Genomic DNA, 142,019 nt, shown 5'->3' with positions numbered 1-142,019 from the left:
TCCAAGACAGTGGTGGCATTTGCTGGGGTGGCGCCTCCTTTAGAAGGCCTGGGGCGGTGGTTGTGGATGTCCAGGGAAGGGGGGTTGGGGGTCAGAAGGGCCTGGTAATCCGAGTTCCTTGGCTAATAAATGAGCACTGTGGCCCTGGCCAGGTGTCTCTCTTGGCATCTGTGCGTTCTCACCTGCAAACTGGGAATGGAAATAGGTCGTGGGATGGGTGGAGGCAAAGCAGTTGTCGCGTGGGTGTGGCTGGTGTCCCGTTAGTCCTTGTCCCCTCCGATACCCTTCCCCGCACCTCTACAGTTGCTCCTGGGAGCTCTTCTGTGATGCAATGACTTGCACCCAGATGAAACACTTGCTTCTGGAAAGCCTGACCCAAGATGGCGAGAGGCATCCTGCATCTTGGATGTGGTCTCTGGAGGCCCCTACAGCTCCTCACACAGGGCATATCCGAGACAGAATTGTCTTCCCCCACGGTCTGGGTCCATCACCCAAGCCCCGGACCTGCTAATCATACAGGCTCGCTCCCCTACCCCCACCCTCCACAACGGACTGGTCACACAATCCTACCACTTTGGACCCCTATATAACGTACCTGATTATTTCCATCTCCTTGTGTCTCCCAACCACGGCTCAGTCTGAGCTCTCGCACCCGGCCTCTGTGCCCCATCTGGTCTGGCTGCAGTCCACACCCCACACTGCAGTCTGACAGCTTCTTGAAACATCTCTTTTTCTCATTTTTCTCCTGCTTCAACCCTCACTTTTCGGGCTAGACCTCCACCTTCTCGGTGCTGACACCCTTGATGATCCAGCTCCCGAATCTCACCAGCCTCCTCCCTTCGCTCCCCAACCCCACCTCATGCGCGACACCCCCCACCCCCACCCCGTCCGGTGCCACATCATCCGCCCACTGCTGTGGGTGGCCCGATGCAATCCCCTGGTTCCCTCAGTATCTCCTATTCATCCATCAAAGCTCCCCTCGGGCATCACTGCTTCCGGGAGGCTTTCTGATGCCCCCGGGCTGATAAGCCAGACAGTTCTGTGTCCCCCCCCCCCCCCCCAAGCATCCTGTCCACGTCACCATCATTGCCTTTCCAAACCTTTGCCTTTCCATTGCAAAACCCCTCAGCGCCCTTATTTGTGTCCTGGCTTATCTAGAAGTTCTGGGGGTAGGGGTGCACTGCTCCTCGTTGATCTCACTGTCTCCATCACCATGCCAGGCACACAGCAGCCACTCCAGAAGTGTTAGTTGAGCAGATGACACACATAAGATTTCCCGGCAGGCAGGTGGGGTCGAAGAATCCACCATTCTCCTCTCCGGCTCCTGTGGCCCCGCATCTTGAAGGCACTTCACCAACAAGCCCTACTTGCCTGGCTCTAAGCAGATGCAATCCGGGCAGAGTCAACGTGTGTTGTTTGCATATGATTTGCCAAAATTTGCATGTAATTGGCTTATGCCTGCAGAATCTAATCTCTGGCCGTTTGAATTTGATGCTGGAGCCAGATCGTGTTGATTCACAGGAGAATTGTCCCCTCTCTCTCAGATGATCTCTCCACTCTCCCTCCCAGGCCGGCAGCGGTGCCCCTGGCAAGTGGGGCATCAGAGGCCGCTGGGGGGGTGAGAAGATGCTAGATGAGAGGCAAAGGGCCAGGAAAAGGATGCACGCTTTGCTTTTATAGCACGGGGAGCAGCGTACGTATAAAGGATCCCAACCAGGCTGAAGGCAGTGGCGTGCTTTCGATGTCTCTGGCCTCTGCTGAACTGGGTCTGGGAGTCAGCGCCACCCAAGCCTTGAGCCCAAGACGGGACTTTGGAGTGAGAAGAGATCGGGTGACTAAACGAGGTGGGGTGACATCTTACAGGAAGAACAATAGCACAGAACAGAGACCTGGGTATCCAACAGGAATCGGGGCCACAGGCAGGCAGGAAAATCGAGTGCCCCCAGAACGCCCAGAGACACGTCAGAGACGTCAGCTGGCCTCAGATAAAAGACCAGGTTTTCCAGGTGACTTGAATAAAATCCAAAATGACAAACTGATGACAGCACATTGAAGGATTTGGGGGGGGGGGGGGGAGTGGCGGGCCCAGGGTGATCTGGGAGTTATAGAAGGTCTCCAAGCTGTTGATTCTCACGTAGCTGGTGACACTCTCCTCCCTAGCTCTTCCCTTTCATTAATTCATCCCTTCCGGGGCCACCCAGTACCTCCCTTTCCCACTGTGGTTGTAGCCAAAGGTCCAGGAGTCAGGCAGAGTATCTGGGGTGGGCGTGTGGTCGACCAGCACACTTAGGACCACACAGCACGAGTGGTCTTGTGGACAAACGGACACAATTGCCCCTTAGCCAGTCGCACCCGGATAGCACGATGTCCTAGGTAGCATTTGCTCCACTCCAGATACGAAACCCCCAGCAGCGCTGGCTGCTTCACGCCTGTTTCCCCAGCCTACGAGGTGCCAGACAGACGCTCTCGCGTGACGCCGAAGATGGTCACCACGAGCCCAGACGTTCCCGTGCTTGGCTTACATTTTTCTGTCTGGTGTCTAGGAAATAGCGTCTCGCAAACCAGCCCTCTCAAGGAGCTCGTGTTGCTGAAGACCCAAAGGCAACGGTTTGAGGCGGCTGCGCTGGGAAGTAGCTTTGGCTATACAAAAAAGAAAAAAAAAAAATCCACGGAAAGTACTTTTGACTCCTGAAGTTCCCAAACACCGGGACTTTAAAGGTTGTGCCACAATTACCTTGAGAGCCGTTTGAAAATATGGAGCCCCAGAGATTCTGGTTCCATATGTGTTGGGCGAGTTCCAACGTCAGCGTGAGTAGGATTCAGATGGGCAGCCAGAAACGAAGCTCGCTGACTCAGACCATGAAGTCCTGCCCTTGAGGCCACTGCGGTACAGATTACAGATCGGTGGGAAGTGGGCAAGGGTCTCTGATAACAAAGTTCCCGGGGAAGGAAGGGTCCTATATCCACCCGAACAATCTTCAGGCTTGTCATGAGGCAGGAGCTCGTGTTAAGCTTTCAGGAAAGTGGGTGGCTAAGGTGGGTATTCCTAAGAGCCCGCCCGTTTGAGACACAAACATTTGTTCTCTTCCTTCCTTTAGGGTTGTTTTTTTTTTTTTTTTTTGATGTGTATTTCTCTTTGAGAGAGTGAGAGAGAGCATGCAAGTGAGAGAGGGAGAGGGATAAAGAGAGAGGGGGACAGGGGCGCCTGAGTGGTTCCGTTGGTTAGGGTCTGACTTGGGCTCAGGTCAAGATCTCATGGTTTGTGAGTTCGAGACCGCTCGGAGCCTGCTTCGGATTCTGTGTCTCCCTCTCTCTCTGTTCCTCCCCTGCCTGCAGTCTGTCTCTCTCTCTTTCTCAAAAATAAATAACATTTAAAAAAAAAAAAAACATTTTTTTTAAGAAGGAGGGAAGGGACAGAGGATCTGCAGTGGGCTCCATGCTGACAGCACAGAGCCCAATGTGGGGCTTGAACTCACGAACCCGAGAGATCAAGACCTGAGCCCAAGTCAGATGCTCAGCCTACTGAGCCACCCAGGTGCGCCTATAGGGTTTTACCGTAAGGAGAGCTGATCTGTGCACCGTATTCCCAGCCATTTAGGCATTTGATTTTCATTAATTTTAATTAGGAAAATTAACAACGAAGGCTGCATCACAGGCAGGTTTATTTATATTTATTGTATACGAACCTTGCCAAAGCAGGCACCAGGCATTCGAAAGAAGACCTCAGATTTAAGGCCAAATTCCTTAATAAAGTAGGGATGGAGGAAAAAGTCTGTACGTTTTGTGTTTTGTCTAAAACTTTCAGGCCCCTCCCCCCTGCCCCCACAGCCTGGTTGTCACCGTGCTCAGATCCGAAGTTACCTAGCCTTGCGGCTGCTCAGCCCAGTTTAATTAACACCTGCCCTTTGGTCCCCAACATCCTTTTAAACTGACTGTTCTCTGCCCAGATAGACTTTTACACCTGTCTTAGCAATTCCGGGAAAGATGCTTTGAAGTGCCTTTTCAAAATCCCCTGTTAATGATCTGGTAATTATCGTGGTGACTTTTCAATGGGGTGTGGAGTGCTCAGTTAGCTGTGGCCCGGAGAATCCCAAGGCCCCGGGAAGGAAGACGGAGCAAGGGAGAGAGGGAAACAAATCCTGAGTCTGGGGCTGCCCCAACGTCACAAGGGTGGCCCTATATGGCCAGAGAAGGGGACCAGCCTGAGGTTGGCACAACCAGCCTGTTGGCAGATGAGACCCAAGTCCTGGGACCAGTCTGATTATGGAATGTGGGGCAACCACAGGAATGGCCCCCAAACCCCTTATACCACAGCAGGCAAAGCCAAGTCCCCGGGCTGATTCCAAGGAGACGTACTCCCACACTGCCCTCCATGCCCTCCCAGTCAAGAGCCTCCCTTCCTTTCACAATCCACACCCGTTTGGTTTTATTTTTCAGTGTGTATTTATTTTTGAGAGAGATAGCACGAGCGGGGCAGAGGATCCAAAGCAGCCTCTACGCTGAGAGCAGAGAGCCCGAAGCGGGGCTCGAACTCACGAACTGTGAGACCATGGCCTGAGTCCAAGTCAGACGCTCAACCGACTGAGCCCCCCCAGGCGCCCCCACAGCCGTGGTGAGCAGTCAGGGCTGCGTCCGGAGAGGCCGAGCCAGAACTGTTGGCGCTTTGATCCCTGCGCCTTCAGATCCACGACGTGCAGCCGCTGGGGCCGAATGAGGCCCAGCTGGGCAGGGCGCCCCCAACTTCTGGGTGTGCCACCCCTCTCCACGCCTGTGCTCCCCAACATCCTGCTTCCACCTGTCAGAGTAAAAGGCGCACCCCAGGGGCCAAGACAGGGTGTTGGGTCTCTCACAGTCTGATCACCCTTCATGACCAAGGGGGCTGCAAAAAACCAAGGTGTCCTGGCTGGTCCAAGTACTCGCAACGTCTGAGCTGGCCCTCTGTCCCTACTTCAAAAAAGAAAACGAGTCTAATGGGGAAGTGAAATGCCAGCCCTAAGGACCCGTTTGCCCAGGGAATCTCACGGAGCAGAGGACATCTGGTACAGGCCACTTGTTCTACCAAGGAGACACCATAGCACTCAGGAAGGTGCCTTCATGTGCTCAAGGTCAAAGCCTCATCAGTGGATACTAGAGCTGGGACTCGAACCAGGTCCTCTGAAGCTTCTCCCCCAGTCACTACCGTAGCCTAAGGTCTTCATATTTGCATGCGTCCCCTCTCCTCACCCAACAGAGAGCAAGGGCCCTGGCAGCGGGAACAGCTAGGTCAACTGTGCCCTTGGCCATCTCTGACATGCCCTTGGCACAGTGGTACCCAATTACAGCCGCCAGGGTATTGACTGATCCTTGACCTGGCTTCTGGGGCCCTGGGTCTCCAGCCCCTGCTGACTCAACCCTGCCCCCAGTGTTGCTCCCAATGCTGCCACCCTCTCTGGTCCAGAAACCATGGGAGTTGCCCTGATCAGTTACTGGGAATCATCTTTGCAAGCCACAGGCCCCCATCTTTGGTTAAGCAAGCCCAGCTGATGGGTGGGCTGGGATCCCCTTCTCTGCTTCGCTGGAGAAACCAGGAAGCAGACGCCCCAGGCATAAACCGTTTTACGTAATGCTTTCTACCTCCAATAATGATATAATAATATATGACAAGATGGAGGAAACGCTGTTCACCACAATTCCTCTCGGGGAGGATCTTCTGCATGTTCAGAAGAAATGGTCTAGTGTTTCTGAGTGTGGTCCCAGACCAGTGACGTCACCATCATCTGGAAATCACCTGAGACCTTGTTAGAGATGTGGATTGTCAGGTTCCCTCCTTCCTCCCCCACCCCGCTGAACAAGAAATGCTAGGATGGGGCCTTTCCAGGAGATTCAGGCACAGTCAAGATCTGGGAAGCCATTTGTGGTTGTGGTATGGAAGCTGAGGGACGTGATCCAGTGGCAAAAACCAGGGCTCAACCACCTTATTAAGAGGAAGGGTCTGGGAGTGCCCGGGGTGGCTCAGTCAGTTAAGCATCTGACTTCAGCTCAGGTCATGATCTCACCATTTGCGGGTTCTGTGCTGACAGCTCAGAGCCTGGAGCCTGCTTCGCATTCTGTGTCTCCCTCTCTCTCTCTGCCCCTCCCCCACTCACGCTCTGTCTCTCAAAAATGAATAATAAACACTTTTTAACAAGAGTCTTTAAAAAAAAAAAAGAGGAAGGTTCTGGTTACCTGTATGGCTCTAGTCAGGGGGGGTCCCAGGATGAACTGGGAGGGAGGAGCTGGGAAAGAACTGGATTGCTCTTCAGGACAGAAGGGAAGGGCTTTTGAGGTTCCCTGAGGACATCTAGAGGGGAGGAGAGTGAAGACAGTGAGGCTTGGTGCCTCATGGGAAAAGCCAAGAGTGAGACCCCCATACCAGGGAGGATATCGAGGGACTGTCCATGGACTCACAAGACCTATGCACTGTGATCTCCCCCACAAGCTACACAGTGTTGGTAAAGGCCTTATGAACAACCATAAGGGCTCAGGAGTTCCACACACCTTGGACGCCATGAGAGGTGCTCAGTTCAACATGGCGGTCTCAATGCCATGCTAAGCAGAAGACTCTTCGTAAAAAGAATTGCCATGGCTGCATACCCTTTCATAGTGGTCAACATTTCTGCATTTCCATACCCATCCCTTATTTGGGGGCATTTGGTTGGTTTCCAATTTTCCACTCTCATTAACAACAAAAGCAAACAAACGGGCTGAGCCATGGTTGGCTAGGGTGGACAGGGTTGGGAAAAGAGGCCCAGCTCCAGAGTAGCACTGGGGTCTTCCGTGGAGAGGTTCACAGCCCACATCGCCGAAGTGCAAAGCGCAGAGGAAACCCAGGCGCAATCAAGATGGCGGCTGCTACTCAGGGGGCCAGCCTGGGTGGTGAGGACGGAGCACGGCCAGCTCGGGGCGGTCCTGGAGCCGCCCAACTTCAAGCAGGTAGTGGCAGGGGGATTCTGATACCGTGTGAGGGTCTGGCCAGCAGCCCAGGTACCAGGAAGCATGACCCAACGGCCCCGACGGCCTTACTTGGACCATGGGCGCCAAGTTCTTGCCTATTCCCACGGACTTCTTCAGGACTCAAGGCTGGAGCAGGTCCAGACTGGGCTTCCAGCTCACACCCAGGTCTCGCAGGGACTGACCCAGGTCCTAGGCAGAGCTGGAAGGAGCAAAGCTTAATTGCATCAGAACAGAAGCCTGCCGAGCCTGCCGACGTTCTTAGCCCCCGCAATCAATCTTCCACCCTGTAAACAGAGTTAGAAGTGCGACTCTAGCAATTATCAAGCCCATCATTTTCCTCTTCTTCTCTAAGTAAATTAGAAAGGCTCTCTGCTCTCACTTTGCAACGGGCCCTCATTTGTAAAGTGCGGCTCTAAAAGCATTGCTGAGGGCTGTCCTTCCAGAAAAAGGTGTCATGCCTGATGCCCAGTAGGCCACAAGGCTTGGCTTCCAGCCCTGGTTTTGCGGCCAATCGGTGTGTGATCTTTGGCCAGGCCAGCACCCCACTCTGGGCCTCGGTTTCCCCATCTATGAAGATTTTGGACTAGGTGGCCTCCAGGATGCCTTCCTGTCCTCGTGGTCACTGGATTACAGCTGTGCTTCATTGCCGGGGACGGTCCACGTAGCCAGAAGCTTAGCTTCTTCTCAGTCTGGACCTGACCCTCCCCCGTCACACACAGTGTGACCCTACAGGTACAGGCGTACAATTCTCACAGTAGCGTAAGAACAGAGGAGGAGCCAAAGCAAAAGTGCTGACCACACTCACTGCACACTCACCCTGCGCAGGCCCTGATCTGATCATTCTACAACGATGACCACATTTAACCCGCACCAGAGAACAAATATTAGGCCCATTTCACAGGCAAGAAAACTGAGACACAGCAATGTCGAGGAGTGTGTCCAAGCCAGGTCTGCCCGGCTCCAAAAGCCACGTTCACAGCCACGAGGTTCTCAAATAGAAAATCTAGACACCTCAGTAGAAAAAGAACAGATAGGGGCGCCTGGGTGGCTCGGTCGGTTAAGTGTTGGACTCTTGGTTTCGGCTCACAGTTCGTGGGATCGAGCCCTGCGTCAGGCTCCACACTAGCAGTGGGGAGCCTGCTTGAGATTCTCTCTCTCTCTCTCTCTCTCTCTCTCTCTCTCTGCCCCTCCCCCGCTTGCCCTTTCTCTCTCAAAATAAATAAATTTTTAAAAACTAAATAAAAAGAATGGATAGAGCAGGAGAAGAAGCCACCTCAACGCAAAGGGAATGCCCGGCAAGACCCTTGCGTGACCGAGTGTGCCCAGGCAAATGACAGATGTCCCCAAGCATGTGTGGGCCAGAAGATCCGTGGGAAGGGTGTGGTTAGAAGGCATGAAAGTCTGATAAATGTGTTCCACTGTGCCTGGCTCTCTCAAAATGGGCTCTTGCTTCCCCCAGCTCCTCCCTACCTCTAGAAATGGAATGTTAATTACTCTACTTGAAGGGAGAGTTTGGCGGTGTTTAGAAGCACGACGTAATCCCAGATGACACCCGCTAGTGGCCGGTGACCCAGCTCAGTCCCCCAGGCTTTCCCTACTGAAACCCTCAGAATTCACGACTATCAGGGCTAAATGACATCCCAACTTTTTAGAAGATGGATAAGAGAACCCCAAAATGTCACTTGCTTTAAGCATTGTCTTCTCCCCGCAAAATTATTTTTATTACCAAAAAATGTTTTCTAGAGACAGAGAGAGCATCAGTTAGGTTCCTGTGACAGATAGCGATCCCGGAAGCTGGGTGTTTTCACAGAAACTACTCTGTCGTTGCCCTCAGTGTGGGTTAGTCCGTATCCCTTGTCTTTTCCATCTTTCTCTTAAATACGTCCCTGAGTCATTCATAAATACACTATGTAAGAACCATCGATGTCAAACCCAAAGGCTCCCAGGTAATCTCAGGAGCCCCAGGCTGGACGTCTGCCCAGCTAAGTGGTCCCTGCCGAAGCCCGGGTTCCCGGCCAGCGCTCGCCGAGCCCTTGCTCCCTACCGGGCACCCTGGAGGTAATGGATTTGGAGAACCGTAATCCAGGGCTTCGTCATTAGGGATGCACCAGACTGGGGGGACATCCTCCGGCATCTCAGTGTCGGTGGGATATATGAGCCGGGAGTGAATGCAGGGTAGATGCACTTGGAAGGCTGAAGAGATGTAGATGGGCCAGCCTTTGCCAGCGGCCCAGCCACCCTGCACCTGCTTCCCCATCAGTAAAACACAACGATGCCCTCCAACTCCCGAGGTCGCTGGTGATGGCAGAGGTTATGGAGCAGGGCTGTGATGATGAACGAGGGGCGCCTGGCTGGCTCAGTGGGTAGAGCCTGTGACACTTGATCTTGGGGTCAAGCCCCAAGTTCAAGCCCCACGTTGGGTGCAGAGTTTACTTAAAAAAAAAAAAAAAAAAAAAGAACGAGACGGTCGAAGTTTGAGCCTTGTTCCACCACTGTGTGACTCTGTCCAAGTGACTTAATCCCTTGGAGCCTCAGTTTACCTCATCTGGAAAATGGCCATGGCCATGTCTTCCTCGGGGGACTGTGGTGAGGATGCATTTCAAGCACTTGACACGGTGCCTGGCACTCAACAAGTGTCTGTTAAGGGACAATCGTCATCTGGCTCTTAGACTCTTCATCTTTTTATAACAGCAGAGGCTCCATCTTTTCCTGAAAAAGTCTTTGCTGGAATCTCCCCAGAAACCCAGAATGATGCTCAGGTCCCTGGATAGAAAAGAGATACCAGCAGTGGCCCTGCCCACCATGCACGGAGGGTGCCCACAAGCAAACAACAAATGCACGAGACAGAGTCAAGTCCAACCAACAGCCTGAAGCGGGCTACGGCAGCCGTGTCCCGGGGGCCGCCTATGATTAATTGCCAAATGAATTGTGCGGGCTATAATTGCTGCCGGGGCTAGGCGGACATAAATCTCCCTTCCGACCGCAGCGATCGGGAAGAATAAATGCCCACACCCTGAAGGTCTGGCTCAGGTGCCCAGAAAGATGACGGAGCTGCACGGAAGCAGAGGGCACAGGATGGTCAGGATCTTATCAGCGAACACCAGGGGGTGGGGGGGCTTCCGGGGCTCCCCCAGGGGGCCCGCGACAGAGGCCCGCTCTTCAGCTGCCCCTGTGACCAGTCCTCGAGTTTCCCATCCGAGGAATGGGATTTCTCAGGGAGGCAGGCGTGGAAAATATCCTCCCACCACCCGCTGAGTGCCCCCCCCCCCCCCCCCCCCCCCCCCGCCAACACACACCAACAAAGTAGCGAGGCCTTCCCCAGTGACTCTGATGTGGCTGAGCCGCTGGTTTCTGAGCCTGTCTCTTCTCTGTCCTATTTTTACGACGCTTTTGTGGCTCTTGCTTATTTCTCAGTCTACAGTGTGTGGGAATAATATCTTAATTCCACCCGCATAATAGGGGAGGACTAACGAATCACTGTACCTGCGACACTCTGAGGTCGTTGGATGAAAGGAATTCAAATAACCCAAAGAGATCTTTTTGTTAGGCCCTACTTCATGGGCGGTACAAGGAAAAATTAGCTAGTACCGGGGAGGGCCAGAGGAAACGAAGAGAATGAAATTACCGTGCCGCGTTACTAATTATTTTCTTTGAAGTCCTCGGTGATTGTTTTCTACCAATACGGTCCGTGTGGAAAAACTTGCTCTCGGTATTTTATGAACAAAACAGAGGATGGCTGAAAGTCTTCCGTTTGTTTTCTATAAATTACAGGACCTGGGGGGATGGAAGGAGGCTCATTTGCCTTTCTTCCTTACATCGATAGAAGGAAGGTCGGGGCCCGTCTGGAACGTGCCTAGTAATTTGGCTTGCACCAGCTCGTGCCCCTCCTCGGTGCAGCTGGGCGGCCAGGGTTCATGAGATCAGTTTGGCCCTCCACGCCAGACTCCGTCGGGGCCCGGTTCCACAGCCAGCCCTGGGCAGGGCCTGGTGGGCGGCCTCCCGCCCGCAGGCTGGTAGGGAAACACCAGTCTTGTTGCTGGGGAACCGGTGTGGCTCTGTCCCTCTCAACTCCCTAGACCGCCACCCACATCCCACCTGCTGGACGGGCAGCCTTTGGAATTCACTCATTCACCAACTATCACCGAGCCTCTTACTGTTCCCCCGAACAAAACAGAGAAAGCCCTGCTTTTGGGGGTGGGGGGGGTAGACATTCCAATAAAGAGACGTTAAACCGAGAAGGGTATGTCAGCTGGCGGTGAGTACTAGGAAGACGCGGAACAGTGCACAGGAAGTGGTGACGGGGACAGTGGCAATGGTGCTGTTTTATAGGAGCCGTCGAGAAGGGCCTCGCCGAGGAAGCTCCATCGCAGCAGAGAGCCGAGGGAAACAGGGAGCCGGCAAAGTCAGTGTCGCAAAGAACAGCCGCCCAGGCAGAGGGAAGAGCAGGGGCAAAGACCTTGAGTTTGCACGTCCCAGGAACAGCAAGGAAGCCAGTGAGCCTGGAACAGAGCCGGTGAGGGGCACGGAAAGGGGTAGGAGATGGATTGGAGAGCAGGCCGGGAACCACACGGCCTATGAGCAGGTCTCTGCCTACAGCTCAAGCAGCGCTCTTAACCCACCAGCTCACTCCGTCAGCAACGGGGTGTTACGCACCCTATGTCCCTGGCTGGCCCTCGGGGTCCCTGCCAGGCTGAAGGAAGAGAGCAAAACAGTAACAGTTGCAAAAGGGGGTGAGGCTTTAATACAATTTTCTCTCTTTTTTTAAATGTTTATTTGGTTATGGGGCGCCTGGGTGGCTCGGTCGGTTAAGTGTCCGACTTCGGTTCAGGTCATGATCTCACAGTCCGTGAGTTCGAGCCCCGCATCGGGCTCTGTGCTGACAGCTCAGAGCCTGGAGCCTGTTTCAGATTCTGTGTCTCCCTCTCTCTCTGCCCCTCCCCTGTTCGTGCTCTGTCTCTCTCTGTCTCAAAAATAAATAAATGTTAAAAAAAAAATTAAATGTTTATTTGCTTAGAGAGAGAGAGAGAGAGCATGCACGCACAGGGGATGGGCAGAAAGAAGGAGAGAGAGAATCCCAGGCAGGATCCTCGATAACAGTGCAGAGTCCAACATGGGGCGCAATCCCATGAACCCAGAGATCATGACCTGAGCTGAAATCAAGAGTCAGACACTTAACCCACTGAGCCATTCAGGCACGCCTATAATTCTCTTTTTTTTTTTCAGAAGTAATTGTTGCACGTTTTAGGGAGTATGCAAAACGCAAAAAAGAATAACTATGGGGCACCTGGGTGGCTCATGGCTCAGTCAGTTAAGCATCCGACTTTGGCTCAGGTCATGATCTCGTGGTTATGGGTTCAAGCCCTGCATGGGGCTCTGTGCTGACAGCTCAGGGCCTGGATCCTGCTTTGGATTCTGTGTCTCCCTCTCTCTCTGCCCCTCCCCTACTTGTGCTCTGTCTCTCTTTCTCTCTCTCAAAATAAATAAACACTTAGAAGGAGGAGGAGGAGGAGAAGGAGGAGGAGGAGGAGGAGAATTATGCACATACAGAAAAGTAGAGACCAGGTAGCTCGGGTTCTCATTGTTTCCTCTGCTGATTCCCAACCTTTATATAATGCAGTTGTAATGCAATATACTAAATATGTTTATAACATATGATACAATATGTTATATGTTTTTAATGTTTTTAAATATGTAACTCTTTTATTATTCTGTAAAGGCAACAAAACAGACAGATGACATTTTCCCTTATTTAATGCCACAAAGTCATATTATTGTTTATATACGTTACATACCCATATTATCACAAATGGTACAAAGTCATATTATCTCATATATAAATACTATATAGCTGATCATGAATTAGGGGTGTAAGCCAAACAATGTATTCCTCTGTTAAGTAAAAAAAAAATACACACAGGGGTGCCTGGGTGGCTCAGTCAGTTAAGAGTCCGCCTCCAGCCGTGAGTTCGAGCCCCACATCAGGCTCTGTGCTGATGGCTCAGAGCCTGGAGCCTGCCTCAAATTCTGTGTCTCCCTCTCTCTCTGCCCCTCCCCTGCTCACACTCTGTCTCTCTCTCTCAAGAATAAAAAACATTATATATAATGTATATACATATACATTATATACAATATATGTGTGTGTATATATATTATATATAATGATCATAGCAGGATGTTGTGAACTTGAACTGAAGGACTGGAGGAAGGAAATCACTGTGTGTATAAGACAGCACTTTGGACTTGGTTTCCAAAATAATTTTCACCCCCTTAGAAAACATAAATATCCAAAGACGGAATCCTCACAGAAATCAAGAACAAATCAATTTGAGCTAATTTCAAATACAAGAAAGAGTGTGGCACGGAATATAAGCCGTGAATATAAGCACAGACTATCCGCCATATTGTAGGCAGGTTAGAACATATTCGCATACGCTTATAAAACACGCATCTGACACAAAGAAACTCAACTGACAATTTTTCTCAAAATAAAAGAGATTTGCACCAGATCCTCTAACTCACCTACAGACTTTGGAACCCCACCTCCACAAGGTGACATGGCACTAATTCTGAGCCTCTGCCTACCCTGTGAGGTCCTCGTCTCATTGCTGGTGACACAGTAGTCAACAGGACAGAAACCAACTTCACTGTTTACCTTTTCTTCCCCAATTCCCACTGTCCAAAAAGAAGGCAGATCAATCTAGAGTTTCAGTCCCTCTGAGGGAGGGTGAGTGTCGGACCTCTGTGGCATGTGCTGGAAACGAGGCCAGGAGGCCGGTGGCCAGAACACGGGGCTACGGTGATATGACTTTGCAGCAAACTGCTTGCCCTCCCCGCCCCCCCCCCCAAGCAGATCTTTGTCTTCTCCCTCTGCTGCTGCCTTCTCTGCTGCACAGACAAAACCAGGGAGCCCCCACCTCTGGCCAAAACCCTAGAGAGCGTCACCCACTATTGTACACAGTGGCCAGGCTTAGAACGCACCCCTTGAAGACTGGGCCTCTCTCGGCCCTCACATCACCTGACGTTCTGGGGCTGTTCCCAGGCCCCCCCTTGCTCAGTTCCTGACATGCAAGGCTTTTAAAGGAAGAGTAATTTTTAATAGAAACATGAAAATGCACATCATTCTCTCTGGGAGCATCACTTCCCAGCAGAAAAGTGATGAGGGCTTAAACAAAAGGAGAGTCCTAGTCCCTCGGGGAAATGTATCATTTCTATAGAAACCAAGGACCCTTCCAGACAGCCAGTTCTGGCAGGACTAATAGTAAGGACATCACAGCAGCCACCACTGGACCCGGAAGCACTTCTGTGGACAGACAGATGGACACTGGGTTGGGTGCATTTATCCTAGCATCCCTGCTGGGCAGGTACCACCGACCTCACTGTTCAGATGGGGAAACCAAGGCCACGTCAGAATAATGACTTGCCCAGCTGGAAAGAGGCCAGGTAGGTTCAGATATTTTGAGGCTGTTTTTACATCTTTCTCAACCTGATTTTACTCGTTGTTAGAAATAATGCACAGCCTCCAGAAATGTCATCAGCCATGACGCCTAGCAATATAGTTCCGTTCAGGAAACTCACCTCAGTGAGGCCCACTTTGCTGACTGCTTCCTGCCGGTGGGTCCCTCCACGGCTTCCAGCCTCAGAAAGAGTTGGTGCTCAGGGAGCACGATGGCTTTAAACCATAGGTCATTCTCTTGGAGGGCATCAGTGATTTGCCCGCCAAGTGTAAGAGGCCAAATTAACTAGGAAAGTGTTCTTAAAATATAACTGGTTGTGGCTCCTTATTCTTGACAGGCCTCTCCCAACCTACTGTCTGTCCTAAAAGGGATGAACTGTCCCTTGACACGGACTGTACAGACAAATGCTCCTCTGCCGGCCAGGTGGGGGCCCTGCACGGGAGCAGCGGCTTCCTGGGAGTGAAACACCCCTTCGGGACCCCTCCCTCGGAGCCGCAAGGCTGCGAGGCTCACATTGCCGCCAGCCCATCCCCACCCGAAACTCGTATGGAGTTCCTGGTGTTTTCCTCCGGGTTCTGCTTGCCTTGAGAATACCAAGTGGGTCTAACGTGTCCGAGGCGTATTAAAAAAGAAACTCTGCAGATTTGAGATTGATTTTAAGAGACATCGTGGAAAGGCAGAAAGCCTAGTGGCCCGGAGTCCTGTTCCTGGCTTGTGGGGTGGCCTGGGAGGTGAGGGGGGGGGGGGGGATGAAGAGGAGGGGGGGAGGCGTCTCTCGGCCTCAGTTTCCCCTTCTGTAAAACAAGAGGGGTCCGGGTGAGCACTCGCAGGCTCAGCCCTCGGCGTGACCAGGGGATGCGAGGACGCAGTTGTCCCACGGCGCCTCCTCCGCCCGGAGTCGCACGCGTGGGCAAGCTCCCCGCCCCGCGGCCGGGCTAACCGTCCCCGCCCCCTTCCCCACCCCCGCCCCGCGCGGCTCCCGCAACCCGCCGCTCCGCCCCGGGCCGGGCCGCGCGCAGGCGGCAGGGTCCCAGGCCGACACCCCGCGCGCGTCCCGCCCGGCCCGGCGCGTGGAACCCCGCCCTCCCCCGAGTCTCGCAGCCGGGCGGGCGGAGGGCGGGCCGGGGCGGGGCGCGCGGGAGGCGGAGCCGAGCCGGGGAATCCTGCTCCGGGCGAGCGCCGGGCCCTGCAGAGCAGCCCGGCCGTCCGAGGGCCCCCGCGTCGGGGGCGGCGGGGAACCCCAGACGCAGCCGGGCCGGGGAGGGATCCCCGTGCCGAGCGAGCCGCCGCCGACGCCGCCGCCGCCGCCGCCTCCGCCGCCTCCTCCGCGCCGCCCCCGCGGGCTGCCGGGTGCCGGGCGCGCCCCCACTCCGCCCGGCCGCCAGCTCCCGCGGTCCCGCCGTCCGCTCGCCGGCCAGTCGTCCGTGCGCCATGCAGCCGCCGCCCGCCCCGCGCGCGTAGGCGCCCGCCGCAGGCCATGCTGCTCCCGCTCGCCGCGCTGCTGGCCGCCGCCTGCCCGCTGCCGCCCGCCCGCGGCGGGGCCGCGGACGCGCCGGGCCTCGGTGGGGCGCCCCCCAACGCCTCCGTCAACGCGTCGTCCGCGGGCGAGCCCGCCGCCCCGCGGCTGCTGGCCTCCGCGGCGCCCGGGCCCCCCGAGCGCCCGGGCCCGGAGGAGGCGGCGGCGGCGGCGCCGTGCAACATCAGCGTGCAGCGGCAGATGCTGAGCTCGCTGCTCGTGCGCTGGGGCCGCCCGCGGGGCTTCCAGTGCGACCTGCTGCTCTTCTCCACCAACGCGCACGGCCGCGCCTTCTTCGCCGCCGCCTTCCACCGCGTCGGGCCGCCGCTGCTCATCGAGCACCTGGGGCTGGCGGCCGGCGGCGCGCAGCAGGACCTGCGCCTGTGCGTGGGCTGCGGCTGGGTGCGCGGCCGCCGCCCCGGCCGCCTCCGGCCCGCCGCCGCCGCCGCCGCCGCCGGGGCGCCCACCGCGCTGCCCGCCTACCCCGCGGCCGAGCCCCCCGGGCCGCTGTGGCTGCAGGGCGAGCCGCTGCACTTCTGCTGCCTGGACTTCAGCCTGGAGGAGCTGCAGGGCGAGCCGGGCTGGCGGCTGAACCGCAAGCCCATCGAGTCCACGCTGGTGGCCTGCTTCATGACCCTGGTCATCGTCGTGTGGAGCGTGGCCGCCCTCATCTGGCCGGTGCCCATCATCGCCGGCTTCCTGCCCAACGGCATGGAGCAGCGCCGGACCACCGCCAGCGCCGCCGCCGCCGCCGCCGCCGCCGCCCCCGCCGCCGTGCCCGCGGGGACCACCACCGCCGCCGCCGCGGCCGCGGCCGCCGCCGCCGCCGCCGCGGCCGCAGCCGTCACCTCGGGGGCGGCGGCCAAGTGACCCGCCCCGCTCCTCCCCGCGCCCGCCCTGTGTCCGCGCTCTCGGGTGCCTTTCCCGCCGGGAGGCTCGGCCGGTGTGCTTCGTGCTGTCGTGACCGTTAGTTCTTCTTCCGGGGAGGGGGCCGCCGGAGGGGGCCCAGCGGGGTGGCCCAGCGGGACGCGGGCGGCGCTTCTGGTTCCGAGGGGGCAGGGGCAAGGTGGGAGCCGCGCAGCTCGGAAGACGGAGGAGGGAAATGGGGCCCTTTCCCCTCGGTTGCATCCCCCTGCCCTCCCTCCCCGCACCCACGTGCCCTATATTCATGGCAGAAAATGACCAAATCCTGTGTATTTGTTTTATATATTTAATAACTGTTTTAAATGAAAGTTTTAGTAAAAAAACAAAACAAAACAAAATCAAATTGCTGTTGCTGTAGGAAGAGAAGCTCTTTGTATCCAAACCTAGTATTTGAAGTTTCTTGGTTTTTTTTAATTTATTTAAAGGTGGGGGAGGGGGGAGGCATGGGAAGGATTTCACACCCACATATTGTTACCGCTGAAAATGAACTTTATGAACCTTTTCCAAGTCGATCTATCCAGTGACGTGGCCTGGTGGGCGTTTCTTGTACTTCTGTGGTTTTTTTTTGGCTTTTAATACAGACATTTTCCTCCAGAGATGCGTATGTAGCTTTTTTCTTCATTTGATTTAGGAAGAGGAATCCAAGAATTACAAGATGTTGCCCTGAAATGTGAGGGAGGGACTCTCCAAAGTCAGAGAGGGGCTCCTGCTGCCTGGCTGGCCTGGCTGGGAGAGGCGGGAGATGGAAACTAACCGTGTTACTTACCCTGAGGGCAATTTCACCTTCTACCCCAGCTGCCCGCCAACACCCACCCCCACCCCACCCCTCAGCCTCATTGACGTTTGTCATGGTGGCACACAGGGTTTTCTGTCGTTTGCCTTTTTGTCCCCTGCCTCACCATCTGCGAAACACCCAGTAAAATACCAAAATGGTAAAATCAATCATTCCCCTGAACCAGGTATCTATCCTTCACGGAAATGACTCACTTTAAAAAGCAAGAAGCAGGTCCTTTTCGTATGTGTAAACCTTAGCATATGAGCACATTCCAAAACCTAGTTTGCAAACCTGAGGCTTTATGTTGGCATTAATAAGATTTTTTTTTCCCCCTAAGGTAAGCTCGGTGACTGCTGGACAGTGGTTTCAGATCCTTCCCAGTTTTCAGAAGCAGAATAAATGAAAAGTCCTTAAAGTGGCCTGACGCAAAAACCATTTTAAAAGCCTTTAAAAAAAGATTTCCAAAGCTACTTTCCCTTGCTCTCCTTTCTCCCCATTTTTGAGTGAATACCTTATACTGGTCTAGAGCTGTAGTTCTCAAAGTGGGGTCTCTGGACCGGCATCATGAGTATCAGCTGAGAACTGGTCAGAGATTTAAATCGGGGCTCCATCCAGGACCGACGGAATCAGAAGCTCTGGGTGGGGACCAGCAATCCGTGTTTTAACAAGCACTCCCAAGGGGTCCTGATGTCTTTCGAGTTTGAGAACTGCTGTATGCTAGTGGAAGGGAACCTTCGAAAGATGTAGCCTCCTTTAATCTTGAGATGTATCTATTATATCAAAGAAATGAGACCCCCCCCCCTTTTCCACAGGAATCTGAAGGAGAGGATCCAGGGCTATCTCTTGCCGAGGCCAGCCACGAGAGAAGGGGGTGAGGGTGACAGCCTTCCCCTACTCCAGATCCAGATGTTGAAGTTCAATGTAATGCAAACCCATTAGCCTCACAAGTCACTGCAGATCTTCTTATGCCCCAAAGCCAAGGGGGTATGCGAGCTGCCCTCTTTTTTCAGCCCTGGGGTATCTAACAGGAGAAAACCAGTAACTGCTAACCTTGGTCAATTTTCATATAATCACGGTGTTTGTAATTCTCGAAGTCACATTAAGGATTCCTGGCAACACACACATACACACACACACACACACACACACACACATGCTCTTTCTCTCTCTCTCTCCCTGCTTTTTCCCAAGATGGAAACTAAGGGTCAAAGAGGTTCAGCATTTTGCCTTCAATCACAACTACATGATTGTGGAGGCAGACCTGAGACTAAACCTTCAGTTAAGTGTCCAGCCCTTGATTTCAGCTTAGGTCATGATGTCACAATTTCGTGAGTTTGAGCCCCGCATCAGGCTCCGCGATGACAGCACGGAGCCAGCTTGGGACCCTCTGTCTCCCTCCCTCTCTGCCCCTCCTCCGCTCACACTCTCTATGTCTCTCTCCAAATAAATAAAAACACGTAAAAGCTATGCATATATGTGTATAACATATGCACACACTCTATATACATACATGCATACATACATAGGATGGGCCCTAATGAATACTTTCTTAGGGCAGGGCTGGAATATTGACATCTATTGCTGCAACAGTAGACCTTCCTAAAGGAAGGTCTGGCAATAGCAATTCTGGCAATTTCCAGAATTGCCCATAGAGCCCGCACGTGCATGTAGACATACGTGTATATTATGCATGTATAAAACCGATGGACTGGGGGCGCCTGGGTGGCTCAGTCGGTTGAGCGTCCGACTTCAGCTCAGGTCACGATCTCGCGGTCCGTGAGTTCGAGCCCCGCGTCAGGCTCTGGGCTGATGGCTCAGAGCCTGGAGCCTGCTTCCAATTCTGTGTCTCCCTCGCTCTCTGCCCCTCCCCCATTCATGCTCTGTCTCTCTCTGTCTCAAAAATAAATAAATGTTAAAAAAAAAAATTAAAAAAAAAAAAAAACAACGGATGGACTGCTTGGCTCCTTTTCATGCTGACTTTGGCGGCTCTCTGAGAGCCAGAGCCCCAAGCAGGAGGCCACACAGTAAGGATGGAGCCTGGGTCCCTCCTGTCTCTTTTTAGTGAGGATTGCCCACTGGGCAAAGTAAGTCAGGCCCTGGCAGGCACAGCGGTGGGGTCTGTGGGGGTCTCGCTTGCATAGTGTCAGTAGTGAAACACTTACTTCCACGTATGCGTTTTATTTAAAGGCCAATCAGCGAGTGCGCGTATGCCCACAATCCCCAGATTCCAGCCCATTCTTCAAGCTTCCTGGGGACAGCTTGGGCTGCTAGTGACATAGCTAAGTCCCCAGAATAAATCATCACTCCCAGTTATTTTTGCTTCTCCTGAGAGAGACTTTACCCGTGAAGAGGATGTGTACCCACCGTCCAAACTCCAGCCACTGCTATGGGCTGCCCTACTGAGTTGCCTCACATTCATCGTGAGAGCCCCCCCTGGCCTGGATCTGAACGCCCTTGATTCCCCTAGGGCCTGCCTCAGCTGAAGACAGCCACCCGGCTCAAAGCCACACCCCCTTCCGGGGACACCACATCCAGGGACCCATCTGATCCACGTGAACATCCAGCCCTCTAGGGAAGCTCTGAAGTCCTCCCACCTTCAGAACTCCTGGCGGGATTGGGGATTGGCGGAGGCTTCCGCTGAGACTCCACAGAGGCTTGGCCTCTCCCCTCTGGCTGTTCCGGCCTCCTCCCATCCCTTCCCTCCCACAGCTGTCAATCCAAGAGCACTCCCTAACAAACCTCCTGCCCACTGATCTCTACCTCCCAGCCCGCTTCTCCTGGAACCCAGCCTGTGATGGGCACTGTACCTAACGAGATGTGGAACTGTTCCAGCCACGTGGTCATTAGAAACAAGGAACATCCAGGGCGCCTGGGTGGCTCAGTGGGTTAAGCGTCCAACCTCGGCTCAGGTCACGATCCCGCGGTTCCTTGAGTTCCAGCCGCACGTCGGTCTCTGTGCTGACAGCTCGGAGCCCAGAGCCTGCTTCAGATTCTGTGTCTCCCTCTGTCTCTGCCCCTCGTCAGCTCATGCTCTCTCTCTCTCTCTCTCAAAAATTAACATTAAAAAAGAAACAAGGACCATCTGAGGAACAGATCATTACCATTCTATTCCTTTTACACAGATCACACAGCTGTACTTTTTCTCTTCCGTTTGGGTAGTTCTGTAATATCCACAATCAGGGGCGATATGGGAAATAACCCCTAATTCCAATCAATGCCTGCTTAATCATTGCACCTCCTAGATTCACAAGTCGGAAGAAAGCCTGTTCCTTTTCTCTCTCAAATGATGGTATCCATCAGGACACACCGGGCTATATTTCAGTAGTATGCAGTCCCGACATCTCATCAGCTTAACACAAGAAAAACGTATTCCTGGCTCGTGCCCCACGGTCAAAGTGGGCAGGGGTTCTGCCCATTGGAATCACTCAGGGATCCAGGTTGAGGGTGACCCTGACTTGACAATAAGGGCCCCATCATCTGGTTAGGAGGAAGGAAACTCTGGAGGGTCTCACACAGGCAACTCAATGCTCCATCCAAGAAGTCACATCCTACCCTACTGATTGGAAGAAGTCATCTGGCCCCACCCAATGAGAGGGGAGCCCACGAGATCGTGTTTCCAGTCCCCAGAGGAGAGGAGAATCTGGTACCAGGAACAGCACTGATTCGAGCAACACCCAACACCACTGTGACCTACAGGCCCCCCAGAAGAATTCCGGGACTTCGCTCGGCAGACAAAGAGTTCACCCCAGGAGTGCCATGCTGACTCTCCTCCTGTGGCACCTGCCCACACTGACAGCTAGACTGCCCCCCAGGGATTTTACAAGCGAAGGAGGTCATCAGCTTGGTGGCTGTTCCAATGTTTGGGCAAAGTGGGTCCCCAGAGAATTCAGTCTGGAAGATTTGGACAAAAATACACTCTGGATCCCCGTGATGTAGGAGTCATCTAGGGAGCAGGATGGGAGAAAGGTTAGGATTAAAGTGGGGAGAAAGGAAGGGAGAGGTCAGAGCAGGCACCCCCTCTCTCCTGGCCCCGCCCCTCCCCCACTGCGCAGAAATGGCTAATTCAGTGACATTGGGGGCAAGAAGGGAGTCGGTCTTCACTGTGCCGGTTCTCTCCTGTCACTGGGGAGAAACCATCCATTTCCCAGCTAGGAGAAGAGGTTTAAAGCTGTGAGGACTGGGAGAGTTAAGAACAAGTACAGACGTTGGGTACATGGCTGAGCTTTCCCTTGGGAACACGGGGAAGATGCGTCCTCTAGAGCGGGCGCCTTGGCCTTTCCTGGCTCTGCTGTGCCTCTTGTGGGGCATCTCTCCCAGGGCATTACTTGGTCCTTCTGGGTGGGAGGACTGCTGGGGAGCACACAGTGTAGCAGAGCACAGGCTCCTCACTACACTCGCCGTGGGCAGGCACTGACCGGGCGTGGCCTTCTGTTCCTGGCTCTTCCCTGCTCAGGCTGTGGTCTTAGGGCAAACTGCTTCGTGCAGTTGGCTCATACTCAGCTCCCCCCACGGGCAACCAGATCTTCCTTGCAGGGTCTTGGTCTCTGGGACGTACTCTCCCGCTCTCCATCTTCCCTGGGTTCCTATCCCGAGGACACTGGTCCTCTAGCTCTCAGAAATTTTCAGGAGCCCACTCTTCTCTGGGCCTGCACTCCCCCACCCCCATCAGCTCTAACTCCTTCTACTAAAGGCATTTCTCCTGCTGCCCCACCTCGCAGGTCCGTCACTGCTGGGCCCCTGCGGTTTTCTCCAAAGCCAAGGGCTCCCCTAACAGCAGACGCCTCACCGTCCTCAGCCTCCTGCTCCTTTATCTGCCTCCTGAGAAGCACCTTCTTCTCTCATCCCCTCTTCCAGCTATCAGCCGAGTCCCGGGGGCCCCACACAGGTGCTGACACTCGGTGATTTCTGCCACACCCAGGACAGGACAGGGTCTGAGTGCGTTCTGAGGAAGGTGGGGATGCCCTGTGGTCCTCTGAGGACTGGTCACATGCCTGCTGCTCCCCCAGGACAATTCAAGGCCTCTCCTGGCTGCGCCCTGAGCATTTTCCTGGTGTTCTCACTGCCTGAGTATTCCCAGAACGATCTCCTAAAGTCCTTGGCCGAGCCTCTGTGCCGCTGAGGACACGCGGTCGGTTACACGTCCAACTCTTGATTATTTCGGCCCAGGTCACGATTTTGCAGTTCATGAGATCGCTCCCCGCGTCGGGCTCTGCGCTGACAGTGCGGGGAGCCTGCTTGGGATTCTCTCTCTCTCTCTCTCTCTCTCTCTCTGCCCCTCCCCTACTCAGGCTCTCTCTCAAAATAAATAGACTTTAAAAAAAAATAAAAACTTTCAAAAAAGGAAAGACGCTTTGCCACAGAGCATCATCTTTGCACCCTTGCTTGAACACAGATGATGTATATTCGTCGTAGAAGCCATCAGAAAGGTCGATAAGTAAACAAGAAAGAGAGGAGACAGTTCGTCTTTCCACCTCCCCCAAGAGAAGCCCCGCCAAGCATTTTGGGGCACCTACTTCCTGTCTATTTTTGTACGCCTGTGTCCATGGCTCACTATTTAATATTAAAAAATGGGATTGTACCGGACATAACTGTTTTTAAAACTTTTATTCTACAGGTGCTGCACCATAGAAAAATGAGAGACTACCCTTCACAAGAGAAATGACTCCGTATCGGCAATAACACCAGCACCCACCAAGCGACCGTGGTTAATATTTATTGACAAATGGCCAAATGCATCTGCTATACATATTCTAGCCCTAGGGTGCCTGCTTCTTAGAGCTTTGCTGAGGGGTTCTTTGGTGGTCCCCTGCCTTTGCAGAAGGTAATGGAGGGGCTTCTCAGGGCCAATGAATCATAAAGACTGTGTTCCTAACAGGTGGGTCAGAAATCGGTCGCACAGGATAGTGAAACGTATCCAAGGGCCAAAGGCCTGATGGAGATGGGGTGTAGGCATTGTGGTGGGGGAGGCCTGCTTTCTTTCTCATCCCAAATTTATCATCTGCAGACACATGTCAAAGCCAGACCGAACTTCCCACCCCTCCTGGAGAAATGTGTCCGCTTTGTGTCTGAGCTTCCGGATGGGGCTGATAAGGAACACAACTTTAGAGGATGAACAATGCGATTCATCTCCTCGGGTCGTAACCACAGACCCGCCACGTATTGTCTGGGTTTACTTGATGTCTTTGGAGCGAAAACGAATTCCGAGATTCAATAAGCAGGAAGGATATTGCTCCTGGAGAATGCTGCCCCCCAAAGCTGTCACAGCTCCACATGGCCAAGTAAAGCCATACACAGATGGGCCTCCTGCAGGGATGGGGGCTGAAGACAGAACACCCAGGGAGAGGACCGAGATGGAGCCAGAGGCGGGGGAGGGGGTGGAATCGGCCACGAACAGGAACCATCAATGGGTCAGAATGTTGGGGCACCTGGGTGGCTCAGTCGGTTGAGCGTCAGACTTCAGTTCAGGTCCTGATCTCTCAGTCCGTGAGTTCAAGCCCCGCATCGGGCTCTGTGCTGACAGCTCAGAGCCCGGAGCCTGCTTTGGATTCTGTGTCTCCCTCTCTCTCTGCCCCTCCCCCACTCCTGCTCTCTCTCTCTCTCTCTCTCTCTCTCTCTCTCTCTGTCTCTCTGTCAAAAATAAATAAACTTTAAAAATAAATAAATAGGTCAAAATGTATTCAGCACCACTCCCAGTGATTGTGTTAAGGTCTTCTGGGGTGAATCTTGTCTAGGATTGGGCTCCCTAGAGGCAGAGTCTGAGATGGAAAGACTCACACCCAAGATTTATTAAGGGGTGTCCTCCAGAGGAGGGGACTGAGGGAAGCGGGATGGGGCAGGGGAAGGAGGAAAGCAGGGATGTGGTCTCAGCTGGAGTCCGCTTTGGCCTGATCAGCTCTAGAACCAGCTCTGGACCAGCTCTGGAAGAGGAATCGTTCCACAGTGTTGCCCCACTTGGGGCTGGTCTTCTGTGGTCCCATTTCAGACAATCACTTGGCCAAGGTCCGGGTACAGGGGCTGCATAGCCTCCCTGGCAGCTCCTACTTAGCCAGGCCCAGTTCTCCAGAGAAGGGGAGCAGCTGAGAAGTGTTAGCACCCCACCTTCCCGGCGGCTGGGGGAGAGGGACGAAGGCCTGCAGAGGGAATCTGGGCGGAGGCACCCACAGGATTCACTGCACACCCTACCTGGCCCCTGAGTCCCATCCCAGCAATGGCAGGATGAGCGGGTGAAGCTCAGACCGGCTCGTCAACCCTCAAACTCCTACCCCACTTGTGAGCTGACCTCCGGGCCTTTGCCTGTCTCAGCTGAGGGCTGGCTGGCTGGCCTTGCCCCCCGGATGTCCTGCACTTGTGCTAGGGAGGGGCTGTGGGCTCTGTCACACTGGCACTCCCCCACGAAGTGTAAGGTGCCTGCCTTCACCTCTGCGTTCAAGGGTTGTTGGCGTTCAACGCTTGCGTATAAGGGGAGTCCCACAGGCTCAGAGCAACTATAAATCATATGTAAATGGGTAAGTGTGGCTACATTCCAGTAAAACTCTATGAACACGGAAATGTTAATTTCGTATAAATTTCACGTCGCAAATTCTTTTTCTTTTTTTTTTTCCATCTGTTAAATATGCAAAAATTATTCTCAGCTCCCAGGTTGTAAGGAATCTCTACACGCGACGTGGGGCTGGAAACTGCAATCCTGAGATTAAGAGTCACATCGTCTGCTGACTAAGCCAGCCAAGCGCCCCAATCCTACAATACCATCTTTAAACAAATTTTTTTGGGGCGCCTGGGTGGCTCAGTCGGTTAAGCGCCCGACTTCGGCCAAGGTCACGATCCCACACTTCATGGGTTCAAGCCTCACGTCGGGCTCTGTGAGGACAGCTCAGAGCCTGGAGCCTGTTTCAGATTCTGTGTCTCCCTCTCTCTCTGCCCCTCCCTCACTCTGTCTCACTGTCTCCCCAAAATAAATAAACATTAAAAAAATTTAAAAAAAAATTTTTTTTGGTGTTTAGGATTTATTTTTGACAGAGAGAGACAGAGAAAGAGAGAGCGAGCAGGGGAGGGGAAGAGAGAGACACACACAGAATCTGAAGCGGGCTCTAGGCTCTGAGCGGCCGGCACGATGCAGGGCTTGAACTCATGAACTGCAGGATCGTGACCTGAGCCGAAGTCAGACGCTTAACCAGCTGAGCCACCCAGGTGCCCCTCCTACGATATAATCTTAAAGTTTGGCGAAGCTTTATGCAGAATGTTTAGAAGCTCTGTGTCCTTTTCTCTGTCTACCTGGTAGATTACAAGGAACCCAGCGTGTTGAGCCGCACCAAGGGCGGGCAGCACATCTCTTTCAGGTGTGCGTGACCCTGAGCATCACCCTCGAGCCTGCTTGCTCAGCGAGCAGCGCAGGCCAACAGAGGCAGAAGCTGGCGGCCAGACACACTGGCACGATGGTATAATGATGCAGCGAATTAGTTCTCAAACCCGTCCACAGAGGCCGCTCGGGCCAAAATGGAGAATTCCCCTCCACTCCGGGGCATCTGACATTACCTAATTACCACCTTTTGCAAGGGAGCAATTTTTTTTTTAATTTTTTTTTCAACATTTTTTTTATTTATTTTTGGGACAGAGAGAGACAGAGCATGAACGGGGGAGGGGCAGAGAGAGAGGGAGACACAGAATCGGAAACAGCCTCCAGGCTCTGAGCCATCAGCCCGGAGCCTGACGCGGGGCTCGAACTCACGGAGCGCGAGATCGTGACCTGGCTGAAGTCGGAGGCTTAACCGACTGCACCACCCAGGCGCCCCGCAAGGGAGCAATTTTTTACATATTGTCTTTTATTTTTAAAAATTTATGCAACATTTGCTTGCTACACCACGGACTGTTATCATAAAATGCAATTATTTAACTTTATCATCAAAGAGTAAAAGCTATTTTTCCTCCGGGGACACCACCAAGCACCATGGGGTACGTGTGCCCAGCCCCTGGCGTGGGAGCCCAGGAGTGTGGCCCACACGGGTTATGAAGTCAGACAGACGTGGGTGGGGGCTGGAACCAAGATTCTGCAAAAGTCACTTAATCTTGGCAAGCCCCAGTTGTCTCCTCTGTGAAACAGGATTGACAAGAATATCTACAAGACTAAAATGAGCCTTCTCCATCGGGATAGGGTAAGTGATGCTGGGCATCCAATTTAAAGGGGAAAAGGTTTTAAAATGTGTTCTCTCCCTCTCTTTTTTATTTCTTACATGTAATTAATTTACTTATGGAAGGCACAGGGGTTTGTATTGGGTTTTTTTTTTTTTGCTTGGGGTATAACGTACATGCAAGAGATCACACGTATACAATCCCTTCTGACAAATGCATCCAACATAACCCAGACCCTAAGAAGATTCAGAACAGTTCCCTCACCTCAAAAAGTGCCCTTGTGTCTCTAACCTTAACCATACCACCACATGTGCATCCAACACACACACACACACACACACACACACACACAGAGGAACCACTGTTTCTCATGTCTTTTGCCAATGGTTGTTTTTCCCTTTTCTAGAATTTCATATAAATGTATCATACCGTGGACTCTTCTGTGTATGTCTACTTTCGCTCAGCACATCTCTGAGATTCAACTATGCTTCTACACGTTTCACTAGTGTTGTTTCTTTTTATTGTTGAGCAGTATTCCATCCTACCGGAAGGGCCGGACCAGTCTCCAGGTGATGGACACAGGAGCTATTTCTGGTTCCGAGTGACTTTATTAAAGCCGCCATGAAAATTTACGTATGGGACATATATTTTCCTTTCTCTTGGGTAAATACCTGAGAGTGGAATTGGAAGTCATATTTATGTTTATAAGAATTTCATTTTTTCCAAAGTTTCTGTGTCATTTTTTTAAGTTGATTTATTTATTATTTATTTTGAGAGAAAGAGACAGAGAGAATCCCAAGCAGGCTCCGCACAGAGGCGCTTAACCGACTGAGCCTCCAAGTGCCCCAATTTTTGTATTCTTTTACACTATCGTTAGCAATATATGAGTTTGCGTTTTTCCAACATTTGGTGTTGCCAGATGCCAGATAACCATTTGGTGTTATTTTTAGCTGTTCTAATGGATGTATAGCACTTTCTCATCATGGTTTTAATTTGCGTTTCTTGGATGACTAATTAGATTGAGCAGTTCTTCATGCGATTACGGGGCATTCATAGATCTTCCTTTGTGAAGATTCTGGGCCAGTCTTTAGAAATAGCTTTGCCTTGGGGCACCTGGGTGGCTCAGTGGGTTAAGCGTCTGACTTCGGCTCAGGTCATGATCTCGCAGCTTGTGAGTTCGAGCCCTGCCTCGGGCTGTGTGCTGACAGCTCAGAGCCTGGAACCTGCTTTGGATTCTGTGTCTCCCTCTCTCTCTTCCTCTACCCCCAACTTGTGCTCTGTCTCTCCGTCTCTCTCTAAAATAAATAAGCGCTAAAAAAAAAAATTTTTTTTTTTTTAAGAATGAGAGAAATAGCTTTGCCTTCCCCTCGCGTTTGAATCCAATCCCAGGGTCTGACATTTTCTCAAGGCAGAGTACCAGGCAAAGCTCAGGTTGGCTCTATGGCCACTAAGCTTGGAGTATCTCTGCAGTACGAGATATCTGCTGGGAGCTTCACGGCCATCCAGTGGGAAATTTGATCTGACCTACAAAATGTAGGGAACCTGGATCTCCCCCAAAGAATACCAAACATTAAAACCAAGCGTGGGGCTCGGGAAACTGGGATGGTAAGAAACATCTGGAAACTGAAGTGTCAAAAAGAATTTAGAAGTTCAGCCCCAAAGAAATGAATCTCAAAATCGTCCCTCTGACTCTCTAGGTCAATGATCAAGTGATGCCATACGAGAAAAGTGCCGGAAGGGAAAAGTGCCGTAGGGACCCGTAGAAGGTATTGCCACATATAAACCTCTCCTGAAAATGGGCCTCTTGGGCTCACATTTGAAATAAGGGAAGCCTCCTCTTGGTCACGAATAACATCCTATCTCCCCAGAGTCTGCCATCCGGGAGGTGGCTCTCCTCTCCATCACTGGAAACACCACAGTGTTTTGGCTGCTCCAGGGAGGGTCCTGTGATGCTGACGCACTGACCCAGCGTCAGAGGGTCCTGTGGGACCACAGCAGACGTGGCCTAGGGCCTGGCACAGGATAGACCCGCACCCTCCACAGCGAGGAGTCGTATCCATTACCGGATGAAAGATGGAAACAATCCGGGGTGAGGGTGGGGGCAGAGGACCCAGAGGGGACACCCATTCCTGGCAGGCTGTGGGGGCCAGAGTCTGGTGTCTGGGGCAGGAACAGGCAGAGGCCCAGGCAGGAAGGTGGCGGGGCCGTAGAGGTAAGACCAAGGTGGTGGGGACACATGGTAGGAGGTGGGGCACCTGGGGGCTATGGGAGAGGGGCAGCAGGCACACAAGAGGGCCAACTGTAATCGCTTCCCCTCCCCCACGGAAGGAGGACGGGCTTGGCCCCAGAACTTGGCTAGCGGGAGACTCTGGGGAAGGGCCCGGCGGCTGCCTTAGACCCTTCCCCCCGCAACACGCACCACTAACCCTCATCCCACGGCACCTGCTAGGCCAGGCGCCCAGGCTCCCATCTAGCCTCAGGAGAAGCCTCCGAGGAAGTTACTAGTGTTCCCTGGATTTACACATAAGGAACCCAAGGCCCAGAGTAGTTAAGTAACTTGCCCAAGTCCTCCAGTCGCCAGATGTGGCAAAGGAACATACAGGGTGCCCAGCTGAATTTGAATTTCAGATAGACAGCAAATAATTTTTTAGTATAAGTATATCCCAGTCGACATTTGGGCCATACTTGCGGTGAAATAATTATTTGTTGTTTATCTGAAATTCAAATTTAACCGGGGGCCCTGTATTTTATCTGACAAGCCCACGTTTAACTGCTGTGCCAAATAATTAAAATTAAGGGTAGTAGTAACTGCCATGGGTTGAGAACTAAGGAAGTGAGTCCTCTCCCTCCCCAACGATAGCCAGCCTCACCTCCCACCCTGTGATGATGAGGAAGGAGAGGCTCTGAGACTTTACGTCGCTTCCTCAAGGGTACTTAGCTGGTGGGAAACGGAACCAGGACTAAGGCCAAGGGTGTGGCTCCAAAACTCACCGGGGGACAACAGGATGTAACCTCCCTGGATGTAGTAAGAATCCCAGAATTTTGCCATCTTGGTGCCCCAGAGATGTACCCACAGCAAGCTCTCCAGAATGCTCTGGTGGCTCGCGTTACAGGCAAGAATCATGTACTCTGTGTCTCCGTCTCTCTCTGCCCCTCCCCTGCTCACACTCTGCCTCTTGACTCTTTCTCTCTCAAAAATAAATAAACATTGGGGCGCCTGGGTGGCGCAGTCGGTTAAGCGTCCGACTTCAGCCAGGTCACGATCTCGCGGTCCGTGAGTTCGAGCCCCGCGTCGGGCTCTGGGCTGATGGCTCAGAGCCTGGAGCCTGTTTCCGATTCTGTGTCTCCCTCTCTCTCTGCCCCTCCCCCATTCATGCTCTGTCTCTCTCTGTCCCAAAAATAAATAAACATTGAAAAAATAAATAAATACTTAAAGTTTAAAAAGAAAAGAATTCAAGAGCCGATAGTCTTTTAAAAAAACAAAACAAAACAAAAAACCCCGAAGGTCATATGGGCCACAGAGGGGTTCCACACAATATTCTCCGGAGCCTGGGCTGGAAGGGGCCTGGAAGGAGACACAGAATCCGAAGCAGGCTCCAGGCTCCGAGCTGTCGGCACAGAGCCCGACACGGGGCTCGAACCCACGAACCGTGAGATCACGACCTGAGCCGAAGTCGGATGCGTAACCGACCGAGCCACCCAGGCGCTCCCCTAGTTATTTATAAGTAATCTCTACACCAAAGAGGGGCTTGAACGCACGACCTTGAGATCAAGAGTCACATGCTCTTCCACCTGAGCCAGCCAGGTGCCCCCAGTTTGTTGTTGTTTTAATTGCCGCAGACGCCTTTGTGAGAACTGGCATTCCTACTGCCAAGCAACAAGAGCCACCCTGGCCCGGTTGCTCTATGAAGCCTCACCTGGGTTAGAGCACCTGGGGGCAGACACAGGTGTGCCTCCCACCTGGGGCTGCCCGAGCGCCCACACTGGGACCGGAGGAGCTCTGGACAGCCGTGGGCGACACCCAGGAGGGCCCCTCTCCGCTGCCTTCCGCCCCGGATGCCACAGACCCCCCTCCCACCCCACACACGCGTGCCCCGCCAGCACTGGAGTCACCCGCTGGGAGATCCAGTGCTCCCCCCACCCCCAGGCACCTCCCAAGGAGGCAGAGGAGCTGGGACCTGCCTGTGTCTGCATCAAACCCCCGAGGTTTGTTTCCTCACGCACGGGCATTGCCTGGCATGGAGGGGGGCTCAGTGAGTGGGCTTTATTATTCATTTTGAGAGAGAGAGAGAGAGAGAGAGAGCAGGGGAGGGGCAGAGAGAGGGGGAGAGAGAGACACAGAATCCGCAGCAGGCTCCAAGCCGTGAGCTGTCAGCGCAGAGCCTGACCCGGGGCTCGAACTCGAGAAGCTGTGAGATCATGACCTGAGCAGAAACCAAGAGTCGGACGCTTAATCGACTGAGCCTCCCGGGCGCCCGGAGTGGGGTCTATTATCGCTGGTGTCTGAACATAACCCAGAGCGGTCGTCCCTGACCTTTCGAAAGCACCCTCTCTCCTGCTGCGTGGCGTCTGTCTGGCTCACTCTGGGGGCACTGGGGATGACACGGTCATAAAAGATGAGTTTGTCCTCCGCCTAGCAGAGTGCTACAGAATCCCACTCCCCAGTGACAGCCTCACCCACCCACCCCGACAGGCACAAATTTGTACCCGCAGGTACGAATACAGCAGGGCAGGGACCCAGGGTTCCTCTTGCTGTCCCCAGCACTGACAAGGGGTTGTAGCTTTCAGAGAGGAGAGACCCTTTCCTGACCGTGATGCAGACAATGGGCCGCTGGGATTCTGGCTCCTTCTTACCCCGTGGGCAAGCCAGCTCCCAAGTTCAGTGTAGGCACCACCGTGAGCGAGTGAGAGTGGGAAGGAAACCTTCTGTTTCCACCATTTCCCTCTTCTCTTCTCTCCTCCCGGGTCTGAATGGTGCAGGAAAAAAAGAATGCTAAACCTATTCCCTGGCTCTCCCCTGCAGGAGAATCATTCCTTTTGTTACTTTGTTATGATTCCAGGAGACTCCCAAAGAGTCTTGGGGGCTAGAGGCAGCTGTGGGGCTTGGACGGAGTCCTTTACCGGTGCAGACCCAGGGCAGAACAAAAAAGATTCAGCCTTGACATTTCACAGATGGAAACAAATTTCTGCACAGTCACGGCTGGGCTCAGAGAGAAAGCATATTCATTCCGGCGCAGGATGAAAACTCTCTCCGATCCTGGCACTAGCAGGGGCCAGCAGTACCCGCCCACGGGAGACCAAGGCTGGTATCACCTGACCCCTGACCTTAGACTAGCATCCCACACCCTGGGAGCCTCGGTTTCCTTGTCTATAAAATGGGAGACTTTGAACACCTGCTCGTAGGGTCTCTGGCACCTAGCCGTCCGCACAGCAGCACACAGTGTACCTGTAGCCCCTTCTGGTTTATCAGCCACGTTGCATTTTGTGGAGAAAGGGGCCACGACTGGACCTCTGATATGTACTCTTATTGTTTTTTACGTTTATTTATTTTGAGAGGGTGAGAGCACCAGCAGGGGAGGGGCAGGGAGAGAGGGAGAGAGAGAATCCCAAACAGGCTCCGCGCTGTCAGCACAGAGCCCAATGCGGGGCTCGAACTTACGAACCGTGAGATCATGACCTGAGCCCAAACCAAGAGTCGGACGGATGTGTAACCGACTGAGCCACCCAGGCGCCCCCTGATGTGTACTATTATTAACAGCGATTGTTTATTGAGATGTTACTAGTGTCCCACTCTGTCCTGAGAACATAAAAATATGCAAGTAGAGGATTTTGGCGGTCCCCCCCCGCCCCCCGCAGCACTTCTCCATGCGTGTTGGCCCAACTTCCAAATGCTGTCATTTCTGAATCTATCTTGTGTCCGTGCAGCGGATAAGCCGGAGGCGCTGAGGAATTAAGGTTCCCCAGGAGTAGCTCTAAGCAGAGACGGCTGGGGCTCGTTGCAGACAAACGCCCAGCTCCTTCCAGGCCACGTCATGCTGAGAAGGACTGAGCGCCCGGTGCCCCAGCGGCGGCACACACGAGCTGGATACGCCACTCCTGCTCTCTCCTCAAGCGGTATTTACCGAGATTCCCTCCCAAGTATACTCCTTACATCTGGGTCTCTTGGGATCTGCTTTGGGGAGCCCAAACTCAGTTAACGCATCATCCCATTGACTCTTTACAAAGCACCCAGGGAGGCAGATCCTTTGGTTTCCCTTTACAGGTAAGAAGTTGAGGTTTAGAGACATTTAGTAACTTGTCTTGGGTCCCACCGTGGTGACGCTGGGGCTTGAATTCTAGCATCTGGCTCCGGTGCCCCCAGCCAAGCCCTCAATCACAGCAAGCCAGCGCCTGAGCCCAAGGCGGTGGCTTGCCTGGGAAGTCTGGGGCTGCAGAGGGTAAATGTCCGGCTCCCAAGGCCCCCCAACCCCTTTAGCCCCCACCTCCCTGACACCAGCTGTGCAAAAGTGAAGGGGAGGAGAGAGAGCTCCCAACGCGTAGAGCAACCACCACCAGGGGGCGCCCTGCCCAGGAGTCTAGCACCCGGAGAATCCAGATGCCAGGGGTGGTGATGAGATCTCACCAACGTGTCCCCCTTCTGCCTTTGCACAGAAGGCAGGACCTGAAGTAGGTTTCTCACAACTCCCAGGGCTTCTGAGCTGTTTGAGAAGAGCGTGCACTTGCCCACGCATGTATACACACACACACACACACACACACACACACACACACAGCTGTTAGCACTGGAGGGCAGAGTGCGTTTCTCTCTGAAGCTGTCAGGATGGGGCAGTGTTCTAGGCACCCTCTCTGTGGTCACGCGGGCCAGCACCAAACCCCATCTCCATCCAACCCCCTGCACGGTGGGACACAGGCACCCCCACCCCGCTTCCTCCTTCCCCTTGGCCTGTGGTGGACCTGGAGGGTGGGCAGCACAGTGATTTCGGTCGAGCCGCCCCCCTTTCAGCCTCTGGTCTCACCTGTTTGCTGGGAGGAGCAGCGGGGAAGCATGGGAAGCCCGTTCTCCATTGTCTGAGATGGTTCCAGCCCCCGAGGAAGTGACCATCCGTGACTTACAGGGACCCCCCACCCCTGTTTCCCTGCTGTTCAAGTTCCAGCGCCCGGCTGATGTGCCAAGGGAAATGAGCCTGGCTTTATTTTTTACTTAATTAGCTGTACAAACCAACTCAAATCCCTCAAACCAACAGAGCCTGGTATTTTTTCAAATGTATTTTAACATTTAAAAACGTATCACTGGCTGTCTTAGGTCAGGCTCCCAGAACAGACGTTGAGATGAGCTTAGCGTGTAAGTGGTTTATGAGGGATGTGCCCTCAGGGAAGCCCATGCCAGGGTGCCATCTCAGGCAGAATCCCGTGGAGGGTGGCTTCAGGGTGGTCCCATCGTGGGCAGTGCAAGTGGCCCCTCGGAACGCCCTCCCACAGCGCACCCTCAGTGCACCTACACAAGACCCGTGCCTTCTCACACCCCACAAGTCACTGGTTCAGGGTCACCCCGGAGGGGTGTGAATTCTCAGGCAATACCTCCCCTAATAGCCCAAGACTGGGTGTCCAAAGAAAAGGCATAGGGATTGGCTGTTGGAAGTGGCAATAGGGACACACATACACACACACACACCAGTAAAAGGGGACCGGAGGGATCTGGGCAGAGAGTATCAACATTGTCCTGTGAACCTGTCTTATTCCATAAAGGATTCAAAATTACGGACAATACAAAGAAATGAAAATGATGAATTGTTGGAATTGAGGCAAACGAGAAAAAAGGGTCAACAGTAAGTATATCCAGAAGGAAACTTAGTACATTAAGGTATTGCTAGATAAAGATTGCAACACGGGGCACCTGGGTGGCTCAGTTGGTGACGCATTTGACTCCGGCTCAGGTCATGATCTCATGGTTCATGAGTTTGAGCACCGAGTTGGGCTCTGTGCTGACAGCTCAGAGCCCGCTTGGGATCCTCTGTCTCCCTCTCTCTCTGCCCCTCCCCCACTCGCACATGCTCTCTTTCTCTCTCTCAAAAATAAATAAACATTTTTAAAAAATTGCAGTTTTGGCACTGAGCTTCCCAGCAGCCAAAGCAAAGAGGGAAAATTAACTGAATGCAAAGTTTAAGATGCCTAAGGGTTTAGACCCTCTTGCTGGCCCCAAGATTAAGACTTTTCTAAATATGAAGTCCTTACATATAAAAGAGTCTGGATAAGAGCTGTCCAGTGGAAATATAATCCACACCACAAGTGTGATTTTAAGTTTCTAGGGGCGCCTGAGTGGCTCAGTCAGCTAAGCGTCCAAATTCGGCTCAGGTCACGATCTCACGCTTTGTGAGTTCAAGCCCTGCGACAGGCTCTGTGCTGACAGCTCAGAGCCTGGAGCCTGCTTCAGATTCTGTGTCTCCCTCTGTCTTTGCCTCTCCCCTGCTTGCGCTCTGTCTCTCTGTCTCTGTCTCTGTCTCTCTCTCTCTCAAAAATAAACATTAACAAAAAATAAAAAATAAAATAATTATATACAAAGTATTTACTAATTGGGTAGCTTATATTCTTTTTTTCATATTGAGTCTTTGAAATGCAGTGTATATTCTATACTTCGGCACATCCCAGTTTGAATGCTAAATTTTCTTCGGAAATATTGATCGGTATTTAGTTACGGTTCACAAAATTGGTTTAAAAAACAGATTCGCATACTGGGGTTGTTCCAAACACACCTAAAAGGTTTTCAATAACTGAATCAAATATCGATTTTTAGGGGCTCCTGGCTGGTTCAGTCAGTAGAGCATGGGACTCTTAATCTCAGGGCTGTGAATTCTTGGTCCCAAATCGGGTGTAGAGATTGCTTAGGGGTTGTGAGTTCGAGCCCCACGTTGGGTGTAGAGATTGCATAAAAATAAAATCTTTTTTTTTTTTAATTTTTTTTCAACGTTTTTTATTTATTTTTGGGACAGAGAGAGACAGAGCATGAACGGGGGAGGGGCAGAGAGAGAGGGAGACACAGAATCGGAAACAGGCTCCAGGCTCTGAGCCATCAGCCCAGAGCCCGACGCGGGGCTCGAACTCACGGACCGCGAGATCGTGACCTGGCTGAAGTCGGACGCTTAACCGACTGCGCCACCCAGGCGCCCCAAAAATAAAATCTTTTAAAAAATCCGTTTTTAAGTTAACTAAAATTGAAAAAATAAATTTAAAATTCCATTCCTTAGTCATACTAGTTCAATAGCCACGTGTGACTAGTGGCTGCCATATTGGACAATGGAGGTATGAAGAGCCAATGATAGTATGTTCCAGCTTTTCTGGAACAGTCCTGATTCCAAATATTTTTTCCCACTGTCCCTTAAGGATGCCTGGCCTTGTCAAGCTGGATCGAGATTTTTCGTTACCGTATGTGAGTGATACGGGTGGTATCTGGAACCCTGGCATGGACCGCCCTTCCCCAGAACCTTCAGGAGTAACTCTCCCCTCAGCCTGCTCTGTGTCTTTATTCCCCTGGCTCCGAGGAAGATGGCAATGCCTTCTCCTATTCTGTGTGGGACCCACACGCAACAATGAGGCCTACAGCGCTGTTCTAGAAGGCAATTTGGCATTACATTACAAAAGCCTTGAATATCTTCGTAACCATCGACCACGGAGGTTCCCTTCTATGAGTTTAACCCAAGAAACCAGAAAGGTATGCTGAGATTCATGAGCAAGCATTGTTCAAAGGGAGATGAGTTTCATGAAAACCAAATTGAGTTCAATGTAAATGCTCAACAGTTAAGGAAACGGGTTAACTAAATGATGGCACATCCATCCTGGCAGATGTTATGCAGCCATTAAAATTATGAAACGATATTAGGAGAAAAAAACAAGAATGTCAATATTATATGTCAAATAGTCAATGAGAACGAGAAGCTGTAGTTTCAGTATGACAGATTTTTTTTAATTTTTTTACCATTTATTTATTTATTAGAGACAGTACGAGACAGAGCATGAGCAGGGGAGGGGCAGAGAGGGGGGGGGGGACACAGAATCCGATGCAGGCTCTAGGCTCTGAGCTTTCAGCACAGACCCTGACGCGGGGCTCAAACTCACGACCTGTGAGATCATGACCGGAGCCCGAGTCGGTCGCCCAACCGACTGAGCCACCCAGGCGCTCCCAGTGTGACAGATTTGTATCTAAATCAGGCCAGCAACACCCCCTACCAACCACCCTTCCCCTGGACAATTGCAAAACAGGATCATAACAGGTCAGGCTACGGAGTGAAAAATACCAGAGCAAGTGTCATTCTGGGGGCAAAGACAAGGTCTACAATAAATCAAACCATAACAGAGCTGTCGGCATCAGTAATCTGAAAAGTTCCTGACCCGTTGTCCGTTGTCCCATCACAGTCACCCAGCTCTGTAGGCTGAGGGAAGGAAAGTTGTGCCCCTGGGGAGAGATAAACACGGGAAGAAGATGATGATGAAGAGAGGCTATAAATCCATGGTCTTGGCACCTTTGTTAAGTGTGTGAGTATAAGCACCGTTCCATACAGAAATCCTTGTCAAATTGTGGTCATGTTCTGTCCCCATTTTAAGGCACTTAAAAGCACATGAGCTCATTTGATGTATTGGAGATTTGTCATCAAATGTCTAGGGAAGCGTAATTGGTCATACTTCAATGTTTAAGCACTGGGGGAAATCAAATTTGTTAATTTCTTACATTTCCATTTCGGTGGTAATGCCTACTGCGGACATTTGGAATTGTTCATGGTTTGAAGATAATAAAGTAACAAAGTGGTGGGCATTCCTTCCCACAAGCCAAAGCGCCTCATGCGTTAAAGAATCCTGTCCACATACAAGATGTACAAATGTGCAGTCACAATAACGCGCACACACAACACACATAGAAACCGACAGGAAGGAAATAAACCACGATGGTAGCAGTGGTTATCTCTATTCTGTGACATGACGGGTTGACATTTATTTTCTTCTTCTTTACAGTGTTGTTCCCCAAACTCTAAAATAGGACCCTATCACCATTATAACTGGAAAAAAAATGAAGTATCTTACTAAAGAAGTCATGAGTATCTTGTGGAGGTAGAGTTTGCCCAAGTGCACATAATGTGACTGCCAACAAAATCCAAATCAGCTCCAGAGGCCCCATATCACCGCAGGCAAAAGACTCTTGTTCTTTTGGTATCTCAGAGTCTCCTGGTGTAAAATCCTCTCCTTTTGGATAATTACTTCATCTTTGGGTTTCTCCATAACTACAAAGTTTTTCCTTTCACCATTCCAAGATGGCGACTTCTTGCAAGGGAAAGTTCCTTATTTTCAGATCTTCTGACTCAGTTATATGATGCTTGCAGGTTGGAGGCTCTGGCCGGCTGCCGTGGTCTTACCTGGTTCTCCCTGAGGCTCCTGCTTCCCCGAGGCCTGATCCCCATTTGATCCCCAGTTTGAGAAGTCCATCCTTCAGCTTTGGTCACTCTGCCATTTGCCATGGTGACAACTTAGTGAACTCACCAGGTAGCACCCCAGCTACTTTTAGGGTCTTCCTGTGGCACACAGGAACTTCTGGACCTCCTCCACATTTCGTGCTGGACCGTATGTCATGAACCAGGGATTCTAATCTCACACCCAGCATTCCAAGCACCTCTCTCAACCATTTCTACTCCATGACTTGGGCGCCATGATGGATTCAATGTCAGGCTGACCCCAGGGCTCCTCTGAAAGAGAAGACTCCTTAGGCTACACTCAGGGACTGGGGGTCACAAGCCCTGATGTTCTCAGAGTGCTTAAAACTACTGGGTGTTTCTACCTTCCCTTCCCTACTGGGGTTTGATCCCGATGGGTAGAGTGGGGGGAACCAGCACACTCAGAACTTGACCCCGCTTGCCTTTTCTTGCCCGATTTCTCATTTCTTTCCCCAAGTCACAAGATACCTGTTCTTCTTCCTGTGAGGTAGAAACTTCCCTTTTCTCCTATCTGCATTCTGCCCTCCTCTATGATTCACCAAACGATCGTCCAACTTTTCTGAGCTTTGATCTTTTGATGTGTGAAAACTCCAGCCTTGGGAGTTTTAAGAAAACCCTTTCTCTCTCTGAAAAGTCTGACTTGCAAGACCAGCGTCTTGTATGAGATTTTAAGACTGCTTCCAAACTCAGAGCAGAGAAATGGCCTCTTTGATTCACACTGTAGCCACCTTCCTCTGCCTTGGAGAGTCTTGCCTCTGCCTCCTGGCCCATGCTGATTGGCACAAGCCTGTACGAAGGGAAAGAACAGATTATGGAGAAATGAATATATAGTAGGTGATGTTCAAAACATTACCCACTGCATTATTTAAAAACAGAAATACAGGGGCACCTGGGAGGCTCAGTCGGTTAAGCGTCCGACTTCGGCTCGGGTCATGATCTCACGGTTGGTGAGTTCGAGCCCCGCGTCGGGCTCTGTGCTGACAGCTCGGAGCCTGGAGCCTGCTTCGGATTCTGTGTCTCCCTCTCTCTCTCTCTCTGCCCCTCCCCTGCTCATGCTCTGTCTCCCTCTCAAAAATAAATAAACATTAAAAAATTTTTTTAAATAAAAATAGAAATACAAACACGAACCAACAATAAATATCAGTCTGTACCTATCAAATAAGGAAACGTGTTAAAAATCTTCATATCTAACGCCAGTGAGAATGTGCTGCATCGCATTTGGTGAGAGCATAAATCTGTGAAAGCGGTTTGGGATCTAATTTAGCAATCCATAGCCCTCCAAGTTGAACGGATACCCTTTGCAGGAATGGAGATTCCTGAGAGTAGGCCCTCACCCATTTTCAGGGGGAATACTCGTGTGCTAAGTCGTTTCCTACTACCCCATGCAGCTGCTGAGTGGACAGGCGTGTAACCAGAGCCTTCAAAACATTTGGGGTTGCAGAGGGAGTCTGCAGGAGACATAAACCCGCTCACCCCTCCCATGAGAATGGCAGTGGGCACCTTGTGCCCAGCAGAGCCTTGTCTTTTAAGGCTGTCCTTGCGGGGACTTGGGGGACCTGGGAAGCCTTACCTGTCTCTGGAGGCAGGCAGAGTTGCCTCCTGCTTTCTAGAACCATTTCCACGTGTTCCCATAACCGTCATCACTCCAGAGACGTGACTTCCTCCACCGATGTCTGTTGCATGTTTCCACCGGGCACGTCACGTCCTGTGGTGGCACGTCCTCGTGGCTTCTTGACACGGCCTTCCCGAAAAGACTCTCGCAGGGGCTCTTGCAAAGACTGCGCTTCTGCCAACAGTCAGGTCGTCAAGATCCACAGCTGTAACCACGGGGAAATATTGCAAACTAGATCTGCCTCTGCCATCAAAACGGTTTAATCCACATTCCCACCAATGCCTGAATTTTTGTCAGCCCCATATTCCCAGAAACGCTTCATCATCACCATAAGAGAAAGCAGCGCCTAAGACGATAAATCCTGGGTCGGTGAGTAAATTTCCCGGTATTTCTATGTCACGTTCATTCGAGCTGTTCATTGAGCCAACGCATGTTCATTGAACACCGGCTGGATTCCCTGTCTTAACATTTGTGGATCGGGGAACTCGGGCTGAGGCTGAGCCTGGCTTAACCCCTGACCTGGATGGTCAGAAGGGAAGTGGGCAAAGAGGTGGCCCAACCCGACTCACTCTGTTAAACCTTGAACAAATGCTTCTGCATTCCTGGAGCCAGACATCTGAATTCACCTTTGGAGGAAGTCTGCTTTTTGGGGGCGAAAAACACTAATGGATGTATGAGTCAGGACTTTTTTGATTGTTGAGGGCATAAAGCTATTTCAAACCAGCCTGGGCCAAAAGGGGGATTTTCTGGATTAAGTAATTCAGGCCCAGAAGGTGGGACCTGCCAGGCCTCAGGGGAAACGGGAGCTAAGACTCATGACTCTCTCCCTCTGTCCCTCTGTTCCTTACCCCTGCTGTTCTCAGCCCCTTGGCTTCCCCCAGAAGGACGGAACCAAGTTCACAGCCATCGTCCTCCTCATCCTGGCTCCCCCCACACCTGCCCATTCCAGAAGACATCCAGGGAATGCCTACCTTCAAGTCTCTGTGAGGCATAGAGAAGGGGGAAGCAGGCCCAGCGGTAACAATAGGTGAGGGCAGAGATGAGGTGGGGGCAAATGGAGAGCATGTCTAGGTCTCACAGGCTCCACAGGACCCCCGGGAAGTGAGATGAGGATCAGGGCTGCCATGGACCGTTGTGTAGGTTATGCACTGCATGACTCTAGGGACACCACATGCTGGTGGGGCTGAACCCATCTCTCCGGAAGAAATTCCAGGGTGTTGCCCATGCTGAGAAAACAGACTCCAGGTGACACAAGCCACAGACAATTGAGCAGGGATGCAGTATTTGGGAGCGTGTGCTCTAAATTGGCTGAAGGACATAGTGTATACAAAGCTTTTGGTAAAGTGTTTATTCAAGGATCAGAAAAGGACATAAATCATAGGTGCCCAATTTGGTGCATTTTCATGATAAAGGAAACACACCCATGTAATCAGCACCCAGATCAAGAATCAGGACTTACCCGCACCCAGTGTCTCCCTAATTCCCCTTGCAGGCTTTACCCCCAAGTCAGTTGTACACATTTTTGTATGTAGGATACGAATGTGTGATATGTATGATATGATATGATATGATATGATATGATATGATATGATATGATATATGATAGCTTCAAACCGCATAGACTGGTTCTGCCCAGTTTTGAACTTTATACCACAGAAGGTGTACTTGGTATTCTTTCGTGATTGGCTCCCCTGGCCCACCATCACGTTCGTGGGAGGTGCCCATCGCGTTTGTGGGATCTCACCTGGTGAGGGACGCATCACGGCTCGTGCGTTCCCATTGCCCGTGTGTTGTCTTCTAGTGAAGCGAGTGTGCCTGTCCCAGTCAGCTCAGGCTGCTGTAACAAAATACCACAGACCAGGGTTGGGGGGTGGGGAGGGGCTTAAACCACAGCCATCTATTCTGGAGGCTGGATGACTGAGATCAAGGTGCCAGCACGGCCGGTTTCTCCTGAGGCCTCTCCTGGCAGTTTGCAAGATGGCCGCCTTCTCTCCCCGTCCTCACAGCCTTTTCTCTGTGCGCCCACACGTCTGCATCTCTGTGTGTCCAGATTTCCTCTCACCAGGACACCAGGCAGACTGGCACAGGGTCCATGCCACCCGTCTCTTTTCATTGGAACCGTCTCTTTAAAGGTCCTCTCTTTAAATACAATCACATTCTGAGTTACTGGAGTTAGAACCTTCCATACAGGAATTGGGGGCCGGAGTGGGGGGCACGGATCAGCCCCCAATAGTGTCGCTGTAACCACTAAAGGTATGTGGGCCGTTTTTGGTTTCCAGCGATTACAAACAGGGCTGCTATGATCATTCTTGTACATTTATTTCCCCAAACATGGGCACCCATGATGGTTCACCGTATGCCTAGGAGTGGCATTTCTGGGCCAAATGGTCTGGGCACGTTCAGCTACAGCAAACAGTGACAAATAGTTCTGCTGAGCTATCGAACTTCGCCCTCCCGGGGGCAAGGCAGGAGACACGCTGATGTTCCAGGTTCTCTCCAACACCCGGGATTGTCGCCTTTTGCCTTAGCCATTCCGGTGGATGTAGGCTGATGTTTCCTTAGAGTTCTCCGTCGAGCCTTGAATGGGGCTGAACTGCGTTCCCTCCGGATGCACACGTCCCTTGACGTTCAGCGTGACGGTATTTGGAGAGAGGGCCCATAAGGAGGTCACCGAGGTTGGTTACATGAGGTCATCAGGACGGGGCCTGGTTGCAATGGCATTCGTGTGTCCTTAGAAGAAGAGACACCAGAGAGGGCCCCTCTCCCTCTCCCTCTCTCTGCCCCTCTGCGGCAACAAGATCGCCATCTACAAGCCAGGAAAAGAGCTGGCACCAGAAACCAAATCAGCCGGCGCCCTGATCTTGTATTTCCCAGCCTCGAGAACCGCGACCAATAAGTTCCTATTGTTTAAGCCACCCAGTCTGCTGTGGCAGCCGGAGCTAAGACCAGTCCCCCTTTGCGTACTTACTGAATATTTGAATATTCTCTTTTGTCAGGTGCCAGTTCAAGCCATTTGCCTATTTTCTATCGAGCTGTCAATTTTTTCTATTGACGTATGTGAGTTCTTTATGGACTCTGAATCCTCTGTTGGATATATGCAGTACAAATATCCTCCCTTAGCCCGTGACTTCTTTTTCACACCGCAAAGGGCGTCTTTGAATGACCCAAAGTTCTCCGTTTTAGTGCCGTCCAATTTACGCAATTTCCCCCTTCTGCTTAGTGCTTTCTGTGTTATCTTTAAGCAACCCTTCCCTATTCCAGAGGCTGTTAGTTTTAAAGGCAATTTTAAGTGAAAAGAAATGAGGCTTCAAAGCAGACTGAATCATTTCGAGAGAAAATTCGCAGTCACATTTGTATGTACGTCTGAGTTGTAATGTGAAATTTCGAACTCCACAACATCTATTTTAGACTTTAATTAGATTCTGAAAATGAGGTTCACTGGGTAGGCACTTTTTAAAAATTCATCGTGGAATATCAGGGTTGGAAGAATGCTAGAGGTCTTGCCTTGCCTCGCTTTGATTCCGGTCAACAAATACCCAGTGAGCACCGCTCTGGGCCCAGCTCGCCGCTGGGAATTAAGAATGTGAGCAGGAGGGGAGTGGCTGTGTCTGCAGGGTGTGGGGCCCGGCAGAAATCATCAGGGTGTCGATGCCCAGGGGGAGCTTCGGGGTCCCAGGTACCCCATAGCCCCAGAGGAGAAAGGCATATCTACCTGAGAAGGGATGCGGAGGGCATTTTTCTCCAGGGACAGGGAGTAAGGTGATCTCTGGGGTGTGTTCATAAAGGGCTGGAATTGAGCGGGGCACCTGGAGTCCGCCCTCCAAGGCTTCCGTGTGCCTCGCCGACCGAGACTCCACAGCAAAACTGCCAGACGTCCCTTCCTGAGCCTGTGATGGCAGCAGCTGACCGGCTAGGAAAGCTGCGGTCCTGGATCCAAAAACCAAAGCCAGGATGCTGGGTGGATTACGTCCCTGACTCGTGGCCTAGATCTGCTCTTTGGGAGAGGAGGTGGATGTTCAACTCACCAGGGGAAGACCCCCCCCCCTTGCAGAAAAGTTGGTTTGGAAAGCCCAAACATAAGAAGACGACTCTGGAAAGGAATCTTCCTTTGCTGAATCCCCCAGAGAGATAATTACCTGGCCCTCATTATAACCATGTTTTGACGATAAACACCTTGCTTCTTTAATAATGCACACCTGGCAAAAGAAATCAGTTCGAGACTGTCTGCACAATGAAATAAAGATGCTTGGTGGGTAAATGAAGAGGAACCAGGAAGAGAACAGACTTGATTTAGCCCCAATTGGATCCAAGGCTCTCCCAAATACTTTATTCATATTATCTCCTTTTTTCAAGTTTATTTATTTTTGAGAAAGAGGGCGGGCACAGCAGGGGAAGGGCAGAGAGAGGGAGAGAGAGAATCCCAAGCACGCTCCATGCTGTCAGCGCAGAGCCCGATGCGGGTTCGAACCCACAAACCGTGAGATCATGACCTGAGCCGAAATCAAGGGTCGGACGCTTAACGGATTGGGCCACCCAGGCGACCCCATATGATCTCGTTTTATCAGAACACAGAGGTAGGTACAACGTTTACCCCCTCACAGTTTCCATGAGCAAACAGAGATGCAGAGAGGTTAAGTGACTTCCCCCAAGTCACACGGCTCGGGGGTGACAGAGCCAGAATTCATGCTGGGGTCTGAGTCCCGCCTTCTCTGGCTGCCATTACAAGGAAGTAAAGGGCATGTGGGGTCTTGTAATTTCACTGCCACCTAAAAAAAAAGATAAATACCCGCAGGGAGGAGAGGGTGGCAGCACAGTGTCACCTTAGGGGACCTAAGTGATTCCATGAACAGGTCTCTCCTGGCCAGAAGCACCTTGCTTGCCCATGAATCCACTCTTCTTAACAGCCACATGGGCACGCCCTTGTCCCTCTGCTGTCCTGCCTCTGAAGGTTCCCATCCCGACCTTCCCTTTTGCATCATTCTCCAGGCTTCTAAACAGGACCTATCTTCTGTTGATAATATAAGAACATTTATTGTAATTATAATAATGATTATTATTAAAGGCTCCGATTCTAGGCCTGTTGCATATTATTATCCTTAACCGGGCTGCGTGACAACTGGCACTGATTCCCTTACAGGCGACTTGGGACAGTCCTGACATGCCTGCGGGCTTGGAAAACATAGCCTGAGAGCCTTTGCTGGTCTCCAAGTCGTTTTTATCTCCCTGGGTTCGCCCCCAGCTTTCCACTCTCCCTGTCCTCCTCCCCGTCTGCTCAGCCCCCGTGTAATTAAGTATCTCACTGGTGTGTGCAATGCTCAGATCAAAGAACGCAGGATGTTCCCATCAGCCAAGTGTCCCCGGGGCCGCCCTGCATCCCCGTCAGCGTTCTGATGGATTTCTGCACTGCCTTCCTTCTCGAGAACTGTTAGCTCAACCCCTTTTTGGGAAAGGCTCACCCAGCAGGAAAGCTGGAGAGCTGGAGAGGTTTTCCGTCTGAGGTGCTGCATATTAAACAGGGTTCAGGAAGAAATGAGCCCGGGGGAGGAGCGGAGATTCAAGCAGGTAGGAAAGGTGGCTGAATGCTGATCAGGAAGGAGCATAGTCACCGACTGAGGCTGTCTTAAAAGAGGCCTTGGAGGAAGGCTCAGAAGAAGATTTCGCCCCGCACGGAAGACGCGGTGGTGGCTGTGTTTTCCCAAGATGGCTGCAACAACGTCTCCCGCCCCTGCCCGCCCCCCACGTGCTTCTAGAATCTTGTCCCCCGCCGCCATCGAGAGGTGGGGTCTAATCCCCCTTCCCTTGACATGAGGGGAGCTTTTGTGACTGGTTCAGTGACTGGTGTGCTTCCTTGAAGTGATGCTACGTGAGACTTCCCAGGCTGGGCCGTAAGAGATGATCCATATTCTACTGTGTTCCACCTGCCGTCCTCGCTGCGAAGCCTCCAACCAACTCCAAGCGTTTTGACTGCCCTGAGACCACCATGCTGTGAGGAAGCCGAAACTAGACGACACGGAGAGGCCGCATGAAGGGACGGAGGTGGCCGGCCAGCCACCCGTGGCTTCAGCCCTGGAGCACCAAGTTCCAGCCACTGTCCCACAGCCACCACGTAAGAGACGAGGCGTCCCGTGGGGGTGTCCTCCGGGCCTGCTAACATGCTGCGACTTCTCCCCTCCCCTCCCCACTTCTGGGGGGGCCTCCCCACTGCCACTGCCCCATATCAGACACCTAGGTGCAGGCCACGGGTGGGCCATCAGTGGTTCGGGGCAGAGGCCAGCCAGGGCCCTTTCCCCCCTGGCCCCGAGACAGTTGTGTTTAGATCCAAGGCCTCAAATACTCCCCCTTGAACAGCTTCAGTCCCGAATCCCTTTCTCTCTCCCGGGTCAAAGAACAAGTTCCCTAGCATCCCTCCCAACGTCCTGTGTCTCCTCCAGCCCATCCCCCAAACAAAACTCATCCCTCCCCCACTCCGTACAGATCCGAGCTCCCACGTATCCGAGAGATGCTGGGTGGGAGCAGCCATGGCCAGAACGTAGAACAACAGGGTTATTTCTGGGGCGCCTGGGTGGCTCAGCCGATTAAGCGTCCGACTCTTAATCTCAGCTCAGGTCATGATCTCACGGTTTGTGAGATCGAGCCCCACGTCAGGCTCTGTGCTGTCAGAACGGAGCCTGCTTGGGATCTCTCCCTCTGCCCCTCTCTCTGCCCTTCCCCTGTGCGTGCCCCCTCTCCCTCAAAATAAATGAATAAACATTAAAAAAAAAAAACCACAATGGGTTATCTGCAATACCGCTTGGTTTTAAAATGCGTGTTAGGGGCGCCTGGGTGGCTCAGTCGGTTAAGCGTCCGACTCCGGCTCGGGTCATGATCTCGCGGTCCGTGAGTTCGAGCCCCGCGTCGGGCTTTGTGCTGACCGCTCAGAGCCTAGAGCCTGCCTCGGATTCTGTGTCTCCCTCTCTCTCTGACCCTCCCCCATTCATGCTCTGTCTCTCTCTGTCTCAAAAATAAATAAACGTTAAAAAAAAAATTAAAAAAAAATAAAATGCGTGTTAAAGGAGGCCATGCAGACAGAGTCTCCCCGGGTGAGAAGCGGCCAAACGCAACACAGCTTATGCTCAGCGGCTCAGCTATCACCCTCGGCAGCCTCGCCCTGCCCTGGGGTTTGTAAGGAAATAACCAGAACCTCCTAAGAGCAGGGAGAGGTGTCTGACCCACCATCTTGCTCCTCCCCTTCCTTGGCCACGCCCTCCATGCCCCCATCTTTCACCCACCACCCAAAGACCAGTAGTCGAGTCTCTCTGTGCCCCCCCTCCCCCCCCCCCCCCACGGGGCCACCTGCCCAGTCACTCCTCCCAGGAAACCCAGTTCGGTGCCGGTAACCACCTCCCTCCGTGGGAGTTACCTCATCCGTGAGACTCAGCCAATGTTGGCAGCTCTGTCCCCCTCGCCTGTGACCGGTTTAGGCGGCACCACGCAAGGTGATTCCATCCAGCGAGAAACGAGTGAAGGGTTCTGGGGAGCTTCGGGGCGGTGTTTCACTGCTGTTATCACCGGTTGCTGCCGGGTCCGCCGCTGCCACTGGAACTGAGGCAGCCGTCCTGGGGGCGAAACGGGGCTGAGGACGGAAAGGAGCCGGGGTCTTCCGTAGTATCGCTGAGCTGCTGACTTTGCACCCTTGGAGACATCCGAGCTTGGCTACTTTTGTTGCTTAATGCACTTCCAGTTGGTGTTTCTGTTGCTCGTATTTGGAAATTGACTCGGTGACCTAGCCATTTCCCTGCCGTCCCTTCCCGTTCCTCCAGCTGGCGCCCGGTTGTCTTGGGGAAAGGGGGGTACAGGTGCTCTGCGTCCACCTTTTTCCTTTTGGTTCCTTTTGTGAATCCAAAGAGGGCCCTATTAATTGCTGGGGAGTTTAGGTGACAGCTCAACGTTGCACCCCTTTCATAGAAATAGAGAATGTAAGTTTTAAATGGTTATTTCTTTCCGGGGTGGGGGGAGGGGCAGAGAAAGAGGGAGAGAGAGAATGAATCCCAAGCCGGCGGTTCCTGCTGTCAGGGCCGAGCCCGACACCGGGCTCGATGCTCCGAACCGTGAGACGGTGACCCGAGCCGAAATCAAGAGTCAGGCACTCAACCGACTGAGCCACCCAGGTGCCCCAAGAATTTAGGCTTTAAAGTGAAATGGGGCATCAAACTCCAAAACCTGGGCTCTCATTTCAGAGGTCACAAACACCTTTGAAAATCTGGTAAGAGCTAAGGAGTAGCGCCTTAGGAAAATACGTGCACCCACACAACGTGCCCGCTAGGCGAAAGCTTGCAAAGAGGCTCAGAAATCCCGACTGAGAATCCCTACAGCTGCGAGGATGGTCATGGTGCCGTGTGCCCGATCTATTCGAGATGCTTTCATTCAAGAAATGGGATGGTGGGGGGGGGGGGGGGCAGGGAGGCCCCAGTGGTACCAAGATCACACACGGCCTTGAGTTCAACAGTGTGCCCAGAGGGACACGGTTCACAAGTGATGAGCTGGGGTCCCGAGTCATTCTCAGATCCATCAAAGGAAAGAAAGAGGTTTTCAACGTTTTCTTTTTTTTTTTTTTCCCTTCACTACTGGTATCTGGTATTTCCACAATATTATCTTCTGGGGGTTTTCTTAATGTTTATTTATTTATTTATTTTGAGAGGAGAGAAAGAGAGAGAGAGAGAGAGAGAATGGGGGAGGGGCACAGAGCGGGGAGAGAAAATCCCAAGCAGGTTCTGCACTGTCAGCACAGAGTCCGACAAGGGGCTCGATCCCATGAACCGTGAGATCATGAACCTGAGCCGACATCAAGAGTCGGACGCTTAACCGACTGAGCCACCCAGGCGCCCCTTCCCTTCTGGTTTTTATCGTCCCTGTGCAATAATTCAGCGACGTGCGTTAAGCTTGCGCCCACATCAATCAAAAGTCTATCATTTGTGTAAGGTATTCAAGGTTGGGTTTTGGTTTTCAGGTCCTGACGTCGCTTGCTTCCCCCTCTGGGATCTCTCACCAAGGGAGCTGTGCGCCCCAGAAAGGAGAGCCAACCGGGAAATCGGGTACTGCTGGGTAAACACGGAGCTCGAGCCCTGGTTTGCCCGGAAGGTGCCCAGTGTGTATGTATTTTCCTGGGGTCAGTATGATAAGTTCCCTTTCTCTCTCAAAATGCCTGATTTGGGTGATGAATCCTCTGAGGCTCGGCCGAGGCTCCCAGGGCGGACTTCTGGCACCGGCGGGTTTGGAGGGAGGCGGTTCAAGTTAGCAAACCTAGGTGGACGTTGGGTCGTCACCTCTCAACACACGGGAACCTGCGGCCTTCCCCCTTGGCAGAAAGCGGACCAGAAAGAGAGGCCACTTTGCCAGGCGTGAGTGCTGCGTGGAACAGAAAGTGGAAGACGATGGCTGAGACTACCCTGGGGTGGGGGGGACAGACACCGAGATCCCAACGCGGTATTAGCCCTGCAGGAGGGCAAGCAGCCACTTGGTGGGAAGCTAATTAGCCTACAGGGGGCAGTGAGCCACCTTGTCCAGGATGGACACGTATCCCAGCTGTGCGTCTACCCTGCCTGCCTGACAGGTGCCACCGAGCACCACGGCCACGCGTAGCCCTTGAAAATGCCCATCACATGGGGCGCCTGGGTGGCTCAGTCAGTTGGGCGTCCAACTCCAGCTCAGGTCACGATCTCAACAGCTCGTGAGTTCGAGCCCCGCGTCGGGCTCTGTGTGGACGGCTCGGAGCCTGGAGCCTGCTTCGGATTCTGTGTCTCCCTCTCTCTCTCTCTCTCTCTCTCTCTCTGCCTCTCCCCTGCTCACAGTCTGTCTCTCTCTGTCTCTCAAAAATAAATAAAAATGTTTAAACATTTTTTGGTGAAAGAAAATGTCCATCACAGGAAGCCCAGAAAGGTTCTAACCCAGTTTCAAGGATTAGTCTCAGGGGTAAAGGGGACAGGAGGTAAAGGAAGGCGAGAGTTGAGATCCCAGGAGAACTTAGAACTGACTCCAGACTCCCTTGAAAGATATGAGCTCTGGCAGAAGGTTTGGGTGGCTTGTTCGACCCTTCCTGGGGTTCACGCCAAGACCACATCAGCTGAGTAAGTGGAAGACACTCCTTATTGTCAACTCTTGTGAGGGAAGGCAGAGGTTGGCCTGTTTTCTTTCAACAGTTCAGGCCAAAACGTTTTGTGGATGTGAATTATCCCAGTATCCGTGCCCATGCTCCGTTTCAACTCGCTGGAGAAGACCTGGTCTTTGTGCAGCAAGCAATTAAGAAAGAAGGGATGGGGGGGGGTGCGCCTGGGTGGCTCAGTCGGTTGGGTGTCCGACTTCGGCTCAGGCCATGATCTCGCGGTTGGTGAGTTCGAGCCCCGCCTTGGGCTCTGTGCTGACAGCTCTGAGCCTGGAGCCTGCTTCACGTTCTGTGTCTCCCTCTCATTCTGCGCCTCTCTCTCTCTGTCTTTCCAAAATGAATAAACATTAAAAAATTTTTTTTTTAAATATCAAAATTTGGGGGCGCCTGGGTGGCGCAGTCGGTTAAGCGTCCGACTTCAGCCAGGTCACGATCTCGCGGTCCGTGAGTTCGAGCCCCGCGTCGGGCTCTGGGCTGATGGCTCAGAGCCTGGAGCCTGTTTCCGATTCTGTGTCTCCCTCTCTCTCTGCCCCTCCCCCGTTCATGCTCTGTCTCTCTCTGTCCCAAAAATAAATAAACGTTGAAAAAAAAAATTTAAAAAAAAAAAATATATCAAAATTTGCAGATGGTTATTATTAAAGTAAGGGAGTCTTTCTGGTGGGTGGGTGGAGCCATACCCCTGCTGAGGATTTCTTTCTATATATGACAGGTATTGGCTCTTGCTCATGGCATCTAGAGCCGTCTTATATATATACATATATATATACATATACATGTACATACATATACATACATAAGTATATGCATATACTTATACATATATAATAAATGAATACATATATATGTATATGTATATATACATATATACGTATATGTATATATGTATATACATGTATATATGTATATGTATATATGTATATATGTACATGTATATATATGTATATATACAGGTATATATGTGTATGTATATATATGTATATACATATATGTATATGTATTCATTTATTTTTGAGAGACAGAGAGAGAGCAGGAGAGGGACAGAGAGAGCAGGAGAGGGACAGAGAGAGGGAGAGAATCCCAATCAGGTTCCGCGCCATCAGTGCGGAGCCCAACTCGGGGCTCAGACTCACAAACCGTGAGATCATGACCCAAGCGGAAACCGAGAGTCAGATGCTCAACTGGCCACAGGCGCCCCTAGAGCTGTCTTTCCTTCATGCGAATCTGACCACATTAACTCCCTGCTTAAAAACCTTCCATGGCTCCCCAGTGTCCTCAGGATAAGATGATATGCTTTTGGCCTGGCAAAGGCAGCCGTCAGCGATGGCCCCCTGACCTCAGGAATGCCACCTCTCACCACGCTGCCACATGTACCACATGTTCCCCGAGTGTGCTGTGGCTTGCCTCCAGGACCGGCTGGTGCTTCTTCCCCCAACCGGTCTCGCAATCATGACCCGAACTTCTCTCTTCACTCTTCAGCTTAGACATCCCCTCCTCCAGGAAGCCTTCCCGGATAGCTTTTTGGTTGCTCATCTGACCACCCAGCTTCCTCTCCCTCTCCCTCGGGAGACAGCCCCCTACATCCTCCAGAGAAGGACGCACTCCCCAGTTCTGGTGCGTCTGCCGGAGTCTGCTGAGACCAGCCCCACTGTGGGACTGCAGTGGGGGGGTGGGGGCACTGCACACCCTTGGCCACCAGGATGGCCTCCGGCACTGCGTCCGCGCAGAGTGAGACTCCGGGCAGCTTTGGCTGAGTCAGAAAGAGCTGGGAGACCTGGAGCTGAGAGACGCTGGAGGTGGATGCAGCCTTCTCAAGGTCCCCAGCGAGGGGGGGCGGGGGGGGGAAGGGCTTCTCAAGGTCCTGCGAGGTGGAGGGAGCTTCTCAAGGTCCGGGGCATGGGGGAGGGGGGAGGGGGAGCCTTCTCAAGGTCCAGGGAGGGGGCCCGTGAGAGAATCCAGCAAATGTGCAGGGAAAGTAAAACAACAGAATAGGTCTGGGGTGGGGGAGGAGGGAGCATTCCAGCCGTGAGGAACGTGCAAGCCAGTTACCCCCTGTGCTCGTGCCCGCATCCACCTTTGCTGTAAACCAGTTTACTCGAGTTTTCTGTCACTTGCCCTCATCCGCCCCGCCTGCCTCCCTACAGACGGCGGTTCCCAGGGCGCTCTGCGTGGGTCCCTAGACCCGGCACCACAGTTCCGTGTTTTCCTGAGTCAGATCTTTCCCTGGACGATGTCCCGGATCACTCATCTCCACACCTCCTTTGGGTTCTATCAAAATTCCAAGGAGCGTATAATCCCAGGAAAATGAGGAGGCCGGTCTTGGTCCCTGGGGACACCCACAGTACTGTGACACCCGCTCCCTGGGGCTACTGCTCCTCCCCAGCCCCAAACCCATGACCAGGGTCGCCTATCACAGGAGGGTCCCCTGGGGAACCCTGCCTGGGAAGCCTCCCTATGTTCAAGCCCTCTACACTTAACGCCCTGCCTCCAGCCGCCCCACAACCTGCTCCCCTCGCCTGACAAGGGAGCTTCCACAGACACAGGCCCCCCCGGGACACCGCCACACGCGTTCCTTGGAAGGAAAAAAGGCCTCAGCGAGCCTCCTTGCCCCCGGGGCCCCCCTGAACCAGAGAAAGGTTATTAATGGGGTGTGTGTGTGTGTGTGTGTGTGTGTAGATGGAGGCAGATGGTCCTTGGGTTTTTGGTTTTGAGGTTTTTCGGAGATGAAACTTACATGATAGAAAATTAGCCATTTTTAAATGAACATCTCAGGGCCATTTAGTACATTCACAGTGTTGTACAACCATCACCTCTACCTAGCTCCAGAACCTTCCCCAAACCCCAAAATAAAACCTGGACCCGTGAAACACTCCCTCCCCATCCTCTCTCCCACAGCCCCTGGCAACCACCTGCGTTCTGTCTCTATGGATTTGCCTGCTGTGGACGTGTCACCTACGTGGAATCACACACTATGGGGCCTTTTGTGACTGGCTTGTTTCGCTCTGCACGATGTTCTCAAGGTTCATCCACCTTGTGGCGTGAGTCAGTGCTTCGTTCCTTTTTATGGCGGAGTGCCACATGGCTGTTGTCGGGATATGGCACTTTGCTACCCATTTATCCGCTGATGGACACAGATGGGTTTTGCGGGGGGGGTCGGAAACTGTCTTGACAATTATTTGTTTTTAAGTCTGTTTATTTTTGAAAGAGAGAGAGCGTGCGCAGGAGAGGGGCAGAGAGAGAGAATCCCAAGCAGGCTCTGAGCTGTCAGCACAGGGCCCGACGCGGGGCTCTAACCCACGACCAGCGAGATCATGACCTGAGCCGAAGTCGGATGCTTAACGGATTGAGCCACCCAGGCGCCCGTCTGTAATTACTTTAAATGAGCTAACAGCATTTGCACGAGTTCATGTAGGTGTCCAGCTACGCCTGGAAAATCAGACCTTGAAACCTGCGGCCCAACCCACCGCCGGGACAATCCTAGGGGGTCCGAGAAGCACTCTCCCAGCCCCTCCCTGCCAGCGCCCTCCCTTCCTGGCTCCCATTCTCAGTCCCCGGCCTGCCCCCTCCCCCCAGGCTCCCTCCAATCTGGCCTCACCCTTAGAGCACAAACCCAGGCTTCTGGGGAGAGGGCAAAGGGGAAGGGGCCTTTTCCTTCTTCTCTCCTTTTGAGGACGAGACATCACTGCCATCTCTGTGGAAGGGGGCCCAGCCTCCAAGCCACCAAAGCCACCTGCAGTGGGGGCCCCCAGCCCAGTCACCAGCCTCTCTTCCCCGAGACAGGGGCTCTGTGGGGGCACGGACTGTCCTGGTGAGGCCCGGCCAGGGGGTCAGCCAGGTCCACACCCGTCCTGCCGACCGCGTCTCATCCCCACAGCAGCTGTCACCCACGTGTGGCCACGTACCAGCTTCCACGGACCCCCACCACCCCCAGCACATCATGATGCCGCACACCTGCTCGAGTCGGAGGAACGAGATAGAAAGGTCACCTCATGGGTGGGGGCCTTGCCCACCCCACCCTGCCCTTCCTTGAGGCCTCTCCTTTCATGCTTTTCATGGGCCTTCCTCCCCGCACCGGCTGTGGCCTCACATTTTCCCAGCTGGGGGGGCTGGGAGGGAAGTACATACCCATATTATTAAGGTTGTTGAGTGCGCTCACCTGAGAGGGAAGAAGGTCTAGAAGGACCTGGAAATGGGAGTCCCCCACCCCCACCCCACCCCCCTCCCCCCCCCACGAACACCAGGCCAGCCCCTCCCCCACGGGCTGGGCTTCCCTGGGGGCTCTCTCCCTCTGCAGGCCAGCCCCGTCCCCCTCCCCTCCCTCCCCTCCCCTGTACAACTGAGGACGACACTTAGCAGCCCCCATGGGCATCGGGCATCAGCTATTTAATGTTTACAGTCGGGTCATCACAGCCTGGGGGCTGTTTCTGCAGGAGCCCATTGGGAGCAGCTTGTAAATCAGAGCGGGAAAGAGCCGTGCCTGGAAAAATACCAGCTTGTAGAATTCGGGGCCCTTTCATTCTGTCACGTTGGAAAATGGTACCTTTGGAGGGCTTGTGTGTCTATGACTTAATTTCCCCAAATGCGCCCAGCAGGGCCCCGGATAGCTCTTTCTCCCCCTCCAGAATCGAGTCCCAAGATCTTCATCTCACCTTCCTGGAGGCACAGTGAGAGCCCCAGGACCTTGTAGCCGGGATACTCACCCCTGTACCGCCTGAGCCCTTGGGACAACTTTACAGAAGACAGAATTTCCCTCTATTATTGGGGGGCTTTGGGGCTCCAAGCTCGCCAGCAGCTTGCCCAGGGTCTTCCGGCTGCCACGAGTGGGCATCTGCCCCATCTGCCCCCGGTCTGGGCTTGCCATTGTCAGCAGAAGCCCCCAGCCACTTTTGGGTTTGGGCATAAAAGCTCATCTGTTGTGTTTCATCTGGGAGCCTAGGGTTGGGCTCGTTTCTTTTTCTTTCAGCGGGTGGATCCCCATGTGAAGCCCTCTGGCAGATGGACCCCATGAAGCTGCTCAAGAGCCCCATTTAATGTTTAGTGTCTGTCGGTGGGGGTGGGGTACAGAGGATCCGAAGCGGCTCTGCACGGACAGCAGAGAAGCCCGATGTGGGGCTCGAACTCACGAACCACGAGCTCGTGACCTGAGCCAAAGTCGGACGCTTAATCAGCTGAGCCCCCCAGGTGCCCTTGGAGCTCCATTTAAAAGAAAAATTCCCAGAGTGCCTGACCAGCTCTGTCGGTGGAGCATACGATTCTCAATCTCAGGGGCCATGAGTTCAAGCCCGCCTCCCCCTCCCCCCCCCCCCCCGTTGGGTGTAGTGGCTACTTAAAACCTTTTTATTTATTTATTTTTTCAACGTTTATTTATTTTTTTGGGACAGAGAGAGACAGAGCATGAGCGGGGGAGGGGCAGAGAGAGAGGGAGACACAGAATCGGAAACAGGCTCCAGGCTCTGAGCCATCAGCCCAGAGCCTGACACGGGGCTCGAACTCCCAGACCGCGAGATCGTGACCTGGCTGAAGTCGGACGCTTAACCGACTGCGCCACCCAGGCGCCCCCTTAAAACCTTTTTTAAAAGGAAGAAAAGAAAAAGTGCGTGTCCATAGGGCTGGTGAGAACAGCTTTTTACAGACCACCATAATGAAGGGCAGGGGTCCTGATAGGACACAGACACTTCTGGCTCCTGGGCAGGGAGGATCACTCTGGCCCCAGCCGCCAGCCCGTTAACCTATTGCGGGGGTGGCTTAGAGCCAGCAGCCTGGGGCTAAGCGCATGGAGAGACGCCTGGACCCCCCCACCCCACCCCAGGCTTCCATCAGTACACCCAGCCATCACACTGCCAGGACACACAAGAGGGAAGACACCGGGGCTCGGAGCCCCCGGCCCTCCACCGCCACCCCACGCACCCGTTCTCCAGATGGAGCTCTCCCCTGCCCCATGTCACCTAGCCGGATGGCCCCAAATGCAGTCCCTCATGCAGGTTGGCACTTCCTAGGTCCTCTGTAAGTGGTGGGTGGTGTTATCAGAAGGCGAGAGGCCTTGACCGCTTGTGGCTTCCCCCCTGGCTTCATATGGAGCTCCATTGTCCGTTTTTATCTTTCCAGATTCCCCAGCCCGCAGGGACAGCCCTCCACCCTAAGAGAAACCAAGACTTGGATGAGTCAGGACATTCCTCCCCGGCCGACTCGCCCAGCCCGGGATCAGAATCAGCCAACACCCACTCCGAACCCACTGGTTACACCGCCCACTGCTATCCTCCCACACCGATCCCCACCCAGCTCTGCCTTTCAGGGTGCCACCCGCCTTGCCATGCTCTCTCTGTGGCTTTACGGTGTCCACTGTAACCCTCCCACAGAAGCACAGAAGAGATTATCCTGGCCCCCCCCGGGAAGCACCCGCAGTTCTCAGGAGGCAGGTCAGTGAGGACTGGTTTCTACTCCACAGACCTCTAAAAGGACCAAAGTCTGCTGTTTACAATAAGAAACAAAGAGACAAGCCCCTATTGAGGCCAGGAATGAAAGAGCAGTAACAATGTCATGAAGTGTTTGCTTGGCAGAAGGCAGCCATTTCTTGTATCAGAAATCCTGATTTAGAAAAAGCACTGCAATTTACAGAAAAAAAAAAAAAAAAATCTTGCTCTGAGCCTCCTAGCAGGCAAGGCAAAAGAGATTTGTGTTGCTCTCGTTATCAAATTAAAAAAAAAAAAAAAGTATGCCATATTTTCCCAAGGACCCAAACTCCTAGCAAATTTTTCTAACACAGAAAGAGGCTTCAAAAAAATAAGTGTGTGGAGGGGAAGAAAGGAATGCAAACTCAGTCCTAGTTTTGATGCCCTGACTGCTAAATTAATTATCACCCGGAGAGAGCCCTGAATAAACATGGCCAGGAGTATACATGGGAAGTTTTACAAAATAGGCTGAGTTATTTTCCCTCAGCAGTTTCCAAATCGAGTGTGGAGCCTGTGAAAATGCAAACTGCTGACCCCTGACCCTAGATCGCTAGAATTGGGAGATCTGGAGGGAGGGGACCTAAGAATCTACATTTTACCTCCTATTCCCCCATGCAAAACTTGGGCACCCTAAAATTACAGAACTGATTTAGAATTTCCCTGCACTTAGAACCTGCCTTCCAAGTCGGACTCAGGGAGAGGAGCCCCCCATCCCCCTGCAACTGTGGCTTTGAGCACCAAAAGAGGACCCCACTCCCAGGATCATGCCCGATGTAAAGAAACTAGTTTGTAAGTCAAGACTGCTGACATTTCGCTCCCGTTCCCGGCCCAGCCCTGCTGGGTTAGTCCGGGCCCTCTGGGAAGTCGATGCCAAGGAGGGATTAAACGTGCAAAGATTTTATTAGAGGAACTGCATGTGGGACAGAAAATTGAGAACAGAGGAATCTGCAAGGTGAGTCAGACCCCAGTAGGGTCACCAGATTTAGCAAATAGCCCGCACACGCAGGTAAATAATTTTAGATAAACGGCCAACGATTTTTTAGAATAAGCCTACCCCATGCGGTATTTGGGACATACTTTATACTAATGGTTTGTGTTCATCGGAAACTCACATTTAGCCGAGTATCCGCCTCCTGGGATAATCTGCCTCCCTGCCCCCCCCCCCCCCCAAGCACGCTCGCCAGAGAGTGGGGAATGTGGCTGAGTACTTCTTCACCCTCGGCTCAAAGAGTAGATGTGTGCTGAGTGGATCGGCCTTGCCCAGAATCAAGTCTCGCATGGGGACGGGACCTTCTGCGCAGGGGCGCCGCCTCAGCCCTTCAGAGACCTCCCCCAGCATCCTTGGCGGATGTGACCATGCTGAACCCCTTTCCCACAAAGGTGAAACCCTGAGTCTCTGAGCCTTCGCATCTGTCTCTGTAAGTGGTGGGTGGTGTGACTGTCTCTGGGAACAAAGAGGAGGAAAGCAGAGAGGAGGGAAGCTTCCAGGGAGCTGTCCCAGGGAAGCAGAGAGGAGGTCCGGAGGGCAGGGCTGGCCGGGCCTGGGGGAGGGTGGGTCCAGCAACAGGTGCAACAGCACCCTCTGTCCACCGGGTGGCAGAATGACACGGGAGGGGACCTTAGCCAGGGAGTCCAGGGAAAGAGCTCCTCAAACACACTTACTTGCAAGGTGGGAACAAAGCTGTACCACATTGTGGTGGCTTTAAAACACGTCCCTAAGGGCGCCTGGGTGGCTCAGTAGGTTAAGCATCTGACTTCGGCTCAGGTCATGATCTCACAGCTCGAAGGCTCATGAGCTTGAGCATCAGGCTCTGTGCTGACAGCTCAGAGCCTGGAGCCTGCTTCAGATTTTGTGTCTCCCTCTCGCTCTGCCCCTCCCCCTACTTGCTGTCTCTCTCTCTCTCTCTGTCTCTCTCTCCCTCTCTCTCTGTTTCTCTCTCTCTCTCTCAAATATAAATACACATTAAAAAATAATAAAAATAAAAATAAAACACACCCCTAAATTATTTGATATGTCTCCCTTTTATGTATTTTTTTTTCATGTTTATTTATTTTTGAGACAGAGACAGAGACAGAGAGCAAGCAGGGGAGGGGCAGAGAGAGAGGGAGACCCAGAATCCGAAGCAGGCTCCAGGCTCTGAGCTGTCAGCACAGAGCCCGACATGGAGCTCGAACTCACGAACTGTGAGATCACGACCGGAGCCGAGGTCGGACGCTTAACCGGCTGAGCCACCCAGGCGCCCCGAAATATTTCTGCCTTTTAAAGCTACTCCCCCTTCCCTACCAAGTAACTGGCTCCTAGTAAGATGTGGCAGAAGTGACAGCGTGTGATGCCCAAGATCGGGAACAAAAGGCATTACGGCTTCCTCCCTGCTTTGTCTCCTGGACCACTTGCCCAGCTGCCATATGAGGGGCATACCCCAGCAGCCCTGTGAAAAGCCCAGTGGTAGGGAACTGAGGCCTCCAGTCACCCCTGGCCTGAGAGAGCCTGCTTAGTATTGGCTCCTCCAGCCCCAGTCAAGCCTTCGGATGACTGCGGCCCAGCGATCAGCATGAGCCCAACCTTGAGGGAGTCAATACCACCCAGGGAGGCTGCTCTCAGATTCCTGGCCCGCAGAAGCCGTCCTAATAAATTGTTGTTTTGGGGCGCCTAGCTGGTTCGGTCGGTGGAGCGTGTGACTCTTGATCTCAGGGTGGTAAGTTCAAGCCCCACACTGGGTGTAGAGATTACTTTGAGTGAATTTCCCCCCACCATCCCCCACCCTCCCGGCCACCTGAGGCCAATCACTGACTGATGTGAAGGACAGGTGCCAGCTCCTTCACCTCCAGCAAAACGAGCCCAGAACTCCCCAAAGGATCAGGCCAAGGCTGCCGATTCACCTGAGCTCCCCCCCCTTGCGGGGCTCCCTCACCTGCCATTCCCGTTCCCTTCCCCGTTGGCACACAAACCCTTAGCCCAGGTTCTGGAAGAATCTGGCCTGAAAGTGTGACGACGCACTGGTCAGTACCTCCCAGGCGCCACGCCAAGGGTTACCGTGATCGGACACTTGCCTCTGAGTTGGGCACGCTTAGAGCCGGAGGCCAACGGGAGTATTCAGGGATGGCACGTCACATCTGGAGACACCACGCACTTCAGAGCTTAAGAGACCAGCCCAGGCCCCACAGCAAAGGGAAGTGCCAGGACTCTGTCTCGGATCCGTTCCCCCAAAGCCACCCTCCTGGCCGCCCCTCCCTGCCTCCCCCATCCGGGCTGGTTGGGATGTATTTCCACTTGTTTGCTTTTTTTTTAGTGGCCCAGGTACACGGTTGCCACTAAGACCACATACGTTCCGAGGAAGAGGCAGCCCCTCAAAGCTCAGCCGGTTCCCGGCGGTGCTGGGGCCCCAGGGGGGTCAGTTCCATCCCTGGCTGAGCTTAGAGGCGATGCTGCCACCCGCTCCGACCGTGTCGTGGGGCTTGGTGTTAAATGTGGCTGCCGGTGATGGCCGACGCCAGAAAACGGTGCCCCAAAGGCCCTAGCAGGGCAGAGAAGTGTGCTTTCCAAACAAGCAACAAATCCCAGCTCCAGACGGTCCTCGGCTGGAGGCTGTGCCCAGCAGGCCCTGGAAACATCCCTGGGGGAAGAGCTGAGCCTTCCCTGCTTCCCTGAGTTTCCTCAGGTAATCTCAGCCCCCTCGTGGTCATCTCCACGAACTTTCTCTCACTTTGTCCTCCAGTGACCCTGAGGACACACTCTGGGCCTTCGGTTGGGCTGTTCCCCCGGCCTGCACCGCCCTCCCCACGCTTCCTGACTCCGCACACCCTCTCCTGGGCTGTTCATTCCGCGGATGGCAGGGTGACGTCGTGGTTAAAGGCTTGGGATCAGGCTCTGAAATCCTGTGGCCCGGGCTCCCTTCCAGGCTCTGTTGCCAAAAACTGTGTGACCCCGGTTAAGTTCTTCAGTTCGCATGCAGCTCTCGTGGTAGAGTCCTACAGGCCAGGCGCTGTCCTGGGGTAGACACGATGTAGGCCCGACGCTTGAGACACAAGGCAGGCCCTTAACGTTTAACTGTAATTGACAGGAACTGACTCGCTCGCGCCTCACCTCGAGCTGCGGAGTGTGGTTTGTTAGACCAATAGACAACCAAGAGTATGTTGGAGCTAACAACTCAGACTTCCTGCGGCTGGGTGAGAACCTCTCCGGGAGGAGTGTTCCCTTCAAACCCCAGCTCCTCCCTTTCCAACTGAGTGACTCGGGACAAATGTCTGATTTACCTCCCAAGGCTGTGGGAAGAACCGATACTGCTTGGGGAAACAGAAAGCAAGTGCCATACCCTTGGGAAATGTGAGTGGCAAACAGCGGCTTCCCGGAGATGAAAAAGAAACAAAGATATAGCTTTCTAATGGTGAAATTCCAGGCACAGGCAGGCCAGAAGAAGAGCTGCTTTTGGAAGTAGGGACCTTCCCAGTGAGCTGGAAAATCAAAGCCTGGATGACTCAACGCTGAACAGTCTCGCGTAAAGCGGATTCCGGGCTCAGCCGAAGCTCCACCGGTCCATCGGCAAAGAACTCCATGAAACCCGGGCATTCAGAGTGAAGAAGTCTTGAGAACATAAAGCTTCCGTTCAGGAAACGCTGTATGTGGAACTATGCCAGGCACGTCTATCTCGTATAGCGGCCTGATTACGCTTCACGACAACCCTGCAAACCAGATGCCATCGTCCCCATTTTATGGATGAGGAAACTGAAGCTCAGAGGCTCGGTCACCTGCCCAAGGATATGCACTCCGTTCACGGCAGATTCCCACCAGGATTCCAACCCAGAGTGGATGTTTCCAGGGTGAAAGATAACAGCCGTGACTTACGGTGTGTTACAAATCGTGGGAGCTAACATGAAGGAAAAGGCCAAATCAAGCCCCTGAAAGTGCCCGCCTCTCACATCACATCCCAAGGATACAAAGATGACGGTCCCCTCCAAAAGCCAGATGGACCCTGGAAGACAACAGTGAGCTTCCTCAAATCTAGCCAAATAGCAGCCCCAAATAGCAGTTGCCAAATGCAGATTAAGAAGACATGAGTTGCTGGGGTGCCTGGGTAGCTCAGTCGGTTAAGCATCCAGCTCTTGGGTTCAGCTCAGGTCATGATCTCAGGGTTCATGAGATCGAGCCCTGCGTTGGGCTCTGCACTGACAGTGAGGAGCCTGCTTGGGATTCTCTCTCTCTCTCTCTCTCTCTCTCTCTCTTTCCCCCTTCCCTGCTCACACACTCTCTTTCTTTCTGAAAATAAATCAATAAACTTAAAAAAATAGAATTTGCTTTAAAATTAAAAGGAGACATGGGGCGCCTGGGTGGCTCAGTCGGTTAAGCGTCCGACTTCGACCCAGGTCACGATCTCGCGCTCCGTGAGTTCGAGCCCCGCGTCGGGCTCTGGGCTGATGGCTCGGAGCCTGGAGCCTGCTTCCGATTCTGTGTCTCCCTCTCTCTCTGCCCCTCCCCCGTTCATGCTCTGTCTCTCTCTGCCTCAAAAATAAATAAACATTAAAAAAAAATTTTTTTTAAATAAATAAAATTAAAAGGAGACATGATATACAGGCATTAATCTGGCAAGTGCATTTTCTTTTTCTTCCCCCCATCCTTATCAGGAACAGCTCACTTTCACTTAGACAGCAGCACGCACTGATGATCCTTCCCAAGGGTCACGTTACCTCTCCCACCCTCTGTCGTAATGGAGTCCAAAGGGACCTGCCCCACTGCATATCCTTCAGGACACCATCAGTCCATTACATTGACGAGATCGTGTCATAGAAACAGACTCGGGCACCCACCAGACGTTCCAGCCAACAGCCCCCGCTGGGGTCTTACCCAACAGCCAGTGTCAGCCATCAGCCGTGTGAGTGAGCGAGCGAGCTTTCGGATAGTTCCTGCCCCGGCTTCTGGCTGCCCCAGCTGTCGCCATAAAGGTGAGCAAAATAAAGGTGGTGGTGGTTTTCCCCTCTAGGCCCTGGGACCGTTTGCTCTGCAGTAATTGTTAACCGGGCACAAATCCACAGCCCCGGTTCTGGAAGATAGACTGACCCGCCTCCTGACAACATGCGGCCAAGGACAGAGGCTGGCACAGCCTAGATGCTGCCTACCTGTCAGATGCTTATGCTGCTCGGTTTCAGGTGGAACACCTCAGGTCCGAACCCGTTTCAAGCTCCGAGCTGTGGACATCACAGAGCCCAGGCAGGGCAGCAAAGGGAGGCTTCACGGAGGCGGAGGCACTTGGGTTGGGAGATGAGGAGGAGAATTTCAAGCGCAAAGGGCAGCACAGATCACAGGCACTGGGAGCCGGAAGGAGCCTCAGAGCCCCTTGGTTAAGGTTGGCGGCGTGAGCCCCAGAACCCAGGTCTCTGGGGTCCTATCCTGGGCACCTCCCTTTTCTGGCTGCCTGGATGCTGTCCTCAGGCGTCTACACCCGCAGCCCTCCTCTCCCTGGCGGGTAGGAGGGATTTGACGTTTGTCCCCGGGAACTCATCTACTGGCTGATTTTAACCGTGTGCTCTGGCTACACTCCTTACCTCCCCATTCCCCACCTTGACCCCTGCAGGGCCCGGCAATTTCTCTTTACCTACTCGGTGCAGAATCCAGAATCCGCCGCGCGGTTAGCTGCTCAGATGTCGTCAGGCTTTCGTGGACGAACACTTCCCCTCTCGCTCCCCCTCCAACGTTCCAGCCTTCCCTGGGGACTGTGGCTTTAGGAGGTAGGTGGTTTAGAACCAGCTTCCCACACGAACAGCTAGTTCGCATGGCTTTTGAAGTTATAAAAGCAAGATACGCACATTACAGGAAATGTTGGAAAATCAAGAAAAGCAATCACCCACACTCCCACCTCCCCGCTGTGCGAGCCCGTTCTGCTCATCTTTGTCTATTTTTCCCAAAACCTACAGCGTTTTTTAAAAACCTGTTGTAGTCCTACTTTCCATTTCGGCGTGAACCCTGAGCCTTCCATTCAAAGCTGTGGTACACGCTCTTGTCGTAGTTTTCTTTCTTAATGAATACGCGGCGGCATCGAGCGGCTGAACCACACGGTCGGTAAGGTGGTTCCGCCCCCGTTTGGCAATTCGGGTGTTTGCCAGTTTCTACCTGCAGCGAACGTCCTGCCTAGAACTTTTTCCGAAAGCAAAAGGGACTTCCTCGGACCAGATTCCCGGAAGAGAAATGACCGATCGCAAGTTGTGGGTATCTTCTCGGCTCTGGATATACATCCCTTTGTCAGATGGTCACAGAGACTTTATTTTGAATTATGATTGTCATAGCCGACGCCGTTATTGTTATGAAAGTATAGAGCGAATAAAAATCAACCATCCCCCCCTTCTTTTTTAAAAAAAAATTTTTTTTTCAACGTTTATTTATTTTTGGGACAGAGACAGAGCATGAACGGGGGAGGGGCAGAGAGAGAGGGAGACACAGAATCGGAAACAGGCTCCAGGCTCTGAGCTGTCAGCACAGAGCCCGACGTGGGGCTCGAACTCACAAATCACGAGATCATGACCTGGCTGAAATCGGACGCTTAACCGACTGCGCCACCCAGGCGCCCATCCCCCCCCTTCTAAAGTAACACGTTGGCGTATTCTTTTCCCGTGTTTATTTTTCTTTATGTAAGTTTCAGGGTTTTGTGCTTGTTCTCCCGCCTGTGTGAATTCACATTTAATTGTGGTGATACGCTAGATAAATGGGAGATCACAATTTTCCTTAAGCGTTATAGCTAAGCATTTTCCATTTATTGCAAACTCTTCGTCAATACCTCGTTTAAGAAATGCATAATTCCCCGCTGGGGAGACAAACCCTCATTTACTTGACAATTTGGGGCCCTTAAACTGATACCAAATTTTTGCTCTTAAAACCATTTTCTATGAATACATTTACAAGTTGCGGCTTACAAAGCGATTTGGAAGTTGGGTAAATAGAGAAATTATGGAAATTTACAATAGGAGAGTCCACTAATTGGTCTTGATTGTGGAAAAGATTAATTCAAAAACTCTTTCCTTCGACTCATGAATGGAATTTAAATAACCAAGGGTGGTTTTGTCTTATTTCATTTTTTTGATACTCAAACCACTGATCCGAAGTCAGGAAACCTAGTCTCCCGATGGCTTCGCCTCCCGCTGCATGACCTTGGGCAAGTCCCAAGGCCCCTAGTGACCTGATAAGATGAGCAGAGGAGAGGGTGCTGGCCCTGGCCACAGCATACTCCCTAGCAGGTCCCTTTGCTGCGACCACACCTTTGTAGACCGCACCTTCTTCAAGCTCTCCTGGATTGCCACCTTTGAGTTGCCACCCACTTCCGGCCCCCTCCGACTCACACATGGCAGCCTGGGGACACAAGTGTCACAGTCTGCAGGCTTGGGGCCAGATGGCGGCAGCGCCCCAGAGCAGAAAGTGCACTTGGTGCACAAGTCATTACACATGATTGATGTTGCTTCCTCTGTGCAGACGTGGAAAGATAATGGAGAATTTTGTTAACACTGAAATAAGGAAAGGAAAAAACCCCCGAGGGACAGAGCAGGTGAACAGTATGCTACGGTTTGCATAAAAATAAAATGCAACCAGACACACACCACACATATTTTTTTAAATGTGGAGCTCGGGACTGGGCAGGCAGCGAAGTGCTACGTGGTCACGGCCGACAATCACGAGAAGCGTGGACACTTGTTCCCCAGGTCATCGCTTTATTTTCCACGTGGAGAAATGTGCTCGCTGAAGGGCTCCCCTGGGAAATAACACAGGCGTAGTTGGACAAAGCAAAGCCAGTTTCCCCCAAATGCTTCCTGGGTCCCCCCCCCAGGGGGCTGCCCTGTGGCTGAGACCCCACCCCCACCCCATCACCCCTCACCCCTGCCCAAGCCCCATCAACAGGTCCACATGCAGAGCCCTTAGAAATGATAGCCAAAAAGAGTCAGAAGGAGACAAAGAGAGGGACAGGGATGGGGAGAGAAAGGGGGCGTATAGGGAGGGAAGGGAGTGAGAAAAAGAGCCACTGGCCATCTTCTGAACAACCAGAAAGATCCTGGCGAAGCTTCAGTGACGTTTCATTTAGGATGAGCTTGTTAACGTTATAGTCTTTAATTTTTTTTGGACATTTAGTCATTTTTGAGAAACAGAGAGAGACAGAGCACGAGCAGGGGAGGGGCAGAGAGAGAAGGAGACACAGAATCCAAAGCGGGCTCCAGGCTCCGAGCTGTCAGCACAGAGCCCGACACGGGGCTTGAACTTGTGATCCGTGAGATCATGACCTGAGCCAAAGTCGGATGCTTAACCGACTGAGCCGCCCAGATACCCCTAAAGTTACATTCTTTAAAGGCCAACTGCCTCTCAGGATGTCTTTCTAGCTCTTAGCATCTCAGACAGGCAGGGACATTTCCTGGGACCTGGGCCTCCAGGACCAGCCCTGTCCCTCAGACACAGCTACAGGTGACCAGGCCCTGCCAGCATCCAGCCTTGGGGAGAGCTCAACACCAGACCCCCATTAGCTCACCTACTAAAAGGAGCCTCTCCAACAACCTAACAAAGCTTTGGAACAAAGCCACTGAAAATGCTAAGGCCCCGAGAGGGAAGATAAGAAGTGACAGAGTCAATATTCTCCAGATGTCCTTTTTCTTATCTGTCGGGATTAATCTTTGGCAACAGAGCAGCAATTCAGTTAGACAGAACACGTGAGGCAATGAATTAGAAAGCAGCCTTCCGGAATCTTAGGGGGAGGAGGTGGGAACTGAGGGGGGAGCATGGACAGAGTCCATGGACTCCTCCATGGGAGGGGACCCATTCTCCTGGGGCCCAAAAGCCACTGTTTTTGACTCTTTTGGCTGCCATTTTGACAGCCTCTTCCATTCAAGGGGCTGGGCTGGGCTGGCTGCAGGAGAATCAGTTTCTTGCTTTCTCCCTTCACTTTCTGGCTGAGGTCAAGTCCGGTGGGGGGTCCAGTGGGCCCACGGTGAGAACCCAGAGTGAGGAAACGTGGCGTATTTCCCAGCTTGCTCCAGAGTTGCCCCAACTGGCCGTCGCGTTCCTGAGTCTCTGCAGTTCAGAGTCAGAAGCATCCAGCGTGCCCTCGGGTGTCTGTTGCAGACTTTTCATGTCCTTGGGAGATGCCCCCTCCATTCTTGATTACCCCTCTTGACAGACAGCTCTTTCTTGAACCAAACTAAAAGCCTCCTTCCTATTACATCCAAACCAAGCCCGGAGCTCTGCTCGGTAGAGGTACAAACAAGAATTCCAGCCTCACCTCAAGAAAACAGACACCTTCAGACATTAAAACCAATCCTCACATGCCCCAAACCTGCTCTCATCTGGGCTAAAGCCCCTCGTGTCCCCAAGTGCTGCCTATGTCGCCTGTTCCAGCCTCTCATTCCCCTTTCTGGGGTTCCTCCATGGACGATTATTAGGCCGCCAGGTACCAGAGTGATAGCCTTGTGTCCACCGGCCCTGAGTTCTGTCTCTACCCGATAATTATTCTCTCAAATGCTCACCATAACGCCGAAAAACAGACATTGCGACGAGCACTTTATATATAAGGAAGCTGAAGCTCAGAGCTGTAAAATAACTTGTCCAGGGCCACACAGCAGGGCGTTGGTGGAATTGGGACTCAGACCCAGGCCTGCCTGACCCTAGGACTCAGGCTCATCTCACCAAGCCTCCCCTGCCGGTCCTTCCTGGGGGCTTCCCAGGCAGCAGAGACTCCGGCCCGGAAGCAGCGGAACCTCCCTTGGCCTAGAGACCCTCCTCACCTAAGACTGGCTTAATCACTTCCAAGATGGCGCACCCCATGAAACCCCAGAAGGCCCAATCAGATAAACGCTCCCAGCTGCCACTGATCCCCCCATCTCCCCCACTCCACTTTGGGGGTTGTGAGGATTGTCTGCGTTTTCTTCCCACACACTCTGCTGTTTTTGCCACTTCTTTTTCTCCCCACCCCCGCACACGCACTTTCCTTGGAACTGGCCTCGGATCCTTCACGTTTATGTCATTGTTTGCGAAATGTGGACAACAGCCCTGGAAATAAAAACCACAGCAGCCCGCAGAGGGATGAAAATGTTCAGGAATTAGATGGTGGCAACTGACGCACCACATGGTGAAAACAGAAAACGAACAAACAAGAGACCACGGCCTTGTACATTTCAAAAGGACATTGCAAAGGGCCGCCCATTTTAAATTACATTTATGTGAAGCATGTCTCATACCCTATGGTATACGAACCGTACCTCAAAAGAACCATTAGCTTATTGGTTTTTATTTAATAGCCCATAAGGCACATGGTTGAAGGGACTAGAGTGAATTTGGAAAGGTCTGGAAAGAATGAATGAATACAAACCTCGTGAAATCCCTTAAATACCATCATCCTGTGGACATGTTCCATGTGTATAGATTGACCCTGCAAAGCTGGCCATCATCTTTAGCATTCTCTCGTTACAGAAAGGAATGTTCGTTTCGGTCACTGTGGAAAGTAGGGCGGGCCGGGCAACGTGCTCTGTGAATCTGGGCTCGGTATTAAACTGAGGAACGCTGGAAGCCAAGGAGGCGGGGCCTCCCACTAGGGAGAGGTGGGGTCTGACCACCGGGCAGTCTCAGTTTCTTAACACGGTTTCCACTTTTTACTGGTTCTGAAGAAGGACCCACAGATGTGCCGTGAACACTGCCTCTCCTCAAATCTCAAATACCATCGAAGTATCTGATGCCGTGACGGCAGGAACTTCCAAGAAAGAAAAAAAACATACTGTTTTCTTGCCCAATCAGCTGTAAGATGTAGCTCAGTTTCAGAAATGGTTAACACGTGGGGGGGAAAAAACATGTGCGTCTCTGAATCAATGGAATATGGTAAAAAGGCTTCAAGGCAAAATACATTTGGGAAACCCTTGAGTTAAACGGGCCTCCTTATTGCAGGACTTGTCAGAGCCTTTAACGTGCTCCCGCACCATGAGTCTCTACGGAGGGGTAAGGAATGAGCTAGTTTCTGCACGCGCTGGTCCGTAGAACCCTTTCCGCCAGAGCATCCCAGAGAAGGGACGTTCTACAGGGTCAACTCAGAAAAAATACAGCTTTAAGGAAAAGAGGAGCATACGGGCACTGAGCCTAAAACCTGGGAGTACTTATATCTAAAGAGGAAAAAAAAACCCAAACGTATGTTGGAAGAGAGACATCAGAAAAAAGACTTAAGGAGGGCGAGGGAAGGAAGAAAAGATGGAGGGAAACACAGGAGGCTGACACTGAAAAAGAAATCCAAGCTCCACCCTAAATGAGAGGGAACACAACTCCCCATTCACTAAGTGTGGTCTGAGCACAGTGACTCAGTTCCAAAGAGCATTACATGGGAAGGGTGGAGGCAAGGAGGGAAACCTGACGAATGCCACCTCAGCCAGGCACTCATGATGAATATTAACAGTGCTAAGTCATGTGGGTCATTTAGACCCTTGACAAGACGTGATGAAAATGTCCTCGGTGATCTTCCTGCCCCAAACTCACAAAGCCGGTCTAATCCCGAGGGGGCGGGGGGAAATCGGAGGAATCCCAAGAGAGGGGCATCTTACTGTACAACTGACCAGTACTCCCCAAAACCATGAAGGTCATCAAAAACAAGGAAAGTAGGGCACCTGGGTGGCTCAAAGCGTCTGACTCTTGATTTCGGCTCAGGTCATGATCTCATGGTTCGTGGGATCGAACCCCACATCAGGCTCTGCACTGACAGCTGGGAACCTCCTTGGGATTCTCTCTCCTTCTCTCTCTCTGCCCCTTCCCCACTCTCTTAAAGATAAGTAAAACTTTAAATAAAAGAAAGTAAACAAAATTACACAGCCAAGAGGAGTCTGAGGAGACATAAGAACTGTGATGTGGTGTCCCGAACGGGATCCTGGAACAGAAACGGGATATTAGGTTAAAAACTAAGGAACTCCACGGGGCGCCTGGGTGGCGCAGTCGGTTAAGCGTCCGACTTCAGCTCAGGTCACGATCTCGCGGTCTGTGAGTTCGAGCCCCGCGTCGGGCTCTGGGCTGATGGCTCGGAGCCTGGAGCCAGTTTCCGATTCTGTGTCTCCCTCTCTCTCTGCCCCTCCCCCGTTCATGCTCTGTCTCTCTCTGTCCCAAAAATAAATAAACGTTGAAAAAAAAAATTAAAAAAAAAAACTAAGGAACTCCGAATATGGACATTAGTTAACAATAATATGCTAATGTTGGCTCCTTGATTGTGAGAAATGTAACAGAGTCACATAAGATATTAACAAGGGAAACCGAGGCGGGGCGGGGGGACTCCTGAGGGGGGCACCCAGGGGGACTTCTCCGTACTATCTGCTCAATTTTTCTGTAAACCTAAAACTGTTCTAAAACATAACATCTATTAATAATAAGAAAGAAGGCAGGAAGGAAGGAATCCAGGGAGACGATCATCTGCCCTGTGGGAAGGAAAAGAAATGATAGGGCTGCTTGCATATAACTGGAAATCACACACTCTGGTGTGGATTTTTTTTTAAGATTTTATTAATTTTGAGAAAGGGAGAGAGACAGTGAGTAGGGGAAGGACAAAGAGAGGGGGACAGAGGATCTGAAGCAGGCTCTGCGCTGAGAGCAGAGAGCCTGATGTGGGGCTCGAACTCACGAACCGCGAGATCATAACCTGAGCCGAAGTCGGACACTCAACTGAGTGAGCCACCCAGGCGCCCCTAGTGTGGATCTTTTGTGCTTCAGGCACATCTCCTGGCTGAGCCATCAGAAGTCTATGCAGGAAAAGGAACCAGAGGGTTGAACTACCATGAGCACGCCTTCTGATCCCCAAATCCGTTCGGAGACACTCTGGAAACAAGAATGTTTTAAAATCAGGACTTCTGGGGGCGCCTGGGTGGCGCAGTCGGTTAAGCGTCCGACTTCAGCCAGGTCACCATCTCGCGGTCCGTGAGTTCGAGCCCCGCGTCGGGCTCTGGGCTGATGGCTCAGAGCCTGGAGCCTGTTTCCAATTCTGTGTCTCCCTCTGTCTCTGCCCCTCCCCCGTTCATGCTCTGTCTCTCTCTGTCCCAAAAATAAATAAACGTTGAAAAAAAAAATTAAAAAAAAAAGACACATATTTTGAAAATTTCTAGTATCTCTGAAATGGGGGGGGGGAGGGGGGCATCCCGTTGCCCACCAATGGCGGCCTTGGCATGCCCGTGACCATACATTTGGCCATAACTGTTCATGTTGTGTGTGTCACCTTTGAATGAATGACAGGCATGGTTGGTTAGAGTTTACTTACCATTTAAAATAACATCTAGAGCGTCTGGGTGGCCCAGTCGGTTAACCATCCAATTTGGGGGAGGTTATGATCTCACGGTTGGTGAGTTCGAGCCCCGCGTCAGGCTCTGTGCTGACGGCTCAGAGCCTGGAGCCTGCTTCGGATTCTGTGTCTCCCTCTCTCTCTGCCCCTCCCCTGCTTGCTCTCTCTCTCTCTCAAAAATAAATAAGAAAAAAAAATTTTTAATAACATCCAAAAGATAGCAACATGATTCAGTATGGACGCAAAAAGCTGGTGTAGGCACAGAAAGGCATGGCAATAGGGCAGTGGGGCACAAATTAAACAGTGGAGTCGCAAATACTTGCCCTTACGATTCCCCAGGTTCTTGCAAAGCTACAACCAAGTGCTGTGGGTCTTACGAAATGTACCTAGAAGAAACAGAATTAAGATTAGCCTGTGTGGTCACTAAGAAGTGTGCAAACGGACGGGCTCGGCACCTGCACCTGCAAAGCCTGCTTGGGATTCTCTCTCTCTTTCTCTCTCTCTCTCTGCCCCCCCCCCACTCGCTCACTCGCACGGGCCCACTCTCTCCAAATAAATTAACAAACCTAAAAAATATTGTTTAAAATAATAAATAAATAAATAAATAAATAAATAAATAAATAAATTAGAGAAGTGTGCAAATAATCCTCTGGGTTAGTGAAAAAGAAAAACGCTCACTCGACCCTGGTATCGTACTGACAGTGGAGAAGTTCCAAGTGGTAAGAAGCAAGGTGCCATAGCCACGGGGGGTGTCTTTGATTTGCTGGAATCTACTATGTGTGATGGGGGGTGGGAAGTGAGCTGTCTTCGTTTAGGAAATACCTTTGCCTGGATAAGGGAAGTCCTGAGAATCAGAAGGCGTTAGAACGGAGGTAACACACTGGCCTCTCACGTCACAAAAAGGAGACAACCGGTACCTCCTGACCGAAGTCCCCATCCCCACCCGTGAGGCGGTCCTGCTGAGAAAACCAGCCGAGAATCGGATCAGGCCCCTCGATCCAAATATCCACTTCCAGCAACTATCAAAAAAGCAAAGGAACATACCACTGGACAAAGACTGGGTTTCTTCAGAAATAACTTTTGAGAAAAAAACCAAGAAAGATGGGGGGACCTGTTGACTTAAAAGACATATCGTGACATACCAAGACTTTAAAAGACATATCGTGGACTTAGTGACTTGCTTTCAAGGAACGGAGCAGGGAAAGGGGAAAGATGGTAACTTTATGGCAGAGAAGCCTGGAGACATCGTGTGACCTCACTGGGGGGGTCGTGGATGAGGCAGCGGGACCCTCAGAGCCTCAGCCCACAACCCTTCCCCACCCCCACCTCCTTCTAAAGCCATCTCCCTGTCCTCAGACCTGGGAGCACCAAGAGGAGGGGCTTTGGCCCTTCTGGGGAGAAAGGCCAGAGCAGTGGGGGTGGAAGCCAAGGCAAAGGGCTGAGTGTCAGGGGAAGGTGACAGCATGCTGATGGGACAGAGGGCAGGACTCATGTGCTCCTGGATAGACATCTGGCTTCTGCTCTGAAGGTCACTTGCTGGGTGACTTGACTTGTGTCACATCCCCTCTCTTGAGACTCTATCCAGCGGGAGGGGACAACCAGATGTGCTCCAAGGGTTCCGGCTCAATGAGTACATGACTCAATTCCCTCTCCAAGGGCAAGAAGGTTCCTGAAAGCATTAGAGAGGCCCTTCCCTTCTGAAACTCCAAGCGGAAACGTAGAAAAGAAAGAAGCAAGGCCGGCAGGCACGGGCTCGACGTGGGTATGGGTCATATCCGAGGGCGGTGCTCTCCGAGGAAGGGCAGGGTGCCTTTCTTCGCCCTGCAGGGCAAGTGACTTACAGGGACCCACTTTCACAAGCTTTGAGAAGGGCGGAGAAGAGAGCACCGTCTCGGGTCCACCTTCCTCTCTTTTTGCCACCTGTCGTTTACCTCGACCTTCTAGGCGGCTTGGCTGGGGAGGTGACAGAATTATGTATCCCTGGGCTTCGGGGAACTCTGGGGTGAGCATCGAAGAGCTGGCCCGTGCCTGAGTCACGCAGACCCAAGATCACCCAGCCCCCCTTCCGTCCCCAGCAGCCGACCTGCTCCGGCAAGATCTTCCTTCTTTGCCTTACTCATCCCAGGACTGCAATCGTACCACGTGGTTACCCTGAGGCAAATTACTTGGCCGGCTAAGTCATGCCCCACCCCCGCCCCCCCAACCCCAACCCCAACCCCCCATCTCATCCCAAGACCACAGCGACCTCCTCTGTCTCAAGACTCACAAAGGGTCTTCTGCCCCAAACTGGGCCTGGACGGTTTTCTCCCCGGAAACAGTAGTCGGTATCGCAGTGACACTAAGGGCCACTGGTGCCCCGAAAGAATCTCCACTTTTGTGAACGTGCTTCGTGGCCTGGAAAGCAAAGTCTCAGAGAAACGGCCTGCCTGATTCAGACGGATGTTCCTCCCACCCTGTGTTCAGAGCAGATAAAGTCCTGGCTCACCAGACACTGGTCAATCCCACAAGGCTGCCAGACACCTGGCGGGAGCCACAGTGGCCTCATTCTGGAAGCCGGGGGCCCCGCCCCTTTTTCAAATGAACTGTGCATTCACCCTCTCGGGGTCCCGGTCTCCAGGAGCTCTCCAGGCTCGGCCGGCTGCGTCGGCGGGGCAATCCACACACTGGCCGGCTTGACGAGTCCATTCATCTCCCCGGCTATTTGCTGAAGGCCGGCTAGATGCCAAGCACTCTTTTGGGCACCAGGCACATCCAGATCAATAAAGCCGAGCCCGCCCCCTCCCTTGGGGGAGCTGACACTTTCACGCTTGAAAGAGACCGTGAAGATGTCTGTCTCCAGACCTCTCTTTCCAGAGCATTCTCTTCCACCTCCATGGCTTCCACTCCCGCCAAGCAGATACCTCTCTCCTGGCGACTCCCGTGGCGAAGGCAACCTCCGGGCTAGATGCATCACACGCTGTATCTCACGAATCTTTACAACGCCCTAGGAGGGTGCCCTCTCCTAGCCCCAGTGTATGGATGAGGAAACTGAGGCACATATAGACTTGCACATGCTGGTAACTGGCAGGGCCGTATCTGAACCCGTCCGACTGGAGAATCCACACTGGTAGTCGCGGGGATATTGAACTTCACCCATTTAGGTCAGGTTCCTTTTTGGAGTGAATCACTTGGGTCTGCTCTCCCTTAAACATGCCAGAGCACCAGAAAAATCTGTGATGCCTGCCTCAGGACGAGGTTCGGTTACAAGAGACCGGAAGCCCAAGGTCACAGAAGCTTTAGGAAGAGAAGTTCGCAATCCCTATCAAAATAACACCAGCATTCTTCACAGAGCTAGAGCAAACAATCCCAAAATGCGTCTGGAACCAGAAAAGACCCCGAAGAGCCAAAGCAATCTTGAAAAAGAAAACCAAAGCAGGAGGCATCACAATCCCGGACTTCAAGCTATACTACAAAGCTGTCATCATCAAGACAGTATGGTATTGGCACAAAAACAGACACTCAGATCCATGCAACAGAATAGAGAACCCAGAAATGGACCCACAAACGTATGGCCAACTAATCTTTCACAAAGCAGGAAAGAAGGTCCAGTGGAATAAACACAGTCTCTTCAGCAAGTGGTGCTGGGAAAACTGGATGGAGACACGCAGAAGAATGAACCTGGACCACTTTCTTACACCAGACACAAAAATAAATTCAAAATGGATGAAAGACCTCAATGGAAGACAGGAAGCCATCAAAATCCTCGAGGAGAAAGCAGGCAAAAACCTCTTTGATCTTGCCCGCAGCGATTTCTTACTCAACACGTCTCCGGAGGCAAGGGAAACAAAAGCAAAAATGCACTACTGGGACCAAAATAAAAAGCTTCTGCACAGCGAAGGAAACAATCAGCAAAACTAAAAGGCAACCGACAGAATGGGAGAAGATATTTGCAAACGACATGTCAGAATAAGGGTTAGTATCCAAACTCTATAAAGAACTTATCAAAGTCAACACCCAAAAAACAAATAAGGCAGTGAAGAAATGGCCAAAAGACATGAATAGACACTTCTCCAAAGAAGACATCCAGATGGCCAACCAACACATGAGAAAATGCTCAATATCACTCATCATCGGGCAAATACAAATCAAAACCACAGTGAGATACCACCTCCCACCTGTCAGAATGGCTAACATCAGCAACTCAGGCAACAACGAGATGTTGGCGAGGATGTGGAGAAAGAGGATCCCTTTTGCATTGTTGGTGGGAATTCAAGCTGGCGCAGCCACTCCAGAAAACTGTATGGAGGTTCCTCAAAAAATTAAAAATTAGCCTATGACTCCGCAATAGCACTACTAGGCATTTATCCACGGGATACAGGTGTGCTGTTTCGAAGGGACACATGCATCCCCATGTTTATAGCAGCACCATCAACAGTAGCCAAAGTATGGAAAGAGCCCACATGTCCATCGATGGATGAATGGATAAAGAAGATGTGGGATACATATACAATGGAGTATTACTCGGCGATCAAAAAGAATGAAATCTTGCTGTTTGCATCTACGTGGATGGAATGCAGGGTATTATGCTAAGTGAAATTAGTCAGTCAGAGAAAGACAAATATCATATGACTTCACTCATATGAGGACTTTAAGACACAGAACAGATGAACACAAGGGAAGGGAAGCAAAAGTAATATGAAAACAGGGAGGGGGACAAAACATAAGAGACTCTTAAATACGGAGAACAAACAGAGGGTTGCTGGAGGGGTTGTGGGAGGGGGGGATGGGCTAAGTGGGTAAAGGGCACTAAGGAATCTACTCCTGAAATCATTGTTGCACGATATGCTAACTAACCTGGATGTAAATTTAAAAAATAAATAAATAATTTTTTAAGAAAAAGAAAGAGAACTTTATTCCTCTCTCGTGTCAAAAATCCAGGTCAGTGTCCTGGGCTGGTGTGCCACTCCATGGTGCTGGCCCCTTGTCTCTCACTGTGCAGCTGTATGTGGCTTAGGTGCATCTAGAAAGCACGGGTATGCTGAGCTACGAGGGGTATGTATCTCGGGCAAACACCGGTTTTAAAAATATGTATTTATTTTTGAGGGTGGAGCAGAGAAAGGGAGACAGAGGATTGGAAGCAGGCTCTGTGCTGACAGCGGACAGCGGAGAGCCCGACGCGGGGCTCAAACTCACGAACCGTGAGATCACGACCTGAGCCGAAGTCGGACCCTTAACCAACTGAGCCACCCAGGTGCCCCAGTGGCCAACCACCATCATTATTTGAGGATCTCATCCATAAAAGTAACACACCATTTGACTTCACCCTGTCCGTCTATTCCCTTGAGAGGGACCCCCACCATCCTTGGTCATACGTTTAACAGCCTGACTCAGGCTAGACTCAACTCTGAGCTCCGTAAGCCTGGTGCACATCTGCCTGGGAATTTCTTGCCTCTCCCGCCAGCTGGATCTTGTGTTTTCTGTGTCCGTTGGCTAATATACCACAGGAGCTTAGAAAGCTCGAAGGTCACTGTGCAGCCCCTTCCAAGGGCATGTATGTACTCGCCCGGCCATATGTTTTTCCTGAACAATTTGCAAAGGCACATATGTCAACCGCAGAAAAAGTTCTCGCCCACGTCCCCTTCATCACGCTTCCCCTTAGGCAATGCGGCGCTGAGTAGCTGTGGACATTTTGGGATCTCGGTAAGGAAAAGTTGAACTGGAGATACATTTAACTGGGGTTTGATGAAAGGCACGTAACTAATTCACAGTCACTTCCCCATACAGTTAAGTCATGACTTACTCTCATGCAGCAGGGGCTTCCAGGAATATGCCCACCCACTTGGCTGACTCAAGGGGTGAGGTGACCAGAAGGGGTAAGGTCAGAGGTGGTGTCCTATTACTCACTTGTCCTAAGGTGCCCAACCAGCAGTACGTGGATGGTGCAGGAGGAGCCAAGTTTGACACGGACACAGCCAGAAACCCCTCTGCAGAACACTCTTCAATTCCCAAAACCACAATTTTAAGCAGAATATTCAGTTCTTATCATCTTATCAAAAAACTAAAAGTTTTTCTTTCGGTCAGAAAGACATGGATTACGGCAGCACTTACAATTATAAGTGTACCATACTATTTTCTTCTCTGTATTTAACAGAAGTCACACAAACATTATTTGTAAGAATTCCTGTATTCGTAGGGCACAGCAGTGTAGGGTTTCTGTGAACAGTGAGTATTTCTATGTGAATTCAACCCAACAAATCAAGATGGCATCTTAGCTCATCTGATGTATCTTGTCATGAAGTCTGGCAGTTCCGAAGAAATTGCACACACATCAAGGAAGCAAAATCATTTGAAGGAACAAATGGTATTGAGCTGTACCGATGAGTTAATAATAAAGATACCATATTTTGCCGGATCTTGTTCCCATTTTTTCTCAAGTTTGTAGTTTGTGGGTATTTCTTTCTTCGTTCTAAATAATAGTCATTTTTCACACCTGATTTTGTTTGTAACTCTGTATTTTTTTTTCTTAAGGTTATTAAGTTCAGCCCACAAACCTGTATTGATTCATCTGATTTATGCACTTTTTAATTAAAACAATTTTTTTTAATGTTTAGTTTTGAGAGAGACAGAGATAGAACATGAGCAGGGGAGGGGCAGAGAGAGGGGGAGACACAGAATCCGAAGCAGATTCCAGGCTCTGAGCTGTCAGCACAGTGCCTGATGTGGGGCTTGAACTCACAAACCCCAAGATCGTGATCTGAGCCAAAGTCAGATGCTTAGCCAACTGAGCCACCCAGGTGCCCCTGCATTTCTTCTTTTAATGGAACACATCCTCCAGTATTTTCCTGGCAATACGTGTGTGGGAGGGGATGCCTGGCTGGCTCAGTTGGTAAAGTGTGAGACTCTTGATCTCAGGGTTGTGAGTTGGAGCCCCACATTGGATATAGAGATTACTTAAAAGTAACAAAATCTTTTTTTAAATTTTTTAATGTTTATTTTTGAGAGAGAGAGAGAAACAGAGTATGAGCATGGGAGGGGCAGAGAGAGAGGGAGACACAGAATCTGAAGCAGACTCTAGGCTCTGAGCTGTCAGCATGGAGCCTGACACAGGGCTCAAACTCACGAACCACAGATCATGACCTGAGCCAAAGTCAGAGGCTTAACCGACTGAGCCACACAGGCACCCCCAAAAATAACAAAATCTTAAAAAAAAAGTATGGGAGTTTGATGTTTGGAATTATTTGTTTGTTTGTTTGTTTGTTTGTTTTACTTGTCTTGGATCTTGGATATCTAAAAGTGCCCCTTTTCTACCTTATACTCAATTGGTAGTGTAGCTGGGTATAGAATTCTTGATTGGAAGTTATTAAGCCTCAGCATTTGGAAGGTATTGCTTCACTATCTTCTAGCTTCCAGGGCTGTTGTTGAGAAATCCAAACCCATTTTGATTTCTGTTCCTTTGCATGAGACCAATTTCTTGCCTCTGGAAACTATAGACTCTTCTTTGTTCATAGGTTTCTATGCCTTGATGTGACCTATTTTATCCATTGTGCTGGACACTCCATGAGTCTTTAAATCTGGAAACTCATATCATACAGGTTGGGGGGATTGCTTGAATTATATCACTGATGATGCTTTCTCTGTCTCATTTGCTCTCTCTCTGAGAAGAGAGGGCATTATTATTATTTGAGAAATTATTCAGATGTTGCATCTCCTATACTGGATCTCTAATTTCTCAACTTTTCTATTTTTTCTCTTTGTCCTTTTGCTTTACTTTCTGGGAAGTCTTCCAACCCTTCTATTTATTTGTTAATATCAACTATCTTTTTTTTTTTTTTAATTTCCAAGAACTCTTTTGTGGCTCCCTGAATCTTCATGTTTTATAACATCCCGTTCCTGTTTCATAGACATAATGTTGTCTGCTATCTCTTTAAGGAATTTAGTAATTGTTTTTGTTCTGCTTTGTTTTGCTTTCTTCTCCTTATATAGTCTCTTTCCTCCAAGTTGTTTTTTTGTGTTTAGCTAGTTGGTTGATTCTGCGTCTATCATGTTAGAAGCTCTCCTCAGATGTCTTGAAATCCTAATTGTCTAGTCATATTTAAAAGAGATTAAAAAGCTGAGTTGGTGGAGGTTATCAACTGGGAGCCTCATAATCATGCTCTGGTTATTCTGTTGATGAGGATGAATGTCCCCATCTTTAGCTCTTTCCTTTTGGGCTGGTCAGATTGCAGGGAAGGGGCAGAGAAAGAGGGAGACACAGAATCTGAAGCAGGCTCCGGGCTCTGAGCTGTCAGCACAGAGCCCCATGTAGGGCTTGAACCCATGAACCGTGAGATCATGACCTGAGCTGGAGTCGGACGCTTAACCAACTGAGCCACCCAGGCGCCCCAGGAACAGTCTATTTTATTTATTTTTTATTTTTTATTTTTTTTTAATTTTGTTTAACGTTTATTTTAGTTTTGAGACAGAGAGAGACAAAGTATGAATGGGGGAAGGTCAGAGAGAGAGGGAGACACAGAATCTGAAACAGGCTCCAGACTCTGAGCGGTCAGCACAGAGCCCGACGCGGGGCTCGAACTCACGGACCATGAGATCATGACCTGAGCCGAAGTCGGACGCTTAACCAACTGAGCCACCCAGGCACCCCTATGAACAGTCTATTTTAAAACTCACCCTTCCATCTGTCATTTTTCTCTGGCAAAAGACAGTAACCGCCTACATTTCTTTCCAGCTCAGAAATAACAACAGACTCCTTCCATCCAGCACATTTGTAAGACAAAACATTTCCATACCTTGACAATGCTTTGCTCACCTTCTGCTCCAAGAACCAACACATGACATCAGGACATCTTGACTTCCACTATGTAGTTAGGTTGTCACGCAAAGGATACAGAAATGCCTCTCTACTTTCCTCATCTCTGTCTCTTTGCCGCCGCCGCTGCCTCTGTCTGGGACCGTCACCGATCCTTCACATCTGAGAATTTCTGACATCATTTACAGAAAGTCGGTGTCACTATCCCAGGGAAGACAGTTCAACAAACTTTAGAGAAAGAAGACAGTAACGACATAACTTGTTCCTTAGGCTTAAACTTGTCGAGCAGCAATTCTGATATTTTGAGTTCAACACACTGCCATTCCAATATTTATTATTATTATTATTATCATTATTATATATGGGAGACAATGGTGCTATGGATGCTAGGAAAAGATGTTGGGGTATACATCCCTGCTTAGAATCAGGACACCAGACAAAATCTGTTTTCACTCTCTGGGTCAGCGTAAACATTTTAAAAGGTTGCTGAGATTTTTCTCAAGATTTCTTCTTCTTGATGGAGTGTCCTCACTCATTCAGTGGGGAAGACCCAAGAGCCTCCCTACTTTTCTCGTCTTCCTCCCTCCCTCTAAGCCTCAGTTTCCCCACCTGTCTGCCTGATGAGGGAAGTGAACCAGAGGATAAGCTCTGAGGTCCCCACCAGCTCACAGTCCAAGCCCTTCTAGGGAGGGGAAAGGTTGGGCCATGCCCTCAGTCTGGACGTTTCTGCCTCCCCCGTGGACTGTGGGCTCCCGAGGGCTCCTATGGGCTCTTCTCATCCGTGAAGACACAGAAAAGGAAGGGCAGGAAGCTCCTAAGAGATGACTTCTCAGCCCGTTCACAAGGAGAGTAGGGGCTGCAGGGGGAGAGGTTCAGTGCCCCCCAAGAATTAGACAGAAGTTGGGGCCAGACAGTGGGCTGATGCTTTCGCATGTACTCAGGTTTCTGGCCCAGCCCTCCTTGGCTGTTCTGGATGACCTTGGCCCAGCCTCTGGCGGCCCACAGGCACAGGTAGCCCATGGAGTCATTTTGGTGAACCCCTAGTCTGCCGGCTGAGAGCCCCTGAACTGTCTACTGCTTTTCTCTGTGGTCCTAGACTTGCTGTGTAGCCTACGGGGTGGAAGGGGGAACCTACAGGACCTCGGAAGCCCGATTCCCGTGCAAAACAGGGCTCACAAGGGCCTCCCTGTCGCCTGGGCAGTGAAAGGAAAGCGGATCGGCTTCTCCAAAGGCGACCTTTGCGCCTGTAGGCACAAAGACTTGAGCACTCTCGGCCTTGGGAGGAAAGACTAGCGCGGGAAAGTGGCAACAAGTCCCGGCACCCTGGGAGGGAGAGGCGGGCGGCTGCGGCAGGAAGGGGAGGAGGAGGAGACAGAGGAGGGGACAGGCCGGCCCAACTCGTGCTCCCCCGCGCAGGGCGGAGCCCGGGCCCGCCCGCCCGCCCGCCCGCAGGTGAGCGAGCCGGGGAGGAGCCGGTGCCAGGCTCAGGCGCCCGCGGCCGCCGCTCCGAGCCACTGGCCACAGCCGCTTTCCCCGCCGAGGCCGAGGCGCCCCGGAGCCATGGCCGGCCAGACCCGCGGGGCCACAATCGCACTGCTGGGGGTCCTGCTGCTCGGCGCCGTGCGCCCGGGAGCTGGTGAGTGCGGTGCGGCGGTAGCGGGTGGCGCTGGGCGGTGGAAGCGGCCGGAGAGCGGGCGCCCGGCGGAGGGTGCGGGGCGCAGAAGGAAGCAAGGTGCGGGGGATGCTGAGCCGGGGTGGGGGCGACACAGTCGGGATGCATGGACGGCGCGGGGTCCCCGGGACCGCCCGGCGCCTGGGCGCGCCGCGTCGGGCAAAGTGGCCGTGCCCTCCTGGATTCCGAGCGACCTCGCCCTGGGCGCAGGCCGCGGCACATGGGAGTGTCCCCGAGCTGGGAGCCCGGCGGTCGCGGGGATGAGCCCGGCGCCGACGGCTCAGGAGGAGAAAAGCGCGCGCCCCAGCTGAGGCCCGGGGACCTCCCGCGCATCGGGGGCTTTACCTGAGTGCTTGGGGGGCGCCGGGGCTGGCCGTGGGGAGGGAGCTTTCTTCTCTCGGCCCACCCTCTACCTCCTCACCTGGGGCTGGAAGAAGGGGCAAGAAAACAGCGGTTTGGCCCGGTAGCGCACGGGATCACCCTTTTCCGGTCCGCACGCCCCATTCTAGCTCTCTCGAAGTTCCGGAAAATTAATTTGAAAATGGAAGCGCCAGGCTGGAGAAGGGTCCCGGCGTTCTTGCCACGGGGGCGGTGAGCTCCCGCCCCTCGTGCCTCAGGCTAGTGTTTGTACTTTGACCCCGCGAAGGGGGTCGGCGAGGGGACGTTGCGGAGAGGTGTGTGAATTTCCAGTTGATTCCGTTGTGCGCCGGGACCGCCGCCTCCCCGCTGCGGGTGCGCGCTCCTGTGGGCTCTGGAAGTAGATCGAAACGCAGAAATAACCGGGGTTCTTCGTGTAAGAACTTGATTCGAAGCCTTTCCTGAGGCTAGCCCAGGTTTTGTGATTTCTAAAGAGTTATCCGGGAGGCGAGTGGGGTCTTGGATTATTCTTCGGTGCCCCTAAGGGGGCGTTTGTATTCGGCGGGTAGGTAGATGAGGGTAAATTAAGTTAAGGAATAAAACGAAGCGGGTGTGGTGGACTTTGGCGTTTTGGCAACTGCCGGCATTGCAAACCTACAGGAAAGCTTCCTGGTTCCTTTCTCCAACGGCATCAGGTGACATATTACTTACTGTACATTCCCTAGACCATTTTAAGACCGCGTTTAAAGCCTTGTGCCCGTATGCATATCTCTTGTAATACAAATTTACCGGAAGACTGCATTTTCAAGATTTCTTTTGAAGAAAAAAAAAAATCCGTCTAAGAATAAAGAGTGATTTCGCGGGTGAAAATGCATGTAAATGTGTGTGAGAGAAAAATGTGTGCCCATCACACTTGGGAGCTGTCCTGAAACTGGGAATTGTCTGAGGTGTTTCCGGTTTCCCACCTCACTTTCCCAAATCTTCCTGTGGTCTCCGAAATTGGCTGTGTGTGGCCACCTCGCTGGCCTGAACTGGGGGCTGCGTCTTGGAGGTTGGAGCCGTTTCAGAGGACAGCTGCTTTGCCTGATGTCTTGGGCTTGGCCTAATGGGGGGGGGGGGTGTCTTTGAGAAGTTCCTGGAGTCTGTCCAGAGAAGATGGAAAAAGCCGGAGAGCCCGGCACAGTGGATTTGTTTTTTAAATCCCTGAGCTCTCTTAATGAAGACGGCCTAGTGAACATGAAGTTGGTGTCCCTGCAGAACTGAACTGCAATGGGAAAGTTAATGTCTCGGTGTGATGTGTTGGGGTGAGTGTGGTGTAACCCCCCGCTCCCCCACTTCCAAGAGCGAAGGACTGGTTAAGTTGGAATCAGAACCGTGGTAAAACCTCGACTTACTGGCTTTTTAAGAATTGCTGAGTGGGGCTGCTGGGCGGCTCGGTTTTTTGAGCCTCCGACTCCGGCTCAGGTCATGATCTCGCGGTTCACGAGTTCAAGGCCCCCCCGCGTCGGGCTCTGCGCTGACAGCTCGGAGCCTGGAGCCTGCTTCGGATTCTGTGTCTCCTTCTCTCTCTGCCCCTCCCCCACTTGCATTCCGTCTCTCTGAAACATAAACAAACATTAAAAAAAATTTTTTTTTAAAAAAAGAGAGAATTGCTGAGACACCAGAGTCTGGGTTCGGTGACCCCATTCTTGCCACCATCGTGTTTCACCAGAAATGTGAGCAAGCGTCCAATGATGTGTTCGCTGACCCCGGATGAGTCTGCGTCTTCGTCATTCTTTGGATTCAAATGAGCAGCTGGTAGCTGTTGTCTGGAATGTGTAACTGGTGTGAGTGATGAGTCTCCCTCACCCCCACAGATTTTCGTGGTTCAGGGTCAGAGAGGGCCACTCTGCTGACCCGGAGGATGTGCTCTGATGCTGGCCCGTCAGCCTCAGGGTTCACCTCAGATGCTGCCATTTTGTCTGTGAAGAATGAACCCTGCCCCCCTCCACGCTCTTCTGGGGGGTTCTCCCGGGCTATCAACGTAGGAGAAGGTCGAAAGCAACAATTAAAATATCTCACGTAGTATATAGTTACTGTAGAAAAATTGGTAATAAATATAACCAAAATGAAAAAAAAAATAATCTGTAAGCAAAGCACATTGGTCACTTTGGTACAGTCTTATCGTGTGCGTGTGTGCGCCCAAAACCAGACCTGGGACCATCCATCGTATGGCTTTAACCAGCCCCCCACAGGTGGACATTTAGGCGGCTTCCCACTTTTCCTGCTAAAAAAAAACAGAACGTGTCCAACAGTAGGGGACCGACCGCCTGTGTCCGTTTTGATAGGTCTGTTCAGTGAAAAGACATCGAAAGTGACGTGGTGCGGATTCTATAATGACATCAGATGATGTCGTCTCTGTGTTGCCGAGGTTATAAAATAGAAGCTGGATTGTCCCATTTTGATGTATCCGAGCATGAGTTCTTGTCGGCTATATCGCTCTGCACACTTCCTTGACGATCCTGTCCGACTGAAACTCTGGGACTAGAATTGCTGGCATGGAGAGTAGAGAAAATGCTCAGGCTTTGGAGACATCCCGCCTTGTGGCCCTCTGGAGAGCTCGTCCTGTGGTCCTGGCGTACGTTCGGGCCAGCGTGTGCCGGTCCCTGGTTCCCACACTATCAGGCTGTCCTCATAGATGTCAGTGACATCTATGGAAGAAGAAGCCTTTTCCTCCCTCTAGTGCAGTAAGCTGGGTCTGAACGGTGTTGGTGGATGTTCGAGAATCTTAGGAGCACCCCAGCTAAGCGATTATGTTGCTGAAACACACACACACACACACACACGCAACAGAATGGAGCCCCTTGACTTATAACACAAGCCTCATCTGCGGGTTTGGACGGGGGCGAGGGTGGGGTTTGCTGGTCGGGATTCATGATTGCGGTCAAGGTGGGTGGGGCAGCGGGGGAGGTCAGGACCCCTGCTAGGGAAGACCCATGGCTAAGGCTGTCCACCTGAGTGATGAAGAACAGTTCATACCCTTTAATTATCATTCTAAGTGATAAAAATTCTCCCACAAATTATTTCAAACCACTTCCTACAGCCTTGTAATTAGCCCGTCACCTTCTCCCAGGCAGCTGGCAACGTTCTAGACAATCGGGCCGGCAGAGCCAGGTTTCCTACCTCACCCCTTTGTAGCCTTGGGTTTGTATTTCAGGACATCATTTTTAAAAATCACTAACCACTGCTTGTAATAGCGAACACGTACTGCTCTGAGGCAGCCGCCCTTCTGAGTGTTTTATGTGCAAGCATCTCCCGTTTACCGTCAGTGATGTTTTCTTTAAAACCACACGTGCTGCATAAACACACTAACCGATGCCCTGCGTCTCACGATTTCCTACGGGAGACATGGGAACAACCCCCACCCCCATTTGGAAATATGGCATTTCCAAAAGCCATATATATACAGGGGAACCTGGGGGGCTCAGTCAGTTAAACGTCCGGCTTCGGCTCAGGTCATGATCTCGCAGTTCATGAGTTCGAGCCCCCCCCATCGGGCTCTGTGCTGACAGCTCAGAGCCTGGAGCCTGCTTTGGGTTCTGTGTCTTCCTTGCTCTCTGCCCCTCCCCTGCTCACACTCTCTCTCTCAAAAAATAAACATGAAAAAAAATTTTTTTAATGTTTAAAACAAAACACTGAGTGTTGTGTTCATATTTGTTCTGCGGATGTGTATGTGCTTTTAATACTCAAAACAGTTTAAAGACTGTGCTTCGAAACACCTGTACGTGGTAACAAAAATTCCAGTTGTACAAAAGGGTACGTGGGAAGAAGTATGTCCCCTTCCACCTCTGACCCCGGGCTTTCGCCCAGAAGCAACCACGGTTTCTTGTGCATTGTTCCTGAGCAATTCTACGCAAGCACAACCTCATAAATGTGCGTACGTCCCTTCTTTACACAGCCAGACCATAACCATGGTATATGGTATGGGATGTGTCTCATATGCTTCTGGAGTTTGCTCACTTAGCAACCCATCTTGTCGCTTGCTCCATATCAGAACATACGGGGTCTGCCGTTCTTTTCGACGGCCTCGTAATATTCCTGGCCGTGGGCACGCCGTGTGGTGTCACCAGCCTCTTACTGCTGGGTTGTTTCCAGTCTTTTGTTTTTAAATTGTTTTTTTAATGTTTATTTATTTTTGAGAGAGAGAGACAGACAGAGCATGAGTCAGGGAGGGGCAGAGAGAGAGGGACACACAGAATCCGAAGCAGGCTCCAGGCTCCGGGCTGTCAGCACAGAGCCCGACGCGGGGCTCGAACCCACGGACCGCGAGATCATGACCTGAGCCGAAGTCGGACGCTCAACCGACTGAGCCACCCAGGCGCCCCCAGTCTTTTGTGTTTATAGAGAGTTTCAGTTGCCATATTTGCAGTTGTCTTTTTTAGGACTATAGACCAGTGTGTCTGTGGGTGCACTCCCCGGAGGAGGGAATTACTGGGTCAAAGAGTTTGTACAGAAAGTGTCAGGGAACAAATGGAGGAAAGTGAGTCACAGAAGTGAGGCAACTCCCCCAAGGTCACAGCTAATAAGCGGGGGTGCCATCCGTGAACCTGGGCAGACTCGTTTCAGAGCCCAGGCTCTGTCCCTCCCCGCACTGCCCTTTTCTCCTTCTTTCCTTCCTTCCTTCCTTCCTTCCTTCCTTCCTTCCTTCCTTCCCGGTGAAACTAACCCTAAGTTTTAGTCAGAGAAACGGTTTGAACTTCCTTTTAAATATTGACTTTTGATGACGTGCTCCAGAAGACTTGAGGACAGGCATGGGCCCTGGGAGCTCCTCCCGGGTCTGCGTCGAGGTGCACTGCGTCACGTTCGTTCTTGCTGACTTTGACATCGGCGAGTCTAGCCGTGGCAGGTGGAAGACTAAGCCGCAAACCCAACCGTGTGCGATGGCTCACACACGACAGGTGTTTATTTCTTGCTCAGATGAGACCCCAAACAGGGGATCTCCTCCAAGCAGTGATGAGGACCCAGGGTCCTTTGACTTCCTGGCTCTGCCGCCTTCAGCATGTGTCCTGTCCTCCAGTTGGCAAGACCGTGGGCAAAGTGGGGAGAGCACCCCACTTAAGAGTGAGGACGCGTGGCTGTGAGCTCAAGTCTTGTCGACAGCGAGCTTTGTGACTTGGGAGAGTCGCCTCGCCTCTCTGGGCCTCGCTTTTCCGGTCTTTGACAAAGGGGCTTGGACCAGGCAGAGGAAGTACGAGCCCTAATCTTTTCTGCCAAAGCTGATCTGTGGACCTGCTGGAGACCCCCGAGCTGAGGGAACAGCTCAGGCGGGTTCGTATCCAACCCCCGTGAAGTTTCTGGCTAGAACTGTGCCTGGCACCTAGCTACCGTTGAATAAATTGCGTGTGGAATGAACAGATAGGTACTCCGGGTCAGCCATCAAAGCGAGTCTTTTTAGGAGGGAAATGAGCACAGAGGAGTTAGAGGACTTCTGGGCCACCCGGGGGGCCCGGTCGGTTGGGTGTCCGACGTCGGCTCGGGTCACGATCTCACGGTTCGTGAGATCGAGCCCCGCGTCGGGCTCTGTGCTGACGGACATAATCTCTGCTTCAGGTTCTGTGTCTCCCTCTCTCTCTGCCCTTCCCCCGCCCACTCTGTCTCTCTCGTGCGCTCTCTCAAAAATAAATAAAAAACATTAAAAAAATTTTTTGAAAGAAGTGAGATGACTTCTTTAAGTCGCGCTGTTGGAAGGGGCTGAGGACCAGAAGTGCTAACTCCCAGATCTTCTGGCTCCAGCTCTGATGCAAATCAGACAGAAGAAGAAGAGGAGGGAAGCTGGGTCCTGGAAAGTAGAAAAAAGAGAATGTGGATGGGCAGAGGGAACCACAGCTCTCTGTGTCCCTGCAGGGGGTGGGGGAGACCTCCCTGGTATCCGGCCGGGGTCTCTACATCAGGCCAGGACCTGGGGTCTTCACTAAGTCTCTGCTGGTCCGCCAAAAACGTGTGCTCAGGAGGCAGCGGATGGGGGTGTGGGTGGGTCCGCAGGAACGCAATCCCGCTTCTGGAAACCTTCAAGGGAATCGCCAGGAAACGACGAGGACTTGCTTGTGATACAATGAACGAAGCAGGGAGTAAAGTCGTGTGTGCGCAGGGCGACTCGTGTCAGCTTGCTGTCCTTCTGTCTGTATCTCATGGGAGCTCGGGAAAAAAGACGGGAAGGACGCCCCACCAAAAGGGTCTGGCCTCTTGGGGTGGCTCAGCAGAGTCCTCTTGTACAAAGGACAGTTCGTCGGTAGCAGTAAGGACGGTGACAAGGACTCTATGTTATCCCACGTGTTCTCCCCACTTGAGCCACCATTGCCCCACCGTCTCCTAACCGGGTTGGTTTGGTTTGATTTTCTCTACATAGTGATGCTGAATTTGCAAGAGGAGACAATAGAATATTAGAATTGGCCGTCACTTCACAAACTTGTAGGAAATTAGAGGTTCTTTCTTCGGGTACTGGACTTAAAAAATAATACGCACGTCTCAGTTCTCTCCCGAGTGGAGCCCGAGACAAGGGCACCACTGGAAACCTCGCTGGTCTGACTTTGCCAGGGAGGGGCCGCCCTCTTGGACCAGCTGCCCATCCTGCCAGGTGGACACACAGCTCACGACCCTGAGGCCATTAAACACGTCGCTGCAGCGTGTGAACGTGTGTAAGTAATAAATTTGGAAACATCTTGCGAGAATAAATTAAAACTGTCCCATAAGCACAGATGATATAGCTTTCTTTTTTTTTTTTTAATTTGCTTTTTTAATGTTTATTTTTGAGAAGGAGAGAGACAGCCAGAGCACAAGCGGGAGGAGGGGCAGAGAGAGAGGGAGACACAGAATGGGAAGCAGGCTCCAGGCTCCGAGCTGTCAGCACAGAGCCCGACGTGGGGCTCGAACCCACGAACCGCGAGATCGTGACCTGAGCCGAAGTCGGACGCTCGCCAACCAGGCACCCCAGCGTAGCTTTCTTGAAGTTTTAAGTGAAGTGCGGATACTTCTGACCCTCGGCGACAGAAGATCAGAGGCTTCGGGGTGTCCTGATTCCACCACCTGCTAACTAGACAACTTGCGCTGGTCACTTAGCCTCCCTAGGACTGTGTCCTCCGTTCCAAACGAGGACACCGCGGCACCTCGTGGGTGGGTCGAATGGAATCACGGCTGTAAAGCCCTCAGCACTAAGGTCGGGCCTGAAACGCATTCCTCGGTGAAGGAGAATTGCCATTTTCTTCGAGAACTTGAGCTGAGCCCAGGAAGAACTTGGAGATTTGCAGCAGCAGGCAGTCCGGACCAAACTGCCAGGGCAGAGCCTGCCCTGGGTCGCTCGTGGGAGACAATTGACATTGTTCTCCGGCTTCTGCTGCCACACGGTGCTTTGGATACTCTCCCGGTGCCGTTGACTTTGGGCACGTGTGAAGACATCTTGGGAGACGTTCCTAGAAGAGAAGCTGCTGGATTAAAAACTGCAACAAGTTGGGGCACCAGGGTGGCTTAGTTGGGGAACCTGATTTCGGCTCAGGTCTCGAGCCAGTTGTGAGATCGAGCCCGACGTCGAGTGTAAAGCCTGCTTGGGATTCTCTCTCTCTCTCTCTCTCTCTCTCTCTCAAAACAAATAAGCATTTTTTTGAAACTGCAAGAAGTTGTCCTCAATGATACTAGCACAAGTTTTTAAAAACTGTTTGCAAGTGAACACAGACACGCATGCGCACACACACACACACACACACACACACACACACACTTCCTGTTAACCAGGGAACTGACCAGACCGGTTTTCTATGACTTCAATGCCAGGCCCAATTATTCTGAGACATGAACGTGAACACCCCAGGAGGCTTCTGAGGATTACAGCTGTTCTCGTGAGCAGGTGTCATCCTCCAAGACTGGGCTGGAGGGTGCCAGGCCGCAAAAGCCGAGTTGGACCCCTGCCTTTAATCCTCTCCGAGAGATGGAGGATTGCTCAACTGGCCCAGAAGTTGCTGACAATCTTATCAGGCACTTCAGCCTTGGGCTAAACCTGTCGGGAGCAAGTTCTCAACTTGTCAGAACACAGAAGATGTTTTTCAAATTGTGAACGGTGCTGGGTCGTCTTGCGGAAGCCCGTCACAACCCAGTGTAGCCGAACCCCTGGCATTAACATCTCCCAGCCTCCCTGGTCTCTCCCCGTGTGGGGAGTACAGCCCGAGTCGTGACCAGGAACCTGGGACCCGGGGAAGGCGTACCCCACCAGCGCCTTGAAACCCTAGATGAGCATGGTTTGCTCCTTGTGCTGGTGGTTGGAGACTAGAAACAACCCAAACATCCATCATTAGAAGCCTGGTTAAATAAATGATGGCAAATCCCAGCAGTGGATGCTACACAGCCATATAAGGTCACTGGGTAGCTCTCGGTGCACTGATGGGGAGTGACCCCCAAGATATATTATGGAGAGGAACACATACGGTTCAGAACAGTGAATAAAGCATGTTGCCTTTTGGCCAAAGGAAATGAAATAAAATAAAATAGGGGTGGCATATAGATATACACTTGCGTATTCACAGATTTCCTGTACAAGGACATGCAAACCGGTGTCAGGGGTTGCCCCTGGCAAGAGCACCAGGTTCAAGATAAGAGTGAGACTTTTTACCGGTCAAAACTCATTTCTGTTTTTTTTTGTTTTTTTTTACCTTGTGCTTCGTGTATTATTTAATCTAAACGTAAGCCATATTTTTCAGCTTTACGAAGATACACAGAGGCACCTGAGTGGCTCAGTCAGCTAAGGGTCCAACGCTTGGTTTAGGCTCAGGTTGTGATCTCACCGTTCATGAGTTCGAGCCCTGCATCAGGCTCTGGGCTGACAGCTCAGAGGCTGGAGCCTGCTTCGGATTCTGTATCTCCCTCTCTCTGCTTCCCCCCCGCCCCCCGCCGCCGCCGGCCACCGCACCCCTGCTCATGCTCTGTCTCTGTCTGTCTCTCAAAAATAAACATTAAAAAAATCGAAATTAAAAAAATAGTTTTAAATTAAGAAAACATCCAAAGGCAGGTACGGGTATAGCAATCAATAGTTCTGCTTTGTTAAAACACAGATATCATGAATGTAGATACTGTCTTCAAAAAGTCTACAGTTGCTTCCTGCAGGAATTTGGTTGTGGAGAAATATTAAGTCACTAGGAATTGGGGAACTGATGACCAAAGCTGCCTTCTCCACTTGGAGCGACATTTCTAGAAGAGGAAATTGCTACGCTTCCCTCCTGTCTGCTTTTAGAGCATAGCACTGAGCAGGCCTAGAGAATTTGATTTCTGCCTAGAAAATCTTTGAAAGTTCCAGTCTAATCTTAGGCCATTTGGTAATAAACCCCATCCATCCACAGATCTTGGAGGCCCCCTGTGCTAGACGGTGGACATTCAGAGGTAGGAACCACCAGTCCCTTGCTCTCCAGGGACTCACCATGCAGAAGGGATTCAAACATGGGAACTAGGGGCTACAAATTGGTGGCCTAGAGGTCTTGGCCCAGTTCTGTTGGATGTGTTTTGGAAAAAAAGCTGACTTACAAAGTATTCAGTAAAGCATGCATCCTCTGTTTCAGCAAAGACGCTGTGTTGGCTTTTCTTGTTTACGGTGCTTGCCTGGGTCCCCGAAAGCAGGAGTCTGAGACACTGTCCAATGTGATAACTACTCTTCAAAGATATATATGTATAAAAACCACAGTAAAGGTACGGGATGGAGAATAGCTTTCATAGACAGGAAAAGAGAAGGCAGAAGGCAAGGTGTTCTCCTGGTGTCTGAGGTCTGTGGGCCATCACAGGAAACCATGAGGCTGGCCCTGGAGTGAAAGTGTGGCTCTGTCATTCGTTACCAGTAATCCCACTGTGTTGTCAAGTGATGGATATTAAGGAGTGCACTTGCGGGGCGCCTGGGTGGCTCAGTCGGTTGGGCGTCCGACTTCGGCTCAGGTCACGATCTCGCGGTCCGTGAGTTCGAGCCCCGCGTCGGGCTCTGTGCTGACAGCTCGGAGCCTGGAGCCTGCTTCGGATTCTGTGTCTCCCTCTCTCTCTGCCCCTCCCCTGCTCATGCTCTGTCTCTCTCTGTCTCAAAAAGAAATAAAACATTTTTTAAAAAGGAGTGCACTTGCTGTGATGAGCACCGGCTGTTGTATAGAATTGTTGAATCACTACGTTGTACACCTGAAACTAATATTACACTGTGTGTTAACTCACTGGAATTTATTTATTTTTTTCGGTTTATTTATTTATTTATTTTGAGAGGGGGAGCGGGAGGGGCATAGAGAGGTGGGAGAGAGAGAGAGAATCCCAAGCAGGCTCTGCTCTGGACGCGGGGCTTGACGTCACGACCGTGAGATCGTGACCTGAGCTGAAATCAAGAGTCAGACACTTAACCAACTGAGCCACCCAGGCACCCCTGGAATTTATTTTTTTTTTAATGTTTGTGTATTTTTGAGAGAGAGAGAATGCACGCATGCAGGCTGGGGAGAGACAGACAATCCAAAGCAGGCTCCGTGCTGTCAGCACAGAGCCTGAATGCGGGGCTCAGACTCACGACCCGTGAGATGGTGACCTGAGCCGAAATCAAATGCTTAACCGGCCGAGCCACCCAGGCGACCCCGGTTAACTAACTGGAATTTAAATTAAAACTTTAAAAAAAGAGTGATCCTTCAAAGTGTGATTTACAACTGGAGACCAGCTATAGGAGCAAAACCGAATGCAGTTAAATGAAGATTAAATGCCTCATCGCTCTGGGATTTTATCTGGATTTGTTCCCATCTCCACCCCCCCCCACCCCCCCCGCCGCCCCTTCCTTCCTTGGAAATAGCACTTAGCAGTAGGACCAACTCCAGATGTAAGGAATATGGCTCACGAAGAGGGAAGTGCTCTGAACCACAGTCTCTCCCTCCCTTTCACTGCTAACCATCTGCCTCTTTTCTTCCACCTGCCGACACGATGTGCTTGGGAACCAGGCTCCTCAAAAGCCTCATCTCAACATTCATGGTCCTTCAACCTTGTTTTTTACGTCCCTGAATGTTTAGCGTAATTATCTTAAGATCGCTGGCTAGTCCCCTACTGGCCAGTATGACCATCCTTGTTGATGTAACTCTTTGCGTGATGGCGGGGCCCCTATAATATCCATTCTTACTGATTTAAGACCTTCCGTGCCAGTATCTTCCATACCATCCACCCTCATGGACGTAACACCTTCCGTAGCAACAGTTCGTGTTGGCATGGTACCTTCCGTAACGACCTTCCTCGTTGGTGAGACACCTTCGGTGGTGGTTGACCTTGTTGACATAACACCTTCCAGAATCACCATCCTCTGATGTAACGTATTCCAGAACGATCCTCCCTGTGGACGTAACACCTCCTGCACTAGCCCCCGTTGGGGAGGAAAGCACGCGTCTGTCTGGCCCCAAAGATTTCCTGCAGTGTGCAGCCTTTCTTTGCTGGCCAGTTTTACTCTGGCCCTACCCGGCCTACCAGAGGAATCGCTTCATTGACCTGGCCTGTAGTTGTATGAGAGAGCGTCATTCAGAGACTTGTTCTCCAAGTCAGGCTGTGTGGATTGCTCTGCACTAGGACAGAGGGCAGGGTGGATATTCAGAGCAGGCGTCGGGAAAGCAAACACGCACACTTCTCTCTTCTCTCTGTGTTGGTGGTGTTGAGTGCTACAGACGGAAGCAGGTCCCTCTGACTGCTGCCCCCTCTCTCACGGGGGTGGGGGTGGGGGCAGACGCTTGGGCCCAGGCTGCCCAGCAGCCCGTGCCCTTGAGGGTGGACGTCTTGAAGTAGCAGCCATGCGTGGGCTTTGCCGTCAGGCAGTCCCGGGTTTGAATCTCAGGCATGCCTCTTCCCAGCTGTGAACGTGAACAGTTTACCTAAAGGATACCTACAGGAAGTCTCTGGCACATAGCAGGTGCCGAACAGATGGGGTGGTAAATTACTGCCGTCATTCCCAGAAGCCAGCTCCGTTTGGCCAGCCCTACACAGCCTAACGCCTCTGGGCTCTTGGGGTATGAAGGCCAGGCTTCCCACCGGATCTGTCCCTGATTTCTGGTTGGCATCTGAGGACCCTCTTCTTGCTCTGGCTCCGCCCACAAGACCAGGTGAGATGAGCAGCCGCGAGCCCTCTTGACCACAGCGCCCCCTGGCCTCTGACCCACCCTCCCTGTCACCTTCTAGCATCTGGATACTAACGTTTTACGGTGAACACAATGTGTTTAGACATCCTCACTGATGTACCCTTCCATCAAAGCTGTCCACTTGGCATCACATCATAACGGCAGCTCAGCTCAGAAGGGAAGGTTCCGCGCCCTCGACAGTACCGTGTACTTATCCAAACCCCTTTCCTTGAGCAGCTCAGCATGTCCTGCCTGGTACCCTATCTGGTTACAAGCTCTACACGGGTTTTCTACTGCCACATAACAAATTGTCACAAACTTAGTGGCCCTATGGCAAAGTCCAGATGAGATGTGGACGGCTTCTCGGCTCAGTCTCACCAGGCTAAAATCAAGATGTCGGCCAGCCTGTGTTCTCATCTAGAGCCCGGCTCCTCTTCTGCGTTCACACGGTTGTAGCAGAATTCAGTGCTTTGTGGCGGGTAAGTCCAAGGAACTCCCGCCCGCAGCAATTAGAGGCCACTCAAACTTCCCACCATGTGGCCCCCTCCGTGTTCAAAACCAGCTACAGAGAATCTACCTCTAGGCGAATTCCTTTTTTCTCCAGGAAAAGCCCAAACTCTTCTAGGGGGGGGGGTCAACTGATTAGGTCAGGCCCACCAGGATGAAGTTGACCTGGCCCTACAACATCAGTTAATCACATGAATGATATGCCTTGATATTTGGAGTCCTTTCCACACTCAAGGGGAGGAGTACCTACAGGGCACGGGGTCTCTGGGGTCACCTTGAGATTCTGCTTGGTCCCGTCTGTGTGGATGGAAGTGATATTCTTTGCACTTACACATGTGGTCTCACTGCGGTGCTTGTGGAAGTCCCGTGTGGTTCGTGTTTGTGGCCAAATATTACAGATGAGAAATCTGCAGTTTAATGAGGTAAGATGGTGGGGCGCCTGGGTGGCGCAGTCGGTGAAGCGTCCGACTTCAGCCAGGTCACGATCTCGCGGTCCGTGAGTTCGAGCCCCGCGTCGGGCTCTGGGCTGATGGCTCGGAGCCTGGAGCCTGTTTCCGATTCTGTGTCTCCCTCTCTCTCTGCCCGTCCCCTGTTCGTGCTCTGTCTCTCTCTGTCCCCAAAATAAATAAACATTGAAAAAAAAAATTTAATGAGGTAAGATGGGGGGCGCCCGGGTGGCTCAGTCGGTTAAGCAAGACTTCAGCTCAGGTCATGATCTCACCGTTTGTGAGTTCGAGCCCTGCATCAGGCTCTGTGCTCTGTGCCGACAGCTCAGAGCCTGAAGCCTGCTTCGGATTCTGTCTCTCCCTCTCTCTCTGCCCCTCCCCTGCTTGCACTCTGTCTCTCTCTCAAAAATAAACATTAATAAAATAAAATAAAATAAAATAAAATAAAATAAAATAAGGAGGTAAGGTGGCTTGTCCAAAGCGGCCCAGCCAAGCGTGGCCCCAGCGATGACCGCAGAGACTGGGCTCATGAGGCAGGGAGGGTTACTCACATCAGACTGAGGGACAGAGGTCAAGACTCTAGTGGCCCCCAGCACAGGTCAGGCCCAAATAGAACCTTCTCTCCTGCTGCCCCTCCCTGCTCCCTCATGACGGACCTGCTAAGCTGCAGGCCAACCTAAATCAAAGATGGATTTTTTGGGGCACCTGGGTGGCGCAGTCGGTTAAGCGTCCGACTTCAGCCAGGTCACGATCTCGCGGTCCGTGAGTTCGAGCCCTGCATCGGGCTCTGGGCTGATGGCTCAGAGCCTGGAGCCCGTTTCCGATTCTGTGTCTCCCTCTCTCTCTGCCCCTCCCCCGTTCATGCTCTGTCTCTCTCTGTCCCAAAAATAAATAAACGTTGGAAAAAAAAAATTTAAAAAAAAAAAAAAAAGACGGATTTTTTTTTTAAGTTTATTTATTTATTTCTGAGAGAGAGAATCCCAAGCAGGCCTCACTAGCATGGAACCCGATGCGGGGCTCAAACCCACAAACCCTGAGTCATGACCTGAGCCGAAACCAAGAGCCCGACGCTCAACCCACTGAGCCCCCCAGGCGCCCCTCAAAGGTGGATGTTCCCATAATGAGGCATTTCCCTGCTGCCTCCCTACCCCCATCTCTTCACGTTATCTTTGAGGGACAGCGAATAATAAGATGGAAAGAGGCTGATATAACCTTCTGGAAAAGCCCATTTTAAACGAAACTCACTTGAAGATTAACCAGCGCGTGGCTTCTGTTCGGACAAGTAAGAGCGTCTTCATGGATATTGTTGCTAATCGCCGAGGAATGCGGGCCTGTCAGAACACTGGTCACCGTAGCCCGTTGTTGGGCCTGCGGCACCCAGAAGGTCAGGGTCGCTGAGCGCGGGTGGCTAGCAGGCTGAGGGACGCTCTGACCGGCCGCGTTTCAGAGAAATGCTCCTGCTTCTTTTTTTCATAACCTTTTCCCATCTTCTGAGTCTTCCAGTTTATTTGACACCGTTTTTCGGTTCAGAGAAAACTTCCTCCCCCTTCTCGCAAAGCGAATATCGTGCGTAGCTATGAGTTTGAGCCTGTGTCCTTTTGCTCTCTTGGGTTGTTAACTCAAATCAGCGGTCAGCGATGCTCAGGTTGAAAAGCAAAGCCCGCCTACCACGTGACGCTCGGTGAGATGAGCGAGACGCAAAAGGACAAATAGTGAGTGTCCCCCTCCCACTTATGCGAGGTCCTCAGAGGAGTCAAATCCATAGAGACAGAAAGATCAGTGGGCGCCAGGGGCTGGGGGAGGGGAACGGGGAGTTAGTGTCCAACGGGGACAGAGTTTCAGTTTGGGAAGATGGAAATATTCTGGAGATGGATGGCGGGGGTGGTTTCAACAATAACGTGCATATATAGACTTAATGCCACTGAATTGTACCCTTTAATGTGATTAATCAGGGGCGCCTGGGCGGCTCGGTCGGTTCAGCGTCTGACTTCGGCTCAGGTCGTGAGCTCGCGGTTCGTGGGTTCGAGCCCCGCGTCCGGCTCTGTGCTGACAGCTCGGAGCCTGGAGGCTGCTTCGGATTCTGTGTCTCCCTCTTTCTCTGCCCCTCCCCTGCTCACGCTCTGTCTCTCTCTCTCTCTCTCTCTCTCTCAAAAATAAGTAAACATTAAAAATTTTTTTAAGTGGCTACCATGGTAAAGTTTCTGTTATGCTTACTTTACCACAATTTTAAAAAGGGGGGGAGAAAGTGTGTGGGATTTATTCATGGGTAGCAGAAAGGTGAATACTCTTTTCCCAAATTTTTCAAAGTTTATTTATTTATTCTGAGAGACGGGAGAGAGAGAGAGAGCACGAGCGGGGGAGGTGCAGAGGGAGAGGGACAGAGAGAGAATCCTAAACAGGCTTGGCATTGTTGGCGCAGAGCCCGACGTGGGGCTCGAACACCCAAACCGCGAGATCCTGGCCTGAGCTGAACCCAGGAGTCAGACACTTAACCGACTGCACCACCCAGGCGCCCCGTTTTCCATTTTCTTTCTAATTTATTTTTTTACCACAATGAAGAAAAAAGAGTGGAGCACACGTTACGATCCCCAGGCTTGCTTGGTAAATGTACCGATGGACGTATCTGCTTCTAACGGTGGCCTTAGAGGAAATCTTGGACACACCCCACAGCGTCCCCCCTTCCACAAGCCTAACTCGCTACGCTCCTGGTTGTGTGGACAAGACCCCGTGCCCAGCACCCTGCGGTCACAAAGAGGGACTCAGGAGGGTTTAGTGCACGCCTGGAAGGATAGAGGGGGAGGTGGGGGTTGAGTCTCTCATCAGAGCACGTTGCAAACAGTTAGCTATTGTTTCTCTGAATTTTCAAAACTGTTTTATTGAGGCACACACGAGGATACGTGAATCTTAAGTATACAGCTTGATACATTTTCCAGATGTATATACACTTATACATACACATTTATACGTGTGTGTATGCCCTTCCAGCACCCCAGAATTTTCCTCTTCCCCCTTCCTACTTAATACTTGTCCCCCGGGCATTCGCTGTTCTGACTTATGCCAGCATAGGTTGGCTTTGTCTTCTGGAACTTGATATGACCGGAATCATATACTATGTAGTCTTTTGTGTGTGGATTCTTGTTTAACCATCTTGCTGCTCACTTTGTGTTTTGTTTTGTTACTGTTTATTTATCTTTGGGAGAGAAAGAGACAGAGCACCAGCAGGGGAGGGGCAGAGAGATCATGACCTGAGCCGAAGTCGTACGCTTAACCGACTGAGCCACCCAGGTGCCCCTGGTTTGTTTTGTTTCGTTTTGTTGTTTTAATTGTTTAATGTTTATTTATTTTTGAGAGAGAGAGCATGAGCGGGAGAGGGCAGAGAGAGAGAGAGAGAGAGACACACACACACACACACACACACACACACACAGAATTCAAAGCAGGCTCCAGGCTCTGAGCTGTCCACACAGGGCCCGATGCAGGGCTCGAACTCGTGAACCGCGAGATTGTTTTGGTTTAAAGTCTATTTATTTATTTTGAGATAGAGAGACTGGGAGTTGGGGAAGGGCAGAGAGAGGCAGAGGGAATCCCACACAGGCTCCACACTGCCAGCACAGAGCCCGACATGGGGCTCGAACTCACGAACCGTGAGATCGTGACCTGAGCCGACACCAAGAGTCGGCCGCTCGACCCGAACAGCTAATCCCTGGTGGTTAGGTGGGGCCAGTGGAACAAAGTACTTTAGGGCGGGAACACCGAAGAAATTGGAGATTCAGCAACTTGTAAACATTTAACAGTTGGGAAAAGGGAACGATGGGCCTCCTGTCCTGAATATGTCCGTGAGCAGACATACGGATGCGTTTTAGAATCCGCTTCTTTGATTCTTCCCCATCCACCCTTGTGATCCTTACTGACTTTCACAGTTGGCGCTAGCTCACACTTCAGGGTCTGACGGAAGGAATCTTTTTAACATTTCATAAAATGGAAATGTGGTTCAAACTGGCCTTATGGCATTGGAACATACCATCATGAATTATTTACAGGGGTTATAAGCTGAGTTATGTGTGTTACTTAATTCTGCAGTTCCCATGTTCACAGTCTGTTACCATTTTGCTCCCTCTGTGGCCCTCTTTGAAATCATTCCTTCGCCCAGTGCGCTTTGACTCGATCTGGAGTTAAATGTGAAAGTCCATGGTTTGGGTTGGCAAGAAGCCTTAAAATGACCATGGTCCCAGAGCGATTTATACATAGATGTGTGCATTTGCTCCAGACCGGGGCCCAGACCGTCCACAGCCTGGTTGTGCGTCTCTCACATGCATCTCTAATATGGTGTGCATCTTTGATCATAAAAGGGAAGGGATGCAGGGCCACCTGGGAGGCTCAGGCTGTTGAGCGTCCCGCTTCGGCTCAGGTCACGATCTCACGGTTGGTGAGTTCCAGCCCCGCATCGGGCTCTCTGCTGTCAGCGTGGGGCTCGCTTCGCAGCCTCTGTTTCCTTCTCTCTGCCCCTTCTCCACTTGCACTCTCTGTCTCTCTCTCTCAAAAATAAACATTGGGGTGCCTGGGTGGCTCAGTCGGTTAAGCGTCCGACTTCGGCTCAGGTCGTGATCTCACGGTCCGTGAGTTCGAGCCCCGCGTTGAGCTCTGTGCTGACGGCTCAGAGCCTGGAGCCTGTTTCAGATTCTGTGTCTCCCTCTCTCTCTGACCCTCCCCGTTCATGCTCTGTCTCTCTCTGTCTCAAAAAGAAATAAACGTTAAAAAAAGAGAGATAGAGAAGGATACAGCAAAAAGGTTTGGATATGCACACTGATCACCACGTTAGAAAAATAATTCAAAACACAAGCCCCGAAGATTGTAGATGGCTAGCATCCCCTTTAGAGGATCATTCAGTTACTTTAGAAAATAGACAACTTGCATCGGTGCGTATAAATTTCTTTCCTGAAGAGTTTAGGAATTAAGACTAGGAAATGGATGGGTGGACACAACAGCCCCCTGTTTTGATAGACTGTTCCCCAAGTCGAGTTGACTCAGAGTACACACAGGTTCCCTGTAACATTGTTCTTTGAACTTCAGTTTACTGTGTCCTCTAGGATTGCTCTAAGAGCCATGGAAACGGTAAACTTTTTTTTATTATTTTTTTTTATGTTTATTTATTTTTGAGAGAGAGAGAGAGAGAGAGGGAGAACATGAGCGGGGAAAGGGCAGAGAGAGAAGGAGACACAGAATCGGAAGCAGGCTCCAGGCTCTGAGCTGTCAGCACAGAACCCAGCGTGGGGCTCGAACCCACGAACCGTGAGATCATGACGTGAGCCGAAGTCGGATGCTTAAACTGACGGAGCCACCCAGGCACCCCAAAACTATTTTTTAATGTTTATTTATTTTTGAGAGAGAGAGCAGTAAGGGGCAGAGAGAGAGAGAGAGAGAGGGAGAGAGAGAATCCCAAGCAGGCTCCGAGCTGTCTGAGCAGAGCCTGACATGGGACTCGATCTCACGAATCGTGAGAGCGTGACCTGAACTGAAATCACGAGTTGGACGCTTAACGGACTGAGCCACCCAGGCGCCCCTGGGGAACTTTAAATCTCAAGTTCAAATTCAGACTACAGTTTCAAAGTACTTTGACATGATGAATGATTTCTAATAATGCAGGGTGCCTATTTAGCTGTTTTAAACAAACACCTTTCCCTTCTGACATCCTGGAGACCCCCCCCCCCCCCCGGACAGATGGCAGCTGGGACATGTTCTACTCCGTCCTGACTTTGTCGGTGAGAACAAGCCATTGTCATCACCAGGTTCCTGGCCGTGTGTGGAACTCCCTGGGCAGGACGAGGTTTGCAGAGTACTCATCTGGCAAGTGCTGGGCTCCAGGGTCATACCACGTGGCCACAAAACCCGGCCCCACCCCTACCTGGACAAATCCCTTAATCTCTCAGAGCCTCAGTTTCTTCATTTGGAGAATGGAGGATGATGTTAGCAACCCACTCTGTGGGGTGGTTGCAGAGATTTTTAAACACCGAATACGAGCACGAAGGCTGCCCGTACTAATCAGTCGCTGAATATTCATTGTAATCATCGCCTGGGCAAGCCAGGTGCCTAGATTCCAGAGGCTTCTCACTCAGGAGAGACTGATTAGTTCCTTGGGTTGTGTCCTGTTTTATGTGGATGTGAGAGATTCGCTCTTTCCGGGTAGGCAGGTGGGTGACTTCCTGCCATTGGGAAGACAGTCCCTTCAGTTCACCAGTATGTAAACAGACCTGGCCAGGTCGCTGCCAGATGGACATAGGGGGTTCTAAACCAGTTATCCCCTCCACTATCTGCAGGGCCTCACTGCCCCGGGTCCACCGATTAGTAAGACTCTGAATTTGATGGTATGACAGCCTGGCACCCCCTCCCTACAGCGGACCCCACTAAATAGGTTATGTTGGTGGTGATGCCCAGCTCCTTGGTGTCGATCAGCAACTCACTGTGCGTCGTAAGAAACAGCAGCTCCTGGGCACCTGGGGGGCTTAGTCGATGAAGCGTCCGACTTCGGCTCAGGTCATGATCTCACGGTTTGTGAGTTCGAGCCCCGCATCGGGCTCTGGGCTGACGGCTCGGAGCCTGGAGCCTGCTTCCGATTCCGTGTCTCCCTCTCTCTCTGCCCCTCCCCTGCTCATGCTCTGTCTCTGTCTCTCTCTCTCTCTGTCTCTGTCTCTCAAAAATAAATGAAGAAAGGAAGGAAAGAGAAGAGAGGAGAGGAGGGGAGGAGAGGAAAACAGCAGCTCCTCCTCCCTTCCGTTGGTTGACTTGACCAACCTTGACGGCCTCCAGGAGGGCAGCTCGGTGTGGCAGAATGGACGGGGCAGGGGTGCTGGGGTCCGACCAGCATGTCCCAGCTGCCTCCCGTGTCTGGGAAACATGGGGAAGTGAAAGTCACTTCTCTGAGCTGCAAAGTGTTGCAGAAATCTAATGAGTCAACACCTACGGAAAGGCTTTGATAAGCAGTGAATAGGGCCAGGCGTGGAAGGCGTGGAAAATCTAAGGAGGCCTCCGTGCTTGCACAGCCCTGAGAGCGAATGCCTCCTTCAGGTTTGCCCCAAGGTGCCTTACCGGCCTCACCCTCGCCCCCGCCCAGCCCTGGGCTTTAGACTGTCAACAGCAATAGCAGCTAACCTTGATCGACTACCTGGCACATTAATACTTCTTTTCATCCTTACCACGGTTCTTGTATTATCCTCATTGGCAGATGAGGAAAGCGGGGCACAGAGAAGCTAAGGAATTTGTCTAAGGACACACAGCCGGTAGAGCCAGGAATCCATCCCACGCAGGGAGATTCTAGAATCTAAGCTCTTAACCATTGTGCAAAGCTGCTAAGTTATGCTGGTCCCCTGGGGGAAGCCCAAAGTCCCTGGCCGCAACCATGCCCCTTCCCAGCCTGTCCCCTGCCTCTGTCTTCTCTGCCCCTTCTACCCACATTTCCCTGGGCCTCCAGCCAAAACAAGCTCCATGGAGTGGCCCCAAGGGAGCCACGTTCTTCATACCTCTGTCTTCGCACCTGCTGTTGGCCTCCCCCGATCCTTCCCGACACCCATCTCGCTGTCCCTGACTGGCAAACTCCTATTTATTTTTCAAGACCCATCTTAAGTCGTGCCTCCTCTGCAAAGCCTTCCCGGACCACCACCCCTAGACAGTTAATAGCTGACCCTCAGTGTCCCCAGAGTACCTTGACTTTCCTTGGTGCCTAAGGTTACTGACTATCAGGTAGGGTCTGGTGGGGCAGACAAGCAAATGTATATGCTTGTACATGAATTCAGCTACTGCTTCCTGCAGGGAATAAAAGCAGGAGAGATTGTATAAATGGTGTGAGTGTCCCCACAGGGTGGATGCGAGGTGTCCCTTCTGCTGGTGTCACTTCCTCGGGCTGCCATGATCCCATGCCCTGAGGGATCACCCACAATTTAACAAAATGTGTTTTGCAAACCCGGCCCCTAAGACCAAATCGCTGCTTTGTCTGATGCTCGACCTGAGAGGCAGGGATCCGCGCCACGGATGAGCGAACGCCGGCCGCAGCCAGCAGACTTGAGGGAGGGATGTTGACGTGCAATGTGACACCTTCCTCAGAGAGGACACGGCTGTGGTGGCCGGAAGTGCTTTTCCCCTTATGGGCTTGCTTGGGAATCGGACTCCCACGCAGGCTGTGACTGATCAGCCATGCTGATTCACGATTATGCCACTTGGCTTCTGCGTTCGGTCTCCCTCGACATCCCAGGCTCTCCTGCAGGGCATCATAGGTGTCTCCTGGTGCCCGGGCTGGGCCCGGGCCCTGCTGGGAGCTGCTTGGTGTCGGGGGGGCGGACAGAGAGTGAGTGGAAGTCAAGCCCCCCCTGGGAACCACACCCAGAATTGAGGCAGCTGGTTATGACCCATCGAAAAAGTTTTAAATCACATTCGTCAGTCTTTTAAACTGTATCTCAGGGACGCCTGGATGGCTCAGTCGGTTGAGCATCGGACTTCGGGCTCAGGTCGTGATCTCACAGTTGGTGAGTTCGAGCCCCACGTCAGGCTCTGTGCTAATAGCTCAGAGCCTGGAACCTGCTTCAGATTCTGTATCTCCCTGTCTCTCTCTGCCCCTTCCCCACTCACACACACTCTCTCTCTCTCTCTCAAAAATAAATAAACATTAAAAAAAAATTTTTAAACAAAAAAACCCTGTATTGGACAAATCTGGGAGCAGATAAGTCCCCTGGTGTGTATCTGGTGGAATCCCCTTCTTTGGGTTTATTTTCCTTGCCTTGTCTTTCCCTTGCAAAGACATAGGATGGCAGGGAGAAGAAAGAACAGGGGTGTTTGTATAATATCCTGTGATACGGTGATTAATGAATGGTGATTAAAACAATTGGAAATTCCCACCTGAGATGCCGCTGGTGAGGCAGAAACTAGCGAAGTTATCCTAATAAGGAGTGGTCGGAAGGCAGGAGAGTGAAGAGAAGTGTGATTCATGACCCCAAGCCCGTCGCCTGCAAGCTTTCCCGAATGCCCGGAGCCCGCGAGCCCGCTCGCTGCTTTCCACGAGGCTGGGCTTGACTTGGCTTGGATTTCTTTCCACTCGGAAGACCTGGAAATCACGCCAGAATCTGGAGCTTTGTCTGAGTTTCTGTGAACCTGGGTAATAGATCTTCCAAAATGACTACACCAGAGAAATACCAAGTTCCTGGGGAGGCAAAAGAAAGAGATGGTGAAGAAGAAAAAGCCCAATTTCTTTAAATGTGTATTTATTTTTGAGACAGAGAGAGACAGAGTGTGAGCGGGAGAGGGGCAGAGAGAGAGGGAGACACAGAATCGGAAGCAGGCTCCAGGCTCCGAGCTGTCAGCACAGAGCCCAATGAGGGGCTCGAACTCACGGACCGTGAGATCATGACCGGAGCCGAAGTTGGACGCTCACCTGACTGAGCCACCCAGGCGCCCCCACCCCCACCCCCACCCCACCCAACCACTTTCTGTAAATTACAGCACGTCTGTCAGACACTCAGATGTGCTGACCCGGTGGGCGGTGGCCGGGGTGGGAGGCTGAGATTTATTCCGCGGTGTTGGAATTTCCGATTTCATGGTATGATTAATGGTGGGGAATGCAGAAGACAGAAATGTGCACGCAACAGGATGCTCTCAAACTCCGAGCATCTGTGATGAGTTTTAAGTGATTTCACTCAAGCAATGAGGGGTCTCTCTGCCACTGAATGGAAGGGCTGGGGGCGGGGGAGGCGGAGAAGGGGGGGATTCTGGATTTCAAGTGGGTACAAAGTTGGGTCATCAGCCTCTCGCTCCCCATCTCCCCCTTCTGCTAATATATTCATCACTGAAGATGAGGAGGGCTGTCCTGTGGGTAATGTGTCCTTGGCTGTGACCTTAGGAAACAGCCTGTCGTGTAAATCGTCCCCTCCTGCTGCAAAGGTGGGTGGGCCTTGGCTTTCTTGCACGTGTTTCCTGTGGGCGAGGAAACAAGGTGGAGATTCTCTGGTCTGGGGTACTAAAGGAGAGCTATGAACCACTGCTGGGCAGTAGAATGTGCTGGGGGGGCGGGGGACGGGGTCACCTGGGAGGCAGAACAAAGAAACATTGTGAGATGATAAAGTACAACTGAAGTGAGTCATTTAACCCTTTCAAAGCTTCATCTTCTTTGTTTGCAGAATGAGTTAGAATGTAAATCTAGGTTATTTTGACCCAAAATAAAAAATATAGGGGCGCCTGGGTGGCTCAGTCGGTTAAGCGTCCGACTTCGGCTCGGGTCACGATCTCACGGTCCGTGGGTTCGAGCCCCGTGTCGGGCTCTGTGCTGACCGCTCAGGGCCTGGAGCCTGCTTCGGATTCTGTGTCTCCCTCTCTCTCTGCCCCTCCCCTGCTCATGCTCTGTCTCTCTCTCAAAAATAAATAAACATTATATATACATGTAACAGAGGTAGCATTAGCGATTTGTGAAGGAAGGATTGGTGTATTCAATAATTAGAGCTGGCTTTCCATATGGAAAAAAAATAGTAGAAGTGAATCCCAGCAGCGACAGAAAAAAAGTGTTTCCAGTAGAAATCCCTAGGTCCGATTGGGACTTCATCATTCTTAAAGCCCTCCAGAGGCCTTTTAGAAACCCCCAGTCTGGACTGTTAACTCCCTGGGGGCAGGAACTCCAGCAATTTTTGTCATGAAATCATGTGCACCAAGTATGGTTTCCTAGAACATACTATTAACCCAGACGATGTTTGTTGAACGAATACGTGATTTCATAGAGTCTGAAAGAAAAAAACTTTGCTAAAAAAGATTGTCCACTTTTCCCGGACTGTCACTAATAGTAAAACAGATTGTTGTATACCCAGAATTAGTTGGGGGTACTGACCTGCCTGGAAGCAGGAGACAAAAGCTGATGGGGTGCCTGGGTGGTTCAGTCATTTAAGCTTCCAACTTCAGCTCAGGTCACGATCTCGCGGTCCGTGGGTTCGAGCCCCTTGTCCGGCTCTGTGCTGACAGCTGGAGCCTGGAGCCTGCTTCGGATTCTGTGTCTCCCTCTCTGCCCCTCCCCACGCACACTCTGTCTGTCTCTGTCTTCAAAAATAAATAAATATTTTTTTTTTAATTTTTTTAAAGGAAAAGAAAAGCTGCGTGGAGGCATTGTAGTGAGATCGGCTTTGTTCTCCAAATCTAATTTAGGGATATTTTAAAATATTACACAAGCCACGAGAGAAACAAGGCCCACCCCCAAGATTTTATTAAGCAATATTTTAACTGTGGTCACGACTACTCCTTTAGTCATTTATTAAGTGCCTACTTTATGCAGTAACACAATCTTTCTAACACACGTTTTTTTTCCTCTTTTTAGTTTATTAAGGCATAAGTTCCATATAATAAACTTCACCAATTTTAAGTGTACAGTTTGATGAGTTGGGGCATTTGTGTGCAATGCGCAGTCACCTCCATGGTCAAGACACAGAATGGTCCTCCCATCCTGCAAAGACTCCTCTGCCCCCTGGGACCCCAGCCCCTGCCCCCACCTCCAGCATTAGGCAACTGCTGGGCTGCTTAAGGTCTAACACTTAATTAAAATAACCGTAATAACTGTAGAGTCAGGATTTGGTTTTTTTACTGCTTGTTTGTTTTTGAGAGAGAAAAAGCAGGAGCAGGGGAGGGGCAGAGAGAGAGAGAGAGAGAGAGGGAAACAGGGGGTCCAAAGCAGACTCCGAGCTCACAGCACAGAGCCCGACGCGGCCCTCGAACCCACAAACTTCGAGATCGTGACCTGAGCCGAAATCAGATGTTTAACCAACTGAGCCACCCAGGTGCCCCTGGAGTCAGGAATTTTGATATAATGCTGTGGCCAAAGGGTGTAAACAGAGACAGAAGAGAAGTAAGAATGGGGAGGAAGGTGATAACCTGGCTAAGCTGGGCTGCAGTCCAGACACTGGGTGCAATGAATTAGCCCCACCAGAGACCCGGGGTCGGAGGCCGTAGAGAGCATGCCATGCCTCCCGGGACTGGGTGTTCCAGGGATTTTTTTTTACCAATAACGTGGTAAGACGTTTTCACGACTACAGAAAAAGAACACAAGGTTGACATATACCGCTTGCGTGGAAGCCTGGCAACTGGGTTTCCGAACACGCATCTGGATTCATTTTAAGTTTTTATTTAGTTTTGAGAGAGAGAGGGAACGCACAGGTGCACACAAGCGGGGGAGGGGCAGAGAGAGAGGGAGACAGAGGATCTGAAGAGGGCTCTGCACACACAGCAGAGAGCCTGATGCAGGGCTCAAACTCACGAACCGCGAGATCATGACCTGAGCCAAAGGCAGCCGCTTAACCGACTGAGCCTCCTCCCACGTGCCCCTGGATTCATTTTAACCTGATGTCTTAGAGAGCCCCTGAGCCTTCAGATCCGTCCCTGAAGATTTTAAACGTCACTTCAGCCTCCATGGGGACAGCAGGCACTGTCTGGATCCCGAGGCCACCACCGAAAAGGACAGGGAAATTCCTGCTGCCTTCCAGTAGGAAGGTGCTCCCGTTCTGATCATAGGAGGCAAAAACAAATGAACACTCTCAAAGACTAGAGCAGGGAGGGACATAAAAGCAGGAAGACTGGGGGTGGGGGAGGAGGGGAGCACTGGACGAGGCTGGTCAGGGAAGGTCACTCTGAGGACATGACCTTTGAGCTGAGACTGGAAGGACCAAAAGGACCCAGCTCTTGCTAGAGAAACAGCTTCATAGAAACCAGGACCAGCACGCACAAAGGCCCTGGGGATGGGAAAGAGGTTCGTGTGGTCAAGAAAGAAGGCAAAGGTGGTCACTGAGCACGGTGACCAAAGCAGAGAGGGGTACAAGCTGAAGTTGGAGAGATTAAGACATTTTGCTCCAAAAATGCAAACCGAGGCCGTCTTGAAAGCAAAGTCAGGAAGGCAGCTGAGCTGGTGTCCTGGCGCCCTGAGGCATGTGTCGCTGCCGGGCAGTAGCTGGGAATGCGTACGGTTGCAAAGTCACTTCTTTCTCAGGTACTGATCACAGACTGGGAGCTGGCAGGAAATGGTAGATTTTTTCTGGCCTAGCCCCCTCCTTTTATAAATGGAGGAACGGAGGCCCAAAGAGGGTAAAGTTCTTACCGATAAAAATGGACAAGATATTTGCAGTTCACTATCACAGACCGAGGGATCAACTTCCACACTACGTCAAGAGCGGCTGGCTGGTCAGGCCAGAGCAGAGCGAACAAGGGGGAGAGAGGTTCAAGAAGAGGCTGACGGAAGTCCCAACATTTTATCACGTAGCTGCTGGCCTGGGGAGTGCAAGTGGGTTCATACCTTCCCATGGGAGGAAAGTGCGTGTAGCCCTCATGCAGGCTAGCAGTTTTTTGTTTTTTTTTTTTTTAATTTTTTTTTTCAACATTTATTTATTTTTGGGACAGAGAGAGACAGAGCATGAACGGGGGAGGGGCAGAGAGAGAGGGAGACACAGAATCGGAAACAGGCTCCAGGCTCTGAGCCATCAGCCCAGAGCCTGACGCGGGGCTCGAACTCCCGGACCGCGAGATCGTGACCTGGCTGAAGTCGGACGCTTAACCGACTGCGCCACCCAGGCGCCCCCAGGCTAGCAGTTTTGATCCAAATGAAGCAAGGGGCTGGTCAAAAAACTGGAAGGAACTCACTTGTCACCCAACAGGTGCATGGAGATAAATACACCGTGGTCTACACAGATAATACAACACTACTTAGGAATAAAAAGAAACAAAGTAGGGAACAGTGGATTGATCTCACAAACGTGCTAAGCAAAGAAACCAGGTACCAAAGAGAATGTACTGTAGGATTCTGTTTATATGAAGGTCTGGATCGGGCAAAACCAACCGATAAGTTTTCTGGGACCAGAAGCCGAAGTTGACTGCGAAGGGACATTAAAGGAACGTTTAGGGACCATGAAAATTTGTTAGATCTTGATTGTGATAGTGGTCGTGTGTATATACATCTGTCAAAACTCTTAAAATGAGTGGGTCCTTTTTAATGTACGTAAACTACAGCTCAATAAAGTTGATTTTATTTATTTTTTATTTTGAGAGAGAGAGTGCCCGAGAGAGACACAGCACGTGCTCACGTGAGCAGGGGAGGGGCAGAGAGAGGGGGAGAGAGAGAATCCCAAGCAGGCTTCATGTTCAGCACCAAGCCCTGGGTGGGGGCTTGAACCCACGAACCGTGAGGTCATGACCTGAACTGAAAACAAGAGTCGGACGCTTAACCAACTGAGCCACCCAGGCGCCCCTTAATAAATTTGCTCTTAAAAAGTTTTTTTTTTTTTAACATTTATTCATGTTTGAGAGACAGAGAGAGACAGAGTGAGAGCAGGGGAGGGGCAGAGAGAGAGGGAGACACAGAATCCGAAGCAGGCTCCAGGCTCTGAGCTGTCAGCACAGAGCCTGACACAGGGCTCGAACTCATGGACCGTGAGATCATGACCTGAGCTGAAGTCAGATGCGTAAATGACTGAGCCACCCAGGCGCCCCAAAATAAATTTTTTAAAAGGGTGGGAAAAGCATAGCTTGTTAGATTGCTATTGATTCATTGGCTGAAGACTTACTGGGCACCTTCCATGAGCAGGTGCCATAACAGGTACTAACCGTCCTTTGTGCCAGAACGTGGTGGAACAGAACACCCACATCAGCCCCGCACGTCTCCACGAGCCCCTGGGTTCCCTCCACGGGACTCCCCTACACATGACTGCCCCATCATCCACTGCCCCCAGGCCATCAGCTACTCAGAGACCCCAAATCAGGATCCAAGTCACAGAAGGGGCCGAGATGGCACTTGTTCATGAATCAGGGCCCCGTCCTGACCGGTACGTACCCCTCTGTTCAATGATCAACCGCCGTCTCGCCGGCTTGGTGTTGTCCATTCAGATCATCTTGCAGAACCCCAGTCTACGGTATTAGCGCTCTTCAGCTCTTTCTTTTTTTTTTTTTTCAACGTTTATTTATTTTTGGGACAGAGAGAGACAGAGCATGAACGGGGGAGGGGCAGAGAGAGAGGGAGACACAGAATCGGAAACAGGCTCCAGGCTCTGAGCCATCAGCCCAGAGCCCGACGCGGGGCTCGAACTCCCGGACCGCGAGATCGTCACCTTGCTGAAGTCGGACGCTTAACCGACTGCGCCACCCAGGCGCCCCTCTTTAGCTCTTTCAAAGTTGGTTGACACAACATGTTTGTATCTAATTTCTGCAAACATTTTCCTAGCCTCCGCTACTGAATATAGGCATATCCTGGGCATGTGAAGCGCTCAGGGCGGGAGACAGCGGCTCGTTGCAAACAAATATGTCCCTGTGTACATAGACTGTACGTGGACTTTCGTCTCTGGTCATATTGAGAAGAGGTGTGACAGTGTCTCTGATTGCTGTTTAATGCTGCACAGATGGGGTACGTGAATATATACTCCTCAAGGCATCTAGGATGTGGTGCAGTGTTTTTTAATTTTTAGAAACAGTAATAAAGCAAACAAGAGGGGTACCTGGGTGGCTCAGTCGGTTAAGCATCCGACTTCGGCTCAGGTCATGATCTCACAGTTCGTGAGTTCAGACCCCGCGTTGGGCTCTGCGCTGACAGCTCGGAGCCTGGAGCCCGTTTCGGATTCCGTGTCTCCCTCTCTCTCTGTCCCTCCCCCGCTCATGCTCTGTCTCTCAAAAATCAATAAACTTAAAAAAAATTTGTTTTCAATAAAGCAAAGAGATACTTGTCAGCACCCCATCGGCCATAGCCTGGCACTTTCCCATCGGTAAGGACAGCACTGACATTTTATTTTACATCACTCTCCTTCTCAGACCAGGAGGGAGGGAACAAAGGTGTCAAAGTGGGGGGCTCCCTGGACCAGCGGGGGGGAGGGGGAGGGCAGCACGTTTGGAGATCTAAAGCCTCCTGCTCACTCCCGTTTTTCTTCCTTCTTCCAGAAGCTTCCGAGATCGCTCTGCCACACGGAAGTGGCATTACGGTTCTCATAAAACCTGGGACCCCCATGCTGCCGGTGAAACCCTGTTACATCATCAGTACTAAAGGACACTTAACCACATTGACCATCAAACCCGGAGAAAAGGCGGTCTTTTCCTTTAACTGCCGGGACCCAGAGAAGCACTTTGTCATCGAGATCCAGAAGAATATTGGTAAGTACACACTCGTGACCTGTTTGGCCTCCCTGCCTCTCTTTCCGGTGCTGAGCCGGTCTCTAATGCTAGGGAGGTAAGAGCTGTTCTGAAACTCCACACTCTGTTCAGCTGTTATGTGGCCACGTACGGTTCTGAGTGCTTTACACGGGTTAAGGTCTTGAATCTCCAAGACAGCCCTGTGAGAAACTCACCAAGACGGTAACTTGCCTAAAATGACATAGCGACTAAGGCAGCAGGACAAGCCCTGAGGTATTCTGGCCCCAGGATTTGCCTGCCACCACTGTGCTGCATGGTTTCTTTTCATTCTTCATTCATTCATTCATTCATTTAGAGCATGCACTCGAGTGCACAAGACGGGGAGGGGCAGACAGGGGGGAGGGAGGAGACAGAGAATTCCAAGCAGGCTCCCCTTGGTCAGGGCAGAGCCCAAGGCGGGGCTCAGTCTCACAAACCATGAGATTGTAACCTGAGCCAAAATCAAATTTCAACTAATTTATTATTTTTTAATTTTTTTACCATTTATTCATTTTGGAGAGACAGAGACAGACAGAGCGTGAGCTGGGAAGGGGCAGAGAGAGGAGATACAGAATCCGAAGCAGGCTCCAGGCTCCGAGCTGTCAGCACAGAGCCTGACACGGGGCTCGAACTCATGAACCGTGAGATCATGACCTGAACTGAAGTCGGACGCTCAACCGGCTGAGCCACCCAGGCGCCCCTCAAATTTAAACTAATTTAATTGTAGGCTAAAATTTTGCCGACAAGGAGCAAAAAGCAAGGAGTTGGAAGACAAAGAAATTGGAGGGGCGCCTGGCTGGCCTAGTCGGATGGAACGTGCAACTCTTGATCTCAGGGTTTGAGTCCCATGTTGGATGTAGAGATGACTTAAAAATAAAATCTTTTTAAAAAAAGAAAAGGAATTGGAGGGTTGAGCAGATAAGGGTGGAGAGGTGGGTCCGTGAAGCACGATGGGGGAAAAACAGAATTTTTGAGGCTGAGGGATCTGGTCTGGCTTCAAGCTTCAGGCTCCTGGTCATGTGAGCTCATCACATGGCTTTGTATAAGTCACTTAACCGCTTTGTGACTTAGTTTTTTAGTCTGTGAAATAAGAGTCATTGTACCAACCAGTAGGGTTCTCATGAGGGTGAAATAAACTAATACACTGATGATGTTTGACACACAAGGATTCAACAAACGATGACTCTGACATTATTACTATTACTCACAGCTTGAACTTGGGATGAGAGATTAACATAAGATATAATAACCAGGCAGAAAGAATTAAATGTGTAATTTCCTAGTCGTTTTAAGGTGGGCATGCCAGCTAGGAACATAGATGTCGTAACAGCAAGGAGAGCACTATTTGGGATCCAATCAAAGCCATACTCAAAAAATGTCTTTGCTGGAGCATCTGGGTGGCTCAGTGGGTTGAGCGTCCGACTTCTGCTCAGGTCACGATCTCGCGGTTTCTGAGTTCGAGCCCCGCACTGGGCTCTGTGCTGACAGCTCAGAGCCTGGAGCCTGCTTCAGATTCTATGTCTCTCTCACTCTCTGCCTCTCCCCTGCTCACTCTCTCTCTCTCTCTCTCTCTCTCAAAAATAAATAAACATTAAGTTTTTTTAAATTTCTTTGCTTTCCATTGAAAATAAATGAATCAGGCAATAGATAAGCAAGGAAAGGGGTAAAATAAACCTTAGGAAGAAGGCAATCAGAAAAAGAAAAGAAACTAAAGTGCTTACCAGCAGCTTTTGAAACTCCATCTGATAACTAAAGCTAAGGTGTGGTTCTCTATAAAGACTAATTAAATAGACAGATCTCTGACTAGTCTGCTGGAAAACAGACAGAGAAGATACAAACGTACAGCTTTGAAAGGCTAAATGTTGCTTTCGTGACATTTACAGAGGCGATTTCTAAAATAGACTGTGTACAGCATTATGGTAGAAATGTGAAAATCTGAATAAAAGGAATAATTTTCAGGGAAAATTCAGTGAGCCAGCTTGACTCATAGAAAGGTAGGAAACCCAAATCAATAAATAACCGAGGAGGAGGTTGGAAAAAAATGTGCATGCTGGAGGAAAGTGGGGTTTGGGTTTATTAGAGATGGTTTCATAGAGGATCCTATAATACATCGAGGAGAAGATCATTTCTATAATATTTAAACCGTTCTAGGGGCACCTGGGGGGCTCAGTCAGTTGAGTACCCGACTCTTGATTTTGGATTTTGTTTGGGATTCTCCCTCTCTCCGTGTCCTCTTCAAATTAAAAAAAAAAAAAGAACATTCTAGGAGAGGGTTGGCAAACGTTTTCTGTAAAAGACGGGATGGTGAATATCTCAGAGCGTCTCCGCCCAACCACTGAGCTCCGCGCTGGGACAGCACGAAATCAGCCACGGAAAATAGCTAAACATATGGGCAGCGCCGTCCCACATGTCTCTTCTCAGTAGCAGGTATTGGGCTGGACTGAGCCCACGAGCTGTGATTTGCTGACCCCCTCCCTGTTCTAGAGCGCAGGAAGAGGTGGCATTTCCCGACTCATGGAATAAAGCTCTTCCAACCCTCATATCAAAATGCGCCAGAGCCTGAAAAAGAAAACCACTGTCTAAATAGGGTGAAGGGATCCCACAGGAGCCCAGCAGGAGCCACTCCATGGGGCCCTGGGCACACTGGAGGCGTGGCTGCAAAGCCCAGAAAGAAACGGCTTCACGGAGTGGAGTTTCCCCGAGCTCCTAAAAACAGGTACTATCCTTACCCACACACAAAATCTGATTTTAGCCAACTCCGTCACCTTGTTATCTAACCCTGTTTCGTAGGTCAGGCAGCACACTGTGCTGGCATGAACTCGGGTGGACCAGCCACAGCCCGGGCTTTCCTCCTGGGGGGCTGTGCGTTGCAAACACACTTGTCACCGAGGTTCCAGGACTGCTTTGCAAAAATGAGTGTTTGGGCGTGAACGACCTCGGGGGGTCCTCAGACAGCTCTGAAAGACTCCCATGATCCCGCTTCACGTTGCCGGTGCCTTCGACACCCCACTGGAGCAGCAGTAAGGGTTCGAAGGGCCCCCTTAGAGTGGCCGGAAGCCAAGGCACCGTTCAGATTCCCTGCACGGGAGACGACGGAAGCCTTACTATTCTGTGTCTGCTCTCTGTCCCTGCTTCCACATGCTTCCTTCCTCCTCGAGAACAGCGTTCTTGCTTTGTTTTAAGAGTCTTGGGAAACAAAAGTACATCAGAGGATGTCATCAGCTGCTAGCCTTTAAAAAAAAAGGCGGGGGGGGGGCGCCTGGGTGGCTCAGTCCGTTAAGCCTCTGACTTCGGCTCAGGTCATGATCTTGCAGTTTGTGGGTTCGAGCCCCGCATCGGGCCCTGTGCAGACAGCTCAGAGCCTGGAGCCTGCTGCAGATTTTGTGTCTCCCTCTCTCTCTGCCCCTCCCCTGCTCGTGCTCTGTCTCTCAAAAAATAAAACGTTAAAAAATTTTTTTAATTATTTTTAATGTTTATTTATTTTTGAAAAGGAGGGAGAATGAGCAAGAGAGGGGGAAAGACAAGGGGACAGAGGATCCGAAGCGTGTTCTGTCCGTGCCGACAGCTGAGAGCCCAACATGGGGCTCAAACTCATGAACCGTGAGATCATGACCTGAGCCGAAGTCAGAAGCTTAACCGACTGAGCCACCCAGGCACCCCGAGATGGGGATTTTTTTAAGTCATTTGTCGAGAGAGTACCCTTGGAGGACACTCACAAAGCAGTGAGAAAAGCAGGGTAGAGCCAAGGGAAGAAGGAAGCAAAGGTGTGATTTTAGCTAGTGGAACCACAGGCTGATGCTGATGTCAGAGGGCATCCCCAGGCTGTCACATGAGACAGGGGAGGTCAGGCTTGCTCCCCCCAGCCGTGGGCAGCGATCGGCCGTGGGCTGCTACCCACCTTGGGGGGCAGGGGCAGGTGCAGGACAACTCTCAGGCTTTCTGGCCAAACGGGGCTCCCCCGACCTAGGCGACTCCCCAGACAAGAGTGAGCTGTTGGCCACCAACACTCACGCAGCCAGGAGATCACGCCTCTGCCTGGCGGTGCCCCCCGGCTTCTCCCACAGGGGTCGAGAGGCACAGTGCGTGGCCTGGTAGCATCTGTGACCAAGCTTGCTCTTGTGGCTGTGTTTCAGACTGCATGTCAGGCCCGTGTCCTTTCGGGGAGGTCCAGCTTCAGCCGTCAACATCGGTGCTGCCCGCCGTCAACAGAACTTTCATCTGGGACGTCAAGGCTCACAAGAGCATTGGTCTAGAGCTGCAGTTCTCGGTCCCTCGCCTGAGGCAGGTCGGGCCGGGGGCGAGCTGCCCAGACGGAGTCACTTACAACATCAGCGGCCGCATCGATGCCACCGTGGTGAGAATCGGAACCTTCTGCAGCAACGGCACTGTGTCCCGCATCAAAATGCAAGAAGGGGTGAAAATGGCCTTACACTTGCCGTGGTTCCACAGGAGAAACGTCTCTGGCTTCAGCATCGCAAACCGGTCTTCTATAAAACGTGAGCACACCTCCCCCCGCTCCGTCCCCACCGTTTGCTGAGGCTGAAACGTACCAAAACAAAAAATGCCCGTTGCTCTAGACGGTCAGGTGTTGGGCAGTATGGTATGAATATCTTGAAGGAAGATCTCACTCTTCTGTAAGTGGTGCGGCTCTCCTGGTGTGAAGTCACCCTTCTCTATTTAAAAAAAAATTTTTTTAACGTTTAGTCATTTTTAAAAAAAAATTTTTTTAACATTTTATTTATTTTTGAGACCGGAGAGACAGAGCATGAACAGGGGAGGGTCAGAGAGAGCGGGAGACACAGAAACGGAAGCAGGCTCCAGGTTCTGAGCCGTCAGCCCAGAGCCCGACGCGGGGCTCGAACTCACGGACCGCGAGATCATGACCTGAGCCGAAGTCAGATGCTTAACCGACTGAGCCACCCAGGCGCCCCACGTTTAGTCATTTTTGAAAGAGAGACAGTGTGTGAAAGAGAGACAGTGTGTGAGCAGGGGAGGGGCAGAGAGAGAACGAGAGAGAGACATAGACTCAGAGCAGTTTCCAGGCTCTGGGCGGTCAGCACAGAGCCCGCCTCGGGGCTCGAACTCACGAACCGTGAGATCATGATCCGAGCCAAGGTCGGATGCTTAACCGACTGAGCCACCCAGGCGCCCCGTCACCCTTCCCTCATAAACAAACCGTGATGCCACTCTCTTTTCTTGGTCCTTTGTTGCCTGTGAGGTTTGTTTGCACAACACGAAGTGGGATTGCCTCCACAGACCTCTCTTGATGACCCCGTCCCTCATTTCTTTGTCCTGTCTTCTAACCCCGTCACGTTTTCTGTAATTGTGTCGGTGGCTTGCCAGAGGGGGGTGCTAAACTGCTCGGGAATTTTGTGAGCTGAGGCTTAAACGGAGCTGCTGATGAAGATAAAATCACGCAAACTCACAGTTAAATTAGAAACAAAAGGGGCGCCTGGGTGGCTCAGTCGGTTGAGTGTCCGGCTTCGGCTCAGGTCATGATCTCACAGTCTGTGAGTTCGAGCCCCGCGTCGGGCTCTGGGCTGACAGCTCAGAGCCTGGAGCCTGCTTCTGATTCTGTGTCTCCCTCTCTCTCTGCCCCTCCCCTGCTCATGCTCTGCCTCTCTCTGTCTCAAAAATAAATAAAAACATTAAAAAAAAAATTAAAAAAAAAAAAAGAAACAAAGGTAAGACGCGCTCAGAACTCATCACTTCCTAATGATTTCACCACATTTGATGGTTCTCTGTGCTCCTGAGGGTATTTACGCTGACTGTGCCTCTACGGTGGCGACACCATACGGCGACAAGCTACTGCGCGTCTGCTCCCGACTCCACATTCGTGCTTGAAATCAGCCACGGTGCGAGGAAATGGACAGGCGCCCCGTGTTAGGGTGCTTTTCTCCCCCTGCCGGGTTGGTAAACACCTCCTCGCCCGCCACTGATGTATCCTTAGCCAGGATGAGACCAGACCCAGAGCTCGGGAGCGGAGAGCCGCCCTCCCCTCTTCCTGACCCCGTTGCCCACCGGCCACCGACAGCCAGGACAGGGGTCTCATCCATCGCCTCCCGTTCTTTCTCATTTGGGCCCCGCTCCCTATAGGGCTGTGCATCATCGAATCCGTGTTCGAAGGTGAAGGTTCCGCCACCCTGATGTCTGCCAACTACCCGGATGGCTTCCCTGAGGACGAGCTCATGACCTGGCAGTTCGTCGTTCCCCCGCACCTGCGGGCCAGCGTCTCCTTCCTTCACTTCAACGTCTCCAACTGCGAGAAGAAAGAGGAACGGGTTGAATACTATATCCCGGGCTCCACCACCAACCCCGAGGTGTTCAAGCTCGGGGACAAGCAGCCCGGGAACATGGCTGGGAACTTCAACCTGTCTCTCCAGGGCTGCGACCAAGACGCCCAAAACCCAGGGATCCTCCGGCTGCAGTTTCAAGTTTTGGTCCAACATCCACAGAATGAAAGCAGTAAGTGAGCCCCGCTTTCCTTTCCCTCCTCCTCCAGCTCTTTCTTTCCCTCCTGGATAGTCCGCTTGGCGTGAGGTTCCCTTTCTGTTTCTCACCTGTGGCTTCTGGAACACCTGAACTCTGGACCCTGTAAGAGTTTCAGGACGTGCGTTGCCAGGCAGTCAGACGGGCTCGCTGGTGACCACCCACTGCGAGAAGCAAATGCAAACTTGCATTCAGGCCAAGTTATTTGTTTGTTTTTTTTTAATTTTTTTTTCCAACTTTTATTTATTTTTGGGACAGAGAGAGACAGAGCATGAACGGGGGAGGGGCAGAGAGAGAGGGAGACACAGAATCGGAAACAGGCTCCAGGCTCTGAGCCATCAGCCCAGAGCCCGACGCGGGGCTCGAACTCACGGACCGCGAGATCGTGACCTGGCTGAAGTCGGACGCTTAACTGACTGCGCCACCCAGGCGCCCCTTAAGTGTATTTATTTTGAGAAAGAGAGAGAGAGAGAAGGTGGAAGGGCCAGAGAGAGATGGGGAGAGAGAGAGGCCCAACCAGGTTCTCCACTGTCAGCGCAGAGTCCGATGTGGGGCTCGAACTCAAGAACTGCGAGATCTCGACCGGAGCTGAAACCGAGTCAGACGCTTAACCGACTGAGCCACCCAGGTGGCCCCAGGCTAAGCTGTTGTTGTTGTTTTCACTTTTTTTAATGTTTATTTATTTTTGAGAGAGAGAGAGAGAGAGCACGAGTGGGGGAGGGGCAGAGAGAGGGGGAGACACAGAATCCGAAGCAGGCTCCAGGCTCCGAGCTGTCAGCACAGAGCCCGACGCGGGGCTCGAACCCACAAACCATGAGATCACGACTGGAGTCGAAGTTGGACACTTCACCCGCTGAGCCACCCAGGCGCCCCTAGGCTAAGTTGTTTTCAATGAAAGTTTTGGGAGGTTACTTTCTGTATCACACGTCTTGACCCTCGATGTGAATCAGGACTCATTGCACGGCCACCGTCAGCAATAACGAACCCAGTTTTATTGGCTGAGTGCCCCATCCATACTGTGGGCACACACTCCGTGCCAAGCCCTGACCTAAGCAACCACTTACACCGCCTCAGCTAATCCTTATTACAACCCCAGAGGGGAGGCGGGAATTACCCTCAATTACTGCTGGAAAACCAAGAGGCCCAGATTGCTTATAGAACTAGCCCAACGTCACGTAGCTTGTCTGGAGCAGAGCAAGCCCAGAAGCCAGAGCCTGTGCTCTGGATCATTCTGAACCCCGAGTGGGGGGTTTCCATCACTCTACACACAGTTACTGAGATGCCACGAACCTAGAAAAGGGGAGTCAGGGCCGGAAGTAGGGGGAGGCCAGGTGCCCAGGTAGCAACATTGAAGGAAGCACCTGCTCTGCGGCACTTAACTTGCCCTTCTGGAGGTGCTCACCCTCAGGGTCACGTAAGTACAAGGTCAGCCCCTGAGAGCGAGCGCCTCCTTCAACTTTGCTCCGCGGGGAGTGGCGCGGCTGTTGAAATAAAAGGTGCAAGACCAGGGTCGCCTGGGTGGCTCAGTCGGTTAAGCCTCTCACCTCAGCTCAGGGCATGATCTCACAGTTCATGGGTTCAAGCCCACATCAGGCTCTCAGCTGACCGTGTAGAGCCTGCCTGGGATTCTCGCTCTCCCTTATCTCTCTGCCCCTCCCCAACTTGTGCTTTTTCTCTCTCAAAATAAATAAATAAACTTAAAAAACAAAAAAGGTACTACATGAGTTCAGAGTGGAATTAAATGGGACCGTGGTGTTTATTTTAGTAGAGCTGATAAACGTCTGGAAAGTGACAGTGTGGGACCCGCCCGAGGGGCTGCCTCTGGGCATCTCTGGAAGATGCAACACCACCACATCCATTTTTGTTTTTAAGTTTTTGTATTTATCTTGAGAGAGAGAGAGAGAGAGCAAGCAGGGAAGGGACAGAGAGAAAGAGAAGGAGAGAGAGAATCCCAAGCAGGCTCCGTGCTGTCATCACAGAGCCGATGCAGGGGCTCGAACTCATGAACCGTGAGGTCATAACCTGAGCCGAAACCAAGAGTTGGACACTTAACTGACTGAACCACCCAGGTGCCCCAGCCCCACCGTGTCCTGACCCAAGATGACTTCTGATTTATAATAACCGTCTAGAAGGTGTAGCTGTGTGTGTGTGTGTGTGTGTGTGTGTCCACCGACGTATTTCCATGATCCCATTGTCACAATTTTATCATCAGAATGTTAAAAACCACCACCCAAGAACGGTGTGGGTTTGAGTTTAGGAGACAGAGAGATTTATCATCTCAGCTATGGTAAGTGCTATCGATTTCTTGTATTTCCTGGAACGTCAGCTGAGTTGATCTCTACAACGAATCAGACTGTTAAACAGGCTTTCTTCACCCGCATCAAGAAGGGTTTGGCTTTAGGGGCGCCTGGGTGGCGCAGTCGGTTAAGCGTCCGACTTCAGCCAGGTCACGATCTCGCGGTCCGTGGGTTCGAGCCCCGCGTCGGGCTCTGGGCTGACGGCTCGGAGCCTGGAGCCTGTTTCTGATTCTGTGTCTCCCTCTCTCTCTGCCCCTCCCCCGTTCATGCTCTGTCTCTCTCTGTCCCAAAAATAAATAAACGTTGGGAAAAAAAAAAAAAAAGAAGGGTTTGGCTTTAGTTTCGAGGTAAGTAAAGAGTCGCTAGCTGCGGTTTAAAGCTGTTTAGCGGTGTCCCGGCTTCACGTAAAGTGGGATCTGCCTGCGTGGATTTGAATCCCAGTTTCCCTATGTGCCGTGGGACTGTGGACAGAGCACCTCACCTTTGTGTGACTCAGTTCCTCAACTTAAAATAGAGAGGGTGGGCCCGCCCTCGTGGGGCTGTTTTAAGGATGAAAGGAGGTAACACAGTGCCTGGCAGGTGGTCAGCGCCCTTACGTGTTCTAGATCAAAGACCCAGCGCTTGACCTCAGAGACAGCCTGTAACCCAGAAGAGACAGGACTTGCAGGATGCAGGAGGTCACGTCCCAGGAGTTTCCGGGGGTGTGCGTGCCATGGGGCTCAAGGCGGGGAGTGCAGAGCAGGCTGGCAAGATTTCTGGGGGGAGACTCAAGGCAGAGCCTGGCGCTTCCCGTCTACGCAGGAGGCCCCCGGACGGTTGCTGCCTCTCGTTGCCTCCGGAAGGGAGTCTAGTGTGTGTGCTGTTTGTTTCTGCTCTTTCTTGGCCTTGGAAATGAGAAGGAAGAAGCTGTGGGGTTGCTTCAAGACACGGAGTCCCTCGGTAGGAGCCTCTGCCCTTCACTTGACCGCCCTTTGCCCCCGTAGAAGAAACAACTGCCCAGAGCAGAGCCCGCGCCCCAAGCACATACATGTGGGGGGGTTTGCATTCAGCACAATGTTGTATTTATCCGTCCGCACAGCTGTGTCCCGCTAACCTCCTCCCAATCAGGAATCTTGTCTCATTCCTCCGTCTTCCTACACCCACCACAGTTTCTGGCACATTCCAGGCCCTTTTGTTTTTGTTTTTGTTTTTGTTTTTTAAGTAGGCTTCATGCCCAGCATGGAGCCCAACGCGGGGCTTGATCCCACAACCCTGAGTTCAAGACCTAAGCTGAGATCAGGAGCTGGATGCTCAGGGGCGCCTGGGTGGCTCAGGGAGCTGAGCGTCCAACTTGGGCTCTGGTCATGATCTCACGGTGTGTGAGTTTGAACCCCGCTTCAAGCTCGCTGCTGTCAACACAAAGCCTGCTTCGGATCCTCTGTCTCCGTCTCTCTCTCTGCCCTTCTCTTGCTCAAGCACCCTCTCTCTCTCTCTCTCTCTTTTCTCTCAGAAATAAACATTTAAAAATTAAAAAAAAGAGGGGTGCCTGGGTGGCTCAGTCGGTTAAGCGTCCGACTTCGGCTCAGGTCATGATCTCATGGTTCAAGCCCCGCGTCGGGCTCTGTGCTGACAGTACGGAGCCTGCTTGGGATTCTCTCTCCCTCTCTCTCTGCCCCTCCCCCACTCTCTCAACGTACGTGCATAAACTTAAAAAAAAAAAAATCTCTACAGATGCCACAAAAATGATGAGGGGCCTTTATGAAACTTCAGTCAATAAGCTCATCCCTTCAGGGGTTTCCACGGTGTCCGTAAGTAGCAGGTAGTGAAACGTTGTCTGTTTTCTCAAGGGGGAGGTGTCTTTCCAAATCTCCAGCTCCGGTGTTCTTTACCGAGAGGAAGCACCTGCTGATTCTCTTGCGGTAGGAAACCTTCCATCAGGATGTAGCCTTGAGCAAATCGGAGGTCTCTTTCAGCTGTAAGTTGGCCAAGGTCACACCTACCCCTCCTCCTCCTGGTGAGGGTGGGGTGAGGCAAGAATTGCGAATGTAAATAGTGACATTTGCATTTCCCCCGTCTGTGAGAGGTGAGGGGTGCGCACCCGTCCATCTTGCTCTGACAGCTGAGGCCCCCTGGGAGCACGTGCCTGAGGCAGCACGTGAATTTACTGTGTCTGCCCTTCGAGCCATTGAAAAAAGATCGTTCAATGTTTACTTTTGAGAGCGAGAGACAGAGAGACGGAGCGCGAGCAGGGGAGGGGCAGAGAGCGAGGGAGACACAGAATCCGAAGCAGGCTCCGGGCTCCAAATTGTCGGCACAGAGCCCGATGCGGGGCTCGAACCCGTGAACCCCGAGATCGTGACCTGAGCCGAAGTCGGACGCTCGACTGACCGAGCCACCCAGGCACCCCAGCCCCTCAACTTTGAGAGCCAACCAGACTGAGTGTGGAAAGAAGGCACGTCAGAGGACTAATGAATGAAAGGCATACGCAGGACCAGAGAACCGGCTGCATGCAGCGTGTTAGCACGGAGGCCGGGGGTCTCCTGACGCTCCCCACGATGCAAGGTCTGCCTTGCCCCGGAATCAGGATTGTTCTCCCCGACAAACTCCGCTCTCTGTTTTGGCTTAACCGCTGGGTGTCTCTGTATACAGTGGGTGTCTCTTCCTCAAAGAAAAGAGGAGCTGTGCCACCGTGGCAACAGCAAGGGTCCGCGAGCACGAGGGACACTGGAAGCCTCACACGCTGCTGGCAGGAGGGGTAAGAGGGTGCGATCGTTTAGGAGAACAATCTGGCAGTTTCTCACAAACTTATACCTACCCATGACCCAGAAATTTCACTCCAGGGTAATTAGCCCAGAGAAACAAAACCGTAAGTCTGCTCAAAGATCTATGAAAGACTATGTAACAGGGGCGCCTGGGTGGCTCAGTCAGTTAACCGTCTGATTCTTGATTTCAGCTCAGGTCATGATCTCGCGGTTAGTGGGTTTGAGCCCCATACGGGGCTCGAACTCACAAACCGCGAGATCATGACCTGAGCTGAAGTCGGTCGCTCAACCCACTGAGCCACCCAGGCTCCCCTTAATCCTTTTTTTTTTTAAGTTTATTTATTTATTTTTAGATCGAGAGAGACATATAGATGGTGAGTGGGGGAGGGGCAAAAGGGAGACAGAAAATCGCAAGCAGGCTCCGTGCTGTCAGCACAGAGCCCGACGTGGGCCTCGAACCCACGAACCGTGAGATCATGACCTGAGCCGAAACCAAAAGGACTCTTAACCGACAGAGTCACCCAGGCCTCTCTGAAAATTACTTAACCTTTCTAAGCTTCAAAGTTGTAGTTTATAAAATGGAGATAATAGGGGCACCTGGGTGGCTCAGTCCCACTGAGCAGCCGACTTTAGCTCAGGTCATGATCTCCCGGTTCACAGGTTCAAGCCCTGAGTCGGGCTCTGTGCTGACAGCTCAGAGCCTGGAGCCTGCTTCAGATTCTGTGTCTCCCTCTCTCTCTGCTTCTTCCCCACTCACACTCTGTCACTCTCTTTCTCTCTCTCTCTCAAGAATACACATTAAAACATTTTTTAAATAAAAAATAAAATGGAGGTAATAAAAGCAGTATTACCTTAAACACATCTCAACTTTGAACTTCCCAAAGGGAAGGTCCTTTTTTTTTTTTTAATTTTTTTTTTTTTAGTGTTTACTTTTAAGAGAGAGAGAGCATGAGCAGGGGAGGGGCAGAGAGGGAGGGAGACACAGAATCCGAAACAGGCTCCAGGCTCTGAGCTGTCAGCACAGAGCCTGACGCGGGGCTCGATCCCACGAACCCCGAGGCCGTGACCTGAGCAGAAACCAAGAGTCCCGATGCTCAGCTGACTGAGCCACCCAGGCGTCCCCCCCATTGGCTACAGGCTTGGCCACGTGAGTTTGCTTCAACCAATGAGATGTGAGGGGAAATGCGGCTACCACTTCCAAGCAGAAGCTTCAGCACATGTCCTGTGGTTCACCTTTCAAACACCGTCATAAGACCGGGGTGTCGCAGAGGCCTCTCCTTCAGCCTGGATCTCAGAATTAAAAAGACATGCCCCAGAGGGGTGCCTGGGTGGCTCAGTTGGTTAAGCCTCTGACACTTGGTTTCAGCTCCAGTCATGATTTCACGGTTCATGAGGTGGATCTCCGCATAGAGCTCCGAGCCGGCAGCGCAGAGCCTGCTTGGGATTCTCTCTCACCCTCTCTCTCTACCCCTCCCCCACACGGGCTCTCTAAATAAATAAATAAATAAATAAGTAAACTTAAAAAATAATAAAAGACAGGCATCAGAACTGCAGCCAACTCACGACGGATGTATACATTGAATGCAGAATAAATCTTTGGTATTCTAACCCTTTGGATTTCGGGACCACTTGTTACTGCAACATAACGTAGCCCGAGCTGACTGACACACTCCCTCTCAAGGATATCATGAGGCTTAACCTAACACATCAGGGACTCTCTGCCATGTGCCAGATATGCGGGTCATGGAGATCCATGAAGTTCACTCTCTGACGGAAGAACAGGCAAGCAATTGGAAAATGAGGACTTCCCGTTAAAGAGAGATTTGCTTCCTTCTTCAGCCACCCTGTCATGGCATTTAAAACATTTCTAGGGGCGCCTGGGTGGCGCAGTCGGTTAAGCGTCCGACTTCAGCCAGGTCACGATCTCGCGGTCCGGGAGTTCGAGCCCTGCGTCGGGCTCTGGGCTGATGGCTCGGAGCCTGGAGCCTGTTTCCGATTCTGTGTCTCCCTCTCTCTCTGCCCCTCCCCCGTTCATGCTCTGTCTCTCTCTGTCCCCAAAATAAATAAACGTTGAAAAAAAAAATTTAAAACATTTCTAAAAGCATAAATCCCAAGGGAAATGACAAATGGAAAGGAAACAATATGCTCACATTTCCCAAAGTGGGGATGTAGACGGGTAACTGATTCAGCAGACCCGAAAGTGCAGAATCTAATCCCACAGTGGGGAAACTTCCAGAAGAAACTTTCAAAGGCCCAGAAGTTGGCAGCAAGTTACCTCCAGAACTAGGGCTAAAAGCTGGAGTAGCCACTCCAGCCCCAGACCAACAGAAGATAGGAATTTCTTCCCTGGTAAAGGGAAGGGTTTGAACCAGAGATCCTATTTGCATGAATAGGGAGGTCCTAAGCTGAACACGGGGAGCTTGAATAAAAGATTGATGTGCTGACTTTTTTTTAAGTTTATTTATTATTTATTCTGAGAGAGAGAAAGGGGGGCAGGGCGCAGAGAGAGAGAGACTCCCAAGCAGGCGGCTCAGCACCTGATGCGGGGCTCCGACTCACGGGCCGTGAGATCACGGAAGTTGGGCGCTTGACCGACTGAGCCACCCAGGCGCCCCTAAACATTTCTTTCTTCTTTTGTACTTTGTGTTTGCTCCACATCTATCAGGATATTCTCTTTGCTTTGAAGTACCAGTCTAATTTGATTCTTTTACTAATGGGAGACACTGTTCTCCTGGCCCAGCCAGGAGTGGTTCATCTTTTTCTCACTTGTTGGAAATAATAGCATTTATTAGAGACCACATTATAATATCAATGGGTATGAAATCTATGAATAATGATAATATCTATGAAGAAATATTATATCTATTAATCTTCTATCCCTGAACTAATGGCACACTGCTGCTAATTACTACACGTGAGAATATTTATACAGGAGGGGCGCCTGTGTGACTCAGTCAGTTAAGCATTTCCGCTCAGGTCATGATCTCACAGTTCGTGGGTTCGAGCCCCCCAACGGGCTTTGCACTGACAGTGCGGGGCTTGCCTGGGATTCTCTCTCTCCCTCTCTCTCTCTGCCCTTCTCCCTCCTCTCTCTCTCTCAAAATAAACAAACTTAAAAAAAAAAGAGAATATTTACGCAGGAAAATATTTAAATAAATGATGGCGAATATCACTTGTTCATTATCAAGCAGCCATTAAATGACCGAATATTTTCAACGTTTATTTATTTTGGGGACAGAGAGAGACAGAGCACGAACGGGCAAGGGGCAGAGAGAGAGGGAGACACAGATTCGGAAACAGGCTCCAGGCTCTGAGCCATCTGCCCAGAGCCCGACGCGGGGCTGGAACTCACGGACCGCGAGATCGTGACCTGGCTGAAGTCCGACGCTTAACCAACTGTGCCACCCAGGCGCCCCAATGACCGAATATTTTCAAAGATTCGTGAATATGAAAACTACCTGGAAACATAATCAAAGCCGTGTAAAGTAATAAAGGAAAAGCCGAGTATACAATTTTATGTATCCTGTACTTTTCCGTAGGTGAAAACGTTCACATGCGTGCGTGTGACCCAGGACCAGGATGAACTTGAAGGAGTAACAGCAGTTAAGCAGTGGTAGAAACTCAGTCCATTATTTTTATTTTTCAGTTTCTCCTGGAGTTCTTGTATGTTCTCTCTCTCTTTTTTTTTTAAAGTTTATTTTATTTATTTGGAGGGGCGCCTGGGTGGCGCAGTCGGTTAAGCGTCCGACTTCAGCCAGGTCACGATCTCGAGGTCCGTGAGTTTGAGCCCCGCGTCAGGCTCTGGGCTGACGGCTTGGAGCCTGGAGCCTGTTTCCGATTCTGTGTCTCCCTCTCTCTTTGCCCCTCCCCCGTTCATGCTCTGTCTCTCTCTGTCCCAAAAATAAATAAACGTTGAAAAAAAAAATTTAAAGTTTATTTTATTTATTTAGAGAGAGAGAGAGAGCACAAAACAGGGGGGTGGGGCAGAGAGAGAGGGAGAGAGAATCCCAAGCAGGCTCCACACTAGCAGCGTGGAGCCCGACACGGGGCTCAGACTCCTGAACCACGAGATCATGACCTGAGCCGAAGCCAGACGCTTGACCGGCTGAGCCACCCAGGCGCCCCTTTGTGTATTCTCTTCATAAAACGTGTTTCCAATGCTTCCCAGCCAGGAGAGGTTTGGTGCTAATTTTTGCCCTGTCCGCCGGGTGGCCGCTGACCCGTGCCTCAGACCTGTTTTCTCTTTGCGGTTTCAGATAAAATCTACGTGGTCGACTTGAGCAACGAGCAAGCCATGTCGCTCACCATCGAGCCGCGGCCCGTCAAGTTCAGCCGCAGGTTTGTCCCCGGCTGCTTCGTGTGTCTGGAATCTCGGACCTGTAGCACCAACCTCACCCTGATCTCCGGCTCCAAACACAAGATCTCCTTCCTTTGTGATGACCTGAGTCGCCTGTGGGTGAACGCCGAGAAGACCATAAGTACGTCCCCTTGGTTGGCGCTCCTCTGGGGCCGTGGGTGGCTCTCCCTGCCCCTCCCCATCTTCTCCATGGGGTCCACTGGGTAGGCTATAGACAGTCTGATCAGAAATGTCCCCTGCAGGGGCGCCTGGGTGGCCCAGTCGGTTGAGCGTCCGACTTCAGCTCAGGTCACGATCTCACGGTCCGTGAGTTCGAGCCCTGCGTGGGGCTCTGGGCTGATGGCTCAGAGCCTGGAGCCTGCTTCCGATTCTGTGTCTCCCTCTCTCTCTGCCCCTCCCCCGTTCATGCTCTCTCTCTCTGTCTCAAAAATAAATAAACTTAAGAAAAAAAAAATTAAAAAAAAAAAAAAAAAAAGAAATGCCCCCTGCAGTACAGAATAGGCAGGGGCGACCAGGAGAGGTAGAGGTGTGCCCCTCTCGGACCAGAGCCTCTGCTGCTTCGGTGTCCTTCAGAAGTACACTACGTCCCCACGTCCCTGCTTGTCTCCTCTGCCCAGCCTTCCAGAATCCCTCGTGAGATCCTCTCCTCTGTGTAGCCTTCCCCAGCCTCTCCCACCCCCATGTCCCCACCTCCACGCTCACGGTGCACTTAGCACCCCTTGCGTGAGACCGAGCGTCTGGAGGTCAAGAACTGTGGCTTATTCCGTTGTTTCGGTCCCTTGAGCCCCTGGTGGTGCTGCACACGTATCAGTCACCTAATAAATGTTTGACGGTTGGAGGGCAGCGAAACACATAGTCCCCTCCCCCCGCTGGGCCACCATGACCTTCGACGTGGATGCTCTCCGAGTTTCCGCAGATGCAGCAGCCGAGGCCACAGGACGCAAAGCAGCCTGCCCACTAGGAGGCGGCCGAGCTGGGACGCGGGCTAACGTCTCCCCAGTTCCAGCCCTGCTCTGACCACTGCACAAAACTACCTGCCCACGGTCTTGGACGCTGGGACGAAGGTCTGGGTGGAGGGAGAACCTATATGCCCTGCCCATACTTAGCATCTGAGACTCAGATCCACAAAAGAGACGCTGGCAAACAAGAACAGAACACTTCCGCCCCAAATACTCCCCAGAAGTGGGTCTGCCGGTTTAGGGAAGAGTAAGAATCTGGGGCGCCTGGGTGGCTCAGTCGCTTAAGCGTCCAACTTCAGCTCGGGTCATGATCGCGTGGTTCACGAGTTCGAGCCCCACGTCGGGCTCTGTGGCGACAGCTCAGAGCCTGGAGCCTGCTTCGGGTTCTGTGTCTCCCTCTCTCTCTGCCCCTCCCCTGCTCTCTCTCTCAAAAATAAACATTAAAAAGAATGTTAAAAAGAATGTGAGGGGGCGAGAGGGGCAGCTGGAACAGGAGCATCAAGGAGCCAGGAGTGGAGGACAGAGCGCGAGAGGAGAGACCAAAGGGACAAGCAAGAGAGCCTGGGCGGCCTTGAGGGCAGGGCAGGATGCACCTGCTGGTCTCCTCCCTGCCTGGTGCCACGAGCTCTTCTCTTCCAGGCTGCATGGACCACCGGTACTGCCCCAGGAGGCCCCACTCCCTCCAGGTGCCCAGGGACATCCTCCAGCTGCCCGTGCAACTGCACGACTTCTCCTGGAAACTGCTGGTGCCCAAGGACAGGCTCAGCCTGGCATTGGTGCCGGCCCAGAAGCTGCAGCAACACACGCCCGAGAAGGTCTGCAACACCAGCTACAGCTACCTGGTGGCCAGCACGGTCCCCGGCCAGGACCTCTACTTCGGCTCCTTCTGCCCCGGAGGCTCCATCCAGCACATCCAGGTGAAGCAGAACGTCTCCGTGACCCTCCGCACCTTCGCCCCCAGCTTCCAACAAGAGGCCTCCAGGCAGGGCTTGACCGTGTCTTTTATCCCCTACTTCAAAGGTGAGGACGTCTCCCTCTGTGTCCCCATCTCCCTGCCCCTTGCTTGTCTGGGCATCCCTCTTCCGTTGGGTGGGCGATCGCCTTCATTAAGTTGTCAACTCGAAGGGAAGGGGCAGCTGAGTGGCCAGGTCCTGGCGCAAGAAATGTGACAGACTGGGGAGCCCTCCTCCTGACTCTACCGTTAGCCTCGCGTGGAGAATTCCGGGAGGTAGAAATAAGTCTCTGACAGTGGGAGGTGACGGGTGGCGGGCAGAAGAACAGATCATCAGGTTCAAGTCTGAAAGTTTATTAATTTTGAGAGAGAGAGGGAGAGAGTGCAGGCAGGGGAGGGGCAGAGAGAAAGGGAGAGAATCCCAAGCAGGCTCTGCACTTGGAAGGCTCAATCTCCTGAACCTTGAGATCACGACCTGAGCCAAGATCAAGAGGTAGATGGACACTTAACCAACTGAACCACTCGGGTGCCCCAACCAAGACTTTTATCTGAAGTTCACTTCATACTTTGTTCCCAGAGGCCTGAGTGGGGAGGGAGAACAATCTTTGGCCATAAGATTAAGGTCAGCCTTAGGGCACCTGAGTGGCTTAAGTGGCTTATCCAGAGTTGGCTAAGCATCCGACTTTGGCTCAGGTCCTGGTCTGCAAGTTCGAGCCCCACATTGGGCTCTGTGCTGACAGCTCAGAGCCCGGAGCCTGTTTCAGACTCTGTGTCTCCCTCTCTCTCTGCCCCTCCCCCACTTTTGTGCGCGCTCTCTCTCTCTCTTTCTCCATCTCTCTCTGTCTCAAAAAACAAATAAACCTTTTTAAAAATTAAAAAAAAAAAAAAAAGATTAAGGTCAGCCCAGGCTGCCAGATCTCTCCAAGGCTACCCGAGAAACCCCTTCTGGGGGCTCTTTGAAAACAAGACATGCTCCGTGCAGTGTGAATGCTGGGGTTTTATCTCACTTGAAGGCCAAGAATGAATCCAGTTATGTGCCGGAGGCTCTTCAGCTTTGCAATTCTCCCATTCTTCCCAGAACCCCAAGTGGGTTTTTCTTTTAATGTGTATTTATTTATTTTTGAGAGAGACAGAGAGGGCACAGGCGAGGGAGGGGGAGAGAGCGAGGGAGACACAGAATCCCAAGCAGGCTCCGGGCTCTGAGCTGTCAGCACAGAGCCCGACGCGGGGCTCGAACCGTGATATCGCGACCTGAGCCAAAGTTGGACGCTTAACCACCCAGGCGCCCCAGAACCTGAAGCGTTTTCGTCTCTGAAACAGAAATCGCTGTTTACCAGTCCCGCTGGGAGCAGCGCATCGGGTGGACGTTAGTTAGCTGGAGGGCGTTTCTGAAAGGAAGCTTCCAGAGACAACCAGCGGTTTGGCAAAGGAGCCTCTTTTTTTGTTTGTTTGTTTGGTTGGTTGGTTGGTTGGTTGGTTTTGTTCCAGATCTGAGCACCTGACCTGAGACTCTAACCTTGTGCTGACCAGTACTCGCTGACCACGTGTGGCAATTTATATTTAAATTAATAACAAAATTAAAAATGTAGGTCCTGTCACATGAAGCACTTTTCAGGCCGTCCACAACGCACGTGGCTGTGGCTCTGCCCCCGGATGGTGTAGAGAGAGGCACCCAGGAAATATTGTAGGCTCGATTCCAGTCGACTCCGATAAAGCAAGTGAAATGAGTTTGGTTTCCCAGTGCATGTAAAAGTTATATTTACACCATACTGTGGTCTAAGATAAATAAAAATAAGATTTTTGTAAGCAAAAAAAAAAAAAAAAAAAAAGTTATTGCTTAAAAAATGCTAACCATTGGGGGCGCCTGGGTGGCTTACTCGGTTAAGCGTCCGACTTCGGCTCAGGTCACGATCTCACAGTTCGTGAGTTCGAGCTCCGTGTCGGGCTCCGTGCTGACAGCTCAGAGCCCGGAGCCTGCTTCCGATTCTGTGTCTCCCTCTCTCTCTGCCCCTCCCCAGCTCGCACTCTGTCTCTATCTCTTTCAAACGTAAATAAACATTGAAAAAAACATTGAAAAAAATGCTAACCATCGTCTGAGCTTCCCGCAAGTTGTAATCGCTGATCACAAGATCGCCGTAACAAACGCAGTAATGAAAAAGTTTGAAACGTCGCGGGAATCACCAAAATGTGACACAGAGACACAGAGTGAGCACGTGCTGTTGGAAAAATGGCGCCACAGATTTGCCGGACGCAGGGTTGCCACGTGTTTCAATCTGTAAAAAACGCAGGATCCGCAAAGTATAGCAAAGTGAGGTGAGCCTGTGAGAAACTTTAACGTCACCGCAGAAAGCTCTGTTGGACGACGCTAGTCCAGGCACTTGAACGTCCTCTCCTCCCTCGTTTTCCCCTCTATTTGGGTTCAGTGACACATCTGTGTGGATTCTCTCCCCTTTCCTGCAGAGGAAGGCGTTTTCACGGTGACCCCAGACACAAAAAGCAAGGTCTACCTGAGGAGCCCTAACTGGGACCGGGGCCTGCCGTCGCTCACCTCAGTGTCCTGGAACATCAGTGTGCCCAGCGGCCAGGTGGCCTGCCTGACCTTCCTCAAGGAGCGGACCGGCGTGGTCTGCCAGACGGGGCGTGCATTCATGATCATCCAGGAGCAGCGGACCAAGGCCGAGGAGATCTTCAGCCTGGAGGACGAGGTCCTCCCCAAGCCAAGCTTCCACCACCACAGCTTCTGGGTCAACATCTCCAACTGCAGCCCTGTGAGTGGCAAGCAGCTGGACCTGTTCTTCTGGGTGTTGCTTACCCCAAGGACTATGGGTAAGGGCCTGCAAGGTCTTGTGCGGGTGGCGGTGGACGGCAAATGGGCAGCCGAAGCCTGGGGGGCAAGCCTGGGAGGGGGTCAGAAGACATAGATTTGAGAGCTGGCTGTCCATGTCTCCGTCAGCTTTTGCATCAGCAGTGCTGCGTAACAAACGGCCCCGGCACTCAGCGGCTTAAAAACAGCCGTTTGTTATTGCTCACACGTTGGCTGGGCGGTTCTGGTCTGAGCTGGGCTTATCCGGGTTCACTCACTCACGCACCCGTGGGCAGCTGCACGGAGCTAGAGGACTTTGCCGAGCTTGGCCGCACCCTCTCACAAGTCTGGGGCCCAGCCGCAATTAGCTGGGACACTTGGGTTCCTTGGCTCTCCTCCCCACTGTCCCTTTCACTCCAGCCTGGGCCTTGTTCTCACGGCAGAAGCAGAGAGATCCAAGAGAGTCTGGGGGAAGCCTACAAGGTCTCTTGATGTAGGAACTCATCCCTCCTGGGATTCTTTTGCCCTGCCCAAAGTCAAGGGGTGGACCAAACGACTCCACTTCTCGGTGGGAGGAGCCGCAAGGGTCACATAGTAAAAGACATCTTTCAGGGAGTGGGGAGAACTAGTATGTTTTTATTGTCCATCTGTCACGGTCATTTACCATTAGCCTCTCTCTGACAACTGGGGAAGTTTCTTCACTCCCCTAACCTTCCTGGTCTGTAGAGGGTGGATGATAATAACTACCTCAGAGAAATATCAGTGGGAATTTCACGCTGGGGCTTCACATGCGGGGACCTGGAAAGTGCGACACAGATGTTTGGTGTTGGCATTTTTGTCCAAGTCCGGGGAAGCCCCGGAAAATGCCCCTGGGGGGCAGGTCTCGTGCTCAGAGTTGCAGAATCCGCTGAAGGGTTCCCAGCGAGGAAACGCGTGTGCGGCACGGCCACCGTGATGGGGCCACGTTTGCCTTTATTCCAAGACAGTCACCGAGCACCACAGAGTGTTGGAACCAGAAGGGACCGTGGAGGTGGTTTCTCCCGGCCCCTTCCTTCCCTCTCTGGAGGTCAGAGAGACTGCGTGTCTGCCCAAGCCACACGGCTGATCAGCAGCAGGAGAAGTGGGGGGAACCAAAAACCACAAGTGAGAAGCTCTGTCATACTTCTCAGCTCAGCTCCCGGGTTTGCTGACTCTCTCACATTCATTTTCTGTCATTAACTTCTATTTCTTTCTTTTTTTTTTTTAAGTTTATTTATTTAAGCCATCTCTACACCCAATGGGGGGCTCAAACTCATGACCCCAAGACCCAGAGCTGCACGCTCCTCTGACCGAGCCCGCCAGACGCCCCATTTATTCCTGTTTCTCTCTTAACCTCACCTTTCGTTTTCTTGGTAAACAAGCAAGAAATGCTAAATCCCTGCTCAGCGTGGGTCTCCCTGTCTGATTTATTTCCTTTCTTCTTATACAGCTGTAGGAAAAGAATAGCGTAGATGAAACAACCCTGTCCTGAACACCTTCACTGCTGACTTTTGACTCCCTGCTTTCCCTCCACCCCTCTGCTCTCCTCTCTCACATAGGCTGTGGCAACCCGGTAGATACACCCAGGGGTAGGCCCAGCGTAGCCTTTGGAGTGGATCTGGTAGGGCCCCCAGTTTGTTTTAGTTACCTATCGCCGTGTAACAAACAGCCCCGAGATTTAGTAGCTGAGACAATGCACCAGTTTGCTTGCCCGCAATCCTGTGGGTCAGGAATTTGGACAGGACACGGCAGCGTGGCTCTTCTCTGCTCTTGGCTGGGATGGTTCACCTGGGGACAGATGCCTGGAGCCTTAGTAGTCACCTTCGGCCAGGTTCCCTGGTGTATGTTCCTCACGGAGTCTCCACATGGCTGGCTTGGGCTTCCTCACAACATGGTGGCCTCAGCGTCATCAGACTTCTTCTGTGGCGTCTGACCGGCTTGCCCTCAGACAGGAAGTGCAAGATGTTGTCAGGCCTCTAGAAGACCCCCGGAACCGGCGAGTCAAGAAGAGTCGAGAAGGGGGGGATATAGGGTCCTCTCACTGTGAGGAGCAGTGTGTGTGTATGGGGGGCAGGGGGAAGGAAGGGATGGCGGCCATCTCTGGAGACTGTCTCCTCCGGTTGATCCTCGGCCCGACGCCCCCGCGTCTCCTCATCCCTCTCCCTCGTGTCTCTGCTCACAGACCTGACCGTCATCATCACGGCGATCGTGGGAGGTGGCGCCTTGCTGCTGTTTGCCCTCGGACTCATCATTTGCTTCGTGAGAAAGAAGTAGGTGGAATTTCTCAAAACTGTCTTCAGCTGCCCTGACGCTTCCTTAGATCCCACAGACCAGAGCTGTCGTGAATTACGGATTTCTTTCCTTACTCCCGGTTTCTCTCCTGAGGATCGGTGTTAGATAATATTGTTTGGAGGGGCCCGGGGCGGAAAAAAAACAGAAAACACGGCTGGTGACACTTCGGCCTGCAGTTTTTTACACAGCTGCCTCAGCACAAGTCAGCTGTGAATCATGTACTGTCTGCTCATCACACGGTGGCCATCACCGGGGTGACCTTAGCAGGAAAACCATCACGTCGGCCCCGCCAGACCGGGCCTCTGAGCCTGTGTCTTCTGTCCCCTTGAGAGCAAACGTACGCTGCCCGCCCCCCCCCCCCCGGCGTGTTCTCCTCCGGTTTCTTAAACTATTTTATGTCTGTTTATTGGACTCCAGACAGGCACCAAAAAGCTAGCCCTGTGGGCGAGAGGAAGGAAGACCCAGTTATCTGACTCAGTCTCCCCTCCCTCCCCCTCAGGGTGACGGCTGCTGTTTCACGAAAGGGAAGCGTTGACCTTTTTAGACCTAATATACGCTGCTACCAGATTTGATCAGTTCTGCTCGTATTTCTGACGAAAGCCGTGAGGAAGGGGGGGAAATTGTTTTCCTTAGCACGACTCAACCTTCCAACAAGCCAAAACGAAATTTTTTTTTTATGAACTGGGGCCATGAGCACACAACCGAAATTCCTGACCAACAGCGAGACTGTCCAGAAATGTCTCTGCTGATGAGGAGGGGGCTGCCCACGGCTGATCCGGGGAAACACCTCTTCTCCATGAGATGGGATTGTATATATATCGCACGGGGAGAAAGGACTTCTTTTCGTGAATCATCGATTTATGGTTTCTCTAGGAAGCTTCCTTGTCTGGGGTGCAGTCTCTTCCACCCAGACCAGAAAGCTCCGTGTTAACACTGGGCCCCTGCCCATCAGGAGGGAACCGGGCGACGAGAGGGTCCAGCTTCTGGCCTGAGAATCGCCAGCCCCGGCCTTGCGGTGGGGGAGGCCACCAGCTGTAGGAGGGCAGGGAGGTTCTGCAGTGAGAATGACGGCCTCCTGGACATTGGGGACCGTGCACGGTGCTGGGGATGCAACAGTGAGCAGGACAGAGTCTCTCCCACCGCCCGGTGTGGGGGCAGAGGGACGAAATGAAGGACCAGCTCCAGAACTCCCTAAAAAGAGCGTTCGTGGAGAGCATCGAGGCTCTGCGAAGCACGAATGAGGGGCGTCCGTCTCGGGGCTTCAGGCTGGAGCCTTCGGAACCCATCAGTCCAGCCAGACACGCGGTGTTACAAGCTAAATGTACTAGATTATTTTTTTCTCTCAGAAAAGGACAGAGAGCCTGTCCACAGTTAGTGAGCCGCCAGCCTGTGCTTTATACGGTCCATTATGTTAATTGGGCTAATGTCCTCCATTTGAATCACTGGTCAGCTAAAAAGCCAGCGTCCCCTGCTTTTGGCTCGTGGCGATGGAGGGCGAAGCTTTGTTTTCCGTGGCGGCGAGTGCTAATGCCCGTCCACGCCCAAGGACCAAAGAACATTACAAACCAAAGGTTAATGGTGTTACCGAGGAACTCTGGCGTCCCGGCCTAAATGCTGTTTTCTTTTGAGCTCTTTCTCCTTATGCAGCTTCCTGCTGAAGGGGCCAGCCTCCAGCTGTATTAACCCTCTGCTAATACTGACTTCCATTGTCCCTGGCTCCAGCTAAAAACTAGGATACAGCCTTCCATCCTGAGTCTCCTATGTCCTATCCTTGAGAATGCAGACGGTCAGAGTTCTACCCATGCAAAGGAGGGGTGAAGCCTTAAGCTACGGGAAGGACTGAGTCGTAGAGGGTTGGCCTGGGCATGACCGCACCTGATGTGGTCGGGGTGGGGCACGGCCCTTTCTCGTAGGACAGAGGGGAGCTGGTTGTCAGATGTTTCCACCCCGGGCTACTGCGCATTCACCGAAGCACATCCAAGCGCAGACAGTGTTAAAACGGGCACTGTCTCCACCACCCTGTTTCCACTGTGAAGACTGGAGACAAAAGCTGGTCCCCTTTTTTGTTTTTTTAGTGTTTATGTATTTTGAGAGAGAGAGCATGTGAGCAGGGGGAGGGGCAGAGAGAGGTGAAGACAGAATCCCAAGTGGGCTCCACACTGTTAGCACAGAGCCCGATGCGGGGCTCGATCTCACAGACCGTGAGATCATGACCTGAGCCGATATCAAGCGTCAGATGCTTAACCGACTGAGCCACCCAGGCGCCCCAGAAGCTGATCCCCTCTAAATTCTAAGGACAGGAGTTTCCACTTCAAGGACCGAGGGATTTGGGAGACTTGGGGGAGACGTGTGGGAACCCCAAAGTGCCCGAGTTCCGGTAGGGGCTCTACAAATGGAACACAGCTAAGGTCGTTTCCTTCCTGTCCTGTTCCCTTTCTGCCGGTAGGAAAAAGAAGACAAGCAAAGGCCCATCTGTAGGCATCTACAACGGCAACATCAACACCCAGATGCCGATGCAGCCAAAAAAGTTTCAGAAGGGACGAAAGGACAGTGACTCCCACGTGTATGCAGTCATCGATGACACCATGGTATACGGCCATCTGTTGCAAGATTCCAACGGCTCCTTCCTGCAGCCAGAGGTGGATACCTACCGGCCGTTCCAGGGACCCACGGGGGACTGCCCTCCCTCCCCACCCCTCACAGGCTCCAGGGCCCCGACTGCAAAGCTGACCGTAGACGAGCCATCCCCCAGCTTCCCTGCTGAGTCTGAGAGTGAACCATATACCTTCTCCCACCCCAACAACGGGAACACAGACGTTCCCTTGCTGGACACCCATGAGCCCACGGAGCCTGGGGAGTAACCTGGACCCATCCCAAAGACTTTTGCTGAAAGCGGGGCACTGAGACACCCTTTAGGGGCCTCCAGCAGAAGCCCTAAAGAGGAGTTTTATGGAAGGAACAGCAGGAGGTTTTACTGGACGCCACCAACCCCTGATTTCCAAGCGGGCTCGTTCCGACAATGGGACGTTGGAAGTGATGAACGCCTACCTGGATACAGACGTCCCAGTCCGTATCCTTCTGAAGCCAGGTTGGGTTGTAAACCAGCCGGAAGGAGAGGGGAGGGCTGTGAGTCACCCCGTACGAGGTTGTAATGAGTTCTGGATCTGGATTTGGAACTCTTCAGGGCGACAATATTGATCCCGAGGAGCCCATCCAAGGTCCCTGCTCCCCCTGGAGCCCCCTGGATGAAAAGGACGATGTGCCTTATTATTATTATTTATTTGGGGGTCCTGTGTATTTAAGAAGTCGAAGGTAGGACCACGCAGCTCTTTTCACCTGAGGCAGTGACAGCTCACGCTCACTGGTGGGATGGCTGGGTTTTGACCTCTCCCGACCACTAGATAAACACGTGCCTGTTCCCTGGAAGATGGGAATGATTTGCGATCTGTCCAGCCAGAAAAGAGTGCATGTTTGAGGGCATTGACACTTAACCTGCTTTGACAAGAGGCTTCATGGTTCTCTTGCTCTGCTCGTGGTCATCCTCACTGTCCTTCCTTCAGTCCCAGAAGGAAAGAGAAATTGCCTTGAGTTGCCGTGGGTGGCTGTCCCAGCTCCAGGCGTACTTCGGTATTTAAACAGAAACGGAGAGAGGATCTGCATCCCCTAAAAGTGTTTAATGACACAGGGGAGACTGGCCACTGGGTTCCTTTCCTGTCGCTACCGTAACCAATTATCTCAAACCCGGTGGCTTAAAACAACGCAAATTTCTTAGCTTCCGGTTCTGGAGATGAGAAGGGCATAGATGGGTTTCATGGGGCCAGCTAGCATCAGGGTGGTAGCCCCTTCTGGAGGCTCTAGGGGAGAGTCGGTTGCCTTGCCTTTTCAAGCTTCTAGAGGCTGCTCACACTCCTTGCCTCCGATGGATGGGGCTGGGCACACCGTGGCACCCGCACTGTCACTGGCAGGGTGACCCTGATGCCCCTCTTTCCTTCTTTCGTTTAGAAAGCCCACCCACCCAGATAATCCGGGATCATCTCCCCGTGTCGAGCTCTTTAATCACACTGAAAAGTCCCCTTTTGCCGTGTGAGGTACCATATCCACAGGTTCCTGGGAATTAGGCACATCTCTGGGGAGTCATTGTTCTGCCCATCACACCCCCCTGCCAGTGCAGGACAGACTATGAAATGACCCAGCCCGCCAGTGTGCTTGGTTTGGCCTAAGAATCTTTTTTATTTTTTATTTTATTTTTTTTTTTTGAGAATTAGCCACTAACATTTAAAATTCTAAAATGTTTGCGTAAAAATCCGGCTCGGGACGTGCGGCTGGCCTGGGGGGCTCACGCTGTCACCCAGCAGCCGCTGGCTGGAGCTGGTAAAGCAGGTCCAGTTTTAGGTGGGACACCTGGTGTCTCCGTTCAACCCAGCCTCCCCCCCCCCCACCCCCGCCCCCACATTTCTTCTCGCACTGATGCTGAGTCTGTGGCTAAAGATCAGTGCGCGTCCCCCCACCCCGCTGCAGGGTTGCTCTGTGTATAATGAAATGGAAAGTTTGGGCCCTAGATCTCTCATCAAATGAGAAGACAGGCCTCGAGGCTGGTGTGTGTTTCAGGAAAGGTTTTTCCCACACACAGCCCCGCGTCCCTCGTTCATACTAATGACCAGCCGAGCTCCTGTGGGCATTTGCCTCTGCGGCCCCTGCTGTCCTCTGGGAGGAGAGGGATGGTGTTCCGGCTTGGCAACACCATCCAGAGGTCAGTGTTTCTGTGGCCAAACCTCCTTTAAAGGTAAACCGGCTTCATTGTGTTCGGTGAATTCACCTGGGAAACACCCGGCCTAGACTTTGCTACTTTGCCTCCATGAGGACTTGTGCAGTCTCCGGACTGGTGTATCTTCCGAGGCCTCTTGGACTCTTTCCAGAAGGAAGAGTCGGTTGTTTTAGTGATGACCTTGGTGGTGCCCCCGGCACCTTTCCCTTCTGAAAGGCGGCCCCCTGCCCAGTTACCCTCGGCCTCTTGGCCTGAGATGCGGGCGACCTCCCCCATGAGGGGCCAGCGGAGGGCTGGGGCTTCCTGCCCACAACTGAAATTGGATCGTTGTTTCCAGTCCCTGTAGGAGCCCCAGCCTCCACCTGCCGCCCTCCCCGACCTCCTGGGCTCTGCGGAAGCCCCCTCAACCCATGCCCTGCATCTTGTAGCCACGAAGGGTGGCTGGCTGCGCTTGGGCCCCGTGTGGCCATTTTTTAACCAAGAGCTCAAAGCCCCAGACCCAGCTGCCTTCTTCCTGAGACCGCAGGTGAATTGAACCGTTTTCTGAAGCTTTGCCTCCCTGCAGGTGCCGGCCCAACATACCCCTGGCCCTTTTCTTGAAAGCCCAGACCCCCACTTACGTAAAGTACCTCGGGGTCGCTGGAAACCAGTCGGACACGTTTGCTGATGCCTTCTGTGCTGGCACGGTGCCCTCCCTGCTGGGACCGCCTGCACCGGGGCCGCCCCCACACCCGTCTGCTGGGCTGGTGAAGAAACCTGGCTCGTCCAGGCCTGGGCTGTAGCGCTGGGGTCATTTTGCCCAGGAGGAGAAAGGCCCAGGAAGAGTCAAGGGGGAAAAGCATATGTCCGGGGGGATGTAACCTTGGTCACGGTTAGAGAACCGGTGCGTGTGGATCTGTAATCCTTCGCTGGAAATAATTTATTTTGTTGTAGATACTTTTTAGGTGCCATTTTCTCCATTTCCTACACTTTTTGTTTTTGTTTTTGTTTTTTTTAATAAACAAATGTACAGGAAAGAAAAACGGACGTTGAGTTGTTTACATGCTTTGGTCCTTTGCCCCCCCGGGTCGGCTGAGGGCCAGATTCCCCAGTTCACTGTGACGGGCTCAGCACAAGGTCAGGAGATGCCGTGTCTTCTGGGTGCTTATGGCACGGGATGCCAGGCTTTGGGCTGACAGTGGGTACCTCGGACGCCAGAGCGCGCTCTGCTCTGTCTTTGTTGAGACAACACGCGCCTCCCTGTGTGACCGCTCGTGATTTGCTCCTGCCACTGTTCCTGGACCACTCTCTACCAAAAGCTGTGCCACCTACCTCCCCTCCTGGCGAAAAGCCTACCAGCACTTCAGAATCCACCATAGCCCACTTCCTCCAAGAAGCCCTCCAGTCCCCCCCCCCCAGGCTCTCCCTCTGAATGGCAATAGTCTGCACGGAGGGACACTAGTTTTATTACTTAGAAGTTTGTACTTGCGGGGGCCCCTGGGTGGCCCAGTCGGTTAAGAGTCCGACGCGTGATCTCAGCTCAGGTCGTGATCTCATGGCTCGTGGGTTCAAGCCCCGCATCAGGCCCTGCACTAACAGTGCAGAGCCTGCTTGGGATTCTGTCTCTCTCTCTCTCTCTCTCTCTGCTCCTCCCTGCTGTCTCTAGAAATAAATTAAAAAAAAAAAAATCAAATGTACACTTCAAAAAAGGAAGTTTGGGGGCGCCTGGGTGGCGCAGTCGGTTAAGCGTCCGACTTTAGCCGGGTCACGATCTTGCAGTCCGTGAGTTCGAGCCCTGCGTCGGGCTCTGGGCTGATGGCTCGGAGCCTGGAGCCTGCTTCCGATTCTGTGTCTCCCTCTCTCTCTGCCCCTCCCCCGTTCATGCTCTGTCTCTCTGTGTCCCAAAAATAAATAAACGTTGAAAAAAAATTTAAAAAAAAATAAATAAATAAATAAAAATTTTAAAAAAGGAAGTTTGGGGGCACCTGGGTGGCTCAGTCGGTTGAGCCTCCGACTGCGGCTCAGGTCATGATCTTGCGCTTCGTGAGTTCGAGCCCCGCGTCGGGTTCTGGGCTGACAGCTCGGAACCCGGAGCCGGCTTCGGATTCTGTGTCTCCCTCTCTCTCTGCCCCTCTTCTGCTCACGCTCACGTGCTCTCTCTCTCTCTCTCTCTCAAAAATAAATAAAAACATTTTAAAAAATGGAAGAAAAAAAGGTTATACTTACTTGTGTTTTTCCTAGTATGATTGTATTTTTCTTGGAGGGAGGGGTCTGTATTTTGTACTTGGTTCGGCTTCCTCATACTGCCCAACACAGCAGGTGCCCAGAAACAACATCTGGGACGTTAACTGTCACAACAGAGACATATTGTGCTTCCGCAGTGACATCAGGCAGGTATCCTACTTGAGGCTACCAGATGGAGGGCGGGAATTAGATGCCAGGCAAAGACCATGCTAGAAGCTTTCAAGCCTTCCCTCGCGGCAGCCGCTGCCGACTCCCAACAACAGTGCTTCATCCCGTTTACTGGTGAGGAAAGGAGGCCCAGAAAGATGGAGTCACTTGCCCAGGGACACAAGCCCAGAAGAGGCGGAGCAACAAATGTATAGCAGCCTTTCCACCTTGTTCCCCTGCTCAGTTCAGCCCAGGAGGGCCCAGTTCTGGGATCCAGGATCAGGAGAGGGGCTGCCAGAGGTGGCCCAGGACTCCCATGGGATCCTTTTCTCCCCCATCTTTTTCCCCTTCCTACAGGAGGCCGTGAACTTCGGGGGAAGGAAGCCTCAGGGACGCCGTAGCCAGCACAGGCCCTCTCTGGACTTTGTGCTAGCGGCCCCTCCCCCCCTTGTCGGGGATGCCTGGGAATCTGGTGTCAGCCACAGAGCCAAGGGCCTGCAGCCCTCCAGGCCCTGCCAAGTCCAGCTCCCCACACTCACCCCTGCCGGCGGCCACATCTCTGAAGGATTCCTGCTCCTGAGGGGAAGGGGGGAGTCACGCTTCACACCTGTGTGGCCTCCCGGGTTGCTGCCAGAAAGTGCCACCTCCAGGCACTGATGTGACCTCAGCCCAGGCTCTCCTCCGGAGGTAAGCAAACAGTTCCCTACCCCAGGGCTCACTGTCCTCTGTTTGGGGGTTGATGGGGCTGCTTTTTGGCTTTAAAGGTGCTTATTGGGGTATTGGGGGGGGGGGGGGGGCGCCGAGGTGGCTTAGTCAGGTAAACTCCCGACTCTTGGTTTCCCCTCAGGTCACGATCTCACAGTTCATGGGTTCAAGGCCCGTATCAGGCTCTGTGCTGCCGGCATGGAGTTAGGATTCTCTCTCTCTCTCTCTCTCTCTTTCTGTCCCTCCCCTGCTCGTTCTCTCTCTCTCTCTCAAAATAAATAAACTTAAAAAAAAAAAAAAAGATTAAAAACTGGAGCACCTGGGTGCCTCAGTTAAGCATCCAACTTCGGCTCCCGTCATGATCTCACGTTCATGAGTTCAAGCCCCGCGTCAGGCTCTATGCTGGAAGCTCGGAGCCTGGAGCCTGCTCTCTCTCTCTGCCCCCTCCCCTACTCATACTTGCTCACTCTCTCTGTCTCAAAAACATATAAACATTTTAAAAGTAAAAAAAAAAAAATTAAAAACTAAAGAAAGGTGCTTATGAGGA

The 142,019-nt window shown here is 51.9% G+C and overlaps 2 protein-coding genes across 2 annotated transcripts; both read left to right on the top strand.

Annotated features, from left to right (window-relative positions):
* Positions 1 to 15,588: 15,588 nt before the first annotated feature.
* Positions 15,589 to 17,460, top strand: TMEM158 (transmembrane protein 158). The gene has a single exon (XM_043587210.1). It carries the CDS (start codon positions 15,904 to 15,906, stop codon positions 16,810 to 16,812), a length of 909 nt encoding a protein of 302 aa, XP_043443145.1. The 5' UTR covers positions 15,589 to 15,903; the 3' UTR covers positions 16,813 to 17,460.
* Positions 17,461 to 80,859: 63,399 nt separating this feature from the next.
* Positions 80,860 to 138,278, top strand: CDCP1 (CUB domain containing protein 1). Its single transcript, XM_043587209.1, has 9 exons — positions 80,860 to 81,110; positions 110,497 to 110,706; positions 114,858 to 115,220; positions 116,821 to 117,189; positions 126,508 to 126,729; positions 128,207 to 128,587; positions 130,980 to 131,345; positions 133,523 to 133,610; positions 136,079 to 138,278. The coding sequence occupies exons 1-9, from the start codon at positions 81,035 to 81,037 to the stop codon at positions 136,491 to 136,493; spliced, it is 2,490 nt and encodes an 829-aa protein (XP_043443144.1). The 5' UTR covers positions 80,860 to 81,034; the 3' UTR covers positions 136,494 to 138,278.
* Positions 138,279 to 142,019: the final 3,741 nt, after the last annotated feature.

This window comes from Prionailurus bengalensis, chromosome A2 (genome assembly GCF_016509475.1).
Source record: "Prionailurus bengalensis isolate Pbe53 chromosome A2, Fcat_Pben_1.1_paternal_pri, whole genome shotgun sequence".
Lineage (NCBI taxonomy): Eukaryota > Metazoa > Chordata > Mammalia > Carnivora > Felidae > Prionailurus > Prionailurus bengalensis.
The sequence above is the reverse complement of the archived record's forward strand: the minus strand, read 5'-3'. Positions and strand labels throughout refer to the sequence as shown.

Bases quoted from the DNA above. Each gene is read 5' to 3' on its own strand.
- CDCP1 (XM_043587209.1), top strand. From the start codon at position 81,035: ATGGCCGGCCAGACCCGCGGGGCCACAATCGCACTGCTGGGGGTCCTG. The intron at 117,190-126,507 runs GTAAGTGAGCCC...TTGCGGTTTCAG, and splicing joins ACATCCACAGAATGAAAGCA to ATAAAATCTACGTGGTCGAC. The intron at 128,588-130,979 runs GTGAGGACGTCT...CCTTTCCTGCAG, and splicing joins TTTTATCCCCTACTTCAAAG to AGGAAGGCGTTTTCACGGTG.
- TMEM158 (XM_043587210.1), top strand. From the start codon at position 15,904: ATGCTGCTCCCGCTCGCCGCGCTGCTGGCCGCCGCCTGCCCGCTGCCG.